General features: G+C 39.7%; 5 protein-coding genes across 15 annotated transcripts; 1 reads left to right on the top strand and 4 right to left on the bottom strand.

Moving 5' to 3' along the window:
- Window positions 1-36,961: 36,961 nt before the first annotated feature.
- LOC105930155 (protein mono-ADP-ribosyltransferase PARP6) lies at window positions 36,962-73,019 on the bottom strand. Of its 6 annotated transcripts, XM_021319345.2 has the most exons (24): window positions 72,907-73,019; window positions 69,532-69,675; window positions 66,278-66,447; window positions 65,753-65,830; window positions 59,390-59,499; window positions 59,122-59,182; window positions 58,845-58,935; window positions 58,591-58,657; window positions 55,580-55,729; window positions 53,088-53,238; window positions 52,710-52,841; window positions 49,758-49,853; window positions 49,515-49,607; window positions 49,219-49,344; window positions 48,918-48,983; window positions 48,725-48,792; window positions 48,506-48,554; window positions 48,264-48,376; window positions 46,687-46,759; window positions 40,741-40,810; window positions 39,803-39,882; window positions 39,477-39,540; window positions 39,005-39,089; window positions 36,962-37,861 (listed from the first exon to the last, which is right to left on the bottom strand). In XM_021319345.2, the coding sequence occupies exons 3-24, from the start codon at window positions 66,278-66,280 to the stop codon at window positions 37,759-37,761; spliced, it is 1,929 nt and encodes a 642-aa protein (XP_021175020.1). In that variant the 5' UTR covers window positions 66,281-66,447; window positions 69,532-69,675; window positions 72,907-73,019; the 3' UTR covers window positions 36,962-37,758. The 6 variants fall into 6 exon arrangements, with proteins under 6 accessions (XP_021175020.1, XP_012723644.1, XP_035991923.1 ...); XM_012868190.3 differs by lacking the exon at window positions 72,907-73,019 and having other exon boundaries at window positions 69,532-69,893; XM_036136030.1 differs by lacking the exon at window positions 72,907-73,019 and having other exon boundaries at window positions 48,918-48,980; window positions 69,532-69,893.
- pkma (pyruvate kinase M1/2a) lies at window positions 72,974-93,753 on the top strand. Of its 4 annotated transcripts, none has more exons than XM_021319342.2 (11): window positions 72,974-73,032; window positions 81,118-81,296; window positions 81,606-81,697; window positions 84,447-84,578; window positions 84,696-84,882; window positions 84,972-85,242; window positions 85,349-85,499; window positions 86,450-86,602; window positions 89,083-89,249; window positions 91,823-92,004; window positions 92,608-93,753. In XM_021319342.2, exons 1-11 carry the CDS (start codon window positions 72,989-72,991, stop codon window positions 92,712-92,714), a joined length of 1,665 nt encoding a protein of 554 aa, XP_021175017.2. In that variant the 5' UTR covers window positions 72,974-72,988; the 3' UTR covers window positions 92,715-93,753. The 4 variants fall into 4 exon arrangements, with proteins under 4 accessions (XP_021175017.2, XP_035991925.1, XP_012723651.2 ...); XM_036136032.1 differs by lacking the exon at window positions 72,974-73,032 and adding an exon at window positions 74,807-74,937; XM_012868197.3 differs by lacking the exon at window positions 72,974-73,032 and adding an exon at window positions 77,234-77,532.
- Window positions 93,754-95,079: 1,326 nt separating this feature from the next.
- Window positions 95,080-102,304, bottom strand: dhdh.2 (dihydrodiol dehydrogenase, tandem duplicate 2). Of its 3 annotated transcripts, none has more exons than XM_036136028.1 (7): window positions 102,172-102,302; window positions 97,005-97,116; window positions 96,741-96,904; window positions 96,010-96,262; window positions 95,808-95,932; window positions 95,559-95,709; window positions 95,080-95,405 (listed from the first exon to the last, which is right to left on the bottom strand). In XM_036136028.1, the coding sequence occupies exons 1-7, from the start codon at window positions 102,259-102,261 to the stop codon at window positions 95,296-95,298; spliced, it is 1,005 nt and encodes a 334-aa protein (XP_035991921.1). In that variant the 5' UTR covers window positions 102,262-102,302; the 3' UTR covers window positions 95,080-95,295. The 3 variants fall into 3 exon arrangements, with proteins under 3 accessions (XP_035991921.1, XP_035991920.1, XP_035991919.1); XM_036136027.1 differs by lacking the exon at window positions 102,172-102,302 and adding an exon at window positions 98,138-98,439 and having other exon boundaries at window positions 95,082-95,405; XM_036136026.1 differs by lacking the exons at window positions 95,080-95,405; window positions 95,559-95,709; window positions 95,808-95,932; ... (1 more) ...; window positions 96,741-96,904; window positions 97,005-97,116 and adding exons at window positions 99,257-99,654; window positions 99,803-99,953; window positions 100,043-100,167; ... (1 more) ...; window positions 101,301-101,464; window positions 101,565-101,676 and having other exon boundaries at window positions 102,172-102,304.
- A 1,823-nt stretch (window positions 102,305-104,127) lies between these two features.
- LOC118562891 (trans-1,2-dihydrobenzene-1,2-diol dehydrogenase-like) lies at window positions 104,128-108,868 on the bottom strand. The gene is made up of 7 exons (XM_036136025.1): window positions 108,721-108,868; window positions 107,517-107,628; window positions 107,153-107,316; window positions 106,791-107,043; window positions 105,681-105,805; window positions 105,423-105,573; window positions 104,128-104,600 (listed from the first exon to the last, which is right to left on the bottom strand). Exons 1-7 carry the CDS (start codon window positions 108,808-108,810, stop codon window positions 104,491-104,493), a joined length of 1,005 nt encoding a protein of 334 aa, XP_035991918.1. The 5' UTR covers window positions 108,811-108,868; the 3' UTR covers window positions 104,128-104,490.
- A 3,557-nt stretch (window positions 108,869-112,425) lies between these two features.
- Window positions 112,426-116,186, bottom strand: dhdh.1 (dihydrodiol dehydrogenase, tandem duplicate 1). Its single transcript, XM_036135704.1, has 7 exons — window positions 115,912-116,186; window positions 115,700-115,811; window positions 115,440-115,603; window positions 114,213-114,238; window positions 113,671-113,806; window positions 113,352-113,502; window positions 112,426-112,978 (listed from the first exon to the last, which is right to left on the bottom strand). Exons 1-7 carry the CDS (start codon window positions 115,999-116,001, stop codon window positions 112,869-112,871), a joined length of 789 nt encoding a protein of 262 aa, XP_035991597.1. The 5' UTR covers window positions 116,002-116,186; the 3' UTR covers window positions 112,426-112,868.
- Between the last annotated feature and the right edge of the window lie 5,895 nt (window positions 116,187-122,081).

Here is a 122,081-nt window from a genome sequence, read left to right as displayed (position 1 = left end):
TTAGTTTTTGCTAATAAAAAGCCAAATTAGTTAGACACTGTCCCTTTTTCTTTGTGCGCCTTGCGGCTTTTATGCACCAGCCTGGAAAGTGAGCTCCTTGCAGCAATCAAATGCCAGAGAAGAGAAGGAATCACAAAAGCCAACTTCTAAATTATCAATTAGGCTTTTGACATTATCACGCACAATACAAAAATATACTTTCTCACCTCTTTTATCTAGTCTAGAGTGTGTATTTATGTATGTATTGTATGTTTTCTATTGCTTGTAAAGTTTTTTATTTTTGAGAGCATTCCTTTAAATAATATAAAAAAATGCACTGTACTTTGTACATTTCTCCACTTTTTATTCCTTAGTATTTAATATGTTTCCTATTATTTATTCATCCTCAGTAAAATCACATTACTTGAGCTGCATCTTTAACCCGCTGGCCAGAGAAACAAATTCTTTTCCCCACTGGAGATTAGAAAGTTTATCTAATCTACATATTAAGATTTGTATGATTGATAAATGGATCCAAGATTGGTTGAACATGTTGGCCTTAATATGTTGTAATTCTCCTATTAACCTAAAACATTACTGTTTATCATAAGTAAACACTCATATTTACTTCAAAATGTCTCTATTTTTTCACCTGCATGCTGGGTTAATGACAAGGTTAAACCCTACTGGACTGGAACCTAGAAAGTGATCCGAGTTGTTTATTGTATGGCGTTTGAAAGTTGTAAATTTAGACAATGCCACCCTGTGTTGCTGATGGCTGTAATTTCAAATCAACAAAAAAACTGGAAGTGAGTCTTCATCGCTTCCCACATGAAAAAAGAAGAGTGTAATGGGAATGAGCCATTGGAAGAACACAACTTCCAAAGTACCCACATTTGTGCTGTCAGCACTTCGCTCCAGAAGACTTTGAATCATTTGGATGAACAAAATTGATGAAGAGTTTATTGGTGGACATTATCTTGGGAAGCTAACTCCAACTGCCGTGCCGACTATTTTTTTTATCAATAAAGCACCTAAACCCTTACTCGCTTTATCCCTCATGGGGTCGTGAGGGGTGCTGATACCTATCTCCAACTGTCAATGGATGAGAGCCGGGTACCCCCTGGACAGGTTGCCAGTCTATCGCAGTATTATTATTATTATTATTATTATTATTATTATTATTATTATTATTATTATTATCGTTATTATTATTATTATTATTATTATTATTATTATTACTTATATTATTATTATATTGCCAGGAATTTCGAGGCACTCCGGTTCAAACTGAAAAGGTTTAACATTAGTCATTGCTGTTTTTGCTGGATGGAGCTAGCGCTAAAGGACCTAGTAAAAGTAATTTACCAAGAATGCATTACAGCGTAAATTACATACTGATAACCGTGTGCTAATATTTCCTTTAAACTTATGAAAAACTAAATATGTTACAATCTTTTTACTGTAGTGTTTTTACATCTAAAATAGATATTTTTAAATAAAGTCTATTGTTACAACATGGATACCTTTAAAGAAGTTGATTGTTAAGTTTATTTGCTCATTTCCTCCACTGTTTAGGTGGTGGATCAGCCAACAGCTCTCTCTGTTTCTGCTATCTTTTTTGTTAAGATGCTTTTAGGCTCACTAAAGGTTTTCCTCACTACTCCTAACATTCTTTTCTCTTTAGGAATTATCTTAAGGCCAAGGGTAATTTGCAAATAACTTTTGTCTTACTGAGGTAAAATTTTAAGAAAAATCTTGAGATTCAAAGATTTTTCCTAAAATGACATCAGTAAGAGTTACTTTTAGTCTTTGTATTCTTTGTGACTATGGGCACTGGTTTTTGAGTTATCAAATTTTCCATCTTTTTTTTTTTCTTCGAGGATTTCATTATGTTCTGAAATGATTGTAATTTTGGAAATGAAAGAACGTTTATGTTACTTGCCTTCCTACTGACTCTTCTTTACTGGATACTTATTGTTATTGTCGCTCCACACCACTAGACTGCCGTAGGGAACATAACAGAAGACATGAAACTACTTGCCTGTAATCATAAAGAATCTTGCAGGCTTGTAGTTCAAACTGTCTAAACGTGTTTTTAGTGTTACTCTGATTTATTTGCACATCTATATTTAATGAGAACAATTGCATTGTGCTGCATCCAGAAAGGAAAATATATCTGTAGAAATTAATTTGAAGTGAATTTGAATATTATGATATACAAAACTGTATATTGTGTACATAAAGCATTGTAAATACTGTACATCCTTAAGCCTAATGCTTTACAACTAATTGCATGTAATAATGAAGTAACTGTCACTGTGCAAACATTTTCACTCAGGTAAATCTGTTCTTTGGCCAGCATAGGCCTTGCTACAGTGGTTAAGTCGGTACATTTCACACAGGGATGAAAATAAATATTTCTGCTGAATTATTAACACAGGTTTGACCTAAGGTAAATCTGATATGCCACAACTCTTAACCTTACAGGATATAATTTGTAAGTTGTTTATGTTAATTACTGTCATGATCCTTATGTATTTAAATATTTGGGTTTCTGTGGATGTTTCTTTTCTTGTTGTTCATATTTAGTTTTGGCACTATAGTTCTTCCCATTTATTTACTTAAAGCTACGTTCAGCAATTTTTCCGGAAGTTTCCCCAAGTCCCCTTTTGAATAACTGTGCATGTGCAAGACTGTCTTACCTTGCTCCTCTGCTCTTCAGTGGGATTGTTTGAAAAAAATCTCCCAAATCCACTCTGGTCTTATTTCTTTATACTAAGGCCCTCCTGTTGAATGAATGCAGTTAGCTTCTTATGACTAGAGATGCACCGATCCAGTTTTTTTCTGATCCAGTCCAGTACCGATTACTGGACTAAGCGCATCAGCTGATACCCGATACCGATCCGATACTACTGTTGAATGAATAAACCGTATGCCTTGCCATGTGAGTGAAGTTATCAGGCTTAAAATAAACAATGTTAAAAAACGTTCTGCATGTTCTTTTGCATGGTGTTTTTGGAGGTGCTTATTTAAGTTTGTGGTGTTGAATTCACCAACAGCATCAGCCTCCTCCAGAATTATGCATTGCAGATGCTGCATTTTGCAGTCAGGCTTGTTGGTGTATCAAGTTTAGAATGTTTCCAAATAGCAGACTTGGCTCGGTCCGGCACTTGCTCCATGTTGCTCTGTGTTTGCTCACCACTAGCTCTGCATAACCGCCATTGCAAACATAGAATAGAAGTGACTAGATCGCTGTAACTGTTTTGCTGCATCAATTACACAATATCTGATCCAGCTAATTAGTCAATTTCCCCGACTTCCCCCAACTTCGTGCACTGCGCATGTGCAAACAAGGGAATTCTTCTTCTCAGACAAACACATAGGAGTGGAGAGAAGCATGGCGGCGGTATGTGTGACATGGAGTCAAACTACAGAGGAGCAACTCGTAGAATTGCCAAGGCAGCGTGTTTTGTTCTAGTGAGCCTCATATTTAACAGTGACCACTGACACTTCCGTCTTTTTATTTGTCTACTGTTGAGTTTGGTTTTCGGATAGATGATTCCATCTGCAGGGTTTAAAAGTTCACAGCTCACGATATATGTTCTTACAATGTGCGGCCCGACGCTCTGTTGCGACCTGATTGCTCACAATGTACGTTCAAAAACCACGCGTCGGACACATCCACGTATAGAGATGGCGCTACTCGGACTCGTCTACCCGGAAGCCAGATGTCAACAGTAGAAAAAGAAAAAGGTGGCAGTGTTAATGCTCACTGTTAAATATGAGGCTTACTAGAACGAAACGCCCAGGATGGATCCTTGGGGAACCCCACATGTAATTTTTGTCGCCTGGGATGTAAAGTTACCTACTGACACAAAAAAGTCCCTGTCCTTTAAGTAGGATTTAAACCAGGTGAGAGCTGTACCAGAAAGGCCGACTCAGTTTTCCAGGCGTTCTAACAGGATGGAGTGATTGATAGTATGGAATGCTGCACTGAGGTCCAATAGTACCAGCACTGTGGTTCTTCCACAGTCTGTATTTATATGGATGTCATTAAACACCTTGATAAGGGTGGTCTCTGTACTGTGGTGAGCACGGAAACCTGACTGGAAAACTAAAGCAGCTGATCATTGTTAAGAAGGTGACAGCTTTTTCAATAATCTTACTGATTGTCATGGTTTGTCTTCGTGAACCCGGACAGAGCACGCACACACAGAGCTTGTTTTTTTGCAGTTTATTGAAAGTACTGAGTTGTGGATGAGATGACCAGAGTTAGTTACCGGACAGGAGATGATGGGTGCAGGAGCAGGCTGACTGGGAGAGACTGGAGAACTCAAAGCTGAATCTCGTGACGAGTACAAGGAGGAGCTAGGACAACCTTCGGACCAGAGATGCAGTGAGAGAGAGTTCTTGAGATGCAGGACTGTTGACGAACCAGAAATGCAGAGCAAGAGAGTTCTTGGAGATGCAGGACTGTTGGGGAACCTGAGGTGCAGTGAGGGGGAGTTATTGGAGATGCAGGGTTACTGTCCAAACGGAGGTGCAGAGGTAGCAGGAGAACCAGCAACAAAGCGGAGAGCTACTTGGAGCACAGAGGTAGCAGGAGATCCAGCAACTAAGCAGGGAGCAAACTTGGAACACTGGGGCAGCAGGAAATCCAGCAGCTAGCAGAGACCTTACGTGGCGCACAGGGGTTGCTGGAGATCCAGCAATTAAGCAGGGAGCAAACTAGGCTGACAGACATGGAGTGAGTGGAGACTGATCAGAACAGGACTTGACAGGCGTGGTGTTGGTAGAGACTGAAGACGAGCTGGCAACGAGGAGCAAACTGAAGGAAGCTTATATAGAGAAGCTGGCAGGTGAAGTGAGTACTGACTGATTGCTGAGGGAATGGAGGCTGAGCTGTGTGAGAGGTGGAGGTGCTGAAAAATAACAAAGGGAGATTGCCAGGCCAAAGCTGAACCATGACACTGATAAAGGGGAGGTTTGAGATGGGCCTGTTGTTCTGGAGTAGTAGTCTGTCTAAATTGTTCTTTTTCAGCAGTGGTTTGATAATTGCTGTTTTTAGGGATTGGGGGAAAACACCTGACAGAAGGGACGTGTTCATTATCTGAGTCAAATCAGACGCTATGACAGGCAAAATTTTCTCAAAGAAAACTGTGGGTAGAACATCAAGGCTGCAGGAGGAGGACCTTAGCTGCTGAATGATCTCCTCTAAGCTTTTGTAGTTTATTTGGCTAAATAGGGTGTTTTCAGCTGACGTCACGCTCACGTGACTACTCAGCGCGTCCGCCATATTGGGTGGCAGTCGTTTCGCACCGTTGACCTGCATTGTATGACGCCTTAGGCAGTATTGGAAGTGAACAATGGGGAAAACGTGTTTAATGGTTGGTTGCACGGCCCGTGGAGGTGGAGATCAACGCTCTTTCTATCGCCTACCAGCCGTAATAGTGAATCAGTGTGAAAAAAAAAAACAGCTGTCTGAACAACGCTGTCACCTATGGCTGACACGGATATCCAGGTCCGATTTGGACGGTGTTAAGCTGGAATACGCCAGAGTCTGCGGTGCTCACTTTGTCACAGGTAATTAACTGTTAAGTATTTAAAACATATAAGAAGAATATATTAATAATAGGGCTTGGGCGTTATGACTTATTACTTTCCGCGGCTGTCATGTTGACTGCCTCCGCCGCCTCTACTGCCTATTACTACCGCATACTGTACTCCCTCTCTCAGCCATGTTTTAATTTGATTAATTTCACCTTAACTTGATTTCAACCATGGTAAACCGTTGCTGTATTGTGGGCTGTAACAGCGCAACACATGATCGCCATGGGAAAAACATAGAAACAGATTAATTTTCCACCGCTTTCCTGCCTGGAGGCGCAACCACGGAGAACAACTGTTAGTGATAACAAAGAGTCGTCGGCTCGCTTGGATCGCGGTTGTAAGTCGACCGAACATAACTTTCCACAGTATCCCGATGTCAATGAGAGTGTGTTCTAAACGTTTGAAACACATAGCAGCTAGTTAAAAGTACATTACATTCGCGAGTGGTTGTTAGCGCTAACGGTTAGCATGTGCTAACCCGTCTGAGCACAGCTTACCTTTGAACGAGTTACAGAGATAACAAAGAGATCGTCGGCTCGCTTGGATCGCGGCTGCAAGTCGACCGAACATAACTTTCCACAGTATCCCGATGTCAATGAGAGTGTGTTCTAAACGTTTGAAACACATAGCAGCAAGTTAAAAGTACATTACATGCGCGAGTGGTTGTTAGCACTGACGGTTAGCAGCTACTAAACTAGCATGGGCCAGAGCCCGTCTGAGCACAGCTTACCTTTGAACGAGTTACTGTGTTCCCACTGTTTGCTGGCTTTATGATCTGCAGCTCCTACCGGCGCCAATACGGTAAATACAACTTAATTTTGCACTGGTCATTGTTCTGCTTAAATAATTAAAGCCGCGAGCGGCGTCGATCGGCCCAGAGCCCGGCCGCCCTGCGGCGGGCGGTGCGCCTTCGCGCACCGCCCGCCGCAGGCCGCCAGCCACCGCAGAAGCATGCGACACATTTGCGTCGGATTGTTTACATTTTTACCATCTTATTAAAACTCACCCGTCCACGTATGATGGCGATTTCCTTGATGTACATAACCAGATGTGAACTGGTTGTGAGCCTCTAGACCCTTGTAAGCTCTCATTTCCTCAAGAGTGTGCAGAGGGTTTTCACCGAACACCAGGTAATGCACTATGTCGCCGTGCTCTACATTTGGCCAATCATCTGGATTACGGCTAAACAAGGCACCGTGGAGGGCATAGGGGTCCATATGGTCGATCACGGAACATTTCCTCAGATATACGTCCTTATCTGGTCGCTCTAGCGTGCTGGCGTACTTATCCATTCGCGATACGATAATACGTGTAAGACAACTAGAGATAAGGAAGTGTGCCACCCAATATGGCGGACTGGAAGTTGGCCAGTGACGTCAGTGAAAACACCCTATTGGGACATTTTGTCAAGATAAGTTCCAGTTGGATACAGCTTTGATTCTGGAGTTGAATCCTCTAATCTTTAGGATTTTATCAGTAAAAAAGTTAGCAAATTCATTACAGGCCCTGGTGGAGTGGAGTTCAGAAGCCACGGACCCAAGAGGATTTGTTAACCTGTCGACTGTGGCAAATAAGGCACGAGCATTATTAATGTTTTTGTTGATGATCTCAGAGAAGATTTTTCAGTTGTAAGTTATATCTGTAAAGTCTCTCTTTATAGATGTCATAGTGAACCTGGAGTCTCATCTTTCTCCACTTGCATTCAGAATTTCGACACTCCCTTTTTTCACTTCTTACTGCTGGAGCACTTCTCCACTGAGATTTTTTTCTTCCCGGAAACAACCTTCACTTTAATTGTAACAATGCATGTTAATGATGTCTGAGACTTTAGACTGAAAGTTATTTACTAGTTCATCGAGTACAGCATAAGGTTGAAGTAGAAGAGTAAGCTTGGATAAAGGTTTCCATGGTATTGTCCTTAACAATGCTTTTTCTTATGATGTCCCTTTGGCTAAATTAATTACTGGAAATTATGCTTTCAAAGGTAACAGAAAAGTGATCAGATATTGCAACATCAGTTACATTGAGTTTGGAAATATTTTGACCCTTAGTGATGATTAAGTCTAAAATATGTCCCTGTTTGTGTGTTTAACATGTTGAGTTAAAGCAAAGTTTCTCAGTGTCACACAGTTCTTTTTGCACCTCTGTAACATTCATAATCAACACATATCACAGGTAGGAGGACATTAAAATAATTTATAAAGTAAGATTTGGACTTAGGAGGCCTGTAAACATTCAAGAGCATAGTTCGTACAGTGCTCTGTATGAGCCAAATATTCAAGAGTTGAATTTTCCCAGTAACACCTTTTTACACTTTAGAGAATCATTAAATAATGTTACCACTCCTCCACCTTTCCTTTGCTGTCTGCTCTCACAAAGAAAATTGTAGTTTGGAGGAGTCTACTCAATCAGAAAAGGTGCTTCATCAAATTCATGTAGCCATGTTTCTGTTAAAAAAAACATAACATCAAGATTATTGTCAGTATTAAAGTCATTGATTAAAAGTGATGTTCCTAACAGAGATCTAATGTTTAATAAAGCCAGTTTATATGACTTAGTGGTTGATATTGTCTCTGTGCATTTATGCCTTTTAAGTATGATTGCTTATTCCTCTTTGTTGTCTTTTTGGTTTTCTTACTTCTGCCACATATCATCACAGATATATCCCAGCTATAACAGACAAAGTGACAGAGCTGGGATTATCAGAATGGCTATGTGGAGAGGATGTTAACTGTAGGCCAATCTTAAAAAAAAAAACTCTTTCATGTTGTTTGTAAAATCCAGGAAGGGACCATGTGGGCTTTGTGGAGAAAAGGGGAAGCTGGGTGTGGTCTGGACTGGTCTCAGAGGGGATGGAGGTTTTGGGTTCTCTGTGGGAGTTAAAGGGGGGTCCTCTTTTTCTCCTGTTGGGATCTGGGGTGAATCCTCCTGTAATTCTTATGTAGTCTCAGTCTGTGTCATCTTTCTGGTCATCTTCATCTTGGCTTGTTCGGGCTGTACTGGGCTTATCATTTGGCACTGGCTGAGTTTTGTTCTGGGACAAAGCTGATGGGGCATGGTTCACAGAATAGAACATGTTTGAAATCAGGTATTTTGCACCTGACCTATTTAGAGAGAAACAATCTCTGTTGAACAGATGCCTCCTCTCCCAAAATATGTTAAAGTTGCCTATGAAGGTTACAGCTGTTTGTCTGCATGTATTTTTCAGCCATTTGTTTAGCATCACAACTCTTGAAAAAATTCATATGCAGCGTTTACATCAAAATTCACATGGAGTCGGCAGGTTTTCAGCTCCATAGCAGCTATTTTCTGTAGAAGCAAAGTCATCCTTTGCTGATTAACTGGAATCAGGTGGTTCCACATACACTTCATATTGAACTCTTTCTATAACAGTGTTTTTCCTGAGAAGTCTTTCTAACTCCTCTGGGGTGTAAAGAGGCATCTTATGTGGATTAGCTGAAAACTAAAATAGTCCACACGGGAAAAATTAAATAAAGCCAGCTTTCTGTAGTTTTGGCTAAGAGATGAAAAGGAGATAAAAAGTTAAAGGCAGGAAAATCCAAAGCAAGCAGGGAGCAGAGGAAAAAGCATCCGAGCAGGCGGAGAGGCAGAGGTGGACACCAAGACGAACGCTGTTTAAATCTAAAGGATGCAATTCACATCCCGCCGCCTTCCAGGTCACAGTGTTCCACTCCACTCCATTCAGTAATTTTTATAGTATGATGGGGGATGGTGTAATGAATAACCAAACATTTTTACTAATCCACTTGTAGCTTCAACATCCTTCACCTTGGACTACAAAATTACTCCAAGAAATAAAAATGGAAGATTGGCAAAACTGGTAACCTGGAACTCCATAACCTTGTTTAGCAGTTTTGCAGTAAATACGGGGATTTGATTGTTCAAAAAACGTATTGGAAAACAGAAAAAACAGCTTGAAAATATAATTATATCAAGGCAGCACTTCATTGCATTCTGTTTTTCTGCATTTGAGACACCAAGTACACAACAAAAGGTTTGTAAGGGCTACATATGTACATTTTGCATGTTATGTCCCCTTTAAGGGCAAGCCACATGCCTCACAGCCAAATTTTATGAAGTAAAAACATATCTAAACATAAATTGTTTTATTATTTTTATATAAAGACTGTGTTTCTAATTATTTCCGATATATTTTCCGATATAAATTTACCCGGTGCATAATTTACAGCACTATGCATCATTTTACAAGATGTGTTGATGATCAAATATCAACTGATTCTGGCACTGTTTCATATGCGTTGGATTACTGGTCATCAAGTTACCAACATGAAAGTTTTAGAGGCACAAAACCCTGCTGCTCAGTTGGGAGCCTGCACAAATCAATATTTACATGTAGAAAATCAATTCAAACAGAAACTAAGATGTTCGCAGGGAAAGCACATATGACTGCTTGTAAAGCACAATCACCATGATACAAAAATGTTTAGTATGCATACTAACAAATGCATACTAATGTTTTTTTTTAGTATGCATTGAATTAGTCACACTAAAGTTTAAAAGCATGCATTTATTCTTTTTGGAAGTGTGAGACCATAAGTTCTCTTTGTTTTTCTCCTGTTATTGCCGGCCATGTGTTTATCGCCGCATCTGTGCATTGCAGTCATTTAACTTCCTTCTTGCTACAGGGAATAGAAGTTTGAAATATGTTTGGAAAATAACACATTTGCATGAGGTGCATAAATTTCCTCATGAGACTGTAGGCCAGAACTCCACATAAAAATGGAGACAACAAGTTTGTGAACATCTGGAAGCAGGAAAGGCAACAAGGAGACAAGTTAGGAGTTATGGCTGCTTGTGTTTGGCTCTTCCTCATTCCCCGGCCTCTCTTGGAGCAGAATCCCTCCTTCTTCCTTGTTTCTGGCATCTATATCCGAGGAAAACAGATGGATTTGCTTTTCCCCAGATACACCCTCAATCACATCCCACATACACCCACACCCATGCATATTACATGCATACACTCGCACACATAGAGTAACACACAACCAAAGGCACAAACAACTTACAGATCGTAGACATAGTGACTTTGACAAACAAATAGACTCCAGCAGGCACAGAAACAGCACTTGGGAGAAGGACAGCTGAGCAAATATGCCCGGCCTTCATTCTTGGGATCTGAGAGGCGCTCCATCCACAACAACAAATATTTTCCCTGCTGTCATTCTCTTTATTTTCTCTCCCTCATTCATCGGAAGTGTGCCGCTGCAGTTCCAGAAAATGTTCGGCAGATTCAAAGCACAGCCAGGAACCTCTTTTTTTTCTCATCTTTTACCTCCAGAAGCTACATACAGATTGGTAGAGGAAGTGCGAGGGGGCTGGGGGGCTGCCCCTTGAGAAAGAGACGTACATTTTGAGACATGAACTCATTTGCTGGAATCTGGAGCTTTCTGATAGGACATGACTGGAGGCTTATTTTATTAGAGTAAATTTGTCCTTGTGTAAAACACCACATCAGTGTTCCAGTGATTTTTGTTCAGGTTTTTATTTCCACTGTCAATGAACAATTTGTTTGTTCCATTGAGCAACAAACCACACAAGCAAGCATGATCCACTCATGCCCTCAGTAAAATGCCTTTTTATGGTTTAGATCACTGTTCAAGATATTACGTTGGAGATCCTTTGACTGTAAAAGTAGGGCCCTATTACGTAATGTTTCTTTGCCTCAGATGAATCAAAACATTATTGTTAATGTTTCTCCTCTCATTCTTTAGCATGCCCTGCCTGGCTGTGTAGCACTAAGAATTGCCGTCTTAATGCCGAAGAAAATCTAATAGATTTACTTTCACAAGTGGAGCATTACTGTTGTCCCTATGGTGCTCCGCTTGATACATGCAAAAAAACTTTCTTGGTCATTATTTTGGGATTATTTCAGGTTGAATGGACACAGAAGAAATTTACCCTCTCAAATAATGTCTAAATTTTAGGTTCTGAATATTTTTTTTATAGTTTCCCACAATAAATCTTGTTTTACCTAATAGGACGTTTCTGAAATGACGTCACATTTGCCCGGAGACAGCCTGATTTTCCGACTGGTCAGACAAGCTGAGTACAAACTAAAATGACAACAATTGCAATATCAATTGATACTAACCTGGCTAATAGCTCTTGTTGTGTGGCGCGATAACCAGAAAAAGCTGTTATGTTAGAAAAAAATCAAAGCCCAAAAGCACAATTTCAAATTCAAAAACCAACCCAAGGCACTGCAACTGCTGACTCAGGAAAGTTTCAAGAGACTTTAGAGGAAAACTAGTCCAAAGTCATTCATATTAAGTGGACTATGCAACACTGAAGCTCACATGAACAACCCTCATACATTATCATATACACGTGTGATGATGTTTTCATTCCGCTGATAAAAAGCCAAATCCATGTAATGTACCCTACACAGACGTTGCAGTCGCTGGTATTAGGTCTAGACATTCAAGTGTTGGCTCCTTATCAACGAGGAAATGTAGAGAGTACAAAGGCATGTTAGGTCAAATTCTACTGTAAAGTTCTCTCGATTACAAGCTCGTATCCAACACTGACATTTCTTGTCAATCCTTCGGGGTTTTAGAAAATCTGTGGGGGGAAATAAAACTCTATTCATATGGTCACGATCATATCGTGAGTCACTCCAGCAGATACCAACACAGCGGTGTTTTGTTGTAGCCATATTATTGTCTGTTGAGACGATATTCATGACACATCTGTTCACTTTTTGACTCAAAAAAGTGAACAAGAGAAATATTCAAGTGTTACAGCTCTGTTTGTACAACCCCAAGATGGCCGTGACGCATCCATACTGCACTGTTGTAAATTCTGTAATTTGACATCATTTCAGAAATGTCCTATTACAGACACGCAGTCCGTACTGCCCATGCAACTGGATTCGATCTCCAGTCAACCTCCAGCTCAGGTATAACCTACTTAAACCTGAACCAGCACATGGTTATTTGTTCTTAGTTTTGATGCATGTATTGAATAGTAAAACAGTTTTTCTGATTTGTTGATTACTGATCAGAGCCAGCCAATCAAGGGAAAACTGCCGAAGTCCAGCCTTTGCACAAAAAAGGTGTTGCATCCAAAACAAAATAAAAAGTAATAATTTCATTATTATTTCATCTCTTCAAAAGTACTTTGTAATCCAGAAGAAAGTCCATCTACTGGTCTGCATCTCAAGTTAAACGGCTTTGTAACTAAGGAGTTTACATGTGTTCTGCTGATGGAGTCAACATTGTTAAAATCAAACATGTAATCAAATGACAGTTATGATCTGAAACAGCTTCAAATAGTGATACATTGGCAACAGTCTTAGTTAGTCTGGTTCCCCCTAAATGTAGACATGCTGTCCACACTGCCCATTCAACTGCTTCACGGGTTGTGAGAGAATATTTTTCCAGTGAAATACCAACAAATAATAGAAGCAAACATTAGGCCATCTGCAAACAAAGATGAGGATGTAGATGGGATTGCTTCCAAAACAGCTTAATAATCCTAAACACACTTCAATAAGCCAACATGGACTTCCTCAACAGAGCAGGCTGCGGATTTGCCAAGGCCTTTACATTCCTCATGAAATCTGTGAACAAAACTGAAAGAAAAGTACAGCAAGAATGACCAAATTTCCCAACAGAGTTAGGATTTTGCAAAAAGTGGCTACAAAACATGAGGGCCAAGCATCATGTTGAGATTCTGAAGCAACATCTATAGACATCAGTATAAGCTTGGGCAGCATATTCCCAAATAGGTTAAAAAGTGGGTATAGGTCAACAAAGTGCTTTTTTTGTCTAGCATGAATGATGGGTCAGCATGTTTTAAGTTAAATAATACAGAGCTTATGACCCCCATGTTGAAGATGTTTGCTGTTGTTGTGTTTATAGCTGCAATAGGTAAGGCAAGGCACGTTTGTTTATAATGTAATTTTCAGTAATAAGACGATTGAAAGTGCTGTAGGTAATGTTTGTATAAATGTAAAATTTTTTACATATTCAAATTGTCACTATGTCCTGACAGTAAAATATGAGACAGATCATTTTTGGGGAAAAAAAGCTCCTATGACTCCACCGAGTGGTCCAATTGCCATTTGCATAAATGCCCTGCTTCCTGGACAGAAACAAACAATCAGAGCTAGGAGGAATGTCTGGCTCTGATTGGTTATTAGCAGTGTCAATCACTCTTGTTTATGCAATGCTCATACCCCCACCATCACGCAGTGCTACCATCATTCAAGCTTGCAGGTGGACTGCAGCGGTGTGGACAAATGGCAGAGAAACAACCTGCTTTACAGGAAAAATGTCAATTTCTGGAGTGGCACCTGCTCATAAAACAAAGACAGGTAAACATTGAAACAGCCCACAGGCTCCACTGTGGGGGAGGAGCTGTGGAGGGAAGCCTGTCGCACGGTTGAGAGGGGAGGGACCTGTAAGGTGTGTTGTTCAAACTTTCAGGCTAAATCCACGGTTTTCTTAAAACTCCCTACTGCAGATTGGAAGATCAAAGATTGGGAAAATCTTTAGTTTTGAGGTATTTATTTGCCAGGAACTAAATGTAATACTTCAGATATGTGAATCACAAATAAGAGAAAATTGCCAGATTTCAACCTCTTTTGGTTTCATCTCTAAAGTAAATATTTAATTTAAATTTTGTCTTTTCATAATATTTTTGTGCAAGAAAAAGTGTAACAGCATGTCGGAATTTCACTTTAAACTGATTTATGATTAAACACTGTTTGAATCATATAGGCAAATAAAAGTTTCTTCTACATGGCTATCGTTAGATGGCAGCTATTATGAAACAGCTTCAAACCGTGATACTTGAGCAATGGATGAAAACTTGGAATAGTATACCGCTGTGTTGCAATGGAGGTATCCAGTGGTATGATAATTGCTGTATTGCATATTGCATACAAATCATTAGACAGGGCAGTGGGGGCCACATTAATAATAATAGTCTATGGCTTGCTGTTCAGATAATGAATGAAATATGATCCAGACAGTCCAGGATGAATATTACATCCACATGCATGAATGTGAATGCCAAAACAGTCATTTACAACCACTATGTGGAATCTTAAGATAGTTATTGAGGATAGACTTTTTTTTATCCACTATCTCATTAGCAGTGAAGTGAAGAGTAGAATTACCTTGTTTCCATTACAAAGTAATCATTGGGCAGTCTTTCTGCTGCTAAACACATCATCATAATTGAGAGGGATGCGGGAAGGATGCACTTTTGCTGCGAACCTGTCACAATATCAGACACAGGATTGGAAATTGAGTTTTTGGCTTGTTTACCTGTCACAAATAAGCAGGGAGATTTGGGGGAAAAAAACCCGACTTTACTTTAGCATCCACACAACTGCATTCTGTATTACTGAGCTTAAAGTGATTGCCAAAATTTCTTTGTGTGCCAACACATATTACGCTATTCCTTAACAAGATTATCAACAAAGATTAGAGCAGATTTCTAACAGTGTTTTGAGTCTTTCTATGACACATTTGAATTATTATTACAAAAACAACAGATAATTTAAACGGAAATTCTTTTTAGCCTTTCTTATAATTTTAACTATTGTGATCTGACCTGATGTAATAATTTCAGCATTCGCCTGGCTGGTTTGCCACATGTTGGTTCTGGTCGAAAGAAACAAAAAAATAACAGAGAAAGAATTAACAAAAGAACAGATTACAAAGACAGCAGTGGGGTTTTAATGAAATAGTTGAAAGAGTTTGTAATACAAAAACCAAACAGAACTGGACAGCTCCATTCAGAAGAAATGCCTCCAGCTACAATGTGGTGGTTGTAACCTGAACAATGTGTTGACATCAATGAATGCAATACACACACACACAAACACACACTCACACACATTCTTTTATATGCTGACAGGGCTTAATCTTCTTTTTAAAACAATAGCAATGTTCTGGATGAAGAAATAGATAAATAAATGTTGATAACTAATAGATCATTACATCTTCGCGTTCCATCAGAATCACTCCGTTTTTGATAACTCATAGCAATTACTATTTGACCGCATTATTGACCTACTTAAAACTGCAAATATTCCAGCCACTACCGATTAAAGTGGAAACTAAGAGTTGAATAGATGTTAATTGTCGGCATTAAATTTAACTGTAAATTTCAATTTAAATAATGCTCCAAAGTTAACTTCTTCATCCCTCAAAATAAGTTTTTGCAACTATGTTTGCAGATCTGTTGTTTAAAGTTCAAATAGAAAGGAGTACGTCTAGAGCTTTTTCATTGTGTGTGATGTTAGATAATCCTTTTTTTTTTCTCTATGTGGCTGGTCAAAATCGAGATAAAAATGCTCCAAGTAATAAAAATCGCAAGAATTTTACAGTATGCTGTGCGCCTCCAGTGATCCGCGAGTCCAGCGAGAGCAGTCACATGACAAAAACACAGCCGTGACGTCAGTGTTGTCAAACATCCTCGAGCGTGTGTCGAGAACCACTACTTCACGCATTGTTAAGCACTCTGAAAGGATCGTTAAAAAGTCATTACAATGGTCTATTGTACTGCTGCCAATTGTAAGAATGGCTTTGGATCGGGGAAAGGAATGTCAAATAATCCGACGGACCCGGTTTTGCATCAAATTTGGATCCGGAAAGTGAATAGATTAGATAAAAATCAACCGGACAATCTGTGGCATCCAAGCCGATACAGCAAACTATGTTCGGATCACTTCACGGTAGATTATTTTATCGGCAATCTTACTAGGGGGTGAATAGCCTGGTAATTTTATAATCACTTCATCAAACCTGTGACACTATGTCTAATAGCTGGTATACCCAGTGCAATTTGGGCTGTTGCAGACGAAAGACAAAAGCTGTAGGAAAACTCTTAGGTCATGACTCTAAACCTGCTGTCTTACTGTGTTGCACTGTGAGACAGGTTCAAGGACTGCTGTTGCTAGCATTTTACAACCAAAGCTAACCTGCGATAAATATAAGACAGACATTTAACTATCATACAGTGAGACAGCTGCTATGACCTACATCCACTAATCAGAGCCCTCGCAATACGAGAAGCTCCACAGGTTCTGAACGACCAAGACTGATAAATATTTTGAACCCTAACATACATTTTCTGTTGGATTTGCGCCTGCAGTGTACTTAGAACTAAAAAGATGTTGCTGAACTTATTTTTTTTTGTTATTTATGAAAGGACCTTGATATTTGATTAAACAGATTCCTCAAAAGAAAACTCTTTAATACTGGACTATTTTTTATTTGTTAGTGGTTTTGTTTTGGGAAGTGTGTAAAATGAATAGTAAAGTGTGTGGTTGAACAGCTGATTTCCTTTGTTTATATCAAAAACAGCTGCTGTTTTAGATGGTTAGCATATGTTGATGTGGCGCATGTTGATGAGGTTGCTTATTGCCATAATGTCATAACCAATTCAGTAGTGATGATCATACGATGTACGGTGATCATACAATGTACACACCAAATTTCACGTTGCACCAAAGTTTACTAGATCCAGGTCGTATAGTGTGTTCTGGAGTAGTCTCGTAACATTGCTAAAATCACAGTAAAAGAAGGCCATTAGACCATCAGATGTTTCAACTGGTGATGAGTTGAATGTGGGAGAGATGAAGGCTGCTTGATGTAGCTTTAACTTTGTGGCCTGAAGGTCATTGGTGTCTAACATGGGAGTAACCAGAGAACCTGTCGATGAACATTACTGTAGATGGCCTTCAGGGCCTGTTTGTCTTTGGGAACTTCTGAAATCCCAGACAGGTACTGGGGGACAGCAGGACATTGTGGTTTAAGAGGTATTACCTTAGGTATGTGCAGAATTTGGAGATTCTAAAGAAAAATAAGGAATAAAAAAAAAACGTTCTAGCATAGTATTTGCTGATATAGAAAAGGGATGCAAAGCTCATCCAAGACTGTCGATTCATACTAAAGGTATTGGTGAGTACTGAAATAGCATTTCAAGGAACTTCCTAATCCAGACACCATGTCCTCCCAGAGTAAGTAGTTAGAAAGCTCCCTGGCACCAGGGTGCAGGGAGTGGGCGAGATACTCCAATGCAGCTTTCATCCTGCCTGTTGAAAACAGTGGTTTAGATCTTAACTCTAAACCACTGTTACAAAAGTTACAAGGGGTTCATGGAAGTTTGGTTACCCAGCCCACATGCACTATGTGAATCTGCAGAAAGCTAGGGCCACTGAGGAAGTGTGGCGATGCTCTGAAGGGTTATTTGGTCTTTGTATAAGAGAAAGAGCTGTCCATGTGTTCTTGACACAAAGTACTTTCCATTGCTGTTAGGACTATATCTGCCTCTTACCCTTAATAATTTCTGCGGCGTCCATATTGTCATATTGTCTACCACAATATCAAGATGTTGCGGTAGACAAGTGGCTGTGCGGTTTCAGAGACACTCATACTTGTCATGTTTTGAACGTGTGACTGAATGAACACAAGAACTGAAACCAGTGGTAAAAATAAAAGGTTTTATTGAAAGGAAGAGTGGAGATTGACAGGACTGTCTGCTGGTCGGAGATCTTGTGGCTCTGCTGGGAGGAAGGGAGAGGACGGTGAATCACTTGAGCTGGGTATTGAGCGGGTGAATGTTTGAAGGATGAACTCACGGAGGTTGTGGCTTGAGCTTGGTTCGGGGAGGAGGTGCTGTGCAATAGTCTGGGTTGTCGGTGCGAGTCCTGTTCCCTTCTCGGTATTGGTAGTTGGAAGGTGGACAGGCAGGCGAGCGCAGGTAGGAGGGCCAACAGGGCTATCCGTGGTTCTTGTTCGGTACGAGGTTGTTTCCAAGAGTTTCTTCCGAGGCTTGGTTACCAGATCTTTCACTGGTGGGTACAAGGTTCTAGGAGGAACAAAAACAGGAACACGGTTAGTCTCAGGTTGCATGAGAATCAAAGGTAACACTAGGAGCTGGTCTGTACCACGCAGAAGCGTAAACGAACTGACGCCCTCCTCCTGGTTCCAGCTCATTAAGAAGAGTGGTAATCAGCTCTGATGAGATGCACCTGCCCGTCCAACCTGCAGAGTAGAGAGAGAAGGAAAACCAGGCCCGCACCTAGACCGCAGCGTATGACAATACCCTACAAACCTGCAGATCCGCCTTTTATTTTTTGCTGACCATGTGGATCTGTTGGCCTTTTTAGGCAATAAACTTCCTTGTACACTGGAGTGGATCTCAGCTGAGTGTGAATGGGCCAGGATGAGGGCCAGGTCCTCTAATTCTGAGACCATTGTTCTCAGCTAGTAAAAAGTGGACTGCTCAATCCAGGTCAGTGCAGAGTCTCTGCAGAGCCGGGGAGCTCAAAATAGTGTCACCTTCATAAGTGACGTAATGGAGTGGGAGATCAATAGACAAGGGCTTCAACTGCAGTAATACCAGTGCTGGTCTGGTTTGTCCTTGATTGCATAATTGATTGTATAGTCCATCCAAATTGACATCCTCATCTATGGCCATGAGATATCGATAGTGACAGAAAGAATAAGATTCAGAAAGAATGACATCCCAACCACTAACAGCTGAAAATCACATCCTTCATAGGGTGGCTGGGTTCATCCTTGGCAAGGGGTTAGGAGCTCTGTTATCAATGGCTGCTGCTTCTCCACATTGGAAGCAGTCAGTGGTGGTTTGGGGCTCGGATTAGGATGCCTCCTGTTGACTTCTCTCTAAAGATTGTCTAGGCTTATTGGTAAAAGACCCTGGGGCCGGCCAAGAACTCTCTGGAGCAACCACAAATCCTTTCTGGTCTGGAGACGCCTTAAGATTCCCAAGAATGAGCTGGACAGTGTAAGAGTAGTCTGGGTTTCCCTCTTGGACCTTTTTGCCCCACAATTCTACCTAGAATAACAGGAAGACCATGAATGGACACATTTTTGATATAAAGCAGACTTGAACAAAACCCGAAACGTTACATTAGAATTGGAAATTTGTTATTTCAAAAAGTTTAAGAGGTCCTTTTTTATGATAAGCCTATTTGCAACCATTTTTCACGGCTATGCTTGTGTTCCAAAAAGTAGGTCCCATGAAATGCAAGCAGTCATTTTTGTTTGTTTGTCTTTGCTTTACAATCAACATCCAGAAGTTCATGTTCTCTTCCAAAGCCTTCCACTCTTGGTAGCACTTGATGCACTCATTATCACTCAGTAACACAACATAACCACTGGGCAAGATGTGACACCATGGTGGTGTGTTGCTTTGCAAGTAATAGACTGTGCATTTCTAGTTTCAAATACTTGTCAGAACATTTTTTGTCAGAACATTTTTGAGACACACTGGTAGGAGGTTGCTTTGAACTAAAACATGAACTAGCGCCAAACTCTGTGGCAGAGAATAACATTCCAGGCTGTTCTCTGGATGTCAGCCATGAAATGATAGAACACATTTTAGGAGCCACGTAGTTACTGCTTGGTTGCTCACCCATTTATTTGTAGTAATCTAGTACCTTCCCTTCCATACCATTGTGAATCACTACAGAAACTACAAATAAAAATGTCTTTATCCTGCTCATATCCACTCAATTCCCCTTTTCTGTCTATACTTGTTTATCTTTCTTCTCCTTTTCTCTCTTTCTTTTTCTGTCCTTCCTCCTAACAGCCGGCTACGCTCTCATTTGTCACATTTACAATGGAAACATCCAAATTTACAGATGCTATCAATTAATCACCTCCGCTCTAATTACAATCCAATTAACCTCTGTTTCCATGCGCCACGCTGCAGGACGGCCAGCACCTTCCCTACTCAATCACTTTGCTCAGAGAGTGAGGGAGAGTGGGAAGTAAAGTGAGATTTAATGGAAGAGCAAAGTGTAGTGGAAAAGTAAGGAAGATGAATGAATGAACTGTAAGGACCGACCTGCCCAACTATATACGTTTGGTCAGGAGCTGTTTTATTGTTCAGGCTGAGCCGGTTCCCCTCTGGGAAGGCCGAGAATCCTGCAGCATTCAACAATTTTTTGAATGCGACGGGAGCAGTTTGAGGAAGCAAGTCTGCTGATCAGATTTATGAAACACAGCTGGGAATAAACTGAACCATATATGCACACACATGTGTAATTCAAATCTTTGCCCACATATGAAGGGTAAGAAAAAAAAGATTTGTGAGAGGGGGTAAGCAGTCAGCAGAATATTAGAGAAACAGGAAAAAATTAAACTTAATTCAAGTGCTGGTGTCTCAGTGGAGGATCACAGGTGTGAAAGAGAATGAGAAGAAAACTTGAGGAGGGAAGAGTTTGAGAGCAAAAGACAAGGAGGGGGAGGACAAGAATGAAGTGCTCTTGCTGCTTTTGACAGGAGGATTGAAGAAAGAGGAAGGATATGTCCATTACAGACGCAACTGTTCTCCTGATGCCCTGGGAAACCAGCCTGTCACCATGAAACACCTCTGTGTGTGTGTGTGTGTGTGTGTGTGTGTGTGTGTGTGTGTGTGTGTGTGTGTGTGTGTGTGTGTGTGTGTGTGTGTGTGTGTGTGTGTGTGTGTGTGTGTCATATGCTCTAATATGATCACTAAAATATAACAATACACATTTTAATGCACGCGTGTGTAAGTACACACACTCTTTATACATTAAAGAGTGTGTGTACTTACACACACATGCTCATCCATTTCCAGCACAGATGGATGTACACCTTGACTATTAGCAGCTCTGGATTTACAGTGGCCCATCAGCCTTCAGCTTTTAATGCCACGTGGGGCCTGTTTTACAGCTCTGCCCCAGGGCCCCAATCGGCTTTCAATTAGCAGGTGAGCTGCAGCCCTGTTCCCAATCAATAGCCCAGTACAGGAAAGCTGCAAGCACCCTGGGGCCCCAGCTTGGAGGGAGGAAAGAGGAGGGGGAGGAGGAGAGACTGGAAGGGAGGAGAGCTGGCAAGAAAGGCTTAAATGGAATCGTGCCACATTGCTGGGCCAGAGGGGTGTTTGAATGGGTTGGACCTGTCATTTCCTCTCTTTGTGCACGTATTCTCAAAAACACACACAGGGTAAGAAATTCATTAAGGAGCATTTCATCCAGGAAATCTACTGTTGAAATCTTGATTTTCCCATGTTATCAATAAAAAAAGAGAGCTCCCCTTTAGCACAATCTCGATAAAAGTTAATATATATATATATATATATATATATATATATATATATATATATATATATATATATATATATATATATATATATATATATATGGAAAGGATATAAGGATATAGAAATTTCTAGTTTTTGACCAGTTTATTCAACCAATATACAACATCCATCAATCATCTAGGTGGCTGAAAGCCAATGGCTAGTGGTCATTGGACAAGAGATGGGGTGGACTATGGACAGGTTGCAGAGGAACACAGAGGACAAATAACCATGCATGTACACACTTAAACTTAAGTGAAATTTAGAAAGATAATTTAAAAGTCTAAGTTTTTGGACTGTGGGAGACAGCCAGAGCACCCAGAGATAACCCACACATGCAAATGGAAACCATGCAAATTCCATGCAGAAAGACCCCAGGCCAAGATTCAAAGCCAGGACCTTCTTGCTAGAAAGCAACAGTGCTAACATCTGTTCCAACGAGAAAGATACATGGTTTTAAAAAAGTTTTACAAATGAAATTTTTTAGAGTGGTATGTTTTTTACATTGAGCCTAGCTGACTCAATCCTTTGTAGACCTGCATCTGCAATTACGGCTGCATCTCTTTAGGAGAAGTCGAGGTGCACGAACGAGGTAAAAGAATGTGTTCATAAATAGCTGATTCTTCTCAGTTTGAACCAAATGTGTTTGACACAATAAAATTTAAGTGACCACTGATTACCCTGACACCATTTAACGGTGCTTTATTCAAGGTTGGGGAAGGTTTTATTCTCTTATTATCTGTTACACTGATATTAATGCAAAAAAGAGCCTCATCTTTTCCTCTCAAGAAAAGCACAGTGTGACTGCTGAGTCTCTGTGTGTTAGTGCAGGCATCAGAGATGAAGTTCAGATAGTTTTTTGCTGTCTTTGAGGGGACCTGATTTTGTCTCTCACTGTGCTTTTAAACTTAACGATAATGCCCTTGGCATCACCAATAAAGTAAGAATTTAAACTCATGCCTCAAACAAGAACCATCAAAACTAATAGATTAAACAGATTTGTTTTTTTTTTTGCATCCTGATTTGATTTATTTCTTCTATCTCAGAGATGAGCTGAGGAAGCTGCTGCTTTATTGCTTCTCTAACTTATCTGTCAGACCATCATACCGGTAAGTAGCCAAACAGCACAGATGTCTTTAATTTGTATGTATAAATATTTTAGTGGCTAATGTCCTTAAACAGAGTCAACATTTTATTGAAAATTAACATTGTGTTCCAACTCCCTTTGGGACAAATTTAAATATAGGTCACCAAGATGTATGGCTTTAGGATGATCTAAAATGTGCAATGAGTGAGTGCTTCTGTCCCTTTTAAATCAACTTCCATTTGTGGTATCTGGCAGTTTCTCAGTATTACTGTGTGTTTCCAATGGTGCAATATAGGGTAAAACTAAAAACTCTTGCCAAACCCCTTCTGCAGTGACAGGGTGCTAATAAGGGCGTTAAAAAAACATATTTAAAATGGCCCAAGCTTTAATCAGAATTTCAGGATCACGTCACGGTTATGCATTTGGCACTTTTCCTTTATGACCACAAAAGTATTACAAGTTTTGAACAAGAGTAAGGCGTGCTATAAATGCTTGGCAATGGCATAATCAATGTAGTAATTGGTGAATGACTCGATGAGCTATCAATACATTTTTAAATGTTAAGATAACATATGATACCTGAATGACAACCAGTTCATGTTGGAGCTGTGTAGTTAATTCTGAATGTTTAGGTGGCGAAGCATGAACATGAATTAAGTATTTTTAAACTGGCAGAATTGAATTTGGATCTAATTCTTGTCAAGGATGAACTGGCACAACACCGGTCACATGTCTACTAGGTTTACACATAGAGACCAGAACTTTTGCCCATTCTTCTAGGCAAAAAAAAAAAACAGAGTCAGATCAGACAACAGCAATTTTTGAGTCTTGCCAAACATATTTAAGTGGATTCAGTTCTCAACTTTGACAAAGCCATTCTGCTTTGATCTGAGCAACTCTTGAAGTGCTGGCTGTTTGCCTACGGTTGTTGCTCCCTCCATTTTCCAGTCAACTCTGATAAGATTCTCTGTCACTACTAAACATAAGCATTCACATGGTATGATGCTGACATCTGTAATGGTTTTACATGTGAAAACTGCAGAGGTAACTTTGGTCTTGCTTTTAGCGATGGCTTGCAACTTTACCCTAAAGGCCAAATGTGTAGTGTGCACCACTCATTGTCCTCTCCACTGTTTCTCCGACCAATTCTGTAGATCTCACTGCCAGTTACCATGGACGTCTTGGCATATTCTGTGCCTAATACTCAATAACACAGTTTAGGTGGATGGCTGTATCTTTTTAGATTTGCAGTTCACACTCAACACTTTGGTATCGGTTTTAATATTTGGTCTTGATGATGCTGTTTGTTCATTGATGCTCTCTAACAATCATTTAGCAGCTAAACAATACAGCTGTTTGCATACTGAGATTAAATTACTCATAGGTGAACTCTTCTTACCTATTTGGTGACATCTGAAGGAAATTGGATGACCTGGAATGCATTCAGTGGTGTAAGTATAAAAGGTGATAAATGAAAATGCACCCACACTGTTTTATCAGGCATCCATCCATCCATCCATCCATTTTGCAAACCGCTTAATCCCTCATGAGGTCGCGGGGGTTGCTGGTGCCTATCTCCAGCGTTCACTGGGCGAGAAGCGGGGTACACCCTGGACAGGTCGCCAGTCTGTTTTATCAGGCATGTATTGTTTAAAAAAAAACATGTATCTTTTCCTTCTAGTTCACAATTATGTACAACTTTGTTTTGGTCTATGACATAAAAAAGAAAATCCCTTAAAATATGGCGTTGTAAAGCAGCAAAAATGGGTAGAATTTATAGGGGTATAAATACGCTTTGAAACTCTTGTATGTGAGATAAACATTTCAACATAAATTCCAATCGTTTAAGTGGAAAACATCAGAAATCTTGATATTTTTAACTGCGAAATGGCTAAGATTTCATTCTCATGCCTATTTTAAATAGTGTGTTTAATTCCACATGGAGTCAAATTTAGCTGATAAAGCGGCTGAGCGGAGTGCCTTAATTCCTACACTTTGTGCTCGGAACATTTCTATGGTTCCACATTTGACGTTAAATTATTTACAACTAAGAGATATGAGTACAAATTAGGCTACTTGGGTATATTTTACAGTAGGCACACTCACATGCTCACATAAATAGGCACACATATTCATTTAGGTGCCCCCTCATTCAGGATTGGTTCGGTTCAACTCCACAGAGAAAGAAGGGACCAAGCGAAGCAAGATTAAGTGTTTTAATTCTCGTCCACCTCTCAGAGACACTACCGCTTGACAAAATAGTAAAGTCATTTTAATTAGATTACAGCACTCCATGCTTTGCTCCACCTACACATGGGAAAAATTAAAAAAGAGAAAAATCCCATTCCCTGAAGTGACAGCAGAAGGGAGCAGGGGGACGGTGGGTGTCTGCCATACCAGGCAGCTTGGCAAAAAGATGGCTTTTGCCACAAGCAGTGATACAGACCACCATCCTTACGTCACATCATGCTGAATTGCTTGATAAAGAATCAATGGCAATCAAATAATTGAATATCACATTCTTTTTATATGCTTTTTCCATGTATGTATTCCATGTACCTCGCAATAACAAGGGGAGCGTGTTGCAATGAGGAGAGGTTAGAGAAGACTGGAAGGAAAAGAAGAAGGGGGCAAGCAAGGAGGGAAGCCGCAGTGTTAGTTCAGTGACATGGGTGTCTTTGAAGGCACCGCTGTGGGGGTGATGTTGGTGCTTCGGCCGAGAGTTGGGGGTATACTGGAGGGCCTGTGTAGATAGGGGAGAGGTGGGAGAGATAACTACTCCATCCAAAACCCTCCTCTTCTGCCTCCCCCTCTCTCTCTGTGTGCCAGTTTTATCCGAGGGGGGCAATGCGGGTCTTTGAAGGCATTCCAGCAGGAGCTGTGTGATTGTGTGTGCCTGCGTGGTTAGATGCATATGCAGAGCTTTATCCACAGAAATGTAAAATGCTTACTGAAACTTTAATACTTTGAACAAAAAAAAGTCCGGAAAAAGTAAATGAATTTAGGTATTTCTGCGCCTTCCCTCTATTTTTCAGCGTGCGTACATGCGCGCACGTGTGGGTTCCTGTATGATGAGAGAGCAGCCGGCTACAGTACATCTCACTCTGAGTGGTGGAGAGGCAGAGCTGGAGTTGCTGGAAGGCGGAGAGACAGGCAGCTCTTCCCTCCACACATCTCTGTTCAAAGGCGCCATCAAAGTCTGGCAGAAATGTCAGTGCTGCAGGCAGGGGACCGGCCTCTGAATGTCAGTCCTTCTCAGGTCAACACAGAGAGCCAGCCCGCCGCGTACAGACAGAAAAGGGGGTGGGTTGAGAAAGGGGAATGAAGATAAAAAGACATAACACAAGAACAGTGATTAGAATAGCATGATAAACTGACACAGGAATCAACAGTGAAATGAAGGTTTGGAGGGAAAACTGAAACAAAGAACAAGATGAAAAATCCAGAGCAAAAATAAATAAATAAAACAAGATGGCACATGGAACAAAACATTTTTTTTTATCATTTCAGGGAGGGGGGGAGCAGCGCTATGGCTCTTTTATTCTATCTCTATGTGTTTCTTTCGGTTCAGTAGGATGTCAAGTGACTTCATGCCAGGGATCCAAAGGCTACTTTAACTCAGATATATGATACAGACAACATGAAGGAAACGCTAGAAACACAGTGGAAAAACATTTACTTTGGCATAGAGCTGAAGTCTGTTAGACTGATATAACAGTAGACAGGAACACATGGAAGCATGTTGGAAAGGGGCACCCAGACTAATGATTGTCCCAGTTATGAAGAGCCTGTCCGATTACAGAAGGGTAACTGAACAGTACCGGAGCGTACAACACATGCTCAGCCAGACTCCAGTGGCACCCGCCACTTCAGCAGAACTCATTAGCATTACAGGGTCCGCACAGGAGCAAACCGGAGATGGGACGCCGCATATAACTACATGTGGATGTGTGTGTGTTTGTGAGGAGAGAAGGTGCTTGGTGGGGACAAAGGGGAATGCCTGAGGCATGAATGAATATGGTCCCTGAAAGCTGATTTTAAAGCTGATTCAGGCACTATTCAAACTAATGGGGAGTTTCTGCAAAACAAACTTTTTATTCCGCATTTGCACCTTAAATTCACCTCCAAACTGATTTTTGTGTATATTTGCGTAGACAAGATTTTAGAAAAATTATGACCTGCATTGTAATTGACCACAGGTATGATTTTTTTTTTCTGTCTTATAAGATTTTACTAGACTCTTCCCAAATGCAATTTTGATTATGTGCAAAAAAACGATCAATGAATTGTAGGGTCCGTGGCTAAGGGTCCGTGGCTAAGCTCATCCTCAATGCAAAGGTGAGGAGCTCTGTCACCTGGTGTAGAGTCATAGCCGCTCCAAATCAAAAAGAAGACGGTTAAGGTGGTTCTGGCATCTGATCAGGATGCCTAACATGTGCCTTTTCTTAGGACGTTTTGTATGCATGCCCTACTGGGAGGAGTTCTAGATGCAAACTGAACTTGGAGAGAGGATATTTATATCCCTTCAGGCTAAGAAACACATCGAGAGTTTTAAAGGGCGAGAGGGATGTCTCAATTTCCCTCCTCAACCAGCTTTGTCCACACACTGCACACACTGATCACAGATAAGTAGAAGCCTATATAACACTGAATGCATGATTTCAGAGGAAATGATAAACGATTTCAACAAAAGTTGTACTGAAATAATGATATAGTCATATCCCTTAAGAGAGGAAAATGAGTCCTACTGAGGTAGAACACCAAGTGTTCTACATTTTGCCATTTCATACCTTTGTACTTTTGATTGTTTCATACTCAACCATGCTTCAGTTTGTACTCCTGAGGGTACCTGATTTAACCGATAGTTTAAGGTAATTCTTTATATTCTTTCTAGAGGACTTGGAGGATAGGCGGTTATGTTACTTCAATAACATAACTGCATTTATTTAATTTAATAAGAGTCAAAAGGCCTGAATGGGGATTAAAGCTATTGTAATTGTGTGTAATGCCAAGTTTCTTTTGAAATGGGAGCTATATTAAATAGAAAGTGAAATTGTATGCTTTTATTATTCATCTCTCTCCGTGATTCATCGAAATACCTGACTACAATGAGATTTAAGCTGTTTTGCCGTGGTTGAAGTACATGGAAGACCATTTATTTAAATGTAGATAGGAAAGAATGGATAGACAATGTGTGGCATGAAGAGGGTCACATTGATTCAAAGCCCTTCTTTTTTCGTACTGTTTCACATTCACAGTGTCACCACATTATGGCACAAGGCTGTCTCAGATCATCTAGTTGATATTACTATCAGACAAAGACAACCTGAGTAAATACACAAAAAACTGTTTTTAAACTGTAATTTTATTTATTTAACAAAGGAAAAGCCAACCAAAGCAGCCTGTCCCTCTGTTGAAAAGCTCCCTAACCTCTTCATTGATTTACCCCCACATTCCCCCTTTTTACCCCTGTTCTGAAGTCCGTCTGAGATCAACTGGTTTTCGGTCCGACTGAACATTTTCCCTTATACTTATGTACCGTTGGCATCCTTCAGCTTGGACTACAAAATTGCTCTGAGAAATAAAAACAGCGGATTGGCGAAATCGGTAAGCCATAAGTCCTTTTCTATTATTTAATCTTTGTTTAACCAGGATGGAGTCCCATTGATTAAAAACCTATTTTTCAAAGGAAGTCCTGGCCATGAGGAAGCAACAAATTGTCTTCCATGACCTTCTTTAGAAGTTCCACAGCAAATACTGTGTCGAATTTGTTCAAAAAATTTAATAGGAAACAAAAAATGGAATGGCTTGAAAAATATGACCCAAAAACAATATATAGATCTCAATACAGCACCTGGATAGACTACATTGATTTTTTCTGCATTCCTAGAAACTCCAAGTACACAATAAAATGTATTTCAAAAAAGTAGATTTTGCATATGTCCCTTTAACTGAGAGAATTGAGGTGCTCCAGAAGTTTGTTTCTTAAATTTGTTTTGACCTCAATGTCAAAACAAAGTCCAAGAGCACATTGTTTCATCAATGTAATCTTGGAGAAATTTCGGTAGATCCGCCACACTACCCAGAAGGTTGCCCAGTATTCCATGCTTTCTCCATTTGAAATGGCTTTGTAATCCCATCTGGTCATGAAGTGTTGCTTTTTTAGATAGATTTCATTTAAATTATCTTTAGATTTTACTGATCAGGTCGTTATCAGGCTTGGCTGGGATTAGTGAAATTGAACCAAAAAAGTGTGGTTAATCACAGATAATTTATAATTTAACATGGAAGGCAATTCATTTTTTCCACACAGTGCCAAGTAGGGTTTTTTTTTCTCCTTGAAAAGAGTTTTCTTTATTATTTGAAAACAGCTTTTTGTTTTTAATCTGGCTTTCTTTTATATCAATGTTGTGTTTTTAAAATATCTGAAACATTTTTGGTGGACAAAAAGTACTTTGTCACAAAACTGTAGATGAATGCTAACTGGAATGCAGAAAGACATGGGTCTGAAAGAGGCAGAATGAGAGAAGCTCAAAAACTCCAAGGGGACAGAGAGATAGAAATGAAGATTACATGATAATTAAGGAGACAGACTGACCTATTGTTGCTGCAAAGAAGTTAAATATAATCACATGTATCATGCTGTAAAGGGAGGACAGGTGACAAATAAATGTTTTTTTTATCCCAGTGGCACATTAATGGCAATGAACACTTAGCATTGGTTTATTCCCACATGAATAGCAAGAGGCAAGCAGACATGACAGGCACAAAAACACACATTATGATATTGACTGAATGAGGCAGGAAAGGCTATGTGAAAGGACCTCGCCAGAAGTTACCAGCAGCCTCTTTCTATTGAAAGTAGCCTAGTCTCTGGAAACTAAAAAAAAAAAAAAAACATCTTTACTCCAGTGAGAATGACAGAATAGGGGAGGGCGTGGAGAAAAAGGATACAAAGAGAGAAAAGGGGAAGTGAAAGCACCATAGGGGATAGGGGAGAGAAAATTAGGAGAGGCTGGAAGTGACAAAGGGAGGAGAGAGGGAGGAAAAGAGGGGAGAAAACAATAAGGTCTGCTGGGTGTAAAGTTTCCCCTGGATATGATACGTGGATACGGGCATGTCATCAAGCCTGTGAAGTGGAAATAATAAAGAATTAGGATTGTCTCTGAAGACAGGGGAATTAATCCAAAATGAATTATGAAGGGGAGAGAGGAGGGAAGAGAAAAAAATCAACATCAGCTATTTCCCTTTCCTCTGCTTCAAGGAAGATAGGGGCGGTCTGTGTGCGTACAGTGAATCCCATAAAAATTAAATTAATAACAAAGGAAAAAAAGCACATGCCACACACACAAATAGAAGCTGAAATTTTTAGTAACACGGGGGTGGAATGGAGATAGCTAGGCAGAGAGCAAGAGTACAGACGGAAAATAACAACAACATTTAAATGAACTGGGGCCGGGCACTGTTGCTGCCAGATTGAAGGCTACTGCTCTTTTGTCCCACCCCCTCACCCCGTTTCCCCCAGCCCCCTTTTCTTCTCCAGGAAGAGCTGCTGGTTTTAAAGAGGAGATGCCGTGGAGGCCATTGTAATAAATGCCACTTGTAAATTGCGGAGTAGAATTATACAACGTGCAGATGGATCCATACGCCAGAGCGAGACGGGGCCAAAAAAACTGCGAGCGATAATTAAGACTTAGGGGGTGAATGACAGAGCCATTTGTGACGACGGAATATGGCGTCCCCCCCTGCTCTCTGGGAAACAGAAGGGCTCGGAGAGGCTCGGTGTCACAAAACATTACCCACACAGCTGTTGGCTTTATGAGCAAGCAATGGTGTACTCCCTTCCTTCCTTCCTCCTTCTCCCTCTCATCCTCATCAACGCTTTATCTCTTCCCACCAGCACCACCACCATGGAACAACCTTCCCTTCTAGTGTGATTCTTTGGCATTTTGTGCCACACCAGCGCCACCACCATCAACATTAGCTATTCAGGCCGTCACGATCCCATTGGCGTTCTTCACCTCGCACCACCATCCTTGTTATCTCTGAGGGAAGGGAAGACCGCTTGTGCTCCATCATTCATATTGAGGTGAGAAGTGGAGGAGAGGTGGGAGAAGCTCTGCATGCACACCAAAAGTACAGAGTAACACCTAGCATGGAAATTCAATAAAAAGCGCTCGCGCCGGCAGCAAATAGTGCTTTGAATAGGTGTTTGTGTTTCTGGAGGGATTTCTAAGAATCTTTTTATTTTTCGGAAAACATGTTTGGATCTCTGATGTCACTGTGACCTTGTCAGTTCTTAAATTCTAACCAGATGCCATTTGCTAAAATATGATGTCATTCCAAAGTTAATTTATTTCAATCATTCAGTTGAAAAGTGGAAGTCATGCCGTGTAGATTAATCACACAGTCCAATGCTTTTAAAGGTTTTATTTCAGCTACATTTGATTATTTTGCTTTGCAGCTGTCCAAAGATTGATTAGATTCTCAGAAAACGTTAATATTACATACTTTGTGTGGTTAGAAAGCTGGGCGTTTACATCTTGGAGTAACCCCAAAGGTTGCTGGTTCAAAGCTCAGTCTGTCACTGTGGGTCCCAGAGCAAGACCGCTGACCACAGATTGCTCCCTGTGTGCCACTCGGTGTTGGCAGCACACTGCTCCCTGAGGAAGGGGTTATTTAGACAAATTTCCCCTCTGTGGGACTATAAAGGGAATATATATATAGATGGATAAAAAAATTATACTGAAATGTTATGTTATGCCCTGCAAAATCACAGTGAAGACTGCTGACAGTTGTTCAACAAACGGTCATTAACACCCTTCAAAAGAAGATTAAGCAGAGGACGCTGGCTGCAAGCATTTTAATTCAATGTTTAGTGGAAGGGAAAGTATAGTGGATAAAGATTTGGGGAGATTCGCAAAGTCTGATTTATTCAGGACATGCACTGAAACGTTTGCATTGCTGGTGTTAATAAGCCATTCATGAACCAGTAACAACAACCTAGGCTAAGGAGATAAGGCACTGGACTGTCCAAAGTTTGCACTTTAGATTGAAGCTAATTTTGCCGTTCGTTTTGAAATCAAGATCCCATACTTTGGAGGAAGAGTGGAGCAGCAAAGAATCCAAGTTTCCTTGAGGAGCCATGTCATCTGCTGGTGTTGGTATGCTGTGTTTTATCCAAACAAAAGTCACCGCAGCTGTCTACCAACTAATTTTGGAGTTGGATGCTTCCCCTGACTTGTAAGTTTGATGGAGATGTTAATTTCATCTTCCATCTTTAACTGGCACCAGCCAATGTGACAAAAACTTACTAATATCAGGTTTATTTACCATGGCATCACCGTGCTTGACTGGCCAACAAACTTGGTTGACGTAAAAACCACAAGTGACACCGGGCCAAAAAAGCCAAAGCCCGCTGCCGCATTCCTGTAGTAATTCAGTCATGCAAAAATAGCCAAAGTCATATGTTTAGTATAAATACTGTGCAGTCCATGGGTATGTGTTTCAGCAGGCCAACCTTTAGATGTTTTAAACCCATTTTGTGATTGGTCTTGTGTCATATATTCTACATTTCTTAGAAACCAATTTTTTGTTGTTTTATTGGCTACATTACCTGAGATAAACTGTTCAAATATGTCACTCTGTATATAAGCCAGTCTGTACCATAATAATTACTTACATTTATTGAGTCGAATTACCTAAGTATATGAACCATTTATTAAGATGCACTTGTACTCCTTCAAAGGTATAAATGTTGTGCTCAGGGTTGGCAGTTGGCAACCCTGGTTGTGTTCAACCTTTGTTTCTTTTGTAGCTTTTTAATGTGTTTCTTTTCAGACACCATCAGGCTTTGCTTCTGTATTACCACGCCTCCTCAAAATACAATCTAAACACCAAGTCCCTGTCTAGTTTTGTGTCACTGCATAAATAGGTGCCATGCCCCGGTAAGAAGAACCTCTGCAAATTTATCTCTGGCAAATAAAATGATCTGAGTATGACGAGTCCACCAAGCTCTGCACTCTACTCTCTGTTTCTCTCTCTTAAGTTCATCTATCTCTCCGCCTTGGCCGGCAGACCTGCCCCTGGTCTCGTCTAGCTCTTTGTCTCTGTCTCCAGGGCCTTCGCAGTGTGCAGAGTAGTCCACAAAGTCTTAATTCAAACGAAACCCCTTCGCGCCCCGTTAAACCACTGACCTTCTCTGTCACTCCTGTCACCGGCTGCCGCCACAGACGAGGGCCTGAGCTGCAAGCTAAAAGACCCTGTGCTCAATAAAAATGTGGGTGATTAAACAACTCCCGGTAATTGCTCCTTTTGTGCAGGAATCAAGCGGGCACACTTATTACAAAGGCAGGAGACCGCGAGGCTGGGAGCGGCCGCATCCGATGAGGCCCAGACAACCCTTGGTGACCCTGTGCCCTCCCGTCACCACTCCTTTATCTGACCAAACAACCCACAGTGGAGTGTGTGAGTGTGTGTGTTTGTTTACCAGCAGGTGTGTGCGAGTCTGCTGGAGTGTATGTTAAGTATGTAAAGAAAGCTACTGAAACAAAGGAACAGCAGAATAACACAAGAGCTCCCCTCAGTGGTCAAAGACGCAACTATGCATGAAGAAACACCATTTGGATCGAAGCGATTTGCAGTTAGAAGCAACCAGCCAGCTGGCTTTGGTTCTGGGGGACAAAGCCAAACAGGGGGACCATGTCCAACATGAGGTCCCGGTAATAGAGATCATAGTAATTTGTGAACCATACACATCATCGGCTAATGCCAGGCATATATACATTTATAAGCACAAAGGCCTATCCACGCGCCCTGTCAACGGGTCAGCTTACAAAAGGGAGGCACCCAATTACCACTGCCACACATACACACATAAAGTGCCTCTCAAGAGCCTGTGAGTGCTCCGGCTCCCCTATGATCAAGCATGCTCTCAACACTGCCCGCGCTTGTACACATACAGGGCCCCGTGTGCCAAAACAACAATCAGATCGGACTGCTGCTGAGGTTTGAAATAGGAGAGCTTTCTGCGGTTGGAGCGAGCAACAGAAACCGAGAAGGCCAAAACAGAGACGGTTTTGGCTGATCAACAACTGCCAATGATATCCTCTCATAGAGGTTAGTAAGTCAAGAACCATGAATCATATGATAAAATAACTTCAATTAAATAAAATATCATCATATATATAATTTACAAAGTCATTAACTTCACTTGTATCTGTAAGGGTGTTACATTTTCAATACACTTCAATAAAAAAAAATGGTAAAAGTTGCAGCGCATATTATTATGTTGATGACATTGTTCTGTATTTCTGCAATCTAGCAGCTCAGGAGAAAAGTTTGTTTCTATTTATCCACCCATCATTCATACCCATTTATCTATGCCGGGTTGCTGCCTATCTTCAGTGAGCATTGAGTGAGAAGCAAGGTAATTCCTGGACAGGTTGCCAGTCCATCTCAGGGAGATGGACACAACAAAGCACCGGTCACTAAGGCCAAATTGGATAGCTCAGTTAAATTGTCAGTTAGTTATGGATTGTGGACCAGAAATAACCAACACGTGTACAAGGAGAGCATCAAACTACATGCAGAAGGACTGTAGGCAGAGATTTGGACCCAGGACCTTCTTGCTGCAAGGTAACAGTGCCACCAACTGCACCAGTGCCACGGTCATATACCTTAAGTTCTTGTAAATAAAACGGTCTACGTGCAAATTAATTGAAATTGAACCAGTTTATGTTTTTATTCAGCACCCAGAGATAAGCTTGTTGTGAACTGATAAACAGGAGCAAAACCTAATCATGATGAAGACAGCCAAAACACTGTGGTATTTTCAGACATGATAGCTTTGTGAATAAAAAAGCTGATCATAAATAACTCCTTTACGTTATCATCAAATATCCCTGATTACACAGAAATATGCTTGTGACAGTTGTGAAAAGGCAGGGAAAAAAACAATTTGATTTTATCTTCAGACTTGTAAACTAAGCAGTCGGTCTGCTTGAATGGCCGTGGAGCAACACTGCCCCCTTCTGTCTGAAATAACAGCAAAAAAGCTCAACAACAATAGACAACGTCCATGGTTGATTGTCACACATTTTCAACAGACATCAAAGCAAATAAGGCTGTTTGTAAAACTGTGCAAAATCAGGCTTTATTATTTTTCTCCAGCACTGCTGCCTTTCATCAGCGCCATAATCACCATCATTCTCGTCGTCATAATCTCGGAAACATCACAAAGCAGAGACAGAAGGTGAGAAAATGGACCCATAAAGAGACTCAGCGCTCACACATCTTGGCAGAAACAGTTATCAGCTGTTAGCAAAGTCTGGCATTGCGCTGGGTCAGTGTCACATGACCATCGTGGGCATCAAGTTTTCCAGTGTCCATATGTACAATTTCCTTTCTTTGCAGTGCCTTTATGTCCAGTTAGGGATAAAGTTCCAAGTTCCAAAAGCATTTCAAAGTCCATTTTTGTGGAGACATACCATATTTAAGATGTATAATACTTGTGTTTTTTTTCACTCCATCACCTTTTATCCAGGGACAGTCACTGTCTGCAGTTTTAGGCAAATGCTGAATAAGTGCAATGTCTAGTATAATTTCAACAATGTACAGAGCTCGACTGGACTGAATGCCGCCGGAAGTTGTTTGGCTTTTGGAAAAATAATCCCCATTTCTCAATTTTAGTTTTCTGGTGGAAAGTGTAGCTCATACACACAGATCAACACATACAATTCATTTATGTAGGAACGACTAATTAGAAAAAAGAAACACACACACACACACAAAAAAAACAGATGATGCAACAAAGCTTATCACAGTAATATTATTACAAATCAAATCAGCAAATAAATATTCCATAATAGCTCAAATGATAGTCCCATTACTCGTACATATAGTTGAAACCAGATTTTAGCAATAACTGCATAAAAAGACACTAACATGTGTTTTTCTATTTTGCTGAAATTAAATCTTAATATTTAATGTTTAGGTTCAGTTTGGATCTTCCTTTTTTTGCCAAATGCCAGAATAAGAGATAATCCATCCATGCATTTATCCATGCAGGCTTGCAAGGGCCTGGAGCCTATCTTCAGAGACAATGTTCAGGATTAATTTTTATTATTACTTTGTTAAAATTAAGACGTCTATATGTACTACGACTACTATCCCTGTAAATAATTTGGGAAAGCTCACATGATAAAGACATGGCTTTGTAAGCAACTGATAATTAACAGCATCTGAGATAACTGAAGGCAAATATGTGGAAGTTTTTTAAGGTACACACCACTTCCTTGAGTGATATCCAAATCTAAAGAGATGAGCCAATACATCAAGAAGAGAATTGTGGACCTCGACAGGTGTGAGTCGGGCTAAGAGAGGGTCAGTGTTCACAGGGAAACTAGTCCTGTATGGGCATATGCTAAAAGGCCACTCATTGAGGGAAAAGCCATTACTCTAAAAGCAAGATACAAAGTGTTTTGTATCTTGTTTTTTAAATGTACAAAGGTGCACACAGATGTAAAACTTAGAACCATTGTGTGAAATTGTTGAAGCAACATCTCCGAACTTAACACAGCAACTTAAAGCTTGACCATAAGTGGGTCTCGCAAATAGACAAAGACCCAAAGCCTTCCACCAAATTAGTTATATAGTCAATGGGCCAAAACTTTTTTCACATTGTTTAAAAGTTAATTCTGCCAAATAGTAAGGACAATTATGTAAAATTCTGGGTTAAAAGAAATTTGAAAAACATTCTTTCTCTAATTGTTCAGGCATTTTGGTAATCTCACCTGACCTAAAACTAAAAGAAATAATCTGATATAATTTCAGACCACAACAAAAACAAGTCCTGTGTGTTTCTTTAAGCAGTAAATGCAAATCTCTGGTTTGAATGGTACATCTTTTTGTCACTGTTATGGATTCTGAGAGGAACTTACAGACTCTGAATCCTGAAAATAAAAAAAGAGAGCTATGGCTGATAAATACAACAAATGTAGATTCCAGGCCACATCATTTCATGACATGTTTAGGGTGAAATAATCTCTAATTGTATCTTTGAAGCATGTAGTTCTTCTTAATTATTCCCTGTCAAAGTAAAGTTTTTGTTTGTTTGTTTTGTGGTCATTATTTTCTTGTTTTTGATTTTTTTCGTTTTCGGGGGAGAGGTATAATTTCCAGTTTTCTTTAACTATTATAACAATTATTATGAAGTGAATAGCTGGATTTGTTATATAGGACAAAGTACATATGTGGATATTATTTTGAATTTCAACAACTACAGCAGTCTGGAAGTATCAGTGGAGACAGACAAATCCCTCCATAGTGGTGCATGCCCTTCCACTAATTGGGAGCTCACTTCATGTCTTTAGTTAGTATTGCATAAACTAATGACAGATGATGACTTTCCAAGCACACTAGAAACCTAACATCTTTGTGTGCGTAATTTCCTCCCATATTATCAATATAAAGGTCAATAATTATTTGGAATGAATATTTGTTTTACTACATATTCACAAAGAGGAAAAAAAAAAAACTGAAGCAACGAGTCCATAGAATCATTCTAAGTAAAGACACAGTAACAGGAGTATAACCTCGGCAGTCCCATAAATTTGTGTGCATCAGTGTAGACATTAGTTTTGTTGTTTCAACAAAACGCTGTGAATGCTAAAACCTGGGGAAAAGCTGATTTAAACCAGGGGTAACCTAACTGCAGGTCATCTGAACATGTCATTTGTAACAATCCGCCGAAGTTGAAACACAGGAGAAAGCGGACCAAAACCAGAACACTAGAGTGAAACCATGTCGGTAATGATGTGCTCAGGAGCTCTTCATCCCTTCGTATCCGGCCTTAGGACAGCTCATTCAAACTTTTACTTTAATTGTCTGTCTGTCTGCTTGCCCCCAGCTGAGACGGGGATAGATCTGCTGCTGAAGCTCCATTAGCTTGAGTAGATCTGCGTCCCAATCACCCGCATGATCTCCTTCTGCACCTTAGGCTCCTGAGTGTTGATGTTGGCATCTCCCACTTGGCCATCCTCATACCTGAAAATATACACAAAAAAAGTATCAGAAACATCCATCCATTCATCCATTTTCTAACACGCTTATCCCTATTGGGGTCTTGAGGGGTGCTGGTACCTATCTCCAGCTGTCGATGGGCGAGAGGTACAACCTGGACAGGTCGCCAGTCTGTCGCAGGGCTGATTATAAACAATGCTTTGTTAAAGTATTCACACCATTATTGCATGAACAAACTTTTTGTCATTTATTGAGAGTCTTTATTAATAGACCGACACGGCAGAGTTTCTGAAATCGAAAGAACATTATCCAGCTTTCAAAATTTCATCAAAGTAAATATTGTGCATGGTGTGCATTCATTTTTCAGCCCCGTTTACACTGGTACTCCAAAACAAAATCCAGTGCAACTAACTTACTAGAAAGGTCAGCAAATTAGTAAATTGAGTCCCTACATGTGTAATTTAATCTCAGCATTTGAATAAATGCAGCTAATGCAGCTATTTAACGAAGGCCTCAGAGGATTGTGTGAGAACAGAACGCTGGTGAACAAACAGCATCATGGAGACAGATGGAGATATAAGACAGGTCAGGGGTAAAGTCGTGGCACACTGACACTGAACATCACCCTGAATACACCATCCAATTTACAAGTGGCAGAATCGCACTGTGGGAACCTTTCCCTCCACCTCAGACAGGAAAGCTGATGGAGCCAAAAAAAACGGACAAACCTTCAAATCAAGTTGGACGTTCACCTTCCAGGAGACCAGCAATCCTAATCACACAGCTAGAGTTATAATACAATGCTTTTAATTTGTGCTGCTACTTGAAAACTGCTGCTCAAAGACGCTATCCATCATATATGCCTGAGTGTAACCTGTTTTGCAAAGAAGAATAACAAAATGTCTGCAGATTTGCAAAGTTAGTAGAAATAGACCCAAAAAGATTTGCAGGAGTTTGTGGCTATGTGTTATATAAAAACATTTAAAAAAAAAGGGTATAAATAATATAAATATAAAGGCAGTCTAGTCAGAATATAACAGTCAGAGTTTATGACCTGCAAATAAAAATCTGATTTAATGTCAATGAAGACTGAACAATTTTCCATCGGGCAGGGAAGCTTTAGTTTTTCAATGTTTTCAAGGAGGTTAAAGTGATGGCTTTACTCACACAAAAAAGAAGCGAGTACAGACATGGTCGGAGACCGGACACACCCATATGTTGCCGTGTTTCTGTAGATCTTTAGATGTGATCACTGGGAAAGAGAAATACAAAATACAGTTTGCATTGGATCCTGTATTTGTAATGTTTGCTTAATTACTCATTGAAATAAGGTTCCGGTCGTCTTGCATTAAAACCATTTATGTTTATTTCACCTTTATTTACCCGAAGGAGACAATGGAGAACTAGTTCTCATTTACAGTTATTATAATGCTAACAGAACAATATTTTCTATATTTCTGTTAGTAAATGATTTCTGAAATTTTTCAGAACCTACTTATCATGGTCCTAAAACAGAGCATGTATTTTAAATTAATGTCACATCTTCTTCATAAAATCTGCAGTTATTATACATAAAAGACATGCAAACGTATACATATCAAACACAAACATGTTATTTAACCTTCAACACAGGAGTTACCTTCACATAGAGCAATGCAGTTCAAGTTTCGACTTTGCAGAAACCTTGATTGTATTGGCCGGCTCTATTGTGGAAGATAAAGAGAGGAGTCATGGGCTTGAGTGCAGCTTAGGAACTTTTTTTTTTTGCTAAATCTTTAAAAACACTGAAAGTCTGTATTGAATAAAAGGAAAATATAAAACAATTAATTGTGACCATTAAAGCAATTGATGAGTATTATTTTAACATGCAAAATTCTCTTTACAGTGCTAAAACATATATTCAAGTAAATAGTTTAATTTACAATTTATAATTTTAACATAAAAAGGATGCCATTTGTCTCTCACCTGCGGTATGGTGTTCATGCGGTTGTAACGCTGCACCAGCTCATCTTTGGTGGGCATGCGATGCTGTCCTTTCCCCATTCCTACAAGAGACAGCACAGCAAACCCAACCAAATAGTCTCAGTTAAAAAAAACTAATCTTACTTTTATCTCTCAGGCTGTGTAAACATGGCCTTGGTGGTGTTCAGGGAAATTACTTTATTGTGAAGGTTTTGTTTAGAAGTCTGTAATGGAATACAAAGTACATCCTGGCTGACAAAAAAAAGCTAAGCATTCCTTCTCCGTGTTTTTGTCAATGTGTGCAGAGTTTTTGTGAACATAAATCAAACAAGCATGCATTCAAAACACTTACAAACTGCAGTCATTTTAGGTTATTGGGAAACTTTTCAAAAGCTTTACAGCATGCATTAAACTTTAACATAAGTTATTAACATGTGCATCATCTGAAATAAAGCTATATAAATGTCTAAAAATAATTTTTTTAACAAAAGTCAAACCTAATTTGAATTCATGACAAAGTGACACATATGCAGCCTTAAACTTAGCTTCAAGACTTGCACCCCAGTGGAAATTTGCGACCTGCTAACATAATGTCTTCACACAAACTAAAAAGTTAGACCACCACTTTAGCACTGAAAGAGGAAATGCAGCAAAATGTAAAGAAGGACACAGGGGAAAGAAAACACATGCTCATGTTACAAACCCAAAACAAAAATCACATTTTAATCAACCACAACATAAAGTATGGAATGGCAGGTTTTACACAAGGCTTAGCATTCACAGACAAACACACATCACGCTACAAAACAGCAGCACAACATATTGACACCTGCAAGAAAAAAAAATGCTGTGCTCCGAGATGATAATTAGGCCACATCAGGCAGACACTGATTGAAAGCAGGGGCGGCAGGGTCTTAGTGGCGAGAATAATGTGCTCCTACCTGAGTATCCAAAAGATATGCTTGAGATGGGGCTCAGATAGATGCCCTTTCCATACGCTGCCCCATGCAGCTTTGGGATTAAAAAGAGCAGGAAGGAAGGATGGGTAACTGAGCTTTATATTCATGCATAAGGCACACGCAAAAACAGCCCAGCTTTAGTGAAATCAAAGAACATCTATATGCATATATGAGTTTTCACACAACTAAATCCAAAAGGTGGACAGTAGATAACAAAGGGGAGATAATGTCCTGGTCTTGAATTTTGTGAGAGAAATTCTCATGCATAACATTCAGGTAATGGTCATATGAAAACTAAGGTTTAAAGTGTCGCGTACAGAATCTGTACCCCAACATCTAAAACTGTGTCACGTTAGAGCCATAAAGTTCAATGTTCATTTGGATTTTATATTATAAAACCGACACAAAATACTGTGAAGTGGGAAGAAAAAGGATGCATCGTTTGGAATTGCATTGACATTATTGTTTTCTTACAAATGGGAATGGTAAAACGAATGCTTACACATGTAATCAGCCACCATGAATCAATACTTGAGAGAACTACCTTGCACTGCAAAGCTTCAAGTCTTTTGGACGTATGTCTATATCAGCTTTGCACAAGTACAAATGGAAATTCTCTTTGCAAAACATCTCAAGCTCAGCCAGATTGGACGAAGAGGATCTGTGAACAGAAATGTGACGTCTTTCCCCTCAAATATGATTCAGGTCTGAACTTTGAGTAACACATGAATATGGCTTGAGATAAACCCTGCAATTGTACCTGGCTGTTTCATTAATGTTGTCCTGCTGGAGGGTGCCTATCCACCCCAGTCTCCAGTTTTTAGGTTTAACATCATCCAGCTCCCTGTCAACTCTCAACAACTTTGTTGTTGCTGGTGAAAATCATCTCAACAATGATGCTGCCACAACCAGGTTTTACTGTAGACAGGCTTATTTTTGGTTCGTTTTCCAACACTAGCAAAGTCTTGTGAATTTTCACCCGCCAAAACGACTTCAGACTTTCATCTTGTCAGTTTTCCATAGTTGTCAGATTTGTGGAGTGCAGTACTGATAATTGTCCTGTCATCAGATTTTTACACCTGACCTGTGTATGTTTGCATCTCCCCCAGAGTCACCATGGGCCTTTTAACAACTTCTGTGATTGATGCTCTCCTTTCTCACACTGTCGGTTTTGGTGGATGCCTACATCTCAGTAGGTTTGCAGTTACCCCATTTCAGATGATTGAACAGAGCTCTGTGGCATATTGTGTCTGTGATGACCCCCCTCCCACACACACACACACACACACACCAGTCCACTAGGTGTCTCTGCCCTTTTCTCTTTCTTTCTTTTCTTTCTTTCAGAAAGCAGTTGGATGGTTGGGCTGCCTAATTGAACACACCAGGCTGCCATTAAAAGGCTGGTTTTCAGCCAGTTACTCCCTGCTTGGTTTGGGATCTGGTAGCAGCAGCGCTTGTGCATTAATTCCTTGGACATGCTGTGGTCGCTACTCATGGGTTTTTCTAAATAAAGGTTTTGACATAGATCTGCTCGTCTGCCTCATGTTTTTGTGATAGCCTTTGAGCTGGGCGTGACAAGTGGGGGCTCGTCCGGGAGTTGAACCCGGTTGTTGTGGCTTGTCGGGTGTGCCGTTGTGGTTTGTTTTTTGTTGGGCAGCGTAAACGAGCATGGTGGTTTGGTGTGTGTGGCAGCTGTTGTGTGTCAAGCTTGGAGTGTGTGATTGGGTAGCAGTTTCTGAGTTGTCTGTCCCGGCCAGTCTTGGTGAGTGGCGGTGGTTCTGTCCCTGCTAGGCTTAACAGTGGCTTCCATTACGGAGCTTGTTGTGAGGGGTGTTAGTGTGCTGTGAACGTGGCTAGAGCAGTTGTCTCAGGAGCATATCCGGAGCTGTAGGTGAGTCACCATTTAAAAAAAGTTGAAAAGTTGCTTTTCCAGGCTCTCGGGCATCTGTGCATAAAAACTCACCACAAGTAACTTCTGAAGACTAAGGGGGAGTTTAGTTAGATTTTTATGTTTTCTGTGGTAGTTAGAGGGGATGGGGCTGCTGGGTCATTGTGGCTGTGTTGGGGCTCCATTGGCTCGAGGTGCTACTGGTGTGGTTAAACTTTGGGTTTTGTTTTTTTTGTGTGTTTGTGGGTAGTGGTTTCTGGCATGGCTGCTTTTGAGTTGTTTATTTTTTTGGAGGATCCGTTTGAGGAGGGGTTGGAGCTGCACACGTGAACAGCTGTGAAAAATTGCGCTCTAAGGAAAGTATTAAAGTGATCATTAAGGCTAATTTGGCTGATTCCAGCGTGATTAAGCCAGTTCAGTTGCAGGCTGCCGGTTCATTGTTGGGAACCAATGTCTGTGATGGTGGTTTGACTTTTGAACAAAAGCGGGAGTTGCTTAGATAGAACAGAAAAGGCTGGATGTGAAGAAATTGGAGCTGGAAGAGCGAAGGTTAAGTTCAACTGGTGCAGGCTATGCCTCTTTGGATATTTCAGGCAGGACCACTTCCAGCTCCTTTGATGTTGCCAACAACCTGCGTTTGGTTCCTAAGTTTTCAGAATGGGATCCTGACACATTTTTCTGCCTATTCGAGCGCATTGCTGACTGCGGGGGTTTGTCTGATTCAGATTGCACACTGTTATTACAGTGTGTTTTGACAGGTAAGGCTCAAGAGGCATACTCTGCTCTTGCAGTGGATCAAACCAAGATATTATGCCATTGTGAAGCAGGCTGTTTTAACTGCATGTAAGTTAGTACCGGAGGCTTACAGACAGAGGTTTCGGATGTGGGAGAAGGCTGGAAAGCAATCCCATGTTGAGTTTACCAGGGAGCTGGGGATTCATTTTAATAGGTGGTGTGCTTCCCTGAAAGTTGGTACTTTTGTTGATTCTTCAACTTCCTGGCAGGCTAACTTCATTTGCTTCTCCATGTCAATGGCCGACCTTTGTGCAGACTGGAGCTCAAGCTCTTGGTATTCTAGCCTCTTTTCCTATTCCCACAAAGCATCCTTGCATGTCTGCAGCTCTTGCTGGAATTTGGTGGCCCTCTTCCGCAAATCCTGCATGGTTTGTAGATTCCTGGTTTTCTGCTCCAGTGCCATTTCTAGATGCTTTAGCTTCTCTCCTTGGGAATCAGCGACATTGTCCCCTTGTGTCTTCTTCTGAATCTTTAAATGGAGGTCCTGAATCTGGTATTCCTGGAGTACTCTGATCACCTCTCTCAGCTCCAGCATCTCACCGTTTAACCTCTCGTTTTCAGTCTCCAGCTCCACATTCTGGGTTTTCGTCCTCCAGATCCCTGTTCCTGTCCTGTAAATTAGACACTGTAGCCATGGCAGCTTAGTGGTCGGTTTCCAACACCTTCAGTTGGTTTTCAGTGGTAACTTGCAGAAGACTCAACTCCTGATTTTTAACATCCATGTTCTTCCTAGCTTCAATCAGCTCAATCGTGATTGAATTTATTCTCTTTTTTGTAGTAACAGCCAAAACCTTGTTTTCCAGGAACTCATTGGCTTTCTTGAGCTCTGCTCATTGTCTTTCCAGTATGATGACACTGGCAGAGAGGCCCGTCTTCTCTCTGACTGCGGCGAGCAGCTTGGCCTCCGCCTTTTTCAGATTGTCTTCCAGGACCAGCAACTGTCGGTCCTGCTCTCCTTGCTGCTGCGCCAGGGACCAGATCTTTTTTCCAAAAGTTTCAGCTGCTTCTTTTCAAACAGGGTGATTTGAGCTGCATGTCTGGTATCTGCGGCCTTCTTTTCCTCCTTGCACCTTGCACCTCAAGCAACATTCTCCTCCCTTGCTTTTGCTTCAGCCTCAAGTCTCTCCTGTTGCTCGTCAGTCCACCCCCTCACTCTATTGATCTCTTCCTCCTTCTTCTTGGAGCTGCTTAGTTATGTCTTCTTTTTGCTGAATGAGCTCCTCCAACAGTTTCTGAGCTTTTTCCCTCTTGTGCTGGATCTCACCTACACTCTGATTTCTCTGTTCCTCCAGACATATCAGCACCTTTTCTTTCTCATCTATCTGCATCTGTAGCTCCTTTTGAAACAGGGTGATTTAAGTTGCATAGCTGGTATCTGGTTTGGTTCCTCGGTTTTCGGAATGGGATCCCGACAAACTTTTCTCCCTATTCGAGCGCATTGCTGACAGCAGGGATTGGTGTCTCTGCTGACAGCAGAGACAGCAAAACCTGTTGCTTTTGCTGTCTATGTAAAGGAACATGTTGGTCTTGCCTCTTCTTCTGAGCGGGTGGAAGTAGGGAAAAATGGAACTCCATTTTTATGGGTGGGGGTGTGATGACTCCCCAGTCCACTAGGTGTCTCTGCTCTTTTCTTTCTTTCTTTTCTTTCTTTCAGGAAGCATTGGATGGTTGGGCTACCTAATTGAACAGGCCAGGCTGCCGTTAAAAAGCTGGTTTTCAGCCAGTTACTCCCTGCTTGGTTTGGCCTCCAAATGTGATCTGGTGGGAGCAGGCAGCAGCTCTTGTGCACGCATTCCTTGGACATGCTGTGGTCGCTACTCGTGGGTTTTTCTAAATAAATGTTTTGACATAGATCTGCTCGTCTGCATCCTGTTTTTGTCATAGCCTTTGAGCTGGGCGTGACAAATTTAACATAATCCAGTTTAGAACGTCCTCACAACCTTCTCCCTGACCTCTGCTGTGGTCTTTCTAATGCTACTTGTTAACTGGTATCCATCCTTTACCCGACAGCTGTACAGTATTTATACCAAGATTAAATTACACTCAGATTGGCTCCATTTACTAATTATGACTTCCAAAGACAATTTTTTTCATGAAATTTAATTAGGGGTATTTGAGTGAAGGGACTGAATACATATGCGTGCAACATTTTAAAAATCTTTTTGTGCGTGTATTTTGACAAAATTTTAACTTCAATTTTCCATTGTTATGAATGCTTTGGCGTCACTATGTGATCTATGCTAATGGGATAAGTGGAAGAACAAAGACATAATTACGGGGGAGAACAGAGAGCATCTTGATGGTTTAGGTATAGGAGGATGAAGCAGGTATCAGGATATGACACATTTAGAAAGAATGAATAAAAACAACAGCATGAGGTGTGTGTGTGTGTGCGCGCGTGTGTGTGTATGTGTTAACTGAAGATGGAGACAAACTCAGTCGCTTTTGTTCTGTGAAACATGGCGACAGAGGAAGAGTGTGGATGCTCCAGCTGAAACAAAGGAGGAGGCAAAAACCACCGTTCCCAGATCCAAAGATGGAGATTTCAAAAAGTCGGGAGAACAAAGGCAGCATGAATGAGACGTATCAGCATGACAGCACAATCGCAGATGACAAGAACAATTCAACGAGACTCAAGATTTCTGATTTCATTGTGTCTAATCTATTTTTAGGATATGCACGTTTCTCTAAGCAGTCATTACAGGCTGTATTCTGGAAATAATACAACTGTGTGCTCTCACTGGTGCGGGACTACAACCTTGATATTTATAGTGATTTCATTTAGGTTAATTACTATAAATTTTGTTCGGTCAAACTGTGTCATTCCTGTTTTTTTTTCCGGTTTGAATGTATAATTAATGTGTAAGGCCTAATATTTTAAAAGAATTGTCTCTTCACCCCTAAGAAGCCTGAATTCACAACTACTAAACTCTTCTTTTGTATTCTACAGCGTCAGACCGGACTTATTTGGAGCTTTGTGACTTCTGACATGCCTGCTGACACCACCGCCTCCGTATGTACCTACATAGACTAGAATATGATGTCTGCTGAAAGCAGCAGATATTGAACAGAAATGTCTGTAACAGTATCCAGTTTCCCAAACAAAAAGACAAAAAGAGCAGTGGCATCAATTAATGGCAAATACAGAGCAGCCTGGAGGAAAACCTGCTTCGTAAAAGAGCAGATTTGCATTTTGAGGGAAGAGGTGTTATAAATCTGAGCTATAGCTAACCAGAGATGCCTACCTGCAGCTTGGTATAAGAGGCGTTGACCAGTCCATTTCTTAGGACAGAGTGCCAGTTTTCTATATGGGATCCACTAGAGCGAAAAGACAAAGAAGAAATAAAGGATAATGCAAAGTATGAGCATAAGCATAAACAGGTTCTCAACGTGTAGCAGCTTACTGATACTCACAAACAACCACTGTTTATTCAGTTAAATACTACTTCTCTACTTGATTAAATGGTACTGGATTAATTATATGTTATATTTATATTAGATGTGAATTTGACCCATGTCTCTTATAAACTAATTTAAGAGGATATTGGTTATAAAACGGTGATACAAGCTAAACGGATAGAAATATACATGAAATGAATTGAATCTGAATATTTACATAAGATTTCATGGTACTGAGTTGATCAAACATTACATTATAATTGGATATTGATACACTTGTCTTCTAGATGACATTTGCTGTGAATCCAGAATAACTGAATGTAACTTACTTGAACTGAACTGAAATTAATTTGATTGAAAACAGTTGAATCAACCTGAATAGGATTGAACTGAATCAAATTGAATCAAACTGAAATTATTTCTATTTCAGGTTTTTCTGAATTTAAACTCTATGCCTGTATTTTTTAACTGTGTTAATATTTAGTTTTACCACCAGATAAAAACGCAGGTTGAAATAGTTGTGTTTTTTGTTTTTTTTTTAAGGTCGATGTTTGATTTAATCAAAGTCTCAACTACAGAGCAATTCATACAAATTACGGAGTGTACAAAAATGCAAGATAATCATCTGCTGTCATTTATTATTTATAAATCGCCATTTAAACTATGTGAATCTGACCGGATCCTCCAGCAGGTATTTAAGCTGTCAAATAGCTGCTGAATTTGAGAAAGTTTCTCTTTCCTGTGCATTCATGTGAACGAACATGAAACATTTCCTAATTTTGTTAGTAATTTCCCTGCGTTTGGCATTCTAAATTATGCAAGTATGAAAAAGACTATCCAAAGCTGTTTATGTTTTGCATATTTTCTGGTAAAATTAGAGTGAGGACACCCAGGTTAAATTAAATGTCCAGCACGTTCATTTGTAATTAATAAATCTACGGCATTAACCAGCAGCAAAAGGAACAGTGTTAGTACTGCGTGTGCTTTAGTTTCACACTGTTGGTGCCCAGATGGGTCAATATTCAGCAGAGCCCCATCTGCTGTGGTACAAATCTCTATCTCACTCACACAAATATCATTGGCTCTATGTGCTGGCTTAGAAAAGTGTCTTCTCAGTCCAAGAGTGCAGCCACTGCTTTGTCCTTTTGTTTGTAATGGTTTCATTAAAACAGCACAGAGGCACATTCATCACAATCAGGGTGTCATGCTCTGATAATAAATTATGGATGCTTGAGATGGGAAATTCACCCGAGTCAGGTTTTCTGAAATAAAGTGATGCCAAAGATATTTTTTTGGAAAACATAGATGATTTTATATATATTTTTTTAAATCATCAGACATAGGTTGTTACAGCTCTTGGTAAAAAGAAATTGTAGAGATAATATCTAGAAACGTCCATTGGCTAACGGTAGGGGTAACTCACTGGAAGGCAAAGGTGCTGCCATAGAGCTTCTTGGCGGTGCGAAAGCGAGCCTCCTTGGCTGGGGGGCTGCTGAGCAACAGGAACTGGTGGGAGGTGTGCATGAATTTCAGTTGCTGTGGCGAAGCCATCAGAGACCAGACAGAGAGAAATAGAGAGTGATAATAAGAGTATGGTTAAAAAAAAGATGCCAAAGTTTATCCCAAAACCAAATTTGTTTCTGTGATGGTGTCCTGAATTCATACCCGGCTGAGAGGCAGCTTGACAATATGAGACCTATTACTGGAAATGATCCTGGACAGAAACAGAGAATGAATAATATGAATATTAATAACGCCTATCGTTATTCTTATTGCTACTATGTTTACTAACAGTAGTAGTGTAGAGTGGTACGTCAGGTTTAACATGCTTCTCAACGGGTACGAGTAAATACATTTTGGAACAGATTCTTATCTCATCCTCACCATTGCAACAGAGGATGGGCCAAAGGGTCCAGTTTGTCCATCTGTTTCTTGATCTCCAGATATGAACCCTGAAAACAACATAGAAGCATCTGCTGTTTTTTCTACGTCTGTCTGCCAAAAAACTAAGAAGCGCTTGGAAAATGCAAAACAAGAAGGACTTTCTCTTCTTGTCCCTCCTGCCTCCTTTTTGTACCTGGGTCATTTCACGTATGGACATGACACTGTCCAGTGCTTTCTGCAGTCTCTCATAATTCTTCTTCTGTGTCCAGGCGAAAGCAAACAAATGCAGTGGGGAAGGAAACAACAATTTGTTTAGGAACATGTTCTAAGATAACTTCATCGATACAGGCAAATAAAAGTAAAACAAAACACTGTGACAGTAAGTTCATCAAATAAAAGAGACTGCGTATTTCTTGACTTCATTAATTGGAACAAAACATAGATCAGATATAGAATTTGCTTGTAATTCCAGATGAAGCAATGAGGATGCAAACCTTTGGGTTGAATGCAAGAGTCTTGGGGTCATTTGGATCAACAACTGATGGGTAGGGCTCAAAGATGATGCTCTTGCGGGGGGACTCAAGTGCAGCTCGACACATAGCCACAAGTAGGTCTACAACCTGGGAAGGGGACCAATTAGTCTGATGACACTCAGCAGACATAAAAATAACAGTATAACTAATTGGGGGCAAATTCATAATGGTGCTTGCAAGCTTTTTGTCTGTTATTTTTCTATGTGGACGTCAATCATTTGATCTCGACTAATTCTGCATATTTGGTGCTTTGTCACCTCTGCTCCAGTGGCCACTTCTTCTGCAGCTCCAGACATCACACCCAGAGTGTAGAAGGAGAACACACACAACTCCCTGGTGCACACAGCAGGCTGCATAAACACATTAAAAGCAAATGTAACTGTTGGAGGGGGGAAAAAAGCATGATTAGCATGCTGTTCTCTTGCATACTGGGAAAGATAAACCCATCGGTCGGATAATATACGTGAGATGTTTTTCGTTTATGTACTGTATCTTGATACCTTCAGCATGGACCCGTTCTGAAAGACATGCTGCTCGTCACAGACCACGCAGTACTCATTAAGTGTGGGGATCCTCTGCTCTGAGTATTTCATTATCTGTTACAAGAAAAAAGCACAGTGGGTTTGCCAATTATAACTTCCAGCTGCAGCACTCATGCTTGCAAGAACAAAGGCTCCACATACGGAAAGAGTCGACACAGAAGAACAATCTGTCACTCCAACATCAGCTGGTTGAGTCTTCAATAGGGTTTTAGAATAAGACCCGAGTGAGCCCCGCCAACAGATAGACAGTGCATCGCAAAAACATTGATGGTCCCTGAAGCTTTAATTTATTTTTTTATTAAAACCACAGACTTGTATGTATTATATTGGGATTTTATCTGAAAGACTGACACGAAATTGTTTATCTACATGTTAATCATTATCAAGTTTAAAAACTATATATATATATATATATATATATATATATATATATATATATATATATATATATATATATATATAGATAGATAGATAGATAGATATAGTATTTTGATTAGTTTATTGTTTAGCATATGAAACCTACTTTATATTTTGTTATAGTTAATTATACTTTATATTGGTCAAATTCCCATAAAAGCTGCCATCATCTAAATATTGTAAGGCTTTGTTGTCATAAAATGAAACAAGTCCAACATTCTCGACTGATTAGCGATCAATTTGTGCTTTGTTTGTAATTGCCGTCACTTTTAACCTTCTTATACAATCAATGGAAAAAGGATTTGTTACGGGAGTTTTCACTAAAATGTTAGTGTAAAAGTTGTCAGTGAATTAGAGGAAGACACACGGACTCGTTGTACATTTTTTAAGGTTCTACAGCTACAAAACCAAAATAAATCCAATTGGCAAAATAAATCCAGATTATGGTGATATGGTAGTTTAAAAAAATTCAATGTTCCTCCTAACAAATTCCTGATTCTTTCACAGCATGTTTGCTGACAAAATATTTAGTCAAGTAAAACAAAGTTATCTGTGCCATATGTTAGCTATACAGTAACTGCCCCGTCCTAGAGACACAAAAGTAAACGAGTAACAGAGTGAGCGTCAGGGTTCTCTGTTTTCTGTATTGTATGTATTTCCTGCTCATGAATGATAAAATGGGGGGGCAAAAAAATCCCACGACTGTTAAGTAAGGGCTGGATGATCATTCAACAGCAATACATATTGATCGATAGACATATATTGATGATAGAAAAAAAAGGTCAATAAAAATTTCAACAGAATAAATGTTTTCCTTGCTTTTGCATTCTAGCCTATCGTGCAGATTAATATCATAGTCATTAATCCTCCCAACCAATCACAAACGCAGACCCAGGAAGGCTCTGTCACCAAGCTCCGCCCCCTTCAAAGAGTTCAGAGAGCACATGTTCTTTTTTCTTTTTTAAAAACTTGTAGTTTTGATAAAGCATCAGCATAAAATGGCCAGGGTTGCACTTAAATATATGTTTTGTATTTGTTGATAATTATCGATATGGATAAATTTGATTTCCATTTTATCGATATGCTTTGTTTTCTATTTCGTCCAGCCCTACATACAGTTAATATTGTTACATTTAAAAGCAACCCATAGACACCCGCATAGAGTAGCCATCAACCTAACCTTGAGGGAAAATGTTTCAGCTCTTGTCTGCATAAGATATCCAAAGTTTGCCCTTAAAAGACAGAGTATAAATCAACCCAGAATGAAGCCCCCCTACAACATATGACACATGGCATGCTAGACGCCGTGTATCATGGAGCGCTTGGATTCATCACAGACAGTAAAAAAAATACTACTCATCCCTGCACCTTGTACTCGTTGGTAAGCTGCCCCTTACTACATATGCGCAGACTGTTGCACTATTTGTTATTTTATAAATCTATTTTCCATAGGGTGCCACCATACATGTCTCATTACTTTAGATGCAAAACAAACAATCACTTTCTTTGCTTCCAGGACTTTGTTTCCTTCAGAGTTCCAGCAGATCGCACAGAGCCGGGGAAAAGGGCCTTCTCCTATCTAGGGCCCTCCAGCTGGAGCACACCTTCAGCTGGACCTGAAGCTGTAAGGTCTGGTTACACTTGGAGTTTTATTAAAAGGACTGGCGATAGGGTCAATAGGAAATTGTACATGTTTTATTTAGTCATTTGTACATATTTTACTTTTGCCAAGAAAAATTAAACCATATGTTGGGACACTTTTAAAATGTGTAATTGCCGTTGTATATTGTTGTAATTGTATGTGTTTAAACAGGTCTTTCTTGTAAATGAGACACTGAGTCTCAAAGAGTTAACCTGTATAAATAAAGAATTCATAAATAAAAACGTCAGGATGAGATGTAGCCACTTCAAGAAAATAATTTAAAAACAACACTGGTCAGTTGCACCATGATGCAGTTTGTTTTTTTTTCCTGAGAGGGAAGCTGTTTAGAGTTGATTCACAGAGAGATGGAGCTAGATACAGGACAATCCTGGAAGTACATTTGCCAGAGGCTTCAAAAGACTTGAAACCGGGCTGGGGGGTCACCTTCCAGCAGGACAACAGCCGTGAACATACAGCCAGAGCTATGCTGAATGATTTAGCTCAAATCATATTCATTTGTTATAATGGTTAAGTCAAAATTCAGACCTAAATGTAACTCAGACTTTGTGGCGGAGGCTTGTAAAATGCTGTTCACAGACACTCCCCATCCAGAAGAAGAATAGGCTAAATATTCAGTCAGCCGACGTGCAAAGCCAGTAGACAAGATCCGAAAACGTTTTAAATGTAACAAAAAGTGGTTCTACGAGGTACCGACTTTGCTTAAAACTCATATTTTGCTCCTTAGTGACTGGCCAAGCGCCACAGAATTGTTTCATAAGCAATACCTCAAAACTGAAACAGAGAGTATAAATGTTTTTTATCTGTGAAGCAAAGATTGCTTCGGATCTCACCTGCACTAAGAAGCCATACTCCAACGTAGGGATGTTCTTGCAATGGCCGCCGGCCTGGGATGAAAAAAACAATTCAATCAGCTGCCTCGTGGTAATCTGCGCTGGGGCCCTGGCCGCCGGGACAGCTACAGTCTGATGGGTCAAGTGAAGACAAAGCATTATGGGAGAGGGCACACCAGCTATGTATCGGTAAGGGTGGGGGTAAAGCTCAGGTGAAACAATGCAGGTGACATATGGACGGAGACAAGGGTGTGAGTGGATCACAGTGGATTGAAACAGAAAGGTTTAAATGCAGCAATAACAACAAACAGTATAATTTTTTTTAAAAATTCAAAATAACAGAAGTCTAGGTGGTGACAAGTCCAGAAGGACTCTAACCTGGCTGTTTGGTGGATAGCTAAAGAGCTCCCCTTTAGGGTTCTTCATTGTACAGGAGATGGAGCGGTTCATCAGGCGGGTCACTCTCAGCTCAGGCACACTCAGCTTCCCTTTTAGAACTGTGTCTTGGATCAGGGGGAAACTTGGAGACCTAAAAAGACCAAAAACATCATTTGGATTAAACCATTCTGGTCACAAAGTCCTCTTCTCTGTAATTGTTAACACACATAACAGTACATCTCAATAAATTTTAATTTAATACGTTAGTTTGCTTTGGTAATTAAATTCAAGTTAAATTTATAATATATAGACTTATTACACACAGAATTATATATTTCAAGCGCTTGTTTTAATTTTGACCACGATGGCTTACACCTAATGTAAACCTAAAATGCAGTTCTCTGAAAATCTGAATATTACGATTAAAGAAGTTTACAGCCCTGTACAGTTTTTGCACTCAATACTTTGCATGGAGGCGATCAGCATGTGGAACTGCTGACTTGTTAAGGCAGCCCAGCTGGTTTTATTGGCATCCTTCAGCTCATCTGTAAGTTGGCTCCAGTGTCTCTCATCTTCCTCTTGACAACACTCCACAGATCCTCGATGTAGTTTAGGTCAGGCAAGTGTGATTGCCGATCAAGAAAAGTGATACCATTTTCATTAAACCAGGTATTGGTACGTTTGTCAGTGTGGACAGGAGCCGAGTCCTGCTAGATAATAATGATGATGATGAAGATGATGATGATGATGATATCAGCATCTCCACATAGCTTCTCAGGAGAGGGAAGCATAAAGTCATCTAAAATGTCCTGGTGGCCGACTATGCTACCCTGGATTTCCCTGAAGAAAAGTATATGTTCATCTGAAAAGGTGAAAAGGCCAGCGGGAGCCAGCAAAACCAGAAGACAGAAAGGATTTTAGGCGTTTCATTATTAGAATAAACCTTGATTCTCTCAAGATTTTTTAAACAACCAAGAATCCTGTAGGTTTATATTTTCAACTACCTTTATACCAAAACATTTTGGTTATGTTTAAATATCCTTTTTGAAGCACATACAAAATTTACTATCTCCTAAAGGTTTTTCCCTATATGATTTTTTTTAAATGAGGCAATCAAAAGCGAACACTTTAAAGGACAAAAAAAAAAAAGCATATTAACGAGCATAAATGAATGAATGTTCTAACTCATGGAAGCTTGCCCTTTTGTGTCTTCAAATTGTACAAAAACATATTGTGCCTATAAAACTGTATTTAATTCCTGTATTCCCGACGCTCTTACTACCACAGATTTCAGCCAGCACCCAGGAAATAGCCAGCTACTTTTATGGCTTAGCATCGTTGTGGTGGGTGTCAGTGACTGCCTGCTGAACAACTGTGACGTGTCGGATCCATCATTGTGTAGGCACTAGCATGATGTATGATTTCTGTTATTATAATTCCTTTGTACTGATCTGATCTAATATTAGTAACAACGGTTATATGAATAACAAATTTTCTGATCAACTAATAATGTATTTTTTCTGATAAACTAGTAGTTTTTTTAAACTACTTTAAGCCATAATCAACAAAATGTATAGAAATACAGTAAATATCTAAAATATATTACTTTGTGTGTAATGAATCTAGATAATACATAAGTTTCCATTTTTGAACAGAATTATTGAAATACCTTTACATTTAGATGATTTTTTTATACTTTTCTACTGACCTGTGGCAGGCGTCCTCTTTAGAGCAGAAACCTTTTACCTTTAAAGCTAGAAGCACACATGTATCTGTTGTTGGGTTTTTTCTAAATATAACTAACAGCTAAATTCCTTGTACCTGTGGGATTTTTGGGTTGCATTTTGCTGCTCATGTCTCTCAGTCTACACTAAAAGTGGACACGACAATGAAAACTGAAATGGCTTTGGACAGTAGCTCCAGTCACTAACTGTTAGAGTACAAGGAGCAGTGTTCACTTCTGCCATTACTCCCATGTAGCCCCTTGACGTGAGACTGCTGTCAAGCCATTACGATGTCAGGAAAGCCTAGTTAGTGAAGCTGGCCACAACCAAGTGGGTCAGTATTCAATCTCTGTGCACTCATACCTGTCAGAAGAATCTGAGACCTGGAGAGTGGCAGAGAGGAGTGTTTCCTTCCTTCCCACGGCAACTTTTGTCAGGTTTTGAATTAAAGTCAGGGCTCAGGGTGCTGTGTCGACTTTTTCTTTCCCCCGCTTGTCTTATTTGCTACAGTTTACTTTTGGAAGACAAGCTTTTCACAAATGATGTACATCTTCATCACCCTATTATTTTTGGAAATAACATTGCTTGTGTCAGCTCTTTAGGGCTTTTTGTCAATGTGGTGACTGGATTTTTCAAATTCTTTAAACTTCACAGTCACTTTACAGAATCCCTTCAAATGAAATATATACACTGGCCTGCACAGCATTCATTAGCTTAATCCTGCATTGGTCAAACAATAGGTGTTTAGATACAGGAGGATACACTTACTTGGGAATTGGGGAGAAAATGCTGAGCCCAGCACGGAACTTCTTGATGGTCCCTCCAGCTTTGAACCAGCTATGCCTCTTTTCTTGTTGGGCCTTGAGGAACTCATTACTGAGGTGCTTCCACTGCTGTGAGGTGAATGTGCTCAGGATCCTGCCACATTACACAATGCCGTTAGTGAATCTGCTTTGTGCAAGATCATACTTATAATGCAATATACACAATAAAGGACATCATATGAAAAATAATGTACACAAAATTTACAACATTGACAGTATACTCAGTGCCTTGCAAAACACCCATACTCCTTTAACTTTTTGGGATTTTGTCGTGTTACAACCATAAACTTACGTGTATTTCATTAGGATTTTATGTGATAGAGCAGCAACACAAAGAAGCATATAATACACAGCGGTCATGTGAATCCCTCATGGATTTGTTGAAGAATTTTAGTGAACAAACAGCATCAAAAACACACATCTCAGAATTAAAAAAAATATATCAAAAATATGAAGAAGTTAAAAGCTTAATATTTACTATTCAGTTACAAAACAAAACCCAAAAATTTGAACATCTCTCAAATGTGAGAAAAAAAGTGAGCTATATATATATATATATATATATATATATATATATATATATATATATATATATATATATATATATATATATATATATATATATATATATATATATATATATATATATATACCCATGGTAGCTCTGCAAAACCTGTACAGATCCAGGATTCATGTATGAAGACATGTTTACAACTCATCAATTGTTCCACAAATCTGGCCTTTTCAAAATAGAAGAAAAAGGTAATTAAAAGTCTTGTTTGCAGGACTGTTTGTAAGCCAACATGTGGAAGAAGGTGCTCCGACCAGATGCTACCAAAATTAAACTTCAGGTCTACTTGCAAAATGCAACTAGTGGTGGAAAAACACTGGCATCATCCCGGACAAATTGTCCCGATGGTAACATGTGGTAGCAGTAGCAACATGCAGTGAGGATGTTTTTCTTTAGTAGGGACAGGGAAACAAGTCAGGGATAAAGGGGACTAGATAAATAAATCCTAGAAGAACAGCAACAACACAATAACCCTAAAAAAAAAAAACATCTGGAACTATGATGGAATAGTTTAGATTACAGCACTTTCATAATGGCCTTGTGAATATGTGGCATGAAGTGATGTTCAGACATTCTTTGTCTAGGGCGCCACCTGCTGGAGGATAAAACTCCAAAAGCTGACACCCAGAACCAAAAAGAAGATTAAATTAAATTAACAATAGGGCACCCTTTGCTCACATTCTGTATTGCAAATATTAATTCATAAAATATGAACAACCATAACCCCTGTACCTCTGTTGTTTCTCATCATTTGATAGACCTCCCACTAACTAAATTTGTGGAAACCTGAACTTCCCAATCAATGAACCACAGTCAGATGATCCTAAGTAAGTTGATAAATGCATGTTTAAGTGAGTCCACTTTAAGGTATTCTCTTAAGAGTATCTTATGTCTTGGATATTGTCTCACTGTAAACGCTAACCTTTCTAATATGTATCTTAAGTCACAGTTTAGCTAAATAGTGTTAGCACACAAAGCTGTTGTTACAAGCTGAAGTTAACGTGGGATCTAGCGTTTGGATTAACTGTTTCAGTGTTTATGTCTTGTTTTTTATCTGAAACAGCTGAGAACTGGTGTTTGGATAATCCAACAACCAGCTCAATAGTTGTTGGACTGTTTTTATAGGCCAAGAAGAGGTAATAAAAAGAAGGTAATCATTGTTTTTTTTAAAAGAACATAAAAATATTTTTCTTCATAGAAAGCCTAATCATAATGTGCACTCTCTTAGTGCCCAGACAGAAAAGGTTTTATCATTTTAACCTAATGTGTTAAGAGTGAACTGAGCATTAGTATCTGCTTAGTTTTACTTTCTATCTTAATTCCTTTTACATAAAAATGTGTCTGCAAATGGGGGAAGAAATTGAACTCCGTACAGATGTTTTAAATGACTCAAAATAGAGCTTTTCACCTTCTCTCTTATGTGTCAACTAAACTATACATTTTATTAAATAATCTGAAGTTTTAGTCATCTTTAGGTTCTTAATAACGCTATGGTGGTTATTGTAGCTGCAATGTAACCATATAAGTACAGCGCAACTTCTTTTATTTTATGACTCTATAATCTCAAAGCAATAACTTGTTCTGTCTGGTATAGCTACATGTTTTGTGTATACTGTTCAATAACAGGTAAATCTCAGCTATATCCTTACTGTTCAGATTCACTGACGCACATTTGTGCACACATGGAGGCTCCAAATCCTTATTTTTACTGTGCCTATGAAGTATCTAAAGTTTTAATCCTTTTAAACCTCCATAGTGGGATAAAATATTGCAAACCATAGGCTCCACATAAATTCTAATATTTACTTTAAAAAAAGACTGTATAACTTTAAGAATACAAACATATATAATTAAAACCTATTTTACGTGCGTCTATCATATGGTAAAAGTAGTATGAACTTTACACAGGTAACACAGACTGCAACCATCAATATGTATTAACATTTTCTACAGGAAAAAAAAACTTGGAATAGGTTATCAATATAGCTTAACCTTTACCAGTGGAACCATAATCTCACCTCCAGCACTGAAATGGCCGTAGCTCTGAAACAGACTGAGTTTGAGCTATTTTACAAAGACGATTGGGCAAAACCTTTAGTCTCTAGATGTGCAAACCCGGCAGAGACTCAACCCAAAAGACTTTTCCATTTCTAAAAAGGGAATACAAATTCTTGCCACTTTTTACTTGTAAAAAAAGAGAAAACCCAAGTATCATTTCCTCTACTTCTCAATTGTGCTCCACGTTTTTTCCACCTATCACAGCGATTCTAATAAAATACACTCAGGTCTGTGGTTGTAACGTGACAAAATGTGAAAAAGTTCACGTGGTATGATCATGTTTACAAGGCTTTGTGCTAAATTTAATAAAGTATCTCCTCACTTACTTTTTGAGTTGCAGGCCCAGACTGAAGCCTTCTTTATTTGAAGGCTGAAACACTTCCACTGACGGCTCTGAATAAATAAAGATGACTAACATCATTAAAGAGTCGACAGAACGACACTCAAGCTCTTTTTATTTCTTCTTCCAATCTCCCACGTGTATGACACATATTGTACTCACCACCCACACTCAGTGAGGGGCATAAATATCTAATGTCCCTGCTAGAAAACCAACATCCACACTGGCATCTTTACTCACCGGGTCCATCGAGGTACTGAGAAAGAGAAAAGCGCAGTCTCAGAATAATGGGCTCTGTTCTGATGACTTTCCAGGCTGTTGCAACCTCCTCCTGAATGAGACACACACAACACACACACTGTTAGTAGCCTAATTAGGGCCATTTCTCATAGCATAAATATCTCATGAGCACCCGATGCATTATAAATGATGTGTTACTTTGCAAAATGTCAACGTTAGAACAGTAATGGGAAAAGTCAGAAGAGGTGTTTGCAGTGAGAAGAGAAAGCTGACTCACATCTAAGAAGCCGATGTTAATATGGAGATCGATGTCCACATCATCAATGGTTCCATACTCCCTGTGCAGGGATGCAGCAGCATATATAGTTAATCTGTCATGATTGATGGGAAACCTTAGGCTCTGACCAATTCTACTGATTACTCTCTCTGTGCAAGATGAATTGAGGTTATGTTTTTTTTTTTTTCTCCAGTTTCATTCAGGATAAATATCGGAGGCAAATTTTTACCTCAGGACAACTCTTTGAGTCTGTGCATCTGTGCCGTACCTGACTGAGATGGCACTGTCAGTGTAGATGTCTTTCACGGCCTCGATATCTGCATCTAGTTGAGGGTGGCGGTACAGGTCAGCAGCACAGCTCCCCTGCAACAAGCAGCACTGGTCACAGTTATAGCAGTGAATGAATTCTCAGTGGTTCCTGGCTGTTTTCACACCCACATATCCAACAGTACAAGCACATACATTACATGGCAAAGGTATTCCTACCCCCTTGAACTTTTTCAAATTTTTTTCTCCACAAACTACAACCATGAATACAAATAATTTAATTTGTGATAAACCAACTCAAGTGAAAGGGAAGGAAAATGCTACTGTTTTTAAAAATTCTTACAATAAAAACAAAATCTCAGAAATATGGTGTGCATATGTATTCAGGTCCTTTTGTCCTGATACGCCTAAATATCATCCAGTGCAGCAAATTCCCTGCATAATTTCCTTTAAGTTTAAATAAAGCTGTTTTGTGAAGGCCTTAGAGCTTTGTTAGAGAACGTTAGTGAATAGGCAGCTGCATTAAGACAAAGCAGGATATAAAACAATGTCCCAGGTTTTAGATATCTCAGAGAAGACTTCAATCCATCATTTGAACATGGACATTTCTCTCACTCTGCTGAGTTCTCCTACTGTTCTACAATTTTGCATTTTTTATGTTGTTTCAACTTCTAACTTTATGTTCTCTCTGTAATCTTTTTTCATAGTAGGTAGGTACATCTACCCTGGCATTCTGTTAACTGTGACATCATCCAGGGGGGCAGGTAATCTACCATTACCCTCTAGCATAGAAAAGATTCCTGGATCAATGTGTGCTTCTGAGCTTTTTTGTGTCTCTTTGTGTTCTCAAACCCCCAGTCGGTCGTGGCAGAAGGCCGTTCACACTGAGCCTGGTTGTGGTTCTGCTGGAGGTTTTCCTCCCTGTTAAAGGGGAGTTTTCCTCTCCACTGTCGCTTCATGCATGCTCAGTATGAGGGATTGCTGCAAAGCCATCAACAACGCAGATGACTGTCCACTGTGGCTCTACGCTCTTTCAGGAGGAGTGAATGCTGCTTGTCAAGACTTGGTGAAATCTTCTGGGTTTCCTTAGATAGGAAACTTTTTGACCAATCTGGATTGAATTTGACTTTGTAAAGTGCCTTGAGATGACATGTCTTGTGAATTGTTGGTGCAATATAAATAAAATTGAATTGAAATTGAAAAGGAGTACAACACAGCTGCAAAACTATCAAGACATGGCTGTCTATCTGACATAACAAGGTGAGCAAGAAGAGCACTAATCAGAGAAGCAAGCCAAGAGACCCAATGCAACTCTGGAAGACCTGCAGAGGTCCACATAGGACATGGCAGCTATTTATTGCACCGTCTACAAATCAGACTTTAGGAAAGAGTGGCTAGAAGTGAGACATAAGAAGTCCTGTTTGCAGTTTTGTCACAAGCCATGTATGGAACAGAGCAAACGGGAAGTACTTCCCGTGGTCAAACGAGACCAAAACTGTCTCCATGCAAAACACAATGTGGTGGAGCACCACCTTGGACACTCTGTGACCACAATGACAAATGGCAGCATCCTGCTGTGGGGACGTTTTTCTTCAAAAGGTAAAAAAAAAAAAACAGTCAGAATTGAAAAGATGTGCATCATGATCCGTTAACTTTGGGGTCGCTTCTGTTTGAGTATTGTATTTTTGTTCCAATATCACCTCATTACTGTATGTAGTTAATTTTTTTTTTTTGTTGTTGGTTATTTCTTAGTTCTCTCTTTAGCTCCTCAGTCTTGTTCCCCAGTAAAGCTGCAATCATTCTGCTGATAGCACTCACATGATTTGCATGTCACAAATCCCACCCCCACATTATTAAGCTCTCTGGTTCTACTCTTGTTCTTCCCCTGGTCTGTGATGATTTTCCTCATGTCTAGTTTGTAGCCTCTCCAGATTACACATCATTAAAGCGTCGCTCCATCTGTCAATGTCCTATTTGCATTTGGGTCCCCATCATTCCCAAAAACATGTCAATAAAGGTTAGGATAAATGCAGTAAAATTTTGAAAGAAACATTTTAGAGGCTGCTAAAGACATAAGGCTGAGGCGGAGGTTAATTTTCCAGCAAGCTAACCACCCTGAACATACAGTCAGAACTACAATGGAATGGTTTAAAGTGCCTTCATGTGTTAAATTGGTCTAGTAAGAAAGCATGCCTGGCCTAAACTCAGGTGAGAAGGTGCTGTAACGCTTGTACCTGTTCACAGGTGTTACCTATTCAACCTGACTAAGCTTGATCTATTTTACAAGTGGTAAAAAGGGATCAGACTCTGAATGTGCAAAGATAGAAGAAATATTCTCCCAAAACCTTGCAGCTGTAATTGCAGCAAAATATGGTTTCATGAATTTTAACTCTGGGGGCTGAATGCAAATTAACATCACATATTTGAGTTTATTTAGATAAAAAATATATATAATTTTCCTTTCACTTCACAATAATGCATTGCTTTGAATTGCTCTATCACATAAAATCCCAACGTTTTATGATAAAATGCGTAGATGTTTGTGTTTATAATGTGAATAAAATGGTAAAAAGTTCAAGGGGTATTAATAGTTTTACAAGAGAATGTAGATTCAAACACCCAACAAGATCAAGATTGTCTAACATAAAAGTGAATATCATAATAGACATTATACAACTGAACAGTTACTGTATGCATTACTTTAACTATGTTTTAGAACTTTTGTTACTAGCGGAATATTTTTTAACTACTTCTTGTTCTTATTTCAAAGTATTTAATTAGTGTTTTTTTTCTTTGGTTTTTATTTTTTTTGGCGGGGGGGATGTTTGGTTACCACTGGATAATTTGGTTTTTGATCTGTTCTGACACAAAGTTGCCCAAAAAGTCTTTCATGCTTGTGTCTGGTGTCTTGAAGTCAAGCTCTCATCTTCTTAGCTCAGTGTGAGCGGCACAGTTACATCCTTATCTTAGCTGCTCTCCTTTCATGTACTTTGACTTCGTTGAAATGAGCTGTACTGGATTTACATTTCAATCAAGAGACTTGGAAGATAACAGTAAAAAAGGAAAACTCTCAGATTAGGATCTTAGGTGGAATTACACTTTATGAGATAAAGATGATGAATTTCATGATAGCATTGGAAATTAATCTGGCACTGTCTGCACAGCGAAATATGCTGTAAACAAGACATTTTGCGTTCACTATCAGATCTTAAGATGTAAGTTTGAAGTAATTTAAAATGTGACCATTCATTTTTTTTTCATGTTTATATTCTTAAGATAAAAAAGTTCTGCATCAGAGATATAGGAAAATGTTTTCCATGCTCAGTTGAGCGTCATGATGGAAATGTCAGATTGATAGTCACTGTTCTATGCAGTTCCACAGCAAAGTAATCCACCATTGACAACATTTAAATTTAGTCTGAATATTTTAAAAGACGTTTGCACCAACGCTCACTGCTACAATAACAGTGAAAGAAAAAGTAGTTGTATGTCCTCGATGAAATCTATTGTTGGCAACTGTTGGAAATTACTTTTGACTGGCGAGCAACAGTACCAATGGTTTTCTCTTTACAAGAAACTGCTGATACTGTCTTTGGTTCAGGAGTCTCGTGAATCTCTGTTGTTATCCCTGTTGCTGGACACACTTTTTCCTTTAAATAATATTTACAATGATATGCTTGGACACAGGATATCTGTGTGAAAAGCTATCTGCTTTAATTAATATTGGTGGCCTGCCCTCCTGGTGGGAGGTGTCACTATAGTCAGCAGTCTTCTTCCTGATCGTGTAGTCCATAAATGATGCCATAACATTAACAAGTCTGTATTAAAATGTGTTTTATTGCCATTCTGTGAAATTATAGTTTTCTTAGAAACTGAATTGATTGTTTTCATCAGCTTTAAGTCATAATCATCAAAATTAACAGAAAATATCCTTGATATATATCACTGTATGTAAGAAATTCAGAAAGTAAATGAGTTTAACCTTTGAACAGAATTGCATAACATTAACTTGATGATATTCTAATTTACTGAGCTGTAACTGTAATGGCGATTTTTAATAATTACTTGATTTGGTTTTTATTTAAAATTATTTAGATTTTTTTGGTCAAGCTATAACAGTGACATATATTTGAAAATTTGTTTTCTTACAACTTGGGGAAGACTTAACTTAAACACACTTATTTTGTATATAGACCTAAACGTTGTCATAATCTTTTCTTGCAGTGTTTTTTTAGGCTTTATGAAGGTCCTTTTAAGTCCTTCTTAAGAATATTGGCTGCTTTTTGACCATTTCAGGCCATTCTCCTATTCTCTAAAATATAATTCAGACATTAAAAGGGATAAGGCAGCATTATACCAGCGCATGTAAAACAACTTGGCAGTAGACCAAATAAAAATCAGATCTACAACCACTTTGTCACTAGCAGCCTGGTGTTACGGCCCATTCCCAGTACATTTGACCCACATAAAAGTATTTTATCAAAAACAATGTATAATCCAAAGAATTGCAAGCTAAAAACTCACTTGTGAGAGATACTAAATCAAAAACATTCATTCCTCAGGTCATGCGTCAGATCTTTGCTGTAGTTGTGCTTTATCCTATTTGTAACTAAAAAATAAATTAATTAAACTGAATAACTGATAACTTGGTGGGGGCAATTGAAGTGCCCCCACCAAGTTATCGATTGCAGGTCTAAAACACAGGATGGGTTCTTTCTTGTTATTCTTGGATCTAAAAAGACAATGCGGTGCTGTCCTTGACTAAAAATGTGAGAAAGATGTAGAAAAAGAAAATTTTCTGATTGTCTGTATCATTAAAGCGCAGCTGAGGTTCAAATGCTAAATTTGTCAAGGCAGCCATTGGCAGCCATTTTTACAATTTTACAATACATGGAAAAATTCAGGATGAGTACGTCATCAAAAGCAAATCTCTGCTATATTGTTTTAGTTAGCTGTAAAGTGAATAGATTTTTGTATTTTATTTTATCATTATATATATTGGGTATGTTTGCTGTTTTGTTTGTTTTTGTATGATTTTTTTATGTTTTATGTGGGGGTTTTGTATATTAAAATGAACAGCATTGTATAGAACATTAATGCGGTAAAGAATGTGCTGTTGAAAATTAATAAATAAAGTTAATAATAAGGGCCCGGCAAAGTAGAGCAATAACCCAATCTCAATGTCCAACTTAAAACTTGTTAGGGGATCGGTGTGGAATCATTTGAAGGCCTGAGTTATGACTTTTGAGGTTAATGGAACGTGGTACTGTTGATGTGGTCTACGCTTCTTCAATTTTCCACTTCACTCATTTCATAACTGTTTAAGCACACAATACCCAAGGCAAGGGCTGGTTATGGGTATCATAACTGGTATTATCTAAACCACGAATGTCTGTTTAAAGTCATTTTAAAGAGATGGCAGAGAAAATTCCAGAGTCACCAGAGATTTCCCTGCTTGTGTAAAGCGAAGAGTGTGGCAGCACTGCACATTCCCCATTTGTTGCTCTGTACCACTGGTCAGCTCGTTAAAAAGAGGCTTACAAGAAACGACAACTTGGCTCTTAGGAAATATTAGGTATTATTCCTGAGAGTCCTTGCATAGAAACTAAGGTAACAATGAGATGTATTGTATGTCTGTTAAGTAGCCTACAGCAGACACATAGTCCAACTAATAATCAACCAGCCAATACCTTGTTTTAACGATGATACTCTATGAAGGGCAACATTGCAATATTCTGTCCATTAATCACTTACTCCAACTACTCAGTGTGTTTTTTCTGCATCTGGCTGGCCATGAATCAAATAGCAATGAATGTTATAGATAACAGTAGAACTTGTAATATCCATAACTATCTTAACACAGCATGTATATAAACACATATCACTACATCATTTTTAAAATAATTATTTATTTTATTTAAGCAGCAGTTAAAGAAAATTGGCTGTTAGAAGATGTTATACTGTTTGATTAATTTTCGGTGGGAATACAGTGAAAGTGCAGTTTTTTGCACACATGGTCAATAAATTGTGAGAATATTATTCCAGCCAGGTCTTAAAAGCTTCCCTGTTGTCCTGGTAAGGTGTAAATACAAAATCAAACAGACTAGAGTCTAAAGAACAACTTTGAAAGATCTGCAGAAAAGCTGGGGAACTCTACTTATAACGATAATGCGTCCTGGTAACTCAAATGGACTATATAGAATTGTCAAATTTTATTTAAATTGTATCTATTAAATGTTACTACAATGCCCTTTGAAAACAAGTATGTATTAAGGATATAGCGGTGGCAGGAACATAAAAAGCCTATATGTGTTAACACCTTAACAAAACTCCTTAAACAGAGAAGTAATGAATCCTTATCTACCTGGATTCCATAAAGGAACTGTTCAGATTCGTTCTCTCCATCCGACTCCTCGTCTGTCCAACACTGGCCTTTGATGTCCTGTGGGCCCACGCATTGTGAAAACATCATTATAGTAGAGAGGAAGGGAAATACAGCCTCTTTGTATCATCCTTTCATCTCCCTATTTAGCCTTCAATTCAAGGGCTTCAAAACATTGCTTTATATAGCATCTCAGGGAGGAGACGCAGAACATCCACTGACATCTTCCATCATAAGAATACCTAACTGAGAATGACAGGGGTGACTTTTAAAATATGAAAAGGGACATGTCAAAGCAGGACAGTTTCAGCTCATGAAACCTGCACTATTTTAAAACAAGCTAAAATAATCAGAATGTCAAAAGAATGGCAGCTAATCTGCATGCAGCACTAAAACATTATTAAATCTCCTTCACAATTTTTATCTTAAATAAAGCGATGGCTCTGTGACATATTGCTTTATCAGATTCACTGATTACACACACCAATAGGATCCCAGCTGTCTTACCATTGGATCGGCTGTTCATAGGGCTCTCTCAGACAGGTTTAGGCCTCTGATTACTGCCAAACATGGCAGCCTATCTCCAGGTGAAAGGAGCAAGAACAGAAAGAAAAAAAAACAACGCAGGGCTTTGTCTGACCGTCCGTCCCTTTTTGCACTCCTCTGAATGCCACAGCCTTGGAAAAAATTGGGGTGGGGAAAAAGAAAATTAGAAAATCAGAGAAGGAATAAAACATGCAACAGAGGCGCTACCGTTAGCGATGCCATGCTCAGTCAGTGGTGCCCTCCTCCTTTTTTTGTTTAAATCGTCTGCACTTCACCTTGCCATGTATCCTAGCAACAGCCATTTCTGCCTCCTTTCAGAGTGGCATTAATCACTGTTGAGAGAAAGTGTGTGGGAGATATGTGCTGTACGTTCAGTACCCTCTATGTCTCTGCTTCTTTGTTTATGTTTTGTTCCAGGATCCTAGTCTATTAATACTAAAGAACAAGAGGTTAGTAGATTTTTTTTTTCCCATTAGAGACGCAGTAGGAAGAAACACTGACATCACTACAAGAGTGGTAAATAAATGAAAGAAAGATAGTGACATATGAAGAACCCATTGTTTCTACTGCTTGTTGGCATAAATATCTGTCAAAAGTGAATAATGATAAAGAGATTTCTATGGTATTTCTACTGTTTTTGAAACAGACCAGGACATAAATAGCTTTTAAATCCCATCATTGACATGGAAAAAGTTAAAAAGCAAACTATATATTAGGGATGGGCAATTAGTACACCGTTTACAGAAATATCAATTTAAAAATTATTTGTCCTGTATTATTAGCAATAAACTCAAAAGACCATTAGTATGGTTGGGAATTGTCCTGCTTTCGAGTTATTTTCTTTCATAAAATCATTAATAAAGGTTCCATTAATTTACGCCTCAAGATATGGCTGTATACAAATAATTAATGTACTGTTTAGCAGCATGAAATATGTCCACAGTCATTATGAACATGCTAAATTGGGTCTCCATTTCCCAAGCTAATGCTAAAGTTAAAAATTCTGCTAATGTTAAAACTTCAATCTCCATTCATTTTGCTGTGTTTACTACTGAGCTTGTTTTGTTCGCATGGCTATCGGTGGTAGCATGCCGCTGGTGCTCATATACACATTAATATTTGTATAAATGGTACTTAAAGGGACATATGGGACTTAGAAGGGTTGATAAGCAGTCCTGCAGCTACTTTCTTTGTTTTCAGATGAACCGCTAACTCCATATGTGACATCATCACGCCTGCTGCTGTCGCCCAAACTATGAGTCTATTTCTGCTTGAAGCCACCATCTTAGCAGTCCTCCGCTCCCTGTGATGGCGAGTTGAAACAAGCCAAGCCAACTTTATTCATAAGCACTTTAAAAGCAGCACAACTCACCAAGGTGCTGAACACAGATCGTATACAAGCATTAAAACATGCTAATATAAGAACACACATAAAAGATGTTATAAAGCAACTCAAACTGAAAATTAACAAATAAAGAATTGTTTTTACATTAACTTGAAATAAAATAGGTTCTCCATTTTCAACTTGGGTGTTAGTGACAATAGGTTTTATGTGCTGAGCCAGAGGGCCAAGTTCTACAGAGGACAACCCACTGGACACCCTTCACCGTAAAAACACCTCTGCCTTTCTGTCGTTAAAACTGAGAAAGTTCAAATACATCCCGGTTGTTATTTCTTCAATGTACTCTAACAATGACTGCATGGAGTGGGAGTCCTCTCTTTTAAGGAGAAAATAAACTCTGGCCCAACCCTCAACCCCAAGAATGACAGAAATAACAAAACTTTAGCAGCTGCCAGTCATTTCGCTAACCCACACGTTCCTATTTTGTCTGTTCCTGCATCAATTTGGTGCCCTAATATTAACTGTTGTATTCATGTATTAAACATTGCCACATATGTATACTTTTCTTTGTAGTGAAGTATTTTGATGAAAAATGGAGATATCTGATCGTTAACTGCTCATATTGTATAAACCGCTCTTATGTACTGTATAATTGGATTTGATTGCATTTTCTGAACAGCTGGTATTAAACCATTTTTGCTTTTATTTGAAGTCTGTTTCATGCTTCGGCCCACTGAATTAGGTAAAATAAGAGAGATTTTGACCCCTGATCAAACCAAAAGTACCCAGAACAACCCTCTTGTTGGTGCATAATTTATTGGAAACATAATACCACCTTTCCTTACATTAGTCTATGAGTAGAATAATTAAAATGGTTGATTGTAAAAGCAGGTAGGAAATTCCCCTCTGGCAGATATGCGCTGATCCGTGGTCTATATGAAATCACCCGAGGCAGACTGCTCCATTTCATACCCAAAAAGATGAATAAGAAACGATCAAGAGCATAAAATGGCACAAGGTTTAAAAACACGCTGCAAGCCATAATTGCCATGTTTATGTTTAAAGGAATTTTGTAGAGAGGGTGAATACAAGGATTATTTCAGAAATTCTCTATTTCCACATGGATAAGGCCCATAATACTTAACGTTGATGCGTACCTAACTATCAATTTACCGCATTCATAACAGATCGGTTTTGGTACCCGGTGGGCAGGGGACCGAAACTGGCTCTGTCCCAGGGGCCCACATTCTCCTAAATCTGCCTCTGAGCATCACAATGCTCATATCAGTCCCTTTAGTCTAAGGCACGATAAAACTGCAGAACAGAGATTTGCAGAAACAAAACATGTGTAAACAAAGACTGTACAGCAACAGAGGTTTGCACTCCAGATGAGGAGGATGACTTATCAGATTTAGGTACACAGCAGTAAGGAAGGTGAATTCCCGTATTTCTTTATACATTTCACTGACCAAAAATATGCTTAAATGCTCTTGCTTCAGTAGAGTGCGCTAAACGGTTATTTCCTTTCCATGCAGTCTAGCCCTGCAGAACCCCGCTCAGGTCCATCCTCAGCTCCGATCCATTTTCCATGTCCTCAAGCCTGCTCCTCGCGTTTCCATCTCGGTCCCGCTCACCCCCGCACTCCCTGCCATTTCCTTGGCCTCTGTCGTCTCACATACCAATAGAGTCGCCAGCAAAATGAGCCCACCCACCCTCTGACAGTGCGCACATACACACGCAAACATTCGCCGCCATCGTCTCCCCTTCCCTCCTTCTCTTCAGATAGCAGTTTAGCCCCAACACAGATGCGCCCGGGCGGATTTACCCACACCCCCCCTTCCCCTCCGATCCGGACTCATCCATCCACACTTACCTCCTCAGAGGATGGAGACTGGGATGCTGTCCTTGCCTCAGCTGCTTCTTTCCTCTTAAAGGGCACACCTGCCCCCCTCTCTCTCTCTCACTCTCTCTCTCTCTCTCTCTCTCTGGTTCTTCCTTTGTCAGTGGCCGTTTTCCACTGAAATGACAGATGACAAAAGAACCATCAAAAAAAAAAAAAAGAAATACAGAGGCGGAGAAAAACGAGCGCAGCAATCACAGTTCTGGACGGTCTGTTTCTGGATGCGTGTTGTGCGTGCCTGCAAGCGCGCCAGCTGGTGCGTGTGTGCGTGCGAGTCTGTGTGTTTATCTATTGCAGATCTCTGCTGCTACTGCTCTCTTATATTTTGCCTGACAACACTGGGGGTTGGGGGGGGGGGGGGGGTCTGGGCATGCTCAGTGAGACAAGCCAGTCAGTCATGTGACTCGCAGCTGACTGCACTGCTGGTGAGAAATTGGAGAGAAAGATGTGTCTGATCTGTGCGTGCTTCTGATGTTGTGTTTGTGCGCTGTGTGAGAACGCGTGAGTAATGTCGCGGTTGCGTAAGTCAGGTCTATTAATGCAACACAGTGGTCTGGATGCAGATTTTAGTTGATGTGTGCAATGTCGGCCACGTTTGTTGGCACTCATAGTGAATATGAGTAAAAAGCCTTGAAATGAATTCAGCTTTTATTACAGTAGCAAAATTTCCCAATGAAAACATACAAATTAATATCCTTACATTTGTGTACATTTATTTAGTGGGGAAATCTTATTTATCATTTGTCCCACAATGTCTACCCCTGCTTTTAACACGTACAACCCTCTTTTACCATTAGCACAATAAGAAGGGGCAAACTGAAATTTGATTATTTATTTTTTTAACCATCCCTCTACCCCCAAAACCTCTGGATCATCCGGGGTAATGAGTTGTCTATTATGCGCTCTTTTCAGCTCAGTCCACAGATTTGAGACATCCATGGCTGAGATGGATGTGTCTGATGAACCATTTCTATATTGGTGTAATTCAATGTTTAGTGTTTAGTTTAACCAGAAGAGCTTACCCATTATTTTTCAATCAAAAATCTCCTTATATTTCAAAGAGTCTAGGATGCTATGGATTTTAACAAGGTTCAATTTGGAGGACAAAAAGTCCCACGGCATCATATGTCCTTCATCATGCTTAACAGTGGGTACAGGATGTTTCTCCACATATTCATTCTTCCTTAAAGCTAAATGTAAGTAAGGCCTCTTAATTAATTATTGATTTCAAAAGGGAAAAAAAGCCACCTGACCACCAGTTCCACACCGAGCCAGTTTTCTGCCCTAATTTGTACATCAGACTAATGCAGACTAGTCACTTCAAAGTGGCCTTACACTGCACTGAGTGTCGCTGCTTTTGATCACAATATTTAACGTTTTTTTTAAAGACTCTAGATAAGACATTTAATTCTGATTACAGTTTCTTAAACACAGTTTGTAATTTGTGAATCTTTACTTGCGAAAAAAAAACAAAAAAAACGATGGGCGGGATCCTTTAATATACTATTCACTGCATTTGGTTGCAAGATAAATATGGATCCGGGTCTAGCGTCTAAAAAAATGGGACGCAAGACAGAAACAGACAGTCATTGATTACTAATAAGTTCCCATAAAGCCTGATCAACTTAAAAACCCAAAGTGCAAATTAAGAAAAATGCCTCAGTTACTTTAATGAAACCCTATCAAAAATCATAGAAGCACTACTAAGGGGTACTTTATGGTTAAAAAAGTAAAGCATTACTGGCAGCAGTAGCTTGTTTAATGGCTTCATCTCAGAGAGAAACATTACTACTATAAACGCTACACTGTAGAAGGTCTGAGTCAGCAGTAGAACCTGCTCTACGAAAAACAGAGTACACAACAAAGTTGTCGCAGCAATAGCTCTTTTAGCTACTGTGTCTAGCAGTGAGAGATACATAAACTCAGAAAGACTTTCCATAGAGTATCATGGAAAGAGCATGAAGGTATTAGCAGCAATAGCTCAGCCGATGCCCCATTCCAGGAAGGTGGCGCAGCCAAACAGAATACCAAGCCAGACTTCTATGAAGAAAGTGTTTTTGCGTGAGAGTGCATACAATTAATTTCACTAATAATTGCAGGTAATGCATGATTAAAGAGTTGGGTTTTTTTCTACACCGAGCCTGTCACTGTTTGTTTATTGTTGTCATCCTTTTATCTACTCCTGGCTGGTGTGTGTCTGTCCCTTTCTACTCATAGCATAGAACTAATCGTGTTGTGGTCAACTTTGCCATACACTTTTTAACTTCTCTTCTTCTATTTTAACTTGAACATTGCATTTTTTTACCCAAATATATTGTATTATCTATTAATAACTATGCAGCATTTTTTTCCCTTTCGGATAAACTGCTCTGCTTTACAGTTTAACTTTAAATTTAGCTTTGTATTCATATTATTTAATCCTGTGTGTATGTCTGGTGCCTTTTATGTGTTTTTACCACTGTCACGCTCATATTTCCCCATTGGAGGACAACAAAGGTATTTATATTCTATTCAATGCCATTCTAGTATGAGGAGAAGGTAGCAGATAGAGCAAAACATGCTAATATTCTAAATAATTAATATAACACAGCAAAACTGTATCTGTCTTATGATTTCCATAAAACAGCAGGCGTTACCGTGTGCTTGTGTGAAATGATGGTCACTGAGCTTCTGAGCTAATCAGTCTTTACCCTCATTGTCTCGCGGTATCTATTTATGAACTGACAGATTAATGAACAGGTGTTAGGCCAACTGTCCACTCGGTGCATTTGACGATACAGTCTAAAGGGAACACTTGTTTGAAAAGTACTTTTATTTCTAGGAAAAACCAGAGTGGTAGCTTTTAAACATTAAGGGTACGCTTTGATGTTGGCTCTCTGTCAGTACAGACACCGAAATTTCATAACAAATTAGGTTGGGTTGATATTCAGCAGGAAAATTCTACTTAATTAAGAAAACATTTTTGTAGAAATCTAATAAAGAAAACGTGTCTAATTTATAACTACATTAGCTAAATTAAATCAGACAGCAAAATCTGACTTATTAGTAGTATTTATTTACTTTTTTCTAAAATGTGTTGAGCACTAAACGAGGGTTTATGGTTAAAATTTAGGCTGAAGACTTTCACTGTCTAATTTGCAGGTGCTCATGCAGACAAGGGTTTTTCACCAGATAATATGTTTAGAAGCATTAGGCATCCTAACTGCGCATCAGAGATTTATCTGAGCACATTGCCTCTGTGTCTCACTGTACCCTGTGGCCCAGGAGTTAGCAGCTCTAAATGCTGATTGACAGGCAGGAGCTCCGCCAGTGGACTCGCAGAGTGGACGACTGAATTTTATTCCTCACCTGGACAGGTGTGTCCTCTGCCTTCAACCCTGGAGTGGTGTGGATACGCACAGAGGCTGTCAACAGCCTGTCAGAGACCAATATGGGCAGTGGGAGTAGCAGCGCTACCAGTACATCTGCAAACAGGTAGGAACAAAACCAAACAGATGAAGAGGGACGTGATGGGTCCTTTACTAAACTTTTGCCCGTTTAGAAAAACATAGAAACTTACTGTTTTATAAAGGGGTAAATGTAACTTTTGCAAGAACCTTTGCTAAGTTGTCATAAAAGTGTTCCAACAGTAAATCTGTATTTATATTGTGGAACTTAATAGACATTTGGCAAAGATTTACTTTAATCATACCATCTATTTATTTAGGAACGTTGATGAGGAGGTAAGATAATTAATCATCCTTGGAAATAGAGTCACAAAGTCCCTGCACAAGATATATATAAATATTATATATTTTGGTACTGTTTGCCCTTAATAAATGTACCTTTGTAAATAGTCTTAAAATTGGAACTTTAGCTGAAACATTTACAAAATGAAATTTTACACAGTATAATGCAGTACTATTAAGCATCATGTTAACATAAAGAAATCCATAAGTGATTTGTTATAGATTAACTAAGAAACCATGGCTAAATACTAAACAGTAAAGCAATTTAGAAGAATGCTTCCTGACAAATTAAGTTAATTTGGAATTTTACATCAACTTTGCTTTAAATGAGCTTGGTACAAAATCACATTTACTGTGTTGTATTTCAAATTCATACAAATTGTAAGCCTTCTGAAATAAAGAGATTGATCGCTTTATTATTTAAAACAGACACAGAGCACAGCGCTCAGGCACAAGCCTGCTACAAAACAAGAATGCCACGCCTCTTATTGCAACACAGCAGAATGCAACTAACAAATGAATAAACTATATACACAAACTAATAAATTATATGGGCAGGGAAGTTATATTTGTACTGAGTTGTACTGAGCTGTTCAAATCATCAAGGGTAACATATCTTGAAACTATTTGCACCAATGCACATTTCAATTTTAACTAACTTACCTGGGAAAGAAAAGTAAAGGAAAAAAAAGAATCCAAATAAATTAAAGGACCTGCATTTTGGTTTACCCGTTATCATTATTATTATTATTATTATTATTATTATTATTAATATTATTATTATTATTACTGTTGTTAATTATTATTATTATTATTATTAATATTGTTGTTGTTGTTATTATTATTATATTTTTATGATTGACTGAAGCAAAAGAGTCCACCCATCCACTGCAGCACAAAACCAACAGTGAAATCTTTGGGGAGTCGTATAAATATCGATCGCTAGATGGCGACACATCCCTGCGTTGAAGCGACTAGTAATTTCCTCCTTTCATCTACGGGAAATCCACAGTCAGAGAGAAGAAGGCACTGATAGTTTATTATTATAACATTATGACAATTACTTTCATAATTTAGAAACTAAATGCAGACAAGAATGGTTGGGAACCTCCAAAAATACCTACAGGATACTACAGCAGGCAAAAACGTATCTTTGTAAATAGGTTTACCCACCAATCTCGTGCACATCTCAAACACTGATAATTAAAGCGAATAGGCTGCCCACGAGGAATACTAATCCAACCACAGACGGACTACCTTCCTGCACGCGGTCACATGCTCCATTCCATGCTCTTCTGATGCTTTCACGCTCCCTCATTGGCTGTCTAACTTTACCAAGCACTGCCATCACGTAATGAAATATCCTTCCGCGGCGTCCTTTGTATTTTGCAAGTTCCTTTATTTAAAGGAAATTCAGCACTTACATGAATATCTATGTAACTCCTTTTCCTTTAATGCTTGCGGTTGGTGTGGTTATATGAAGAGAATAGTCGCCCTATTTCTCCCACCATTTGCAATGTGTCGGATGGATATTAGCATCCTTAGAAAGTAGTTCCATACAGTGAGGAAATACTAGGGCAGATCACCTTGAAGCTGCTCTCACTCTGCCAGCAGTCACATCGCACCAAGCAGCTGTAACCAGAAAAAAAAGGTGGGTATCTTCGACAGGGTTTTTTGTTCTTCAATAGTCCTTACATTTGTAAAGTGCCTTTTAAATATCTAGCCTTTTGGTTTTTTCAGTAGCTTTAGCCTTCGGGCTTTTAGATTTCAACACGTTTTGCTCAGTGATTGATGTCTTGTATTCCCTTTCCTTGTACAACTCGACGACGCAAGAGTACATGTTAAAGAGTCGTAAAAATCAATATCGTATATTAGATGCTAGTTTTAAGTCTAGCTGTGTAGGTTTGAACGTTAAAATTCAATGTGCATTTGAACCGGGGTGGGAGAAATGCACGTTTTTTACACTCTGACATTGAACTCTTTATGTTCGGGCACCGCCTATCTCTTTATATGGTCGACTTAAACTATATTCTGCTGTCGTTTATGTGTTGAATATCTTAAAATACTGGCACTTCATGTGATGCGTCAAGGCTTCGCCGTTGTAGAATCGCTTCCTGTTGCCTCCTGCGGTGGGTGTGGCCCCTCCGTCTTCTCTGCCTCCCATTGGTCAGTTCGAGTGATGTCTGCCGAGCAGGAAAATGTGACGCAGGATGGGAGAACGTGACCTTTGCCGCATCGTCCGTAATTTAACTACGGCGTTCTTTCAACGCCAAGATTCGTGAGCGTTTTTTAGAAGACGAAGTCAAATAAAACGAAGCTTATTCAGTCCTTGCTTCTCGTGTGTATTAGTCCCTGAGAGCTCAGTAGTGGTTAAAAAAAAGATTAAATATCCTCTCCCCCCTTTCTTTTGTTCAGACATCTTGAGTGTTGAGATTTTCTTGAATGTCTATAACCTGCTACCTTTTTATAGGAAAAGCGTTTTTACCACAGTTGGGGGTCTTATTTTCTGTGTGCTGCAGTAGCTTCCTGCAGTGCATCCTGGAAAAAAATGGATCTTGTTGAAATTGAATGCAGAAAAGTAAGGGCAGGTCTCACCTTGCCTGGCTAGGCCTGGGTTGTCATCCTCGGTATGTGGTCTTTTCTACATGGAGCTGGAACAGACTGACTATAAAAGGGCCTGGTTGTTTATAGCTACATTTATAAATCAGCTTCACTGATGCCCCCATAGTGGCAGGAGACCTCTGCCGAGCTCGTATGTGCTTGCGTGTGTCGCAACAAGTATTGTTGAGTGCAAAACAGAAGCATGTTTTGTCTTGTTTTAAAAAAAAATCTGTTGACAAAATGTTTTAATTCCCAGCTGGTTTAAGGTAGGTTAAAATGTCAGAGCTGTCTGACATCCATGACCCCAGCAATAAATAACAAATTAATTGACTGTTTTTAATTATGGGTGCTTCAGTACTGGTATTGTCCAGATATCACAGCTGGACAGTTTTCATTTGAATCAGCCTGATTAGTGATTGAAACTATCAATAATCAGAGTTAAAATCTGAATTATTGTTTCAGTTAAATGCACCAGCGCCAATAACTCCCACAGTTTTAGATTTCTACATATATTACTCAACAGCATCTACTTTGATACACTTTTGAGTTTAACAAAAAAATCTGTAAAACTTGGTGATGTATGCTTCAAAGTCAGAAAATGGGAATAATCTTGTAATCCATTCATATTCTGTTGGAGTGAAATACCAAGACTTCTTTTATAGAAGGTGCACCACTTTTTTTCCAGTCTTTCATATTGTCGTCCTTAAAAGAAAATGATTATTGGTAGGTGATGTGTCAAAAAAACGACCCGAATCCTAAGTACATTTCTAAATGTAGTTAAATTGGTTGAAAATGCATTTTAAACTTTGGGGATTCTGAATCGTGTTCACGAACAAAACAATGCTGTCGCTAAAGCCTGCTCTAACATTATGTCCATAGAAACTAGTGGTAAAGTGCAGTTTATGGACGGCTTAAAAAAAAAAAAGAAACTATTCTAGTTTAATGTTCTCAGCTGCAGCAGCTCTGAGTATGAGTAGAAAGTCGGGCCTGCCACAGCTGTTCCTGCTCCCATATGCACACATTTTTATCTTCAGTGCCACTTAACTCTATTACTTATAGGTATTCCTGCACCTCTGCAGACTCCTATTCTTAGGTTTCAGAGCGCCTCTGCATTAGGATTATGAGGGTAAGGAAAAGGTTTATGAAAGCCATAACGAAGCATACCTGAAGTCTGTGAGAGTATAAAGGCTTAGCTTACAAGTACCAGAGTATATGTATGTGTGTACTACTATTATGGAGTTTGATATTTCTACACACCAGCAGCTCTCTTATGCTGTGTGTTATAATTAGCCCAGGTTCTGTTTTTAGCCCAGGGTCTGTATGGCCCATGCTAGCAGTCACATTGGTGCGACACCGTTCTGATGTGCTGTGGTGGGAGTCTCGCGGCGGTCCGCTGGATCAACGCATGGCGATTGTCCATTGGCGGCAGGCGCTCTGCATGTTCTTTATCCCCATTGAATGGATTTAAGCCTGAGCTCCTGAAAGTGGCACACGTGTGCACGCACACTGCAGCGGTCGACTCTGCTGTGGCGAGGCGTGGCTTGGTCACAGGCGTCGGACTTTCCAGCACAGTGGGGCGGTTCTGGAGGTCCTCGCTTGTAAAGGGCTTGGTTGTCCCCAGGAGAAACCGACGGATCTACCGGCGGTATGTAGAGCGACCTGTACGTGCTGCCGAGGTCAAGTGAGTGTGAACGACTGAAGACGCCGCTGTCCTTGAGAGCTAACTTGGATTAGCCTGGTGGTGCGTCACGTCCATAGTGGAGAATGGGGAATGTCACGTCCACTGATAGGCAGGCTTCTGTTGCTCTTGGTGACTACATGGGGATATTTTAATATGGAAATGTGTTACCTTAAAGCAGGAGATTGTGGCATTAATGTAAGGTGGATGTGATGGAAAGGGTGGTTTGTAGAAGATTTTCAGGTAGAAGACTCCTAAAACAGTCCTGCCGCTGTAGTGCTGGCCTGTTGTGATGCCAACAGGCTATCCTAGGGTCACAGGTCATTATTTATTATTATTTTTTTAAACTGGTATTAGTTGGCTGCATTAGACAGGAAGTACTGTCATTGCCATGGATGGTTTCCATTGATTTTCCAAGGTTGTGAGGTTGAAGGACTATATTCTCTGCTATCAATCAAAGGGGGAAAAGTACCATATAGTGACTAAAGGAAAGAAAAAGATTCATTGGTCAGACGTTTTGCAATGGATGCATATTATTTTATTTTTTTATGGAACTCATAAAAGATACCAGAGATGCATGTGCTGCAGGTTCTTTAAAAGAGGCCACTGCTTTTTAATCCTCTCGTTTTACCAATTGGACTCACTTTCATGAAGTTCTTTAGGTTTATCTGCCTATTGATTATTATTGAAAATAGTGGAATTTCTTGGTTTTTGAATGGGGCAAAAATTCTGATTTAAGTTTTGTTTTTGGCTGATCACCAATAAAGCAGACCAACTATAAATTGGCAAATTCCAATCCCTGGTCTATTGATTAGTGCATTTCTATAGCTGTGGCCTATAACACATTGTGTAAACCTTTTAATAGCCTCAGGAGCAACTTGACATTTTTAGCAATTTATTTAGAATATGTTGCGTCTCCTGTTCATTTGTGGTCAGCTACAGGTTTGCCTCCAATTTACTTTTTGGGGTATAGTAGATAGGGACTCCTTTTATCTGTATTTTCTTTTTATTTGTTTGAATCTGTTAATTATATTGCAAAAACTGAAATGTACCAAACTGCTGCTGTTAAACAGTGACCAGTTAATTAGTTCACTATTTAAAACACATTGAAATGCTGCTTTTTCTTTAACAGATGTCCCACCACAGCTTTTTTTTTTTTTTTTTTTTTTTTTTGGGGCGCGGTTGTGGTTTTACCCGGTTGTAGTTTTACCCAGTCATGGTAGTGGGATATGACTGCACTCACGTACGCGCTTAGTCTTAGCCAGTGATGGAAACCTTGCATCACAGGCCAGTAGCTTGTGTTGTTATAGCGGCTCTGCCTGGAATCCCCTGTCTCCATGCATCTGTAGTGGGGCTGTGATGAGTAAGAGGAAGTTAAACCCTTAGCGTGGCTGATTAATGCGGAAGATTTTCCTCTTGGAGGCCAGGGTGATTGTGCCTTCGTCTGCTGTTGTACCATATCTTAAAAAAATTACTTTCAAATTTTTCAGTTTTTGCATATTTTTGTATTGATGTAGGTAAGTTGGTTAGTTAAACCAATTTATAGTTGCTTTTTTTTTTTTTTTTTTTTTTTGTGTGTGTGTGTGTGTGGCGCCTGTTAATGTCCAACATCAGGTTGTCTGCTTGTTGTTCACATGATGGACGACAAGCTGATGTCTTGGGTTAGGAAAAGGTTCCTTTGTCTAACTTAGTTGTCGTTGGTCCATGGAAACGGAGGCAGACCCTGCCGCCGTAGCAGCAGCAACAACTGGGTGTTTAAAACAATAGTTGCCCAACCAAGACATGAGTTTGTCTGCCTGCTGTTCACCAGGGAGAGATCGTATTTCATGCATAATTTAGAAATGAAGAAACTTGATCTTTCCACCTGCTCTTCTAGAGCAGCGGTTCCCAACCCTGGTCCTTGGTACCCCCGTCCTGCACGTTTTAGGTGTCTCCTTGCTGCCACACACCTGACTTAAATTAATGAATTAATGGATGATTAAGAGGTTTCTGCATTTGAATCAGGAGAGCTGGAACAGAGATGCATTAAAACATGGAGGACTGGGGTCCCTGGGGACAAGGATTTGGGAGCCACGACTGAAGAGGGTGAATTAGAAGTTGGCATTAGAAATGTAGATTATTAGAATCCCGTGGTGTACTCCTGAAATTACACAATTTCCATTATATTAGATTTTGCATTACATTATCTATATACAGAGAAATTTGTATTTTCTTAATTTTACTGTTGCTGGTTTGCCTTTTCTATTGAATGAATTGCATAATTTTTTTGATTAAAAAACAAATTTTATATGACTTAATCTCATACTATAACCATGTTGTTTCTTAAAATATGCTATGCTATAGACTCACCTGGGCTCGAGTGCAATGCCTAAGTGTCTCCTTGAAGAAACATTTGGTTTAGGAAAGGCTTCCTCACTCTGTTTAAAGTGATGTATAATAGAGCAGTGACCCTCGCATCAGTCATTTTAAATCCTTACGTTGACTCGTTAGTGAATCAAATCTGAACTGGTGAGCTGTCTCAGTAGTTATGTAACCACAACATATTTGGGCCTCTTAAAGGGACCCTGCCTTCTCCATTCAGGCTCGATACTTTTGCACCCCGCTCCAGTACACCTGGGCTGTGACTGAGTCTGTATGTGACGAATTCACACAGGCTCATTAGCATGTCACTGACAGATTGACGGGGGTGGGGGAAGTGGGCAACTCTTGGGGTTTTATATAACCTAATTTCTGTGCTACAAGAAGTATCGTTATCAAATCTCAGAAATTCCACAGTTGTGGCTTTATGACTGTATTGTTCGTTGCTGCTGATGATTCATGGGTTGGTGGGTGGATGGGTTTGGATTAGCTTTACAATATGCAACAGAGGCTCCATGCACTGTTTTATAAAGATTGGGGAATATGTTTGGGGTATTGGCTCTGGTCTTTAAGATCAAGATTGACAGGACAGTTCATCTTAAAGTCTGGAGTTTATGTAGGACTCGTTTTATTGTTTGCAGATTGTGCAACCAAAAAACCGAGAGGAACTCAAGAAAAGGCAGTGTTGCGTAAAACCTGTGTTCACAGCGAAGCAGCAATGCACAGCATTGCACAGGGCGCATTTCATCAGCCTTATGTTGAATTTACACCTTTTTCCTTTTTGATTTTCATGTCTAAGATGCGGAATATCGACAGGAAACATGTTTCTCTAGGCCTTTATGACCTTGGTTATTTCAAAGTGGGGCCCCACCCCCCTCTGAGATGGTTGCCTTTTGTTTGGGGCATTTCTAATAGAAATAGAATCAGGTGGTAGTTTCTAATATACTCCTGACCTATGGGCAATATTGGAACCCACGGCAAAAAAAAAAAAAAATCAGTTTCTGCCTAGTCATAGTCAAAATTATGAATTACACATCAGCACATTAACACACAGAAAGTTTAGATCCTAATATCTGTAAAACAGCTCGTAATTTGCCCTGACAGGTGTGTTACCCTTTCAGTTGCCATGTTTAAGAAATATTCTTTGCCACTTATGTTTATTGTGGGTTTATTTTTTTTTTCTCCCCCATGCAGACCTTGTCCAACCGTAAAAGCGATTGCCATGCCTCTGCCAAAAGACATGGGCTCTGCCTTCATCCAGACGCAGCAGCTCAACGCTGCCATGGCCGACACCTTCCTGGAACATCTGTGCCTGCTGGACATTGACTCTGAACCCACCACTGCCCGCAACACTGGGATCATCTGCACCATTGGTTAGTCCAAGCGTTCTGAGTAACTTAAAAAACTAACTGATAAGGACATTTCTATAACACCTTGGTTTTACAGTTTTATGTTCCTGGTTAGTTATTGTTAAATCAGAATTTATTGGAAATAGCTGAAAGGTTTGCATGATGTCTGAAGCTCATTGTGTTTGACTTCTTACTGATGTGCTCACTGAAATATATCATTTGGAGAAGTCACTCCTACAGAATTATAATGCAATAAACTCCTACAGAATAATAATGCAATAAAGCTTTGTACAAATAAAATAAATGAAAAAAAAATTGTTCCCATTCTTGCAGGACCAGCATCCCGCTCTGTGAACATGCTGAAGGAGATGATCAAGTCTGGAATGAACATTGCTCGTATGAACTTTTCCCATGGCACACATGAGGTTGGTCCTTTTTAAACTGATTTAATTTGCCTAACAAACTTAATCAAACTGTTATGTGCTTTATCTCAATTGGTTTGTTGAACTTTGGGGTAATATTTGCCATCATTTGTAGTCTTAAGCTATTGCGGAAACAGACAGTCAACAAACTCAATGGAATTGGCACATATTGCGTTATGAACGGTTCACGGATGGGTAACCTTAGTCATGAGCCTGAATGGCTGAAACGACTCAGGTGAAAACGTCTGGTCTAGATAACGTGAAGTCAGGTTTTTGCTTTGTGATATTATTTATTCCGTCAATGATTTCATAATATTTTAAGTGACTGGTTTAAAAAAGAAATCATTGGTGAATTTTATGCTCAAAATGGGCCTTACATAAAGGTTTAAATTTTGTAGATAAGAGGAACAAAGAAATATTGAAATCAGCTTGGCACAGCAAATGATGATGAAACTTAACCAGCAAGCTCAAGTAAATTAAATTGAGGAAGAGAAGGACTGATTTCCCCTTAACTTCTGTTTAGTCGTAAAACGCTTGGACATAAACATGACCTCATAAACAACATGGACCACTTTTCCCTTTCTGCAGAGGGAACATAAAGACTCCCACACAGAAAGCACCATGTTTAACGTGTTAAACTTATCGATTACTTTACCTTTCAACACCTAAAAGCAACACGTTTGTTTGTGTGAACATATCAGGGTTCATACTAGCATGAGGCAGCTGGCTTTTTTTTTTTTTTTTTTAGAAGTGTTTTTCTCCAAAGCTGTACATTTTCTTTCCTTTTTCTGTTCTTATTAATTACAGGTTTTGTTGTAACAGATAAAGCCATGCTTAGTAATTTTAATTTAAACTATTTAAAGTCTCAGACTTTGCTAGAAAGGGCAGCTGCCTGTTCACATTTAACTTTACTTAAAGACAAATGCTCTATGTTTTCTTTAATACAAAAGCTCAGGTTTTATTCCAGAAATTTTGTAAGAATAGACTCGAGCAGCGTCACAGTCTAAAAGTTATCAAAATGGTGCCAATAGCGCTAAAGCTGCCCTCAGGCAGTAAATTGTTTTTAAATGGGGATCAACATTATTTGTAATTACCAGAAATGTTGAAGTCGAGTATAAATGCGGAAGGCCAATAAAAAAACTGCAGATCTAATTACCTTACAGTTGCATTGACTGAAAGCTCTGGCTACCGGGGTAAAGAGCAAACAGCTGTGTTCAAAGCCATAAAAACTACACTACCTGGTAATTAGCCTCCCTAAAGGTTGTAAAACTTAATCAAGGTGTGGAAAAACTGGAAGGAGAGGGACTCTGGGGTTAAGAGGGTCATTATAACTAGAATGACATTTTATAGACCATCGTGACTTTGGAATGATTGTTAGTGGTGTCCTTTTAAAATAAAGCCTAACTAGAGTCTGTGATGGCCAATCTGTGTAGATTGATTTGATTGTTTTTTACAGTATTTTGATAAATTCAGACTTCAGGCCAGATGTTCTTTTTATAAAAAGCCACACTTCTTCAAATGTTTAATTAAAATGGGTACAAAGTAGCAGCCCTGACCCTGAAACTGGTAATCATGTCATAAAATTAATTTGCGGTCAAGGACAGCTGCTGATGAAGCTCTCCGCTGTGGTGATAGCTTGATTCAGCTTTTTACACCCAGTAATTGTACTACGTGACATTGTGCATATTGGTTAGCGCCTTGTAACATTTCCCTGATTGCTTTTACATAATCTCCCTTGACCTGACAAAAAATACCTGAATGACCGCTGTAATGCTGACATCACTATTACTTTATGGTTGTGAGTTATCAGGTGAGCCCTGACCTGATTTTGTTGCTGCTAAAATAAAGATAAATATTTCCCATTAGTCACACAGAGGAGAATTTTTTTTCTCTGCGTTTAACCTGTCCATCAGGGAGCAGTGTCCTGCCAACAGATTGCTCCCCGTGTGCCAATCTGTGGTCAAGCGTCTTGCTCAGGGACCCAGGGCGGCAGACTGAGTTTTGAACCGGTGACCTATCCGATGCAAACACCTGGCTCCCTCACCACTAGGCCACCACCATCCAACCAAAACCATAACTAGTAACAGTACAGATGCATCTTGGTGAAATAGAAAATAGTCAATCAATGTATTCAGTAATTCAAACTGACAAATGGTAACATAGCATAATGGTTCTTAGAAGTTTCACTTTTTTACAGTATATCTGTGTGATATTTCAAATAATTCCAGTTAATCTTTGTTTTGATTATGCTTAATGGCTAATGGAAACAAAATATTGCATGATGCCAACAAAATGTTTGAATTATTTTAGTCTCGAAAATATCAATCTCTGCCTATTGAACAGCACTTCCATATAGTGTATAATATGTGCACTCTTACTTTGTCTTGCATCTTTTTGCATGAATTAGTGCTCCAACCTGGAGAGCCGTACCAAGTGCTGACGCTCTTAAATTCAGTTGGCTCTCATACATTGATGGTTGTAAGAGGGTTAAGGAGGCACATTTTTCCTTCCACCCAACTTTCCAGTAAAAGACTGGACCATCACTGACTTGATCGAGTTATGTGCTTTTCTATTCTTCCTTCAGATTCTGGGACCTTAATTCCCAAATAAATGTAAAATTAAGTAACAATATAGAAGGACCTGCTTAAAGGTGGGATAGGAAATGCTATATTTCATAAGGTTTAGTTGTATGAAGAACCTGTTTTACTGTGTTCCCTGCATGCATTTAACAAACCAACCTTTCTTACTGCAGTACCACGCAGAGACTATCAAGAATGTACGGGAGGCATGCGAGAGCTTCGAGCCAGGCAGTATCCATTACAGACCCATCGGTATTGCCCTGGACACCAAGGGCCCAGAGATCAGGACTGGCCTTATTAAAGGGGTGAGTTTAGCATTAATCCCTGAACCAGAACATTTATATCATGCTCAGTATTTGAAATAAATGAATGTCTTCATTTATGCATTTTTTTATTTTTTTATTTTTTTTTTGACGTGACAGAGTGGCACAGCTGAGGTGGAGCTGAAGAGGGGCAATGTGATCAAGATTACCTTAGACGATGCTTACCAGGAAAACTGCAGTGAGGAGGTCCTCTGGCTCGACTACAAGAACATCACCAAAGTGGTGGAAGTTGGCAGCAAGGTCTACATTGATGACGGGCTCATCTCTCTGCAGGTCAAGGAGATTGGTGAGTAGAAGGGTGTAGGACATTAGGCAAAGTTCCTGCTGTGAGTTCTTACAGATGTTAAAGCCGCTGCGGTTTGTTTTCTCCTCCAGGCACTGATTACCTCATGTGTCATATTGACAATGGCGGCACTCTGGGCAGCAAGAAGGGAGTGAACCTCCCTGGCGCCGCCGTCGACCTGCCCGCTGTTTCAGAAAAAGACATCCAGGACCTGCAGTTTGGTGTCGAGCAGGGAGTCGACATGGTCTTTGCCTCGTTCATTCGCAAAGCAGACGACGTTCACGCCGTCAGAGCTGTGCTCGGAGAGAAGGGCAAAAACATCAAGATCATCAGCAAGCTGGAGAACCACGAGGGTGTGCGCAGGTGTGTGGCGATGACGAGCTGACTGGAGACTTTCTTATGCGTGTTTGGTTTGATCGTTTCACGTGTTTTATTGAGAGCTTCGATCATGTGCTGTGTGCCTTTGCAGATTTGATGAGATCATGGAGGCCAGCGACGGCATCATGGTTGCGCGTGGTGACCTGGGTATCGAGATCCCCACAGAAAAGGTCTTTCTTGCCCAGAAGATGATGATCGGGCGCTGCAACAGAGCTGGCAAACCAATCACATGCGCAACTCAGGTTAGTTGATGGAACAGGAAAGCTGATTCTTAAGTCTTTCGCTGTTGACAGTGAAAATAGTAGATTTTTCACTGCAGGAATTCACTAAATGGATAATTGTTTGGCTGATAAAACGATGCACTGAAATTTAAAATCTCATCAAGGAAGGGCACTGTGGCCAAGATGATGGCTGCTCAAGATGATTCTAAAATACGCTTGCATACAGATTTTACTCATTTAACGACTTCAAATGTCACTAAAGTATAAGCACAACTAAAACAAGTCAAATGACGTGTTCAACGGTGTAATCAACTCATCAGAATAAACAGTGCTTTCAGATGTTTTTATTTTGTATTTCGGTGGCAAAAAGTTTCAGCTGACCCACTGGCATTAGTGAACAGTATAGCCAAGATAGGCCAGGGTCAGTGTGACATTCTCGTGTTAAAACCTAGAGTACAAATCCCACAGTTGCACAGAATTACAATATTTCCTCAAAAAATTAATAAAATGTCTGACATCTAATTGGTCTTATTTAAAATAGAAACCGTCTATTATCTATTACATATTCTAATATTGATTGTTAGTTAAAATATCATGATTCATGACATTTTATTACATAGACTTGTGAAAAAATTCAAAATAAAGAACAGCTAAATTTAGAAGTAGTTTAAGTTCTCATTGCAAAGACGGCTCTTTAAGGAGAGATGAAGCGGTTAGTCAGCCAGCTCTTAAAAACTCATCTAGTTCATAATCTGCCAACTGTGGTTTTATTATGTTTTATTACCTTAAGGGTAGCAAGTAGCTTTTATCTTTTAATATATTTTTTTAATATTACAACAAATGCCACAGAAAATAGAAAGACATTCGCAAAAAAAGGCTGATTTACAGAAAGATCTGGCATGTAACTTTAAGAAAGACGTACTGCCATAAAACGCTTTTTAGGTGTAAATGTGAGTTGAATATTCCTTCAGATGTTGGAGAGCATGATCAAGAAGCCGAGACCCACCCGCGCTGAGGGCAGCGACGTTGCCAACGCTGTCCTGGATGGAGCCGACTGCATCATGCTGAGCGGTGAGACTGCCAAGGGAGATTATCCTCTGGAGGCAGTGCGCACACAGCACATGGTGAGTCCATCAACACTTGAAATGCTAAATGTTCGAAACCTTCAGAATCATTTGATCAAATAAGCATAATCATTCATTATTATTATTATTAGACAAGCTATCATGATTTGTGTTGATGAAATTCACTTTAAGAGATGATTTATGCCAAGAAATCAGCTGCTTCTACCAGAATCAACTTGTGTCCATATGTGCCGCCCCGTTTTTGCTGCAGCTAGTGTCTGTGTATACACTGCCTGTCCCAAAAAGAAAGTCACTACCTGGATTTAAAAATGCAAATGGCTAAGATACTCCTATTGGATAATTACTGCCTTAAGGATTAAGTTTCAGCTGGAAACCGTTTTTAACCCTAACTGAGGCAGTGAATAGCTTCTCATTTCTTAACCATGTCAGCGACGCATCTTGTCGTTGTGGGAAATATAGTACTCTTCTTTTTTTTTTTAAAGGCAGCATCAAACAAACAAAACATCTAAGGAAATAGTTGAGAATACAAATTTTTGGTTAACCAGCATTAAAAACCAAAAGCCAGTCTTTTACAGGTTTGAAATCTAATACAAGGAAACCGCAGCATGGTGTGTTCAGAAGTGCACGTAAGCACATTACTACATCCACAATGCAAAAAGGGAACTTCAGGGATTGGGACCAAACTTGAAGTAGCCTTAAGAAAAGCACCTATCTGTGCGGCTAAGCAGTACAAAAGGCTTCAATTTGCTAGATAGGATGAAGATTGGACTCCAGATGAGACCTGTTCCAGAGGGACAAGGGCATCTGCGTAAGAGGAGAGGGGCATGAAGTCATTGCCCCTATTGTCCAGAGTACAAGCCTGTGGGGCCAGTGTTGTGATCCGTTGTTGCTGCAGGTGGTCAGCTATAGTTTCAGCAACATTATGTGCTCAAAGAAAGGAGTTGGCTCATAACCTGAATGTCCTGAATAACCAGGTTAATCTATCAATTAATTTCTGCTTCCCTGATTTCACCGGCATGTTCCAAGAGGACAGAGAGGTCCAAAGAGCATGTGACATAATTTTTTTTAACACATGGATTGGCCATCACAAAGTCCCAGACCCTGACCAGATTGTGAATCATGTAGCAGTCTGCCATGATCTTGTAGAGATGATGGGAGAGTCAAAGGTTTATGCAACTCTGGACGGCTATAAATGGGTTTTGACACTGTAGAAGTTTATTAGAAATAATGGCACATTGAATAAGATTCACAACCGAGGCCAAAGGAGGTCCAACAAAGTAGTAGTGTACATGTGATTTTTGGGACAGGCAGTGTACATGCTTACATCTTTAGTTTCTGTGATTTTATCCACTGAAAAAAATCACTCTAAATGTACAGATTAATCATTAAAAAAATCAACAGTAATAAAGTTGTATAGGAGCTGTAAGCAAACAGACTGTTGCATGATGTCTGCAATGTGCATGTTTTTATCAATTACTTGAACAGCATGTTGGAAGCTTTTTCTCAAAGCCACAAATGGCAGCTGCTGCACCTCTTATCTAACAAATCCACTACACCTCACATTCTGTACCAATTGTTTTCTGAAGTAGGCTCTCCAAAAATGATGCTAAATTATCTTCCAAAGTTTTAATTGTGCCTGACTGAATAATTGTTTCAAATTCTATTTCGGATCACAAGTGTCAGGCCACTTTGAATTGACCTCATTTTGTTGCTTTAAAGTTGTGTTTTGTGTTTCTCAGTTAGGGACAGACAAAGAAATGGTTCAAATACCATAAATAATATTTTAACTATGTCCCTGTTTATCAGTTACGTGGATAGACGATGCATCGAATCCCGTCTCATCTGCCCTTCACTCCCGATGCCGTCTTGGCAGGCCGCTGCTATTTTTAGTCACAATGCAGATGCCTCTGTGACTCGGCAGATGCGGTGCTCTTCTTGTAGACCATGTTGCACTGAGGGTGTAATGGATGTCTCCGAATCTGGATTAAACACCATCTTCATCACTAGCTGCACATTAGGCAAAAAAACGCAACAAACTAATTTTGACTAACCTCTAAATGCCTGTCTGTCTTTCCACTGGCTGATTTTTAACTGCTGTAGAAGCTTTATGTTGCATCCTAATGTCGAGCTGTTTTATTCCAGTTTAACACAAGTTGGGTTGGCCTGTTAAAATGCACTGTAGAAATCACTGTCACCTGACATTTATTCATATTTATCATAATATTTTAGCTGTGTGAGGATCTTAAACATCAAATAATACATTCTGACACAGTTTTAACGACATTTTCCTGTGTCTCCCCCCCCCCCCCACACACTAACTGCACACCTAAATTCTCCTGATAACTATCTTGATTTCTTCTGTCATTCCTGCTCCTTTTATATGTCCTCTTAACCTTGTCAATCTGTCTCCCATGTCTCATCTCCCATTTCTTTTTGTTTCCCCCTCATTTTTTTTTTCCACTTGTGTGCGCGTCTGATGTGGGAATGGCCTTGCTCGATGCATCTTGCCTTCGTGCCAGATTGCTCGTGAAGCCGAGGCAGCCATGTTCCACCGGCAGGTGTTTGAGGACCTGCGTCGTTCCACGCCGCACTGCAGCGACCCGGCTGAGGCCATTGCAATCGGTGCCGTCGAGGCCTCCTTTAAGAGCTTAGCCTCTGCGATCATTGTGCTCACGGGCTCTGGAAGGTAGGCCGGTTATCTGGCACGGACATCTGATGGATGTCTGACAAAAACTTGGAAGAGACAGAGAGGGAGAGTAGGGCCAGGGAGGCATTGACAGATGAAGTAACTGGGCGAGCTGGCATAAACTCAACTAGGCTGTTTCTCTACAAATTCATATACACTCCCGCTTTTCATGAGACCTTTTTGAAACTTTCCACAAAAATAATTCCAAGAACGACCCTTGTTCTGCAGAGTCCAGTTCTGTTTCTGCCAGTCTCTTCCGGTGGTGTGAATGCCTCGATGTGTTTGTAGTGGCGTGTGTTTGAGAGTAACCTTCCATTCGGGGCTTAGATAGCACGAGAGGCAGAAGCAGCCACCTTCCACAGACAGCTGTTCGAGGAGCTGAGGAGAAATTCCCACCTGACCAGAGACCCCTCCGAGGCTGTAGCAGTCGGAGCTGTTGAAGCATCCTTCAAATGCTGTGCTAGTGCCATGATTATTCTCACTAAGACTGGCAGGTAAGAAAGTGAGGGATGCAGTGTGAAAATGATCCTGAAGGTAAGGTCTAATTACCACAGCTCCTAGATCTTTGTGTGTGTGTGTGTGTGTGTGTGTGTGTGTCAGGGTGGGTGGTATGAAGGGTAGGTGGAGAATATTAGCCAAATCAAGCTGTCTTCTTGTCTTTCATTCACACATGGGTGCCTTGGTTCAGAATGTAAATTAATGGACTCTCAAATCTTTATAAGTGAATTGTAGGACTCGAATGTGTTAGCAAATCTGTTCTACATGGGCGATATATGGAAAATGTTGTTTAATATGTGAGCTCTATGTCATAGTAAAAAGCAATTATGTCCAGTTCTATTTAATCATCTGAGTTTGAACTGCCATGTGATCATAATATGATCACATTTTATGACACAAATCTTAAGTCTACCATTTTATAGCTATTACAATCCATTCTAAGATGGAGGATATTCTTACAATACATCTTGTGTAGAGGTGTTTTCAGAAGGAAAGCTCAATTTTAAAATAAATAAATAAATAAAAATATGCTGCTTAGATTTGCAAAGCTGCATCAGAACCAACAATTAGAGATGATCACTGAGGGCAAAGGGAACATTAAAGCATAGTATTTGCATCTGCAAAGAACTGCTGTGAAGGAGGAGGGGTGTGTTTTGGTTGCTTTTTGTACCTATAAACATCCAGACACCTTGCAGTAATCCTGGAGTCAACCATCCACTTTGTAGGTCAAAGTGTCCCATCAAATGTGAAACTTTACTTCAGTTGAAGCAACAGAGCAAGAATTTGTGGCACAGAATCAGATCCTGTTGAAGATCGACAGGAAAGTAAAATGTTTTCACATCCATTCCAACCGAAGCGTAGTAAGAACCTAGTTGGGCTGGTTGTGCATAAATGCATGAAAACATGAATGAAGAAAGCAACATTGGAAGAAATTCTGAGACAATTCTGTGATGGAGAGGCTGATGGGGCGATTAACATTATCCATGATCATCTATGATTTTATGTATGTAAACAATTGGATTCAAAGTATATATATTTTTTACCATGACTAATTTTTGTTTAAGAATACACATTATTTGGCTTGCTTATTTTGACCTGAAGCCACTGCAAACCCACGATACATCGGAGGTGTTGTCACCTATTTTGGCTGCCTTGACTTTTCCAGCTGTGTTGCATCAGACTTTTTAATAACTGATTGTTGGAAACAGTTTAAAAACACCACAGACTGTCTGGAATAATCCTAAATCTGAGGCTTATTAAATGGAAACTGTAATGGAGTGCTGCTAAATCTCAGTGGGAGTCAGAATCTACCAGAATAGGTGATGACACTTGATTTTCCGGTGTTTTCCACTGATTGTTATTCCTCATTTGGGGTGTGTGTGGATGTGAATGCCTTAGGTTAAAAATGTATATTATTTTCAGTGTTAAAAAAAAAGCCCCCAGAAAACTTTTACTAAATTTGATAAATGCATTAAGGCAACTATGCAGGTAGAAAATGTGTCTAAACTACAAGATCTAGATTTAGATATTCGCATGAACCTCAATCAAAAATTATCTGGGCAAAAAATGTAATGGTCTCTCTGGTTTAAGTACATAAAGGCCAAACTAATCCACCTCCGTCTCTCTGATGCAAGTTCTGTTGATTGTAGTAATCCATATTATCTCAGCGCTAGAATCCTTACATAGATGCTCCACTGTGGAATGATTTGATGAGCTTTTAAAAACTCACATCTTACTATTGGTGATGGTTCTGGCCGCTGGAATAGTCCCATGTTTACTTTTTCCACCCAGGTTTGTCAAATAACTTGTGACTTCAGTCCTTCTTTTCTCGTTATTAGTATAACGTGTAGTACACTAAAGTTTAAGATTAGACCATGTGGTTTCATATTGTAAAATACTGACCACTCGATTGACAAAAGTTTTCTGGGTGAGGGTTTTTTATAGCATTAGATGTTCTGTCTGCAGAAATGAGTATTTAAAATCAGTGATTCTGCTGAGGTTTTAACATTACAGTGTCTATTACATTTGGGTTTCCTTCAGTTCTCAGCTCCCTGCGTGTGCTCGTCTGTCTGCAGGTCTGCCCACCTGCTCTCCAGGTACAGGCCCCGTGCTCCCATCATCGCGGTGACCCGTAACGCCCAGACGGCTCGCCAGGCTCACCTGTACCGCGGGATCTTCCCTGTCCTGTACACCAAGCCCTCTCACGATATTTGGGCAGAGGATGTCGACATGCGCGTTAACTTTGCGATGGAAATGGGTAAGCCTCATTTGATGTTCTACAAGAATAAACCGGAGAAGCAACGACTTTAATGTAGAATGTCATGCACAATGTCATTGTTACAGTGCATAATGGTTACATTGAAGGGAAAGGATAATATTCTGTATATTTGATTTCTACAAATAAAAATCTGAAATGTGGGGCTGTTACAAGCTAAAAACCCTTAAAAAAATCCAGTCCAACTGCCCTCAGAGGTCATCTGATTAAGCCAATAGTTCACTGCTGTAGAGCTTTATGGGAAGTCTTCTGTGGTTTGTTAGGGAATATTGGTGAAAATGCAGCATCATGAGGATCAAAGACTAAATGGGGATAAAGGTGTAAACAAGTTTAAAGATTTGAGCATCTCATCAATCATGGTTTAATCGATTATTTAAAACGGACACAGTATTGTACAGCTAAAAATCAACCAAGATGTGGATACCTACCTAAACTAAGAGACAGGAGATCATTAATCAGAGAAGCAGCCAAGATACACAGCTTAGAGGGGAGAATCTGTTACAACTATTGAAATTGTTCTCTAGTTTTATTGTCAAAAATAATTTCTGATATCTTAATTTTTTTTTTATTTTTTTTTTTTTATAGGCAAGGCCAGAGGCTTCTTCAAAGAGGGCGATGTCGTCATCATCTTGACTGGCTGGCGTCCCGGCTCTGGTTACACCAACACCATGCGTGTGGTTCAGGTGGTTTGAACAGCCAACGGAGCTGCCCTGCGCTGACCCTTCACGTTTATCTGTCTTTCATTTTCACCTCCCCCAAACTCACTCCACTCCTGCAGACACTCGGCTGTTTAGTTTTTAGGATGACATGTAAACGATTAATCAGAAGATGGTCCCTATGGCCTAAGGAGCTGTTCTAGTGGAAGCAGTTTTCTTTCAGATAATTCCAAGAAATGTATTTCATTCCTTTAACATAGATTTTTGTCAATCAAACCAGTCTTCAAGACTTCAGATTATTCCACCCTGAGCAGAAACTGCTGTATTTATTCACTCCAACACTTATTAATATTAAAAGCCTATGAGTGGAAGCATCTGTGTGTGCGCGCATGCATATTTGGCTCCTGTTTGGGTGTTAATGGTATTGGAGCCGACTGATCCTATAGAGCACCTTGTACTGTAACGAACAAAATATTGACAAAGGTCTTTCCTACAGAAGCGCTCGACTCCAGCACTCCCCCCTGAACAGAGGTTTGTGTAGTGCTGTCTGTATGAAGTGTCCTCTCATATACCAGCTTTGGTTGTGTTTCAGTGTATCTGTTAGTGTTGCACTCCTTAACCTCTCCAGACACTGTTACATTCTAAATTGTACTTGACTTTTGTGAATGGCAAACTTCATTTTTTTTGTTGTTATTGTTTTTAGGGACATTCAATTCTGCTTATATTTTGTGTAACTTTAGAGAAAAAGGTTTTGGGTGTCCCAGTCTAGAGGTGTTTGAGCAAGTTACTGTTTTTGTGTTTGTTAGATGTGTCATAAAGCCTTTACATTTCCTTGCATTTGGATCATATCTGATAAGGAAACTAAATCTGTTGCGGTCCGCTTGAAGTTGACTGAACACATTCGGGACTTGTTTAGAAACCCTCGCTCTGTCCTGTTGGTGATCCAGCTGCCCTCATCCTTCAACATGCTTTTGATTGTAATGCTAAAGAACTAACAATGTAAAGTGGAGTTATGGTGATTAAGATGTCCCATGAGACTGGACTTCCATCAATAAAAGAGATGAGCACCTATAAATCTATCTCACTTCTTATTTCTCATATAATTTATTTGGTTTATGCTCTGAGTCTTTCACTTCCCATTTACCAGCGGGAAAATCTGACATTTTGAAATACTTTGTTTCAAAACATGTCGCTGTATTTCATCCTAATGTTTCTACAGTTCAGTTGGCAGGAAGTGTTTTAGTCAGATGCCAGATGAACCGGAGGTTTTTAATGGTAGCATTGTTGCTCTGCCACCTCTTGCTGAACACTACCAGTTAACTAATTCAAATAGGGCTACTAAACATCCTGCAAGACACTTTTTTTTTTCTTTTCTTTTCTTCTCCGTTTGGAAATATTTTACACAAAAACATGCAGTTCCAGTTTAGAAACTGAACTATCACCTACGGTTAAGGCTGCACTGTTTTAAGTGTACAGTTAAGATACTGAATGGTGTGATATTCTGTCCAATAAGTTAAAACTTCAAAAGTTAATGGGTGTTAATTTTACTTTAAATGTCAGAAAGTTAAAGTAGTTCAGTTATTCAATTTGAAATTTGGATTCATTATGCTGTTGAATTTAAAGTATCTTCTTTTTAATCTTTAATATAGCCTACAGCTACTAGTAGTGTAAAATGACAAAATATTCAATTTAAAAAAATTTAATCCAGGAAGGTTACGCTTTGGAGAACCGTCTAGTCAGTCTTCCTCCTGACTGGTTTAGAGACCTGACTCCCTTTCCAAGGTGACTTTGAAAGAAGCTGCTCGTTCAGTGTTTATATTGGAGAGCTGAGTGGTAGAAAAAGGTGCTTGAGTAAACCAGGATAACTGCATTCTTGAGGAAAAAAGTGAAGCAACACCCATTCAATAGTTTTGAGGGCCTTAGCAAGGTGTGGACTGTGGTTGGAGTCTGTCCTTCAAAGGCAACCACATGTGAATGTGTCCATGACTTGGGCTGAAAGATTATTTCTGTTAAGCTCCTCCTGAATCAGAGGTCTCTTAGCTGGGCTACGAAGAAAAAAGAAACGATCTGCTGCTCAGTGGATAGCATACTACAAACATGGCTCGACGGGGTGAAGCAGGACACAACTGTTGTGACTTATGTTTCCCTTGAAACATATCTTTTATGTACAGTGCTCAAAAAATAAAGGGAACACTAAAATAACACAACCTAGATCTGAGGGCAGGCTGTGCTCTTAAAGGGACAGCACCAAAACCAGTTGCTCTGATGCACCTCAGAACGGGTAAAAGGGGAATTTAGACCAAAGCATCGCAGTTCAACTTTATATGGATTACAACTGAATGATTTTCAATGTGAAAAGCAAGAACTGAAAAGAATATGTCCCCTTTAAAATATTTAGCTCGTGTTATGAGTTTTGTTTAGAATATTGGTGAACCTGACATTTTCTCAAGTCTGTAAGATATGAATCTTAATCTGTCCCCTGCCAAATTCAAATTAAACATTGTAGACTGAAATCTTTAGGAGGTTTTATTTTAGGCATGATCAAAAGTGCTTCAGTTTACAGATCACAGTAATCAAGTAATTTTCAGTTAACTGTTCTTCAGTCAGTGTTAAACATTTACTGGCTGTCCTGGGTGTACACCACACCCATCTGCCTGCGGATCTCATCCTCCAGTTCAACTAGCAGAAGAGAATCAGAGTGAGACATGACTGGACTCTCCTTCAGCCCTGCAGGGACAAATGAAGGCATAATCAGTGCGTTTCTGTCACTGACTGTCATCTGCTGCTTGGAAATGCCGTAATAACTCCTTAGGGAATACTTAATTATTCAGACAAATATTGGTATAAGTACAGACTAATTTATGCTAAATCTCCATATACCTTTGAGCAAGCACTGTCGGACCTCTTCTGCTTCATACCGCATTCCTGTGCCATTGTTAAAGTTCAGTGGCAAGCCTGGTTCGGGTACGGGGTACTGGGTCTCCTTCCCATTCACAACCAATGATGTGGGGCACCACATCCGGGCAGGGATCTCAAACATTTAAAAAAAAAAAAAAAAAATTTAAAAGATGAACATGGTGTATTTACATTGTATTTATTTATTAACATATCCTGCCGTTAATGGCTTACCTGAATTGTGCCCTTGGTTCCCACAATAACAGCATCATTCACAAGATTCATACTCGAAGAGTAAGTAAACACGGCCATTCTCTTCTCAGAAAACTTCAGAGTGACAATCACAGTCTCATCCACCTCTGTAATTATGAGGGCATCAAAAACATGAGAAAGCATGGTATTCCAATGCAACTCAACCGGCTGGTTAACTCCTCACCTGTCTCCAGGCAGACCCCGGTAGCTTGGATGCTCTCTGGCCTCTCTCCATTGTACACCATACACACGAACTGCAGGCAGTACATTCCAAGACTCATCAACGCTCCTCCACCCAACTCCTTCTCTACTAATCTGGGCTTGTGCAACAGGGGAACGCCAAACTCCGACCGGACCATCTTCACTTCCCCTATCTCCCCCTCCGCCAGCAGCTTTCTGACCTCCGCAGAAACGGGGAAGAATCGGGTCCACACAGCCTGCAGACAAAGCACAGCCGGAAGAGATGAAGGGATTAGAAACATTAGATTTTTTTTTTTTTTATATAACATCTAACATCTGATTAAAGTTTTAGGGCTTGTCTTTTTGTATTGATTAATTTTAAGATTACATGTATGACTACAAAACAGGGTGAACAAAAAATGCATAAAAATATAATTATCTTTATAGATGAAACAATACCAGAATAACAAGATTTTCCCATTTATCCATCAAAACATATGTCCCTGACATGTATCTGTTTTTTATTCAACTAAATCAAAGTACACGCAGTGTGTAAATGCCTTCATAGACCTTAAAAGCAGGGAGGTCTTATTTTTTGATACATTTAATGAGCAGCAAAATAAAATATTGTTCAGTATCTGATTGCCAATTGCTGATGAAGGGAAAAATATCACATCCCAGTCTCTGAATGACTGCTGCATCTTAAGTAATTTTTCTGGTCCACTGTGTGTTCACCTCCATGAGGAAGACTTGATTCCTTTTGGCAGAGTCCAGGATCTCTTTCACCTCCTTGGTGTTCATGGCCAGCGGCTTCTCACACAGAACGTTCTTCTTTGCATTCATAAAGAGCAGACAGGCCTTCAGGTGGTAGGGTTGGATGTTCCCAACATACACCACATCTGGGCAGACAAAAGAAAATGGTCAGAGAGAAAGCTAAAGGATGGACTGTTCAATCATAATATGTACAGCAGCAACCCTCACAGCCTGTGACAGACTGACCTATGTCTGGATCTCTGGCCAGCTCCTCATAGCTGCCGTAAGCCCGGGAGATGCTGTGTTTCCTGGCAAACTCCTGAGCGTCCTCCAACTTACGGGCTGCAACAGCCACAACCTGTAAATGCAGTCCTGAATGGTTATAATCATTCTACATCACTGAGAGGTTAAAATATAGAGAATATAGAGGATATAAGATAGAGATAGAGAGAGAGACAGAGAGACAGAGAGAATAGAGAGAGGATACAGAGAGAAAGACAAGAGAGACAGAGAGAAAGACGAGAGAGAGAGAGTAGAGAGAAGAGAGAGAGAGAGACGAGACAGAGAGACACAGAGATGATGACAGAGAGAGAGACAGAGGAAGAGAGAGGGGGGAGATAGGAGACAGAGACAGAGAGAGACAGAGAGAGGAGAGAGAGATACAGAGACAGCGAGAGAGAACAAGAGGAGAGAGACAGAGACATAGACAGAAAGAGACAGATATGAGACAAGAGATATAGATAATAGAGATAAGAGAGACAGATAGACTAGAATAGAATATAAGATATATAATACATATACATAATATAGATACATATACATATATATACATATATATATATATATATATATAGATATATACTATATGACATATATTATATATACAGATACATATATATATATACATATACATATATATATATACATATATATATATATATATATATATATATATATATATATATATATATATATATATATATATATATATTACATTGTAATAAAACCTGAATAACTAATCTGTTCCTATACTTTGGATCTTGGTCTTGGTACTTTTATTTCTCAGCCAGCAGAGGTCATCACTTAGCACACTTTGTTTTACCGTTGGAAAAAAAGTGAAGTAACTTGCCTGTTTGCTGCAGTAAAATGTATGACTGAGACTCTTTAATTCTATTTTGCATTATTCCCAGACGACGTTACCTTGTTCTTAGTCTGAGATTTACAGTAACAGCTTGTCATTCCGGTCAGCTTGCAGATGTTTCCCTAAACAACAGGCGTCTGTTGCATTTACACACAGCTCACATGTTCTCAACACCATGCATACTTTCGTTTTTTAATAGTACATAGAACAAAAGTGTCACTGCAGCAAACACACTTACCTGATGGTCTTCAGCAGGAAGAGTTTTCAGAGCCACAGTGAAGTCATGACTGATATTCCCCGCACTGCAGATTCCCCACCTGGTTGCCATGTTGCTCAAAGGTAATTGTCAGAGACGTTCACGGCTCTCTGCCACAGGGAAGCGACAGAGCACTGGTTCAATAATTTATTTTGTAATCAGCCGTTTCAGGCTTCAGGTTATGACAGACGGTTATACGGAACTATGCACGAGACAATAGACCTTTTGATTTCATGGAAATACTGAAGCCGTTCACATGTTGGTTGTTTTTATAATCCAAGGATCCACTACCAGTCTGCAGAGCAAGTTAAAGTTTTGAATAAGCAACTAGTAGCTGCTTTTCAATTGGGGGAACTCGGGCACTGTGTTTGGCGAAAGTGAACATTTCTTTCAATATTTTATAACATGTCCTGTCTGGCAGTTTAGCATAATAAGAATTGTTGTCTTAATGCCAAAGAGAGCTTTTTGACTGACTGGCGTCCCGGCTCTCGTTACACCAACACCATGCGTGTGGTTCGAACAGCCAATGCAGCTGCCCTGTGCTGACCCTTCACGTTTATCTGTCTTTCATTCTTACCCACTCTCCTGCAGACACGCTGCGGTTTAATTTTTAGGTTGTTGTGTAAATCATTAACTAGAAGATGGTCCCTATGGCTTATGGAGCTGTTCTAGTGGGAGCAGTTTTCTTCCAGATAATTCCAAGAAATGTATTTATTTCCTTTAACATAGATTCTGTCAATCAAACCAGTCTTTAGACACTGTTGCATTCTAAATTGTGCTTGATTGTGTGACTGGCAAACTTCATTTTTTGTTGTTTTAGAGTCATTTAATTCTGCTTATATTCTGTGTAACTATAGAGAAAAAGGTTTTCATCATAAAAAGTTTATTTCATCATAAACATAACAGCAATGAATATTTGTATAAATCAGTGATGAAATTAACATTTAAAGTGAATTACAGAGCTGAACATTTGTAACATGACATTTTCTGTCATAGTTTGATAGTGAGAATCTTATCTACCCGTACCTAATTCAAATCAAAGATTTTAGACTGAAATCTTTATGAACTTTTATGAGAAGTTTTAGGCATGGTCAAACAAGGTTTACAGTCCTGTAACATCATCTTTAATTGACCTATTGTGTTTACAGATAGTGTTGATTGTTGTACATGATCAAAGTTCAGAAAAAAAAATGAAACCAACATGGACTTGGTTTAGCATACACACACAAGTGAGTTCTGTCTTTATCAAGACATAACTTTTGAGGTCAGCAGAAGGAGGAGGAGGAACAGCAGAAACGTGCTGTAGTGTGCGTGGATGCAAAGTCCACCTTGATCACAGTGATTCTCTCATATACAGTAATAAATCTTTCTCCAGAGGGTGTGGACAGTTTACTGGCAGTCCTGGCTGTACACCACGCCCACCTGCCTACGGATCTCATCCTCCAGTTCAACCAGCAGCAGAGAGTCGGAGTGAGACATGACTGGACTCTCCTTCAGCCCTAAGCCGAGAAATTGAAGAAGAATCACATATATATTTGAATTACTCCTGTTAACAACAGCCTGAAAATAAAAGCATTGATTTACAGTTCTTAATTATTGAGATATAGTGATATAAAGAAAGACTAGACATGCAAGACATTTCATTACCTTTGAGCAAACACTTTCGGACCTCTTCTGCTTCATACCGCATCCCTGTACAGTTGTGGAAGTTCGGTGGCAAGCCGTGTTCGGGTAAAGGGTACTGGGTCTCCTTCCCATTCACAACTAATGATGTGGGGCACCACATCCGGGGAGGGATCTAAAAAAAAACAGTGAAAATCACAACAGGATTAGCTAAGTCACATCCTCATTGCATTAGCATTGGTGTATCTGCCCTTGATGATCTACCTGGATCGTGCCCTTGGTTCCGACAATAATGGCATCATTAGGAAGCTGTATGCTCGAAGAGTAAGTGAACACGGCCATTCTCTTCTCCGAGAACTTGAGTGTTACAATAACAGTTTCATCCACCCCTGTGGAAAGAAAAGTATGGATTTAATGGCATGGTTAGAAGCACTGCTGCATGCAAACGTGAGGGTTGAAGCTTTACTGTGCTGTGTAAAAGTGAATGTCAAATATCAAAGCAGAAGCAAAGGATAAAAAGCACCTATATAAAATGTAATATTTGGAAAAAAAACTAAAGTTATATAGATAAAATTGTATGTCAGGCTATATAAAAATAGACAACACATGCATATCTATATAGCTTAACCGGCTGGTTAACTCCTCACCTGTCTCCAGGCAGACCCCGGTAGCTTGGATGCTCTCTGGCCTCTCTCCATTGTACACCATACACACGAACTGCAGGCAGTACATTCCAAGACTCATCAACGCTCCTCCACCCAACTCCTTCTCTACTAATCTGGGCTTGTGCAACAGGGGAACGCCAAACTCCGACCGGACCATCTTCACTTCCCCTATCTCCCCCTCCGCCAGCAGCTTTCTGACCTCCGCAGAAACTGGGAAGAATCGGGTCCACACAGCCTGAAGACAAAAAAAACCAACAGACAGAAAATCAGAATCAGCTTCATTGGCCAGGTTTGTATTCCAAATGCTCACTGCGCACACACACACACACATATATATATATATATATATGAATAAAATAAATAAATGAGAGAGAGAGAGAGAGAGAGAGAGAGAGAGAGAGAGAGAGAGAGAGAGAGAGAGAGAGAGAGAGAGAGAGAGAGAGAGAGAGAGAGAGAAAGAAAAAAACGAGCACAGTATCACCGACTTGAGATGAAATAAATATGAACCAAGTGGTAATGGAAACATTTGAGGCATTTTTGTGCCATGTCTACTGTTCTATTGGAAGTTTCAAGCCTGTTTTAATTAATTATTTTCAGGTCTTGCTGAAAATAAAATACAGAGAACAAAAAATCCAGACACTTCCAGGGTTTTTCTAATGTGTATAAACCGTTAAATCCAAGTGGCAATTTAAGAAATTGCAGGATCATCCCAATCTACGCATCAAAGCATAAGTAATTCATTATTAGATTTGTAATTCATTATTAGATTTGTAATGAACAAAACCTTAATGAAAGTACTCTCTGTTCTTTCTGTGCATCTTTATTCATCTCAAGCTTTTGTTCTGCTACATGTTCACCTCCATGAGGAAGACTTGATTCCTTTTGGCAGAGTCCAGGATCTCTTTCACCTCCTTGGTGTTCATGGCCAGCGGCTTCTCACACAGAACGTTCTTCTTTGCATTCATAAAGAGCAGACAGGCCTTCAGGTGGTAGGGTTGGATGTTCCCTACGTACACCACATCTGGGCAGACAGAAGAAAATTGTCAGAGAGAAAGCTAAAGCATGGACTGTTCAATCATAATATGTACAACAGCAACCCTCACAGCTTCTGACAGACTGACCTATGTCTGGATCTCTGGCCAGCTCTTCATAGCTGCCGTAAGCCCGGGAGATGCTGTGTTTCCTGGCAAACTCCTGAGCGTCCTCCAATTTACGAGCTGCAACAGCTACAACCTGAGAATGCAGTCCTGGATGGTTATAATCATTCTGCAAAACTGAGAGGCAAATTTCATTTATTAATACAGTCATTCCATTTCAATACAAATCCTGCATACAAACAAATATGTTCGACTTCCGGGTTTGTTGCTACAGTTTTACTCCTCCTCCAGCGGGGGTCATTCCTCACAATCAGCACATAATTTAAAAGCGGAAACCGTTTCGTAAAATGTATGACTGAAGCGCTTTGATTAATTTTCTCTTTTCAAAATCTTGGTTGTTGCCTGTCTCTGAGTTAACTAAAGTAATTGTCCCATCGTTACTCTGTAGTTTACAGTAAAAGCGTCACCTCGATCAATCGCAGACGTTCCACAAACTCCTAGACTAGTTATCGCCCTGCATGTTCTCAACTCCATGCAACTATCCGGCAAAAGCACCGAGAGGCGGATAAGAGCACAAAAACAGGCCAGAGTAAAGACGGGGAGGCGTCTCCACTGCAGCAAACACACTGACCTGATGGTCTTTAGCAGGAAGAGTTTTCAGAGCCACAGAAAAGTCATGACTGATATTCCCCGCGCTGCAGATTCCCCACCCGGTTGCCATGTTGCTCAAAGGTGATTGTCAGAAACCTTATCTGCCCTCTGCCACAGGGGGGCGACAGAGCACTGGTTCAATAATTTCTTTAGTAATCAGCAGTTTCAGGCTTCTGGTTACACGAAACTATGCATGAGGAACTAACATTATTTCTTCATGAATGTTGAAGCAACAGCTTTCATTCACATGTTGGTCGCTTTTGTGACCAAAGGACGCCTAACTTTAGCTCATCTGCATGCAGAGGATATGGCCTGCAGAGCAGATGCCTTTAAACATTATATTCAAAGAACAGAGCCTGTTGTCTCTCACGCTCGTTTCAGAAGCATGACATTGCATTGACAAAAAAGTGCAGACACTGACATATTTCCCCCCTGTGATTCATTGAACTTTGGAGAACAGCTTTTGTAATTTTAAATCAAGTTGGCTTCATATGCACGTTTGCACTCTATTTTGATTTTATTTATGTGTATATCATCAATCAAACCAATGTCAAGGTCTTTTAGTGGGATACCGTTTACATCTTCTTTTGGTTGACTGATATTACTGAACACCTTTGGGTTTTTTCCCCCACTTTTTTTTTCAAAAATGAAAGAAGTTCATAAAGATAATTAAAACCATGTTATAAAGATGTTTAATACAAATATTTGCATATGATTATTATTATTTCAGAAAAAGCTGTTTAACTAAAAATATACCTGAAAATATAATTGTCCCACATGTTAAGTGTGATTAGAATGATACACTCAATTTAAGCAGCCAGACTCAGGACTGTTTACCACTAGAGCTGTAAAAGTAAGACATAATTTACAGAAAACATTTAAACTTATACTTCATGATGTAGGCTAACATCTAAAAAAGCAACACATCATGCCCCGGTTTGAAAAAACAAAGTCATTGACATCCAACAATCTGGAAACACTGTGATTTCTGAGACTTTGGGACTTCAGTGAACAATAGTAAGAGCCATTATGCACAAATCAAAAAACAAAGGAACACTGGTGAACCTTCCAAGGAGTAGCTGCCTTACCTACTACACCTGCAAGCACTCCACTGAATTGCTGAAATAAAAATAAACTGAAGGTTTCTGAATGAACATAGCTGTGTGTCCTTTGTGTCGGCTTTTGATGGACTGGTGACCTATCCAGGAAGTACCCCCCTCACCCAATGAGCGCTGGTGGGTAAGACACCAGCCCCCCAAGTGACACTGCAAGGAGAAGCAAGGATAGTCGAGGGGTGGTTGTAAAAACATCATTCTAAATGGCCTAGTCAAAGTTTAGAGTTAAATACGATTGAAATCCTGTGGCATGACCTTAAACAGGTTGTCACGTTCAAAAAACCTACAATACAACTGAATTAAAACTATTCCGCAAAGAAGAGTGATGAAAAGACTTATTCTCAATTATTGCAAACACTTGATGGCAGTTGCAGCCACGTGTGGCACAACCAGTTATTAAGTTTGGGGGCCAGTATGTTTCACAAAGGACCAGATTGCTTTAGATAGCGGTTTTCTCTTAATAATACTAATTTAAAGAAAATTGCAATCTGTATTTACTAAGGTTTTCTTTTCCAAACAAAACAGGTTTTCAGAGCAATGTACAGCAAAGGAAATGAGTTCCTACTTGCTTATTATACACTGCTCAAAATAATTAAAAGGACCACTTTGAAAACATTTTAGACCTTAATTGGAAAAAAAAAAACCTGCTGGCTATTCGTACTAATATGTAATGGGTAATGTGTAAGAAACCAAAGGATGCCACTTCCTTTGATGAAAATAATCAACCCGAAGAAGGCTTAATCCAAAATCACAGAGAAAGCAAAACTTAACAACTGATCCGGCAGGCTAGTCCAAATAAATGAAAAACAACATTGTAGTTATTTTTTTAGAAATCTGCTAGAAAATTTATTTCACAGGTGATCAAACATTTTACATTCCACTTGTTGACAGTACTCGGTGAGCTCTGAACATTCGTATGCAAAACTAGTGTGTAACTTTAGGTTTAATGAATATAACAGCTTCTTAACATGTGGATGAGAGGTTGACCCTTTAGTTATTTTTCAAAACTAATAAGAAACAGGTAATCAGAAAGCTGGAGGTCAAGTGGTAACGGTTTCTCAAAGAACATGAGCACTTTTAAATCACTTTCTAAATTATATAAAACTATTCCTGAATCAACAAGAGTAAGTGAGTCTCCGCTGTAAACGGCTTCTGTTCAATAACAGCGTAAACAAGTCGAACGTTTAATGGCAGTCCTGGCTGTACACCACCCCCACCTGCCGACGGATCTCATCCTCCAGCTCAGCCAGCAGCAGAGAGTCAGCATGAGGCATGACTGGACTCTCCTTCAGCCCTGCAGGAAGAAACATACTGATGAGTCAGCTCGTAAAGACAGCCTTGGACCTTCATGATTTCAGTTTAAAGGGAGGGTCTCATGCAGTTTGACTTTTTAACCCTGCTTTACGAGATATTAATTGTTCACCAGTTATTTTATGTTCTTGTACCACCTTTAGTCGAACAATCCTATTTTGTCTGGGTTGCAGCTAGTGTTGGCTGTTACAGTGGACATTTTTTAGAAGGTAAAGTGGTGATCCAGTCATTCAGAAATTAAAACTAAGTTGTTTCAATGCCGAAACAGTGGACACTGGCCAGATGCAATGGTTGGGATTTTAATTTTAAAACAATGGCCTGTAATAATATTTTTTTTCTTAGTATTTTTTTCTTAGTAAGCAGAATCCCTTCTGCTTTTTGGGGCAATTTAGTCAATTAATCGCTTATCGTTTTCTAGAGTGATTCTTTTCAAGCTGTATGCAAACGAAATTTCGTTCTGTACGCACTTTGTGCATACAAAATGACAATAAAGATATCTATCTATCTATCTATCTTTAGTAATTCTCCATACAGTTTTAGTCTAAATCACTGAGCCTGAAGTAGCAAACTCTACAGAGAAATATATTTTACACAAATATTTTTTAAATTCAATGGTATATAGTATAGCAATGTTGAAAATGACCAAAAGTAGCATCTTTAAATGTATGTTTTTCATTGGCAAAGGTCCTCCAACACAGGCTTAAAATGACCCACTGTAACGGTTCTGGAGGGGTACTGAACTCGTGGAGGTTTTGCAACTAATGGTACCAGGCTTACAGAGCGAGAAGCGCTGACGTCTCATTACCTTTAAGCAGACACTGGCGGACTTCCTCTGCTTCGTAGCGCATCCCGGTGCTGTTGATAAAGTTGAGAGGCAAGTAGGGCTCAGGCACCGAGTACTGGGTCTCCTTCCCATTAACAACCAGTGATGTGGGGCACCACATAGGTGAAGGGACCTGGAGCACGTTCAACAGAGAAATGTCAAACCGATTTCTCAACATATTCTAATTTCCTCTACATAAAACCTTCAATTCAAACCTGAATTGATACCGTCCCATCCTACCTGGATTGTGCCTTTTGTTCCAGAAATAAGGGCATCATTGGGCAGCTGCACGCCTGCAGAGCAGGTCAGTGTCGCTATTCTGTTTCTAGAAAACTTAAGAACAACGGCCACGGTCTCATCCACTCCTACAGGGACACACATATATGATATAGGTTAAGAAAAAAAGATTTTACAACTGAAAGCATGCCACAAAACCCAAAAACAAATGTAATCTGACTTCATTTAAAATCTATAAGATATGCAATGATCCATTTTCCAAGTCTAACCTGATGAAGTTGTTCCTTTTGTGATGGTCTAAACTTCATTTTTCTATTCCAAAAAGGCACCTTTTTGGGGTTTAGTGACTTTTTTGGCCTTTCGCGGCTTTTATATGCAGAGAAAGGTGGTAAAAAAAAAAAAAAAAAACTGTGGTAAATTAAAGGAGCAATAAGTATTAATGAACTTTGTGGTTAAAATCGGAACAACATGTACACAATGTGTTTTACAGACACCCACCATTTATTCAACAGTCCGTCGTTGCACTGAATTTTTACTTCCACAGGACAGGTCTATGATGTTGCATTCTGTTCTGTTTCTGTTCCACTTCTCTTGCTGGCTTCCACGGTTGTAGGCTGCTGCTCATTTGCCAAGATAAAATACCAAATGCTGCACTCTGTTTTGGGAACTTTCAAATGATTGGCTCAGGAACAAAGAAGTAAACACAGGCTACACTCTGAACTGAAGTAGTTCCGGACCGTACCTCTAGGTTTGAAAGGAGAAAAACTTGACCAAGACATTGTTAATGGAAAGGACCGATTGTTTAGAGAGGATGTTACTTCCATCCCACATGACAAATGAGAATGATTTAGGTTGATTTTACAATAAATATCTTACTTATAGCTCTTTTTATATTTACTGGATCTAACCCAGAAAGCAGAGTTCAAACAAAGCTTAATGTTGGTGTAAGAATTAGAGCTGCATCGATCAGACTTTCCCTGGCAAATACAGATTTCTGCTTTTCTCCTCTAAAGGCGTCATAGTACAGGACCCCTACATTATATCACAAGTACTCTAAATAATAGTGAATGTAATTGGGTCAGCACAGCCTCAGAGATTACATGAATTCATTACCCGTCTCCAGGCAGACCCCGCTGGCTTGGATAGTCTCTGGCTTCTCTCCATTGTACACCATAGCTATGAACTGCAGGCAGTAGATACCAAGGTCCAGTAGCGCTCCTCCACCCAGGTCCTTCTGCACCGCTCTGGGTACGTGCAACAGCGGCACGCCAAAGTCCGCACGGACCATCTTCACCTCCCCTATCTCCCCTTGAGCCAGCAGCTTTCTGATCTCCGCAGAGACGGGGAAAAAGCGGGTCCACACAGCCTGGAAACAAAAAGCTATTTTGAACCGTTTACCTTCTGATGGTCTTCCAGTGTGTAAGTAAGTATGGTGTGTAAACTACTTTATTCTTCCTGGTGTGCTACACATTCACCTCCATGAGGAAGACGTCATTCTTTTTGGCAGAGTCCAGGATCTCTTTCACCTCCTTGGTGTTCATGGCCAGCGGCTTCTCACACAGAACGTTCTTTTTAGCATTAGTGAAGAGCAGACAGGCCTTCAGATGGTAGGGGTGGATAACTCCAACATACACCACATCTGCACACACGAAGACTCAGGTTCAAACAGAATAGTGAATGATACTCTTCAATCTATCTGTGTGAAATATTAAGAGGAAATAAAAATTATTCTGGGTCAAAAAAAAATGTATTGATATTGAGGGGACTCCGGGTACTCCGGCTTCCTCTCACAGTCCAATCCTCTTATCTGTCTCTTACATTAGCCTCAGACAGACTGACCTATGTCTGGATCTCTGGCCAGCTCCTCATAGCTGCTGTAAGCATGGGAGATGCTGTGTTTCCTGGCAAACTCCTGAGCGTCCTCCAATTTACGAGCTGCAACAGCCACAACCTGTAAATGCAGTCCTGAATGAGTTACAGCACTACCACCTTCCTGAGGACCTCCGTACACATTCGGTGGCTGGTAAAAATAATAAAACCCCTCAAGTGACACATTACAGCCAAGTTTCTAAATTTATAAGTGCCTTATAAATTATTATAAGAGTATTATTTCACTCTTTCGCATTTTTTCCTGACACAATACGCTTTGAAAGATTGTATTGACATTTCCTTCCAACATAAAGTAAAGCATAATTGTGAAGTAGGAGGAAAACGATACATGGTTTTCAAAATGTTTTGGAAATAAAGATTCTGAAAAGCGTGTATTTGCATTCAGCTGAGTCAATGTTTTCATCTGTAAATCTTTGTACATCTAGAGACAGTAACGTCTCTTATTTTCATCTCTGCAAAATAGCTTGATCGGATTGAATGGAGAACACTTGTGAACATTCATTTTCAAGCTTTGACCAGATTCCCAGTTGGATTTAAGTCTGGACATTAACTAGACTAACTCTAAGTCCCGAATCCTTTGCAGCTTCTTATCGATTTTCGTCCCATCAACTCTGAGCTTTTTACTCGTCCCTTCAAAAGAAAAGCATCGCCACAGCATGATGCTGCCACCCTGATTCAGGATGAGGAGGGGCACTTTTGCATGTGAACGTGTTGGTTTTCCTCCACACAGCGTTTGCCTTGAAAGCCAAAACCTTTACAGAGCACACTTCTTCCACAAGTTAACTACGTTTCCCAAAAATGTATCAACATGGCTTTCCTCTGGCCATTCTTCTGCAACAGATCAGATTTGTTAAGTGCAACATCTAGAGGCCCCTATAGTGCATAGTTTACGGTAAAATGTAAGAGTTTCCGCTGCCTGTCTGTGAAGAATGTCGACCAGGGCCTGCAGTTTGCAAGTTCGCTCAACTCAACTCAAATCCGGTGACTGCAAGTCTGTCTGTTCTGCGGGGAAGCAGGGAAACCGGTTTTAAGAGAACTTTAAATTAGGAAATAACGCAGAAACGCCGCCTGCAATGCATGCATGATATAACGCCTTGCACCAAACGCGCCCGGATCATGACCGGGATTGTCGCGGCACCTCGACTTCCCCCACCTGATGCTCTTCTGCGGGAAGAGTTTTCAGAGCCACCGTGAAGTCATGGCTGATCTTCCCAGCGCTGCAGATTCCCCACCTGGTTGCCATGTTGAACCGAGCGACCTCAGCTGTCTCGGCCCACGTAAATCAGCGCCGTATGAAGGACGCAGTAGTAGCTGTTCACTGCCACTAGATGGCAACAGAGCATCACATTTCTTATTGTAACGTTAACGTCACTAATAAAATAAAATCACATGTGTAGCTTCTTCATATGTAATCAACATTCTTTAATCTCATGGAAGATGTGTCACATTCACAGTTTTTCTCCATATGAAGACATATGGACTAATGGTAATTAGGTTGGTGAAAGCCTCTCAGTATACATCACTGGGACTCCACTACCCACCATTGAGCACATCCAGAAGAAACGCTGCCTACATCGAGCTTGCAGCATCCTTCAGGACTCTTCTCACCCAGCCCACAGACTGTTTTCTCTCCTGCCCTCCGGCACGTGTTTCAGGTGCCTCCGGACCAAAACCAGCAGACTAAAGAACAGCTTTTTCCCCAGAGCTGTCTCTTTATTGAACTCTAATCCTCACTGATAGACTCTCCTCTCCCTCCTCACACCTACCTCCATTTTGTTATTCTGTTATTTACAAGACTGTAATGTTCATCTGCACTCCTGACTGTTACTATTGTAACAACTGTCTACATGCATCTTGCACTACTCACCATGACTGAATATTGATTTGCACTGCTGACTGTTTATTCACAGTACCAATTATTTACATATACATTTGAGAAAACCGTACTTTAACTGTAATATGCAATTACCTTCCACTGCACTTTAATTTAAATAGCCTCTGTCCAAACTTTATTTATTAATTTTATAGTCATAGCTACCTGTATATCATGCTCACAATTCTGCCTATCGTAATAGCCATCTGTACATATATTCATAGTACATGTAAACTGTTATAATAACAATCATCTGTATAGTATGTTATTGTACATATCTGTAAAACTCTATTTATAGTACTAACCACCTGTATATTATATTCGATACATATCCAGCTGTAAGTTTAGTTCACAATACTAGTTATCTATATATACATATCTGTACATATCTGTAAAAACTCTATTTATAGTAATATCCACCTGTATATTATATTCGGTACATATCCAGCTGTAAATTTAGTTCACAATACTAGTTACCTAAAAATTATATTTATAGGACAAATCGATCAGCAAAATTCTGTTTATAATAGTATCCATCTCTATATTTATTCAGTACATATCCATGTCCTGTACTTATGGAACCATTGTATATCCTGCACTTGCTGCTATTGCACTTCTGGTTAGACCTATACTGCATTTCCTTACCTTGTACCTATAGCTGTGTAATGACAATAAAGTTGAATCTAATCTAATCTAATTACTACCGACAACAAAAGCTATAATGTATATAAAAAACAAAACAATTGAAAGCGGTCTATAATCTTCTTTGTTGAATTATTTGATGAATAAGGCAACATTTGTAACTATGAGTAGCTACTGTCCCTTTCAGCTACTGTAATCAAAAACGGCAATGCACCACCACCTATGTATTAATAAACAACTTATGCGATTGTTATTAGACTTTGGCAGAATATGTAACCAGGAAAGTAATTGATTTTTGCTAATAAAAAGCCAAATTAGTTACACACAGTCCATTTAAGTTTAAAAATGTGTGCAGACCAATTACCATGTTGCATACTTCTATGCAATTTTTTTCTAGTGGAAAGTCAATCGAATCCTAAGTGTTGCTTATTGTGTTTTTCTCTAAACTGGAACATAGTTTTGCAAAAATGAGCCTATGTTAAGAGTATTTAATTTGCATGAGTAACCACAGCCATTTAACAAAAACTGTCAAAAAAACATAAAACCTTTTATTCCACAATTATCTATCCCGGTTATCAGTTTTTGTCATGTTCAAGTATACATTCAGCATTTATTTTTTATGGTGCAGGAATGACCCAGTAATTGACTGACGATTATAGACATTTCAGTCTGAAGATATCTAAAATTTCTAAACATGAAGTATGTAAAAACATTTGCGTCATGATGCCTTGTTTTAATACAAACTTGCCGTATCTTCAAGGATTTCGAGTGATGTACAGGTATTTTATTAAACGTTTAAAAAACTTAACCGCTTAGATGTTGACATATTAATTTTTTTTTTTACTTTTTTCCATTTTCTTTAGACTGATGTTTTTATGACTCATATTTTAGCATGATCATGAACTTATATCGGTCAGTTGTTCCTTGAGTATTATAACATATTTTATCAAATGAAGCACAACATTCTACAAGTATTGGCAGTATGATAATGATGTTCAAACAGCTGTATACCAAGAACATTTACAGTAAAATCTAATCGTCTCATGCAGTCATTGGTAACAACAGAAGGAATTGCCAGAAACTGCAGACTCAGCTCTTCTTCTGCATAAATACAAATATAAAATTGCCCAAATTAAATCCCTTCACTACTTTGCAACGTCTGTTGCTAGATTTGACGGTGCAACTGTAAGAAGCAACAGTCCCATTTTTCATTTATCTTTTAACTGACCTGTGAAAACCTGGACTCTCAGGAAAGGTTGTCCAGTGCTTGTCTGAAGAGGTTTCCATGTGCGACAAACCTTAGAACTTCAACTACACAATCCTCTTATCTGTCTCTGAGCTTTAGCCTTTCATCACAGGTCAGTTTACATTGGTTAATTACAGGGGGGGTTAACTTGTAAAGAGTCTATTACAACATTTTTTGAGAACCCTGTCAGTGTCCCATTTGCCGCTCTGAGAACCGTGGAGGACCAGGCTTTGCCTGCAATTTCGACAAAGACATAGAGTGAAAGAAATATTAATTATTTTACAGATTTTACCGCTTCAGTGTTGTTACGTTTTCTTGTTGTATGCCTTTGTGGTGTACTGAAGTTCAAAAACATAAATTTCATAAGTATAAAAACTTCTGAGAACTTCTCTGAAACATCCCTGGAAGTTTTACTTAAGTCTTCTGCAGTCCAATTGCGGTACTTCCTGCAGATTGTGCTTTATATAGAAGTGGCTTCCTCATTGCTCTTCTTAAAATCAGACAATCATCTTAAATGCTCATTCCCCTGCCTCCTGGCATTCCTGCGTAAGTTCTTGCTATGGTGGAAACCAAATTTCTCAGCTGAATCTGCTCCAGGAGATGGTCGTAACCAATCCTGGCCTTTCTCCGTCACCTTGACCTTTTCTCGGTTTCAGAGGAACGTCTCTTTGATGTTCATGATAATTTGATAAATGTTTTTATTGGAGTAAAATCTTACCAACAGCAATATGCTTATATTGTTATGACAACACTTTTTTTCCTCAGAGATAGTCTTAGTGGACAGTGAAAGAATGATCTTTAGCACAACTCCCCTTTAAAGCATTTATTCACATCTTGTAATTTATTCAATATGTCAGCTAACAATAAGATCATTGCTATGAATGTTTTCGGACACTGCTAAAACATAGCATAGAGACAGAGTCCAAACTAAAATCCAACAGAGAATCTGTAGGGGAAGCTGATGGCAAGGAACCTTTCTAACTTCAATATTTTCTTTGTTATAAGGCTATAACAGTCAAATATGACAAAACACCTTCACTGGAATGTGCTACATCAAGTCCTTTCTGGTCTACAAATGATGCTATTTGAAAGCAGACCTTGGTAATCAGTTCTTTATTGGATTCATAAATCACACACCTTACAGTAAAAGCTCTGTTTATATGTTAAGGATAAGAATAAAAATGTATTAAAGAATGCTGGAGCACAATACAGTTGATCTATCGGTTAACAAAGGAATTCCTCTGATTAAACATGTGCTTTTATCTGTGTTTTACTAAATCAACCACTGTTCCACTATGCTCATTACACAACAATATTTATGACAATCCGGATGCAACCAAATGATCAACAAACAGTTTGCATGATTTTATGCTCTATTGATAGTGGCTTTGGTGGTAAATCCCCACCACAATTACTGTGTTTGGGCTTACGTGAGATCTGCTTATTCTAAGAGCCCAAACCCTGCCTCCAGCAACTTCCTCTGTCCCAGCTGAGCAGGTTTACTGGAGGGGGAGGTAAACTTCGCTTCTCTGGACTGATGTCACTGTTTGTCCTGGTTGAAGACAACTCCCACCTGTTTCCTGATTTCATCCATGATCTCTGTCAGTAGGATGGAGTCAGCCAGAGGCATCCGTGGGCTCTCCTTAAGTCCTGCAGAGGCAGACGAGCGAAGCAGGACGATCACGCAGTGGGACAGAAACGCAGCTAAATTTATGTACATATTCATGATGAAGCAAATACTGTGGTAAAACGGGGATAAAAAGATTATGCAAATCGGAAGAAGGGGCAAACACAACCCTCTAATAAAAACATACAGCAGAAGACGCTCTCAAAGACAGAAGACAGCACCAATTCTCCCCATTAAGACGGATACCACTCTTCATCTTGAGTTTTATTTCAGGAGCCACAAAAAATACAGGAATTTCACTAAAATACATTGCCGTTTGAAGCGGTGGTTTAAGTCGTTCAAAACCCTGTATTCTTTTGAAGACAAATGCATACCTTCCCTTTAATCCGGACATACCTTTTAACAGGCACTGCCTCACTTCCTCTGCCTCATAGCGAAGCCCAGTGCTGTTGGTGAAGTTCAGAGGAAGGCAAGGTTCAGGCAGCGGGTACTCTGTCTTCTTGTCATTCACCACCAGCGTTGTAGGGCAGTGCATGGGCCCAAGCACCTAAAAGGAAAAGAGAAGGTAGTTTTTTTTTAACAGTCCAGACACTTCACTCCTAAAGAATCAAACATGATCTTTGTCTAAATACTTCAGTCATCATCAGATGGTCTTTGCCTGTAAGTTATTTCTTATTTAGGTGAAATAGCTTAGTGCATTGTTGGTGAAACATACCTTAATAGAGCCCTTGGTGCCACTGATAACAGCATCATTTTGAAAGCGAGCAGCTATTGAAAAGGCACAAAGGGCCATCCTGTTCCGGGAGAATTTCATCACCACAACCGCAGACTCATCAACTCCTGCCAAGTATTAAAAAAAATAAAAAAATAAAAAGTTCTGAAAACGAATCAGGAAAATACATTGATATTATTCTTAAGGTTTATTTATTTATTTTCGATAAAGGAGGGTCAAAAGCTGACAAAAAATGTTATGCTTTCAATACCTCATGATAGTATTAACATGCTCTAAGTGGACAATTCCCACATCGTTATTTATTTATGATCATTTATGTATTTAATTTATGTTTGAAACTGGTTGCCATACAGTGTCAGTGGCAAGTTTTCTCCAAAAGGAGGGAAATGCGTAAATCCCCTGGTGCACAGTTAACTTTATGACAAATTATATTATTATTATTAATATTATTGTTATCACTGTTGTTAATTAAGTTACCTTAGAGTTTTTAATTGCTAAAAATAATGTTTTTATTATTAAGTTACACTGGAAAACAGCGGGACCAGATCGCCTGGAAGGGGACAGAGCAGTCAGCGTTGCCCTACCACTTCCACTTCATGCTTAGCTTTTGCTAATTGTAACTATATATTTTACTTAACACAGTCAGACCTGTTCAGCATGTTATTATGAAGCAGGGGCACAAAATAGAGGGTATCATCTTTTAGTTGCATGGTTAATCTTAAACTGTCGTCACACCGTTTCTTACCTCACCTTTAGGACATACACTCTGAAAAGAATACGTTTTACATGAGTTCAAAAGGTGGGGAACTTAAGATTTTGGAGAACTTAAAGTCATGTCTGATCCACTCTTGTTCTGAATACGATGTGCATCAAGAGATCAGTTGTGTCGAATTCCCAGTGTTCTGCTGCATCATGGCTGGTTACGTTACTTTTTGGCCACAACACCAATTTTTTGTACTTTTTTTTTCGTATTAAAGGTTCAACTGACCATCTGGGATGGACATTGCTATTTGGGAAATTTTAGTTTATGGCTGGCCTGTGTTGATAAAATGATGTAAGTTATAGTGTTAAATGAATAGGAAGACAATACAGGCGTGTTACTGTACTGCAGCATTATTTCATTCAGCGTAGTTGAAATGTAAGGTCTTTTTTTTTCCTTCTTCATAGTAGGTACACCTGGTCTGGCGTTCTGTTAGCTGTGATATCATCCAGGGAAGACAGATCACCCGCTATTAACATCTAATGTAGAACAGATTACTGGATCAATGTGTGCTTCTGTGCTTTTTTTGTCTCTCTTGTTGTGTCTCTGCTCTGTCTTCTGTAACCCCCAGTCGGTCGAGGCAGATGACCGTTCATACTGAGCCTGGTTCCGCTGGAGGTTTTTGCCTTCCTGTTAATGGGGAGTTTTTCTTTCCACTGTCGCTTCATGCTTGCTCTGTATGAGCGATTGCTGCAAAGCCATGGACAATGCAGATGACTCTCCCTGTGGCTATATGCTTCTTCTTGTCAGGACTTTGATGCAATCAAATGGGTTGCCTTATATAGGATATTTTTTGACCAATCTGTATAATCGGACCCAATCTGTATAATCTGAATGAATTTGACTTCGGAAAGTTCCTTGAGATGACATGTTTTCATGAATTGGCGCTATATAAATAAAATTGAATTGAATTGAATAGAAAGTGAAATAGTGGGAAGAGATGTAATATAAACTGCACAAAAAGCTCCTCACAGGTAAAGATCTACCCTACCTCCATGAGGAACACGTTGTTTTTCTTGGCAGCCTCGACCAGGTCTTTGACCTGCCTAGAGTTCATTGCAAAGGGTTTTTCACACAAGACATTCTTCCCAGCCTTGAGGAACAGCAGGCCAACGCGCCAGTGCTCCGTGTGCAGCACTCCAAGGTAGACAACATCTGTGAGGACACATACTTTATCTTTAGCTTCCACATGTAAAACCAGAACACTGTCATTCACCTGTGCAACTGGCTGGATCTGAGCTACTAACTCACCGATATTTGGGTCTCGGGCCAGCTCCTCATAACTTCCATAAACTTTAGGAATACTATGATTCTTGGCGAACTCTTTAGCACGCTCCCTGCTCCTTGATGCAATGGCTGCTATCTGCACAACAAGTAAAATTCATATTTCGCCTCCTGTTCTGAATACAGTGCACAGCTTGATTCAATATTAGCAGTGGAGTGAACTTGCTTGTGTCAGTTACCTGATGATCTTCAGCCGGCAGAGTCTTCATGGCCACGCTGAAGTCATGGCTTATCTTCCCCGCTCCGCAAAGTCCCCATCGAGTTGCCATGTTGAACTGGATGGTAAGTGACAAATGAGCGTGATGCTGCTTTGGTGAGGATCTGTGCTGCAGGCGAGTTGTGACCTTGAGAAGTGTTGCACGTTCGTCGGGGAGAAACTTACTAAAGTGTCTCGCTGCTGCACTAGAGGGTAGAAGGCTCCATTTATATGCTGGAGAGGCACAATGTTTCACCTTCCTTTAGCTCCCACCCTCAGGTTGAGCCTGTAATACACACATGCACGTGCAAACACATCCTCCTGTGTTGTATTTGCTGCTGATACAGGTGTTTCTATCCAGGCTGAGGTAGTTTGGGCCAGTTGTGTCTGACAATCTGTAACATGACAGTCATTTGGGTCTCATATTTCGCATGCTGTGTAGGAAAAAAAAATATGATGGGAGGGCTCCGTTTCATAAATCAGCTTAGGGGTCAAGCCCGGACCCATCGGAAACCAAAAGCTGATTTTTTTTTCTCTCTGTGGGCTAGAAATCGAGTTGCCCACGTTGGTTATACTGCTGTACCGAGGCCAATGATTAAACCGTCATCTCGTGGGGGCTGTTGAAATAAATAAATATGCTGGGTTGACAGAATGTTCATGGAGTCCAACACAGGGCAATTTACCTGACCGGTACGCTGAGACACGATGACTTAGGAAAAGCGTCAGCTCCCCTGCCCTTGAGCTAAATATTGTCTGTTCAGCCAGGCGGGCGCTTGTGTAAACTCTGTGCCACACTCTGCCAGTAGAGGACACTGTGTCGCCAGGAGAGCCAGCTGTCTCGCTGCCTGGCTCTGAGGATTTGACAACTCATGGCAAGGAATTACACACAGTTTTCCAAAATCAAGGGAACCCAGAAAAAAAAAAAGTCTCATGGATTTAAATTACTAACGATTCATAAAACAAACACTATCCAAAATAGGAGAATCATGGCAGGACAACTTCATAGACTTAACCGTCACAATGCTCTTGGTTGAGATGTTGTATGCTGAGGGATCTGCATACAGTTTGTTCAGAGGGCCAGTGTATCGCAGTCTTGGCATCTACTTACCGACTCTTGTACTGTGAGTAGATTTGCCTCTATACAAAGGGTCAGGAACACCTTTTTTAAAAAAAAATTAAATAAAAGCGGTTGGAATGTCATCAATAAGAGTGGTGTTCGACGCCAGTTCCCCTTTTATAGTTCACTTCCAAATGAATTCTGAGAGCTGTGTGCCGTTGTCATAACAACAAGGTACCAGCTGGGCAATTTGTATGCAAATGGCATTGGGCCTGTCTTGATAATGCTGCCTATACCACAAGTCCTGTTGGGTATAGGGATTGTCAATTACCCCGTGAGTAATATACATTATTTTTTCTCAAACTGTACAATTTCTTTTGCTGTATTTTGGTGTCATCGCCTCTGGTACTTGGGAAAAGAAATAGCTACAGGTGAGAGGAGAACATGTGTAGCCCGGCAGGGCAAGTGCAACTTGAATTGGTGTGAAGCAACAAATTGGTTCTGTGCTGCCTGAGTCAGCTGCCAGTAAAAAAAAAAAAGGACACAGAAAGCAGAGGCTCAGGTGGTCAGAGTGGGACAGCATTTGGATAGGGTACGACCTCTCCGCCGCGGGATCCTGTGATTTCACCCTCATCTTCAGCTGAGCAGTGAATGACCGCTGAAAATGAGAAGCTTTATGGGCATCAGATTTTAATTTCAATTAAAAAGGGACTGGCATTTGATAAAGATTTTTTGGAGCATCCTCTGCCCGGGCCTAAGAATATTAGTGGATGGTAAAAAAATGGCTGATTAACGTCCAAAACAAAACCCAAACAAATTGGGATGTTAATAGAAGGAAGCATCACATTAATTCAGTCCATACAGTACAGTTACCTTCCACTTCAACAACCTCACTGTTTCACTGATTAATTAATTGCCGGCCCTGTGTAGTCATTCCACCGAGCGACGTGGAAGAATGCTCGGATCACATGACCAGTCACAAGTTTCTTCACATGGGGGATGCGGATGTTTTTTTTTTTGCCCTCCGAAGTGGTTGATCACAACAGACAGTTTGGTGTCACACGTTGTCACGTCATTTAATCCGAGCATCTTGCTGCCAGAAAAATTCTTGTCAATGGCAATGTTAACGGTTACAATAAGAAATTTCAACTTACTCTTCATGAAACGGGGGAGATGTGTCGCATTTAGAACTTGTTTTTTTTTAATTATTATTATTATTCCCGTGCAGCTGTTCTTTGTCGGAATGACCTGATAGATGACATAAAGAGGCCCCGTTGCCACAAGTAAGCTTTTTATTTTATTAACAGCTTTAAGTTAATGAGGAATAAAAAGTAGCAGAGAGACGCAGCCTAATCCTATTGTGATTGATAGTGGTTATGTAGAGGGTGATTTCCACCCTCCCCTTGGCTGTCACTGGAAATGAGATACATTTTTTCCCTCTGTGGGTGTTAGTTAAACGGGGGAGCGAAACTGTATTGCTGCGGTTATGAGAGCAACATCCCACCTTCATTTCCGTCTCAAGGTCACTGCAAAGGCAGGGTGACGGGCTAAAACCAGCGCGAGGAGGTGCCAGCCATTTTGAAGAATGGCTGGGGAGGGGGGAGAGGGAAGTGTGAAGCAAGGCGTAATGAGCCATTTTGTCAGTGCTACACCATGTTGAAATGTGTACACTGGATTTTTTTTTCCCCCATCAAAAAAAAAAGTGATTGAGGGAAACTGAGAGGAGCAAGCAGAAATGGGAGCCTTTGAGCCGCTCCGTGCAGGGCCCTTTGAGAGGCATATCTTTGTCTGCAGCATACACACACACTGGGAGGCTGAGCTGTGGAGGAAGCGCAGGCAGGACCGGGACTGACTTTGGCGGCTCTTTCTCCAGATCTTAGTGCCATTAGAGAGGGTAGACACGTCACTATTATGTAAACATCATTTACCCCATTTCATTGTCTGTGCAATTTTAAATTTCTCTCTCCTACTACAAATAGACATCTATACTGAAAAAAGTGTGTCTCAGATAGGTTTAACATACTCAGCTGCTGCTATACATGTTGCAGTGGGCCAATACAAAGTAGTGCATAATTGTGATACTAAAGGGAAATTATGTATATTCTTAAAATATATTACAAGATGTTTAACGTGCATTTGTATTCAGCCTTTGCTCTGATGACTATAAATAAAATATCCTTATGCATCTCGATAATCCGTGTAGAAGAACACAAAAACAGAAATCAATTAAGTCCTCTGGACGTCCAGAGGACTTAGTTGATTTATTTTCTTGTAAAAATAAAATACAGTGCAACCAACTGTCGGAATAAGACACTTCAAGAATAAATAGAGTCCTCCTGTGTGTAATATAATGTCATAAAAAATGCTATTCTGTGAAGGCCTCAGAGGTTTGTTAGAGAACATTAGTAAAGAAACAGCAAACCAAAGAGCTAAAGGAGCAAACATGTCCGGTCACTGCAAAACTACTTAATCCCATTAGAAACTCTGGAAGATCTGTGGAGATCTAAAGCTCAGGTCATTTAAGCTGTTAAGATGACAACTTTGGGTCCTGCGCACCACCAACTTATTATTTATGAACGAGTGGCGAGATTGGCAAGTACTATTACTATTACTATTACAAATAGTACTATTACTATTACTAAGAAGAAAGCAGTTGCTGACAGAAAGTCTACAGGAGCGTGTTCAAAGTTTACCGTGAGGCGTGTAAGGGGTAAAGCAAACGTGGAAGTAAATACTCTGGTCAAGACAGACCAAATCTAAACTTGTTGAAAAGCTGTTAGATGCTGACTTAGACTTGGGGGAGGTTCACCTTTTAGCTAGTCAATGATCCTAAACATACAATTGGTTAGCGTATATTCATGTTAGAATGGCCGAAATGGGGGTCAAATTGAGAATCTGTGGAAAAACCTCAAAACTGTTGCCCGTAGACGCTCTCATTCAATGTTTTTAGGCTTTGTTTAGGAAACAGGAAAGCTAGCTGAATGCATTCCTGGGGTGATCCTCCAATAATGAAGCAGCAAAAAGGACTCATTCTAAATGAAAAAAAAAAACAAACAAAAATATTTTCTGTTTTTTCGACTTCAGATATTTGTGCAACTTTTTGCTGGTGTTTCACATAAATTCCCAGTAAAACACATGGAATGAAATTAATATATAAAAGTGCTCCAGAGTATAAATAAAAGTTCACCCCTTATCTACCTTCTAATTATATTTCTCCATGACTACCCAACACATTTAAGAAGGGATTTAAGCCCAAAATGTTTTAGAAGCAATTTCTGCCTAAATTTGGATACCTGATATAAATCAAGTTCAACACCAAAGTATAATTTCAAACCGTTGTTACTTGTGTAACGGTATAGACATACAATATTTTCCCAGTGGAACCACTATTGCAACTGTTAGTATGCCTGACTTGTAGATGAACAAAGAACATTTCAGTTTTTTTAGCCTTGCCTCGATTTTCTTCCCAGATAAACATTACAAAACACCATTAAAAACTCTTTTAAAACCTAGGAAAAGCATAAGATTTTCTACACACACGTCTTGACTATAATTGCAGCAAATTTGGAGTGAATCAGTTGAAGCATATTCATTCCACAAAGGTTTTAACGGGCTATGTGTCAGGTGGAGCTGGGATTTTGGCACAGTTTAGCCAAATGTGCCGAAAACTGTGTTAAATTACTTTTTCACCTCATAAAATGGTATCTGATCAAATAAAAGTCTGATAACCCTTGCAGGACTCCTTATACATATGAAATAGTCTTTGAACAAATTTACCCCTTGTATCATCAAAATGTACCAATAATGCACAAAGCAATTCATAAGCTCGATTGTGCACAGAAATTATGTCGACAGATATTTTGTTACGAAGACAATTGTTACAAAAGACGATAGGAGGATTTCTCCATTTTCACATGATACCAGACATGGGTGGTTTGAGCCGGTAGTCGTGTTGTTGTTGTATTTGAGCAAAAAATCTAATTGGGGGAAAAGTTCTTGCTTCCTCTTGCGAGCAATTTAGAAAAATAAAAATGTCATATTTCACATTGTTTTGAGGCGGAGTTTAAACAGACGTCTTAACTGGACCCACACGTTAGTTCATCATTGCATTATTTCAAGATTTCAGTCATCAGTCCAAGAATGAAAACACCCCTGTTTCATTCAAATGGGTTTACCCATGTCCGAGTTCATGGTTACACGGGTACAACAGTCTTCTTTCCTCTGTAATGCTCATTTCTCAGTTAAGAAAGATTTTTTCCCACTGGCAAATACTGTAATTTGCTCCACAGTACTCTCTGGCTTTATGGAGAATGTTTATGTCCATCTGGGTCATCAGTGCTGCTGCTGTAATGGAGAAGGTACTATCTTAGTCCATTAGCTGCAGCCTCAACCGAGGGACCGTGGAACACACACGTTCACTTATTTCAGGCTTGCAGTATCTCTTTGATATATTTTCTGCCTCTCTTTCTCTGTCTCCCAAGCACACAACAATATCGGCTGCACACAAAACCCACACAAAGGCATGTCTCTGCCTATGTCCAGAACCTTGCCACCTTGTATAGCCGTGATTGTGTGAGGTGATATGGAGTTCATCAAAGAACCCCTGCTGAGGTGAGAGGGGTGGTCATGGCAGGGGCTGAGACATGGAGCTGATACCAACCTCTATCAGCCCGCTGATAATGCCCATTTGGGCTCCAGGAATGTCCATTATGGACCGTAGATCCATCGCGTCTGCAATGATGCCCGCGTCTGCCGACAGGCTGGCTTCCAGGGTCGGAGCGTTTCCACGCACGAGGAATGCTGTGGTGGTGATAGTCCTCGGTGGAGTCAGATTAGAAAATTGTTTGTCACTGTGAAACCAAGTTTGGTAGTGATTGCGGCACAAAGCTGGACTGTTCATTGATTACGAGCCCCAGAATCAGTGAGGGGGGGTCTCTCAACAAGGGAGATATTGTCTGACACCTGATCAGCAGTAACTGTTCTGATTCAACGTTCCTTATTTTTTATGCTAGTAGAAAATCGACAAACATACAATAAACAAATGTATCTAATTCAGAAAGGTTATAAGGAATGCGAGAACCAACTGAGAACATTAG

This window comes from Fundulus heteroclitus, chromosome 4 (genome assembly GCF_011125445.2).
Source record: "Fundulus heteroclitus isolate FHET01 chromosome 4, MU-UCD_Fhet_4.1, whole genome shotgun sequence".
NCBI lineage: Eukaryota > Metazoa > Chordata > Actinopteri > Cyprinodontiformes > Fundulidae > Fundulus > Fundulus heteroclitus.
This window is presented reverse-complemented; position numbering and strand designations above follow the sequence as displayed.

Coding starts and splice junctions, on each gene's coding strand:
- LOC105930155 (XM_021319345.2), bottom strand. Junction 48,555..48,724: donor GCCCATCCTCTGTTGCAATG/GTGAGGATGAGA, acceptor GTTTCTGTCCAG/GATCATTTCCAGTAATAGGT. Junction 46,760..48,263: donor GGCAGCACCTTTGCCTTCCA/GTGAGTTACCCC, acceptor TTTTCGCTCTAG/TGGATCCCATATAGAAAACT.
- pkma (XM_012868197.3), top strand. CDS start 77,249: ATGTGCTGTGGTGGGAGTCTCGCGGCGGTCCGCTGGATCAACGCATGG. Junction 85,243..85,348: donor AACCACGAGGGTGTGCGCAG/GTGTGTGGCGAT, acceptor GTGCCTTTGCAG/ATTTGATGAGATCATGGAGG. Junction 85,500..86,449: donor CAATCACATGCGCAACTCAG/GTTAGTTGATGG, acceptor ATATTCCTTCAG/ATGTTGGAGAGCATGATCAA.
- dhdh.2 (XM_036136026.1), bottom strand. CDS start 102,261: ATGGCAACCGGGTGGGGAATCTGCAGCGCGGGGAATATCAGTCATGAC. Junction 101,465..101,564: donor GGCCAGAGATCCAGACATAG/GTCAGTCTGTCA, acceptor CTGTCTGCCCAG/ATGTGGTGTACGTAGGGAAC. Junction 100,679..101,300: donor ATCAAGTCTTCCTCATGGAG/GTGAACATGTAG, acceptor TTTTGTCTTCAG/GCTGTGTGGACCCGATTCTT.
- LOC118562891 (XM_036136025.1), bottom strand. CDS start 108,810: ATGGCAACCAGGTGGGGAATCTGCAGCGCTGGGAAGATCAGCCATGAC. Junction 107,629..108,720: donor TTCCCGCAGAAGAGCATCAG/GTGGGGGAAGTC, acceptor CTGCATTTACAG/GTTGTGGCTGTTGCAGCTCG. Junction 107,317..107,516: donor GGCCAGAGATCCAGACATAG/GTCAGTCTGTCT, acceptor TCGTGTGTGCAG/ATGTGGTGTATGTTGGAGTT.
- dhdh.1 (XM_036135704.1), bottom strand. CDS start 116,001: ATGGCAACTCGATGGGGACTTTGCGGAGCGGGGAAGATAAGCCATGAC. Junction 115,812..115,911: donor TGCCGGCTGAAGATCATCAG/GTAACTGACACA, acceptor CTTGTTGTGCAG/ATAGCAGCCATTGCATCAAG. Junction 114,239..115,439: donor ACAACGTGTTCCTCATGGAG/GTAGGGTAGATC, acceptor GTCCCCTTCCAG/GCGATCTGGTCCCGCTGTTT.